The 124,682-nt window shown below is 44.8% G+C and overlaps 7 protein-coding genes across 17 annotated transcripts; 4 read left to right on the forward strand and 3 right to left on the reverse strand.

Moving 5' to 3' along the window:
* The first annotated feature begins 9,872 nt into the window (after positions 1 to 9,872).
* On the forward strand, positions 9,873 to 19,857 carry LOC118095478 (serine protease 27-like). The gene is made up of 5 exons (XM_035136729.2): positions 9,873 to 9,958; positions 12,882 to 13,073; positions 15,216 to 15,487; positions 18,520 to 18,689; positions 19,561 to 19,857. Exons 1-5 carry the CDS (start codon positions 9,873 to 9,875, stop codon positions 19,855 to 19,857), a joined length of 1,017 nt encoding a protein of 338 aa, XP_034992620.2.
* Positions 19,858 to 26,771: 6,914 nt separating this feature from the next.
* LOC118094903 (serine protease 27-like) lies at positions 26,772 to 46,002 on the reverse strand. 3 transcript variants are annotated; one of them, XM_060281564.1, is made up of 8 exons: positions 45,874 to 46,002; positions 42,499 to 42,666; positions 36,841 to 36,867; positions 35,275 to 35,301; positions 34,951 to 35,113; positions 32,533 to 32,804; positions 31,152 to 31,321; positions 26,772 to 29,192 (listed from the first exon to the last, which is right to left on the reverse strand). In XM_060281564.1, the coding sequence occupies exons 2-8, from the start codon at positions 42,572 to 42,574 to the stop codon at positions 28,908 to 28,910; spliced, it is 1,020 nt and encodes a 339-aa protein (XP_060137547.1). In that variant the 5' UTR covers positions 42,575 to 42,666; positions 45,874 to 46,002; the 3' UTR covers positions 26,772 to 28,907. The 3 variants fall into 3 exon arrangements, with proteins under 3 accessions (XP_060137547.1, XP_060137546.1, XP_034991564.2); XM_060281563.1 differs by having other exon boundaries at positions 45,799 to 46,001; XM_035135673.2 differs by lacking the exon at positions 42,499 to 42,666 and having other exon boundaries at positions 45,799 to 46,000.
* A 3,136-nt stretch (positions 46,003 to 49,138) lies between these two features.
* Positions 49,139 to 52,710, reverse strand: LOC118095480 (serine protease 27-like). The gene is made up of 5 exons (XM_060281239.1): positions 52,665 to 52,710; positions 51,584 to 51,743; positions 50,571 to 50,842; positions 49,619 to 49,779; positions 49,139 to 49,432 (listed from the first exon to the last, which is right to left on the reverse strand). Exons 1-5 carry the CDS (start codon positions 52,708 to 52,710, stop codon positions 49,151 to 49,153), a joined length of 921 nt encoding a protein of 306 aa, XP_060137222.1. The 3' UTR covers positions 49,139 to 49,150.
* Positions 52,711 to 60,710: 8,000 nt separating this feature from the next.
* On the reverse strand, positions 60,711 to 63,302 carry LOC118095481 (uncharacterized). Its single transcript, XM_035136731.2, has 2 exons — positions 62,607 to 63,302; positions 60,711 to 60,829 (listed from the first exon to the last, which is right to left on the reverse strand). Exons 1-2 carry the CDS (start codon positions 63,300 to 63,302, stop codon positions 60,758 to 60,760), a joined length of 768 nt encoding a protein of 255 aa, XP_034992622.1. The 3' UTR covers positions 60,711 to 60,757.
* A 179-nt stretch (positions 63,303 to 63,481) lies between these two features.
* Positions 63,482 to 79,665, forward strand: LOC118094905 (serine protease 33-like). 5 transcript variants are annotated; one of them, XM_060281572.1, is made up of 7 exons: positions 63,493 to 63,809; positions 68,506 to 68,669; positions 70,383 to 70,403; positions 70,831 to 70,993; positions 72,298 to 72,581; positions 75,873 to 76,042; positions 77,336 to 79,665. In XM_060281572.1, the coding sequence occupies exons 2-7, from the start codon at positions 68,615 to 68,617 to the stop codon at positions 77,591 to 77,593; spliced, it is 951 nt and encodes a 316-aa protein (XP_060137555.1). In that variant the 5' UTR covers positions 63,493 to 63,809; positions 68,506 to 68,614; the 3' UTR covers positions 77,594 to 79,665. The 5 variants fall into 5 exon arrangements, with proteins under 5 accessions (XP_060137553.1, XP_060137555.1, XP_060137552.1 ...); XM_060281570.1 differs by lacking the exon at positions 77,336 to 79,665 and having other exon boundaries at positions 63,482 to 63,603; positions 75,873 to 77,325; XM_060281569.1 differs by lacking the exon at positions 77,336 to 79,665 and having other exon boundaries at positions 63,493 to 66,389; positions 75,873 to 77,325.
* Positions 79,666 to 88,639: 8,974 nt separating this feature from the next.
* On the forward strand, positions 88,640 to 95,472 carry LOC118094910 (serine protease 27-like). The gene is made up of 6 exons (XM_035135690.2): positions 88,640 to 88,790; positions 89,911 to 89,931; positions 91,129 to 91,294; positions 92,025 to 92,299; positions 93,130 to 93,299; positions 95,039 to 95,472. The coding sequence occupies exons 1-6, from the start codon at positions 88,733 to 88,735 to the stop codon at positions 95,276 to 95,278; spliced, it is 930 nt and encodes a 309-aa protein (XP_034991581.2). The 5' UTR covers positions 88,640 to 88,732; the 3' UTR covers positions 95,279 to 95,472.
* A 9,781-nt stretch (positions 95,473 to 105,253) lies between these two features.
* Positions 105,254 to 121,245, forward strand: LOC118094909 (serine protease 27-like). Of its 5 annotated transcripts, none has more exons than XM_060281573.1 (8): positions 105,254 to 105,671; positions 107,984 to 108,104; positions 108,436 to 108,576; positions 111,052 to 111,072; positions 112,793 to 112,958; positions 113,350 to 113,618; positions 115,975 to 116,144; positions 119,390 to 121,245. In XM_060281573.1, the coding sequence occupies exons 3-8, from the start codon at positions 108,519 to 108,521 to the stop codon at positions 119,633 to 119,635; spliced, it is 930 nt and encodes a 309-aa protein (XP_060137556.1). In that variant the 5' UTR covers positions 105,254 to 105,671; positions 107,984 to 108,104; positions 108,436 to 108,518; the 3' UTR covers positions 119,636 to 121,245. The 5 variants fall into 5 exon arrangements, with proteins under 5 accessions (XP_060137556.1, XP_060137558.1, XP_034991572.1 ...); XM_060281575.1 differs by having other exon boundaries at positions 108,439 to 108,576; XM_035135681.2 differs by lacking the exon at positions 107,984 to 108,104.
* Positions 121,246 to 124,682: the final 3,437 nt, after the last annotated feature.

The raw sequence follows: 124,682 nt of genomic DNA on the forward strand, positions 1-124,682 counted from the left end.
AAATCATCTATCAGGATATCACACATACAAACACACCATCCGAGACATTCAATCTGCCCTACAGAGGGCAACCTTGTGCCCCATAATAATTGCTCATACCTTTACTATTGCAAAACATTTGGTGTGATTCAAGTATGTGATCCCATTTTCCCTGCCAACTTCTCACCATAACTACTAAAGAGCTGCCTATAATGTCCCCTGCTGCTGCTCCCAGGGGCGTTGCTAGCCGCTTTGGCACCCGGGGCGTCAAAGCAGAGGCACCCCCCGGGGGCGGGGCGCCACTCCCCAGCGTTGTGACGTCACGACGCACGGGCATGACGCCCCTCGCTGCCACGCCCCTCGCCTCTGTCCAGGGAGAGCGCATGTTGGCTGAGCAAGCCCTGCAGCGCCTAGCAAGGTTTTCACCGGGCGGCTGCCAGGACCAACTTGCTCCCTCGGCCGACGCACGCTCGATGCCAGCGAGGGGCATCACAAGCATTGCCTCGCTGGCCTGCCCCTCAACTCCACCCAGGGAGAACGTGCGTCAGCCGAGGGAGCAAGCCGGTCCCAGCAGCCGCCCGGCGGAAACCTCACTAGGCGCTGCAGGGGCTTGCTCAGCCAACATGCGCTCTCCCTGCTGCGGCGCGCGCTCTCCCTGGACGGAGGCGAGGGGCGGGCCAGCGAGGGGCGTCACGTCACCCACAAGCGTGCCGCCACCTCGCATGTGTTTTGGGGCGAGGCGTGTGCTTTGGGGGCGGGGTGGGCAGCTGTGATGGCGCCCCTGGGATCGCGCCGCTCAGGGCGGCCCACCCCCACTGCCCCTATCTTCCTACAACCCTGGCTACTCCTCTTGGACATGACAAAAGGTCCAGAAGAAGGAGGGGAAAGCAAAGCAAAGCAAAACAAAACAAAACCCATGATCTCCATTTGCAAAGTAAATGGAGGTCACTTGGTGCATCAAGATGCCATGTGAGAGCAACAATACCCAACCTAGCTCCTTCCCATTCCCTGTAAAGTTGGGATGGGGGTAATTCAATCTTCCGTCTGGATAGGCAGAAGCAAACTCCTTCCAGCCTTCATACTTTTTCTGTCCCAAAGCACCTATTTCAAATCTTATTCTCCTTTAGGCTAAGAGAAGAGCCAAAGCTCAATAGTAGAGAAAGTCCCAAATTCAATCCCTGGCAGTTCCAAGCAGAGCCGGGAGAGATTTTGCACACTTGCTGGCATATGGTCCTCAAAAAATTACCCAGAAGAGAATATGGCCTTCAGTCTCAGTTGGGTCCCTCACCCTGTTCTGATAGAGAGGTGTATATCTGTCCTCCACCCCAGAAATATTTGTAGGTTCTACACCATATGGGTTGTTGGTACTTATTTCTATTTTATTTTGGGGGAAAGCAGCTGTAGAGTGAGAGGACTCTGACTGCCGTTGCTGGTGTTGAGGAGAAAGGCAATGTAACCCTTTGTGGGGTGTGTGCAACTCGCAATCTGTGTGTCTCTGGACTGGGGTTCTGCTCCTGTCACTGCAAGACGACACTGCAAGAGGGAAGAAGGAAGGAATTTGGCGTGGCGTATCATTCATCGAGTATCTATTTTCTGAATTTGTCATGTTGCCAAAGTGAGTAAAAGGAAACTCAGTTTAGGAAATGGCAACAGAGAAAACAACAACAGATGACACAACCCCCTGGCAACAAACAACAGGAAACAAATAGCCACAAACTGAGAGATTCCTGGACAATTAGATGAAGGTGGCCAAGGCTGCAATCCCAGCACACACTTGCCTGGGAATAAGTCACATCATTAGGGCTTACTTCTGTGTCAACATGCATAGGATTGCCTTGGGGGAAAACCTGATAAATAAGAGCTGTCACAAAAAGCAAAAAACAGAGGACTGTATCCAACTACGTTTTATTCAGAGTATAGCCATTGAAATTAATGGACAGGTTAGTCATATTCTTTAATCTAAATAGGACTATTCTGAAAATAGCTAACATTAGATGTAATCCAAAAATAAATAAACAAGAAGTATTAAGAATTAAAATGCATAAATACACCTTTTTTTTCTAGCAACAAAGCACTGGTTGAGGGAAGTGATGAGCTGCACAAGGAGGCATAATAATTCCAGAGAGAAAAACTGAGAACAGGCAGGAGCAGATGCAGAAGACTCATAAACTTTGAAGGGGACCAGTGGGAAAGGTGGAAGCAGGAGAAGGGGTGAGGATTGAAAGAGTGAAGGTGAGGTCTAACAGGAAAGGTGTTAAGAGCAAGAGACAGGGCATTAAGAATTGATGCCCCAGTCTTCAAAATAAGAGATATCTCACAGTATGTTTCCAATAGGGTTTATTTTTTCTTAGAATTCTGAAAATTGCAATGCAACATTCCAAGAAGTGCTATATGTGTTAGATAGCTGCATCCTGATTCATGTATTTGTCCAGAATTTTTTTTAAAAAATTGAATTCACAAGATTACGTTCTCAAAAATCCTTTATCCAGATTTCTTATCCAGGCAGCATTTGATGGGTCCGAGGATAAATGTAGCCTCCAGCACCGAAATCAATTCCAGAGCTAGTAGACAACCTACTCAAAAGTAGCAATTGTAACAAAATTTAACAGGGTCACTAGAGTAACTTCAAAGACAAAAATAACGGGCAGAGAAATCTCTGTGGAACAGATTGGACACTGCTATGCAAGTACAACACCTGCATATCCCAGAACAATAGAGGACTATGGACTCAGATACATTAGTTTAGTTTTGTTTTTAAAAAAAGTTTTAAATGCATTATAACACTGTGACACCAAATTTCGCTGTAAAGTTCAATCCTTCGGCAACGTGATTTCCCACTATGAGCTTTATAACGCGTATACCTGAAACATTTATTGGATGTGTCTAGATCCAGCCTATCACACCACTTCAAATGTTACTACTAGTAATAAAAAAAGAGAGAAAATATTCTCCGTAGAGCAGTTCCACATCTTACTGAAATGCTCCGTTAGTTTAGTAGCATAGGGACGAGCAGCAGAACCTGAAGGATTCCAAATTTATTATTCTCATGATGACCCTTCTGCTGTTACATTTATGGATTAGACCCAGCCTCTTTCTGTCTGTACTGAGAGTTGTAAATCTCAAAGAAGTGCAGGAGGGACAGCCACCTTGCTGCTACGATTGCATCCCATGCCCAGAGGGGAAGATTGCAAACCAGGATGGTAAGAGCTATATATAGACTCATTGGATCAAGACTCAGTATTTATGAATAAACAGTGATGTAAGGACAGCTGGCTTTAAATTTCAGAAGATCTGATAATCTACTGTGTGTGTGTCTACCTCTTTTTGATCATTGCCATTGGGATATTCTAAATATGTTAATCAAAAGAAAATGACAATGCATTGAGAGTAGTCAGATGGTATGTGATTCAGCTCATATCTGGAGGGGGGCTTCTTACTCTTTCTGACTTCCAGAGGCTCCACCCAGGCTGTAGTGAATATACATTCAGATAGTATGAACATGAATGATCTCGGTTGTGGCATTGCCCCACCCTCCCCCTTGATATGCTTTCCTTGCAACACCACATGGCTCCAAACTCATTAAACAAACTCATTAAACTCATTAAACAAGACTATACCACAGTACTGTATAGTCTTACCATCAGACATCAGTAAGCATGTGTTTTGATGTGAGCATAGCTCTTTTCTTATCATCGAGACAGAGGGTAGACATTTCAGGAAGTTGATGTGATTGATTGTATGAATATGACCTAAGAGCCGTTTTCTGTATATTCCAGATATGAATGAGTGCAATAAGTGCTCAAAGACTATCCAAGCAAGAATCAGAATACATTCATTCCCAAGGATATAACCTTCTTGTCTTAGGAAGAACCTTTGGGCATCAAGTTTAGTCTGCTTTTCACTTTCATTTTCTCTGATCACAGCTCTGGTGCTGGGTACATTTATGAAGCACCATGACACTCCCATTGTCACTGCAATGCTTTACTGTGTCCTTATCTACATGAGCTGCCTGGCAATTTCACTGTGGCTTTCCTTGCCAGGAAGTTACCAGACAATTTCAATGAAGCCAAGTTTATCACTTTCAGCCTGTTGGTCTTTTGCAGTGTTTGGCTGCCTTTATTCCCTCCTACCTTAGTACCAAGGGAAAATACATGGCAGCTGTGGAGAACTTCTCCATCTTAGCCTTCAGTGTTGGGTTGCTGGGTTTCATATTTTCCCCAAAATGTTATATAACTGTGCTGAAGCCAGAGCTAAACAGCAGGAAAAAAGCTAATAAGGAAGAAACACTAAAGAAATAGAAAACTTGTCCTTTGCTATGATTTGTAAATCAGAAGGGGTGGTTTTCTGTGTTTATAATAGAATATTTGCACACATGTCTTCAGCAGTTCCCTTGCATAAAGGCTTCTAGTATCAATACTGTACTCCCTAATGGAAAATCAATTGGAAATATGAACTCAGATCTGCTCTTAGGGAAATAATCACGCATTTACACAAACATTATTCTTTTGTAGTATGTGCTGACAAGGAGACTCCGAGCAGCTCTTGTCAAAAATTTCCTTAAAAGAAATTTTGAATCTGGTCTGAATGCTAAAGGATAAAATTTGTCTCCCAGTTTTTAAAATAATGGAATCTGTAAAAGTGTACAATGAATGAACTTCATCTATTTCAAGCCATTTGTGTTTTATCCTGGCAAGACAAAAAATACTGTTTGTGGGGGCAAGTGTGGGGGATTCCCTGGTCCTGAATGGGGTCCTGAATGGGGTAACCTAAAGGACCAGGTGTTCAGCCTTGGGGCCATTTTGGACTCACAGTTGTCCATGGAGGCACGGGTCAGTGTTCAGGGCAGCTGTCCACCAGCTCCATCTGGTACAGCTGAGACCCTACCTGCCTGTGCACTGTCTTGCCAGAGTGTACATGCTCTGGTTATCTCCCACTTCAACTACTGCCCTGTTCTAACCATTTGCTCCCCACACAAGAAACAGCCATTGACTAGCAATCCAGCTTACCAAGGACATTATCACCGGGCCATTGTCTACTCCTGGATCTGATTCAAACAGGAAGAGAGAATCGGGGGGGGGGAACTATTCTATATCAAGGTGAAGGCAGCCACAATCACCACTGACACTGGCTGTAACTTAGAGAACGTCTGCTTGAGCTTGCTGTTCCCTTCTCCCTCCCATTCCTTTTTCCTTGTGTATCATTTCTTTTTAGATTGTGAACCCGAGGACAGGGAGAATCTCAGAACTAATTTTTGTAAGCCATTTTTGGCTAAAGGGTGGAGTACAAATGTCAATAAATAAAGTAAACAAACTGTCACAACAAAACAACAACAACAGCAACAGCAACAGCAACAACAACAACAACAACCATTTATTATTTATACTCCGCCCATCTGGCTGGGTTTCCCCAGCCACTCTGGGTGGCTCCCAACAGAATAATAATAATAAGCGCTAAAACATAAAACTTTGAAAACTTCCCTAAACAGGGCTGCCTTCGGATGTCTTCTAAAAGTCAGGTATTTGTTTATTTCCTCAACATCTGATGGGAGGGCATTCCACGGGTGGGTGCCACTACCGAGAAGGCCCTCTGCCTTGAGAGTGTTCATTATTCAGAAAAAAACTGTTTTTGTGACCTCGTTTTTGCGTTCAGTCCTTTTGGGGGGCAGGGTATGATTCACGGTTAGAACGTCATGACATTACCTTTGTCCTGATTTTGTAAACCTCAGGACATGAGGAGCAGCAATAGATGTTTCCCTCAATGAATCACCCCGAACTGTTTACTGGAGAAGACAGTCATGAAAACTTCTTTCTTAATGTATTTCCACACCCAGAGCTTACAAGTTCATCTTTCTTCATAGACCCTTTGCCAGTTGAACAGGCATAAATATTCAAAGGGCTGAGTCACACAAAGGAGAGCTGAATAACCTGGCTGGAATTATTATTATTTTTCCTTCTGGTAGAAATGAAGCTATTAAAAGCGGACTATCTCCTGCTTGGACTACTGCAATGCACTCTATGTGGGGCTACCTTTGAAGGTGACCCGGAAACTGCAATTAATCCAGAATGCGACATCTAGATTAGTGACTGGGAGTGGCTGCCGGGACCACATAACACCGGTCTTGAGAGATCTACACTGGCTCCCAGTACGTTTCCAAGCACAATTCAAAGTGTTGGTACTGACCTTTAAAGCCCTAAACAGCCTTGGTCCTGTATACCTGAAGGAGTGTCTCCACCCCCATCATTCAGCCCGGACACTGAGATCCAGCACCGAGGGCCTTCTGGCGATTCCCTCATTGCGAGAAATGAGGTTACAGGGAACCAGACAGAGGGCCTTCTCAGTAGTGGCATCCGCCCTGTGGAACGCCCTCCCAGCAGATGTCAAGGCAATAAGCAACTATTTTACTTTTAGAAGACAACTGAAGGCGGGCCAGTTTAGGGGAGTTTTTAATGTTTGATGCTGTGCTGTTTTTAATGTTCAGTTGGAAGCCGCCCAGAGTGGCTGGGGAAACCCAGCCAGATGGGCGGGGTATAAATTATTATTATTATTATTATTATTATTATTATTATTATTATTATTATTATCCTGTGTGTGTGTTAAATTGTGTGTATTTGTGCTTCCAATTCCCCTGTCTCTCATGATGGCTTGACTGCCCCAGTTGGTGGGGGATACACAGAATACTTTGGCCACCTCATGAGAAGAGAAGAATCCTTGGAAAAGACCCTGATGTTGGGAAAGATTGAGGGCACTAGGAGAAGGGGACGACAGAGGACAAGATGGTTGGACAGTGTTCTCGAAGCTACGAACATGAGTTTGACCAAACTGCGGGAGGCAGTGCAAGACAGGAGTGCCTGGCGTGCTATGGTCCGTGGGGTCACGAAGAGTTGGACACGACTAAACGACTAAACAACAACAACAACACAGAATTATAGATTTGGGAGGCATCTCAGAGGTCCTCTAGTCCAGCCGTCTTCTGGGGCAATAAATCTGCAGCTGCAACACCATCCCTGATAGGTGGCCATCCAGCCTCTCCTTAGAAACCTTAGAGTACACATTATGGTAATTCATTGCTGAATTAGGCCTCTCCATAGCTAAACATATGTCACAGGTGATTATACCTTTAAAATATGTGAATGTTTGAAGATATATGCATTCTCCTCCCCCCTCCAAAAAAAAATGTGCAAGGCTTTTTACAAAGATTCAATAAAAAGAGCAGCAAAATAAAATCAGGATGGGGTAAAAACCTGCCGTTAAAAACAAAGCACACAGTGGTACCTCGGTTTACAAACTTAATCCATCCTGGAAGTCCGTTCTTAAACCAAAACCATTCTTAAACTGAGGCGCGCTTTCCCTAATGAGGCCTCCTACCGCCCCGTCACCATTCAGATTCCGTTCTTAGACCAAGGTAAAGTTCACAAACCGAGACACTACTTTCAGTTTTGCAGAGTTCGTAAACCAAATCGTTCGTAAACAGGGCTGTTCTTAAACTGAGGTACCACTGTACAGTGGTGCCTCGACTTACAAATTTAATCCGTTCTGAAGGCACCTTCATAAGTCGAAAAATTTCTAAGTCGAAAAATGCCATTGGAAACGCGATTTCCCATAGGAATGCATTGGAAATGGAAAAATTCGTAAGTCGGAAAATCCCTATCTAAAACTGCCGCGGTTTTTTTCCGGATGTCGAGACATTCGTAAGCGCGCGGCCATTACTGTCATTCGTAAGTCGAAAAATACAGTTGTCGAGTTGTTCGTAAGTCGAGGTATCACTGTATTAATTACTGGAGTCAACACACAGGATTAACTTTTCAGTATATTTGGGAGGGCATAAGACTACTTGGACAATGTTGTGTTTATCCTCTGCAAATACATTAACTAACAATCAGTAACAGGGTTGGCCCTACCATTGGGCAAGGTGAGGTGGTTGCCTCAGGCTGCAAGAACCCTTGGATATTCTCTTCTGTTGGAGGGCAGAGCTTTGGAAGGAATTCTGTGTTGTGCTATGTCTATCAGAGCAAGGATTTCATATTGACAAATGGAACAGTTCCATATCCCCCTCTCCCCACCCTTTGAAGTTCTGGGTGTTCTCCCACCCTACCAGAGCCAATTTTGGAGGGAGCAGGGGGAAGAAGGAGGAAGCCCCATTGTGCAGACTTCCACTGATGGGATTTATTAGTCACATCTCACCCTATGTGTGTCTGCACCCTTACTAGCCTGCAGCTTTCAAGTGTAGTGGATGCTGTCCCATTGCCAGTGCTGAAATGAGATTCAACTTCCAATCTAGTCAGCTGTGTGTGGAATGAAGAGGGAATACCATTTTGTCCATCTATTGCAGCAAAATGTCATATCATATTTATGGGTTGTATTCAGTGCTAGTCCTACTCAAAGGAGACCCACTAAAATTAATGGGCCTAAGTTACTTATGCTCACTCATTTCAATGGTTCTACTCTGATGAGGATTAGTACTGAACACAGCGCATTGTTCTTACATGTATATCCCACTTTTCCTCCAATAAGCTCCAGGTCACATACATGGTTCCCCCACACTCTCAATTTTATCATCACAACAACCCTGTAAGGTGGGATAGGCTAAGAGACAATGACTGGTCCAATAGACTGGCTGGGGATTTCAATCCTGGTCCAATATTCTTATAAATGCAGATAAAAAGGTTTTAAAAAAAGTAAAGGACCCCTGGATGGTTAAGTTCCATCAAAGGTGACTATGGGGTTGTGGTGCTCATCTCACTTTCAGGCCGAGGGATCTGGTATTTGTCCACAGACAGCTTTCCGGGTCATGTGACCAGCATGACTAAACCGCTTCTGGCACAATGGAACACCGTGATGGAAACCAGAGCACACAGAGCGCCACAGTGGTACCTATTTATCTACTTGCACTGGTGTGCTTTCGAACTGCTAGGTTGGCAGGAGCTGGGTCAGAGCAACTGGAGCTCACTCAATCGTGGGGATTCGAACCGCCAACCTTCTGATCGGCAAGCCCAAGAGGCTCAGTGGTTTAGACCACAGTGCCACCTGCATCCCAACACACTGGTCAGCAATAGGCTTGATCAGTAACACAGAGCAGATCACCATCATCAGCTACCTACCTCTCCCACCATTCTAACAGTGGGCTTTGAGGTCCACCTATGAACCACAGGGCTTGAACCACCCCTATTGAATAGAGATGTGGGTTAGAACGTGTTAAGGTATAGCTGAAATGACACCGTGTGGGCACTTTCCCATGAAAACTGGAAGGAATACACGAACTCCTAGCTGCAGGGGGTGAAAACCAGACTGAACATTGTAGAGATGTCTTTGAAGACAGAGAGAGTTGACCTTATGGTGCATGCAGAAACCACTGTAATGAGTGGGAAGGAAGGATTCTGACACAAAGGCCACATAGCAGTCATGAGAAACAGGGAAATGGATATACAATAGAGTTAGAAACAGGGAAATGAAGACATTTGGAAGGAAGGAGGCAGGTGAGAAGCACCAAGCAGCATTTACCCAACAGGTTTCGTAACATTCCCATCCGGCAAACTCCCATATCTGGCAGCATGCCCAGTGTGAATACACCCTCCCAGGGTGCCATATATAAGCACTCAAAGCTTGCACCGCATAAATAAGTAAAGTGTGTCTCAGATGTTCCTTCTTGGAAGAGTGCCATATTCTACCTCTGCTTACCTACAATCAATTTAAAAAGAAAGAAGCAGAAGCAGAAGCAGAAGCAGAAGCAGAAGCAGAAGCAGAAGCAGAAGCAGAAGCAGAAGCAGAAGCAGAAGCAGAAGCAGAAGCAGAAGCAGAAGCAGAAGCAGAAGCAGAAGCAGAAGCAGAAGAAGAAGAAGAAGAAGAAGAAGAAGAAGAAGAAGAAGAAGAAGAAGAAGAAGAAGAAGAAGAAGAAGATGGGGCATCAAGGACAAGTGCCAAGGGGGGAAAGAAGATTAATGGGATTGACAGTACTGATGCTTCTGCAGGTGTTGATGGGTAAGTGGAACATTTTGCTGCATGAGTTAATATTCCTCACCACCAGTAGGGGATGGTGAATTGCATTTTGAAAGACTGTAAGAATGAGCTTCACTTAGCTTGTTGGCCTTTTGTATTCCACCCTGCAGAACGAGAGGACTTCCCCACATTGGATCAGCCTGGTCATTGGACAATAGGATATGCGTTCCTAAATTTCTAAATCGATTGAAATTAAGATATGCTTTGCTTGAGCTAAGTTTTCCAGAACAAGGCAAACCAAGTCAACTTTGCAAGACCTAGGCCATCATTTATAAAGTCATAAATGGTTTAGGACCAGATTATCCAAAAGGCTGTCTCTTCCCATATGAGCCTGCCCAAGGGTTACAATTATCATCAAAGTTCGTTTTTTCTCTCTCACCACTTGGCTAATAGAGACTTGGCTAATAGAAACTTGAAACAGTCTTCTCTTTGGAAGCATCCTGGTTACAGCATTCACTCCCAAAAAAAAGTTAGATTAGTTCCATCCAGATGACTTTTAGGTAGGCAGAAAAAAGTGCCTTACTTTATCTGAATTTCAGTGGAGTTTAATTACAAAATTGAAGTTTTTATTTCTATATGTCTTTGGTTTTGAGCTTTATTTATAATGTTTTAGTTTGTTTGATGATTTTATTGGTTTGAAAGATAAAGGGACCCCTGACTATTAGGTCCAGTCGTGACCGACTCTGGGGTTGCGGCGCTCATCTTCCGTTATTGGCCGAGGAAGCCGGTGTATAGCTTCCAGGTCATGTGGCCAGCATGACAAAGCCGCTTCTGGTGAACCAGAGTAGCACACGGGAAACACCGTTTACCTTCCCGCTTGGAGCGGTACCTATTTATCTACTTGCACTTTGACGTGCTTTCGAACTGCTAGGTTGGCAGGAGCTGGGACCGAACAACAGGAGCTCACCCCGTCCCAGGGATTCGAACCGCTGACCTTCTAATCAGCAAGCCCTAGGATCTGTGGTTTAACCCACAGCGCCACCTGTGTCCCTTAAAAATATACTTGTCAGTATATAGTCTGGAGGGCTGTAGCTCAGTGGTAGAGCATCTGTTTTGATTGCAAAATTTGCCAGGTTCTGACTTAGGATAAAGCAATTTCCTGTGTTTATATAAATTAATGTGATGATTTAATGCCTGTCTTGTCTTTTTTTTCACTTCATTCTCACCACGAACAGAGTAGAATGGACTTGAAAGTCAGGAAGATGAGCCACATTTTGAATATTTGGCTGGTTCCTTAAATGCATTGGCAGAATCAAGGGAGGCACATCTTGTTTTCAACAATTATAATGCCCAATGCAGGCTAGTTCTGAATCCAAAACAACATTTTTAGTCATGGGGGATGAATGCATAGCTCTCAGCCACAATATTTACATTTAATATAACCATCTGGCAAGTCATTTCAAGATAATGGGCAGTATCCAACAAAATAGATCTGCAAGTCCAAGGATCTCTGCTTGTGCAACGTAACTTTCCCACCATTTTGAAAGGGCCAAAAGAGAGTGTGTTTGGGGTTGCTGGGTACAGTAACTGGAATAAGGGGAGCATTTGGGAGCAGCACTAACAGACTGTCAAAGAAATTCCTTGGTGCCCCATCCCAGATGACCCAAAGCCAGTCTAGGCAGGGGTATGATAGTTCAGCAGCCTTCATGGTGTGACTCTAGATTCTAATTCCAATTCATTGATTTTGTTCTGACCCCTTTTTCTTCTCTTTTTAGACGCCAACCCAAGTTATGCAAGCAGAAGTGAGTACCATTTCTATATGCTTTTATTGTGCTTGAAGCCGGTGAGTTTTTGCTTAGGAAAATTATTCAATTAAAATGTTTAGAGATAAGGAATGCTGTGGAGAAGGGCGGTCTTGGTCACAGAGCCCTGTGGATCATGGCTGCTATGACACTATCAAATTAGAATAACACTAGTGGCTTGCCTCACAAGGACCTGCACCCTAAAATTGCAATATCACCCTATAGATGAACATGAGACACAGGGTACTGGGAATTGTTGCTCTTACAAGGACAGATACTTTAAATTTACGGTGTGCACATAGCCTGATTCTCTGAGTGCCATTTTTTATGCTGCCAGAATGTGACTGTCAAGTGGGTGGTGTTGGCAAGTTTGGGGGAATCTCATGGTTCGCAGAAGTAATATATACCCTGTTTCTCCGAAAATAAGACATAGCCATAAAATAAGCCATAGCAGGATTTTTAAAGCATTCAAGGAAGAAGACGAAGAAGAGTTTGGATTTGATATCCTGCTTTATCACTACCCAAAGGAGTCTCAAAGCGGTTAACATTCTCCTTTCCCTTCCTCCCCCACAACAAACACTCTGTGAGGTGAGTGGGGCTGAGAGACTTGAAATGTGACTAGCCCAAGGTCACCCAGCAGCTGCATGTGGAGGAGCGGAGACACGAACCCGGTTCCCCAGATTAGGAGTCTACCGCTCTTAACCACTACACCACACTGGCTCTCAAGGAGTATAAGACATCCCCTGAAAATAAGCCATAGTGTGTGTGTGTATTTAGGAAAAATAAGTATAAGACAGTGTCTTATTTCCGGAGAGACACGGTATATGAGTAGGGGAGGAACTGAAGGGCTAAAAAAATATTATAATAAGGATTGGACATGCTCAATGGCTGCAGAATGGTATGTGCACTGTGTGGGGATGGGTGGAAAACTTAGGGAAAAGAAGATGGAATGGAGTAGCCTGAAAAGCTGGCTGGTTCCCTGAACCAAACCACAATCTACAGTGGCCAAGTAGATGCCTTCGGGACCATAGAAGCATCCTGTGTTGCCTTGTCCCCTAGCAACAGGTGCAGTTATACTAGTAAGCAACTGGTATGCTGTAAATACTGGTCTGCTACATCAGAACACAGAAGCTCTATTTAACAATTATGCTTAACAGCCATTGAGAGACCTGTCCTAATAATGATATCTTCCTCAGTATGTGGAAAACAGGGAATGCTAAGCCGGATCATAGGTGGGGAAAACTCGCAGGATGGAGAATGGCCTTGGCAGGTCAGCATAAGGTTGGATGGAGCATACCACTGCGGAGGGTCTCTCATCACTGATCAGTGGGTCATCACAGCCTCACATTGTTTTAAACTGTAAGTACTGTATGCCTTCCCAATCCCATCCATTCCTCAAGTATCACTGAAATTAGATGTCACACACATTTTACAAATACCAATGACAAACTCAGTTGGTCTCTAAGGTGCTACTGGAAGGAATTTTTTTTTATTGTGTTCCGACATTTTACAAAGTCAGCTTTCAATGCTGAATGTTGAAATATTCATTTTTAAAGGCCTCTCTTCATGCTCACGGATTTCTCAGGACAATAATGTTAATCGTAACTGGGCTAATTCAGTTGGGGTTTTTTTGTCTACGGCGGCTTCACTGCATCGCTTTCAGCAAAAGCTGTGCGAAAATAGATGTGGAACAGCATAGCAGGAAGCCAAGAATGAACCTTCAGATCATGGCTTGTTTGGAACAAAATGAAGAACTTAAGCTACTTGCACTGGTCAATGGCTTGTGCACAGACAGCACTGGTGGACAGCACTGAGTCCCAAAATGCCCATTGATTCCAGTACTAGCTATAAATTTCTAACTTGGGTTGGGCCAGCCTAGTGCTTTACAGCAGGGATGGTGAACCAGTCTGAGGGTCTCATACTCTCATGGACAACCTCCTGTGGTGGGACACATGTCAGCAGGGAGAGGAGCAGAGGCAAAAGTATGCAAGGCAAAGGCTGTGATTCTTACCGTTATACACTAGGCACACTGAAGATGGAGGCTTATATGCATATAGACACATCTCCCTGTTGTTCATCCAGGTAAGTGAGAGTTTCATGATTCAAGGGCACATTCCAGCCATGCAAAAGCACTGAAGGAAAGCCAGTGAAAGTAGGGCCCCCTCCCCCCGGGCAAAGCCCGAGGTTCCCTGTGCCTACTTTATGCACCATTTTACACATTGGTGGTGTTTTTTTCTCTCTCCAAATCTCTAAACCCAACAGTAATTGAAGGGACTTGAAGGAGGTTGCAACGAAAAGAACTGAAGTGCTACATCCTTCCATTGGAATCTGCCTATACTCCAAGACGAGTCTCAGACACCCTTCACTGGGTGTCCCCACCCTCAGAACGTTGGTGGATGGTGATTGGAAAAGGGGCCTTTTCAATGGTGGCTCCCTGGTTCTAGAATATGCCTCCCTGGGCTGCTTGCCTGGCAACGAGCTTGAAAAGCTTTCAGCACCAGGCTAAAACTTTCTTATTTAAATAGTTTTTGAATAGATTTTAGCTGATTTTTACATTATTTTAAATCATTATTTTAAAATAACAGCATTGTTTGGACTGTTTACTTAATAGTTTTATTTATCTAGATATCTAGAGATCATCCTGAATTTTTCAGTTGATAAAAATCAAATTGTTTTTTTTAATGTTTAAAATCCACTTTATTTCTTATTAAAACATTCACAAATCATAATAAACAGACATAATCACAAATCGTAACAGGCACACACATTCATAAGTACTAATAGACAAACATTCATAAATCATAATAAACCTAGTAAATCATAATGAGCATAGCAAATCATGATAAACCAACTCATAATAGATAGTAAACCAACACATACACTTACATACCAAAACCGACAAAACATACAAATCATAAGAAAGAAAGAAAAAGAAAAAAAGAATACAAAAAATAATAATAAAAAGACAACATAGCAACAAGAGGGAGAAAAAAAACACAAAAAAGAAAGAAAGAAAAAGAAACTTCCCATCATTTCAATATCGCTTCCCTAAGTTAGTATATTATATTATTATGCTTCTTCCTCGATGCATTCTCTGCAGTTTATCATTATAGTTTATAATTACAATTACAATTGAATTCTTGTGGATCTTAGTCTAAGCAAATCACCAGTTTTGTATTAATACCTTCCTTTTGTAAGTACTCGTCCACATACCTCCATTCCTCTTTAAGTTTTTGTTTTGAGGTACCCCTTATCGCCACCGTCATTCTTGCTAAGTTCATAAATTCGGCCAACTTAACATGCCACTCCTGTATTGATGTATAAATACAGGATAAAAATCAAATTGATCGTTTTTAAAATTGGGGGTGCGAATTAAAAATGGGAAATATTGGGATTTGTCTCACACAAACCCACTCCTTATCCTGTTCCATCCACGTAACCCTAAGGATAAGAATTCTCTGGCATTCTCCCTGTCTCCTCAACCCCATCGTGTCTCTCTAGGCTCAGCACACCTTCCAACTTCACAGTGATGCTCGGAGCACTGAAACTCTCCAGTCCTGGTCCTCATTCCATCACCACAGCTGTGAAGCGCATCATCCCCAATCCTACATACGAGGGGGATCTGAAATCTGGAGACATTGCTCTGCTGCAGCTGGACAAGCCAGTGAATTTCTCTCAACGGATCGTCCCCATCTGTGTCCCTGATTCGGATGTCGTCTTCCCCCCAGGACACAAGTGCTGGGTCACGGGTTGGGGAGATGTGCAAGGCAGAGGTAGGTTCAAAAAGAGAGAGAGATAGAAGCTAATCTCTGGCAGACCAGCTCCCTCTGCTGAAACAAACAGGGTAGAACTCCTATCAGCCACCCCAGCATGGCCAATGGTGAGGAAATTATAGGATAACATCTGGAAGGTACCAGGTTGGAGAAGGCTGCATTAGAGGGGAATTTATGCTACACACTATAACAGCCATTCCCTCTTTCTTGGGAGTCCTGGGAATTGTAATTCTGGGTGTGGGAGGAGTTAAGAATCTTGAACATAGAATCATCACCAAACTCCGGTTCCCAAGATCTTCTGGAATAAAGTCAGGCAGTTCTAGTGTTATGAAACAGATATATACTTTATTGTACTGGTGTGCCCTTAGGCAGCGAGAGACTTTAGCTACGTATGCACACCTGAGTCTATAACGCTCCAGCTTCTCTCTCTCTCTCTCTGATTTCTCCAGTTAATCCCTAACAATAGCAGTTCACAGACACAAGGCAGCAGGACTAGTCTGGAGCTTGTAATTTTTGGCTACTGTGTCTCTAACACCTTTGTGACAGGCAGAAGTCCTGCAAGTGAAGAAATCCAGCTGTAACAGCATCCGCAGGTCAGGAAATACTCTACTTGCTGGATTTCTGTTTATTTATACAGCTCTTAAAGGCAAATTAAGTTGTGCCCAGGGGTAGAGGCAAGGAGAGAAGTTGTCAAGCTATTTAAAAAGTTTGGTTGGTAGCTACCATTTTTTTTCCCTCCTGAATGCCTGGTTCCAAAGCCAGTGGGGAGAGGAGCACACAATTATGCATACCTGCCAAGTCCTGGACTGCAGAATCCGGGACCGGCAGCCGCGTGACACTGGACGTTGCATAGGTGCAACTTCCGGTGTCGCTTTGCCCATCTATGGGCACCAAAAATGGCTGCCGACAACACCAGAAGTCGCATCTACGCACTTCCGGACATGCGTAGACACGACTTTCGGCGCCGGCCATTTTCAGTGCCCATAGATGGGCAAAGCAGGGGGGGAAATGGCCGCCCGCAGGAGAATGTAAGGGAGAATAACGGGAGATGAAGTAATACAGGGGACCGCCGGGAAAAGGTAAGAAAAAACGGGGGTTTCCCGGGGAAAACGGGGTACTTGGCAGCTATGCAATTATGGCTGCCACACAAGTGGGCTTTCATTTATGCAACATAGTGCAAAGGCTTCCCCCAAATAAGAGAAAGCCAAACAGGGAAACAAACTAGAGATAATTCCAGCTTAGTTCACAAGAGCATTCTATAATCAAAAAAATATTCTATATCACCTATAAAATGTTTGTAATTTTTATCATTGCTAGGTAGCAATGTGATTTTATGCAGAATTTTATACTATTGGTTTTTGTATCATACCTATTTATCTTATATGTGAATGGCCTATGGCCCAAGCATTAATAAACTACCACTACTACTGTTTTTTATTATTGTTACTATTAATACCACTATTGTGTAATGGGAATAGCAACTTACAAAAGATGAATTGTAAGATAATATAGATACAAAACAGAAATCCATTAGGGGAAAAGCCAGGGGAGGTACAGTAATCTCTACCCTAATGGCCTAACTCCCAACAACAGAATATAAGTTCTCATTAAAAACAGTGAACCAAATGGCACCTTAAACATTAACAATGCAATGAGTCTGTTCAGAAGGGAAAAAATCATGTAGCTTAATGTGACATGCCCTGGCAAGTGTGCAAATAGGATTCCATCTTAGCACAGCTATGGGGCCAGAAGCTTTCATGTGCCTTCTTCATCATATGCATGGTGTAGGACCCTCAAGGTGTGAATGGATAGATGATAAATAGATAGATAGATAGATAGATAGATAGATAGATAGATAGATGATTAGATAGATAAGATGATAGATGATAGATAGATAGATAGATAGATAGATAGATAGATAGATAGATAGATAGATAGATAGACAGACAGATACAGTGGTACCTCGACTTATGAATGCTGCGACTTCCAAAGGTTTCGACTTATGAAGTCCACAAACCCGGAAGTATTTTTGCCCCGCACGCGTTCTGTGCATGTGCAAAGCGCAAAATCGTGCTTTGAGCATGCGCAAAATGGACGCTTCGACTTACAAAGGATTCGACATCCGAAGAGCGCCGTGGAACGGATCGCCTTCGTAAGTCGAGGTACCACTGTAGATAGATAAATAGATAGATAGATAGATAGATAGATAGATAGATAGATAGATAGATAGATAGATGAGTGAGTGTTGGAATATCTTTAGAAAGTGAGGCCCGAAAGCTAAGCAATGTAAGAGACAGGTGTGCCACAATCGTATGCCAAGAAGAAATGAAAATGAGATCCCATCAAAAGAGGAAAAAGAGTGGGTGTGACATGCTCCCAACTGGTGATGAATTGGCCGAGCAAGATGAATAATGTACATTAACGCCTAAACAGAGACAATTACCTTTTGTGGTGAGTGAGCCACTCCTAATCCCCTATTGACTCCAAAGTCTGCTAGTGAGATCTGCAAATAAATTGCAGCTAACAATGGAGTCTCTTTTTTGAAATCTTTTTGGTGATATGTGACAACTTGTAAGCCAATTATACAAACAGGGATATATGTCTGTTCCTAGAACCTGTCACTCACATAATTTTAGCCATAATTCCATTTTGTAATTGAATTTGTTTTATGAAATCCTCTCAAAAAATGGATTTAAAGTGTATCTTCTCTCAAAATACATATTCAAGTGGAATAGGCTTTTGAAACTTAAATCTGTGAACTGCATAGCTCTAAATTTCTGATAAATGCAGTGACCATTCTGTGGCATGCAAAATCTGGTAGGTAGCTAAGACCTGATCCATGCATTAGGCCAAGAGCTATTGATCAAGTTCTTTTACACAGGGATTTGCAAGAATGCAGTCTGCAATCATTCCCAGCCTGTTCCAATAACTCCAGGGAGACAGAAACGAAATCCTTTTGGTTGCAGAGCATTATCATTTTTAATGTTTCATTATACAATACCACTGATTCTCTTATCTTGCTCCTGTTTCAGATAAACAACGAACCTCTGATATACTCCAAAAGCTAGAGGTCCCCATAATCAGCACAAACACATGCAATGCCCTCTATCAGCAAGACTCCGGAGAGCTCAGACTCACGCGGGACATTAAAAATGACATGATATGTGCTGGCTTTGCTGCTGGACATCGGGATGCCTGCCAGGTGAGACCCGGATCAGTTTTAGTCCATTATTAGTACATCCAGATCTTTGGTCCATCTAGTTCAATCTCGCCTACACTGAGAGGCAGCAGCTCGCCAGTGTTTCAGATAAGACTCCCTCCCAGTCCTACCTGAATCTGCTAGACCAGGCGTGTCCAACAGGTAGATCTTGATCTACCGGTAGATCACTGGATGTCTGTGGTAGATCCCTGGTAGATTGCTGGCTCCCCCAAAGAAGCTCAATAAGTTTTGTCCCTCCCCCCCCCAAAAAAAGCTCTACAACTTTTATCCGGAACCCCCCAAAACAGGGCTTTCCTTCCTTAAAAAAGCTCAACAACTTTAACCAAAAAAAGGGGGTAGGTCACTGCCAGTTTTTAACTTTGTGAGTAGATCGCAGTCTCTTGGGAGTTGGCCACCACTGTGCTAGACATTAAACTTGGGACCTGCGAATGCAAAGCAGATGTTCTGCTACTGAGCTACTGCCCTTGCCATAGCTCTTGGGCATCAGCTCCCCTCCCTGTGCCCAGGGGCGGAGGAAGGGGGATGCGGTGGGGGTGGAGGTGGTCCGCCCCAGGTGTCACCACTGAGGGGGTGACAAAATGTATGGTGGCACTCACCGTGAGACCTGCAGCGCACCCGAGCCATGCGTCTTTCCTGGGAGTGACATGGTGGCTTGGGCCCCCGCAGGCTCCGCACAACCCCAAATGGTCTGCTGCCGCCTCTGCCTCAGCTGTAGAGCAGGAGTGGGAGGAGGCAGGCAGACTCCTCAGAGGCCCCAAGGAGAGTCCTGCCCCAGCTTGCCCTGCCCCGCGGGCAGCTGGCCCCGCCCCTGGGCCTGCATTTCCCATAATCCATTTGGGTTTTCTCTGCACAGGGTGATTCAGGAGGACCACTAGCTTGCCGAATGGGGGACTCCTGGCTCCTCGCAGGTGTGGTGAGCTGGGGAGAAGGGTGTGCACAGAAGAATCGCCCTGGCGTTTATGCCCGTGTCACATCCTATCAGTCGTGGATCCACAGCCTAATACCAGAGCTGACATTCACAAGCGTGGAAACCAAGGGCCATGGGTCAACGGTGAACAACAGAAGCACCATCAGTGGAGCATCAGCTGGAAGTTTTAGCTTCATCTCCATCATCATAGCCACTGTTGTTTTGCTACTATCTTCTGAGTAGACTCTCTGGAAAAGGAGGGCTGCTCCTTTTTCCTGGAGAGACCTTTGTGCCAATCCTGCAGGCTTAGTTTGGAAGAGGATGGAGATCATCAGAACTGCCAGTAAGGCCATCAAGGAGACTTCTTGCTCTGCTGTTGTACAGTTTCAAGAAGTGACTGTCGGCTAAAGCAGTCCTTCTTGGCCTTTCTGATATAGAAATTTGTGGACATTCAGAAATTAAGGGGATATCCCATCCCCATTACCACTTCTGAAATTTATTTTGCGTTTGTTCTTCATGGACTCAGTCCTCCCTCCAGGAACAAGTTTTGCTGCAGGAGATTGGAGCAGAAAGATTTAACACCTGGATATATTCTTTTTTTCTCGGCCACTGAGCATGCCTACCGATAGCACTCAGTTGGCATCCTCAGCCATATCCATGCTAAAACATGTTGTGGCCCTGTTGGTCCTCCTTCAACCCAGGCTCAGGCTTACAAAACAGCTATCCGGTGGCTGGGAAGCTGCTGGTTTAAACTGCCTATAGTGCCTATGGAGTGGTGCTCTATTGGGACAATGTGGGTAGTTACAATTGTGGTCCACCCACCACAGATCACACTACTCCTGCTGCCCTCCACTACTAAGCTTGTTGCCGGGTTAATGTCAGGGGGCCCATCAGAAGGCACTTTGCCTGGGAACCCCTCAAATCTGGAAGTGGCTCTGGTCTTGTGGCTATCAGAGGCCTCTCTCCTTAAAATGTGAGGATATGCAGGCAGAATTCCAGTTCCCAAGAATGGTTCTTTTGATCTTCTTCTGCTGAACTAGGTGGGCCATTAGCCTAATATAGCTGACTATTCTTATGTTCATATCCATGCTCAGTTCTGTCTTAAGCTCCAGGAAAAGGTCATAGGGTTGCTGTCATTTAGCAGGTCAGTGCAAGAAGTGGCTTTATACCAAGTCAGATCATAGCTGCCAAGTTTTCCCTTTTCTCACGAGGAAGCCTATTCAGCATAAGGGAAAATCCCGTAAAAAAAGGGATAACTTGGCCGCTATGAGTCAGATCCATCTATTTCATTACTGACTGGCTGGCAGCAGCTCTCCAGGATTTCAGGTGGGAACATTCCCAATCTCTACCAATAAATTTCAGGTGTCAAACCAGGGACCTTCTGCATGCATGTGTTATATCTCACTGAGCAAACCAGGGTTCATCACCTCTAGCAGCTAGCAAGCTGGCTGAAATCAGCAGGTGGGCCTTCCTCCTAGCATAGAAGAGATGCAATGGACAGAAAATCACCTATTGTTGATTTCATAGAATCATAAATGGTAGAGCTTGAAGTGACCCTACGGGTCATCTAGTCCAAATCATGCAATGAAGTAATCTCAACTAGAGAATCCATGACAGATGGATTCCAACCTCTGCTTAAAAACCTCCAAGGAAGGAAAGTCCACCACCTTTGAGAAAGTCTGTTCCACTGTCAAACAGCTCTTACTGTCAGAAAGTTCTTCCAGATATTTAGTTGGAATCTCCTTTCTTGTAACCTGAAGGCATTGATCCATGCCCCACCCTCCAGATCAGGAGAAAACAAGCTCCATCTTCTATGTGACAGCCCTTGAGATATTTAAAGATGGCTATCATATCTCAGTCTCCTGTTTTCCAGGCTAAACATACCCAACTCCCTCAGCTGTTCCTCATAAGGCTTGGTTTCCAAATCCTTGATCATCTTGGTTGTCCTCCTCTAGACACGTTCTAGCTTGTCAATATCCTTCTTAAACTGTGGGAGTCAGAACTGGACACAGTATTCCAGTTGTGGTCTGATCAAGACAGAATAGAGTGGGTCGACTTCTTCCCTTGATCTGGACACTACACTTCTGTTGATGCAGCCTAGAATAGGATTAGCCTTTTTTGCTGCTGCATCACATGGTTGGTTCATGTCAACCGTGTGATGTAGCAGCAAAAAAAAAAAAGCCAGTGACTCATGTCAACCATGTGATCTCTGCCTGTCTCACAGCTACTAAAGCAGGGATGGGCAACCTTTTGCTGTTGCAGGTTGCATTCCCTTGGGGTAATCTTTCAACGCCTTCAGGCTCAGAGTCAAAGGGGTGCAGTGAGTCACAGCCAAACACAGATGGGACTACACACACTCTAGGCTTACCTTTTCCTCTGCTCTTTCCAGGCACAGTCTGTGATTTAAAATTGAGCACCATTTTATGCTCCTGAGCTTTCCCTGTGAAAACCCACTCTTTCCCTGTGAAAACCCTGTGAAAACCCACTCTTTAAAGCTCAATCAGAGCAAGCGTCAATCCACAGAAAACCCAAATTGATGTTTGCTCTCATTCAGCTTTAAGGGGTGGGTTTTCATGGGGAAAGCTTGCCGGGTAGGCAAGAGTTGCTTGAACACAGAGTGTTGTATAGAGCAGACCTCTTCCTGGAAAGAGCAGGGAACATGGAGAGGAGGAAAGGTTGCCCCTTATCTCTCCCGTGGCTGTGATCCAATTTAGGGGGGCTCTGAAGTTGCTGTAACTTTGAGAACCACAGAAATTAGACAGATCTCTTAACAACATGTGCGGTTTGATCCTCTGTGTCTTAAAAGATGGGAGTGGGTAGTCAAAAGCCCAAAATTGTTTCCTCCTCTGGGAATTATACTGCCTAAAGACGTAGCAGAGGAGGAAAGCTAGCCTCACACTCAGGATAAACTGGTTCTTTCTTGCTACTAAATAAAAAGTCTGTTATGACATACAACCACACCATACCTTTCAAACACTCTTATACCAGTCATTGAGAATCCTGGGAACTGTAGTTTCTTAAGGGTGCTGGGAACTGTAGGTCTGTGGGCTCAGGACACTTAATAAACTACAGTTCCCAGGATTCTTTGCGGGGGGAGCCATGATGACTGTTAAAGGGATAGAAGAGTGCTTCAAATTTATGGAGTGGGTGTTCAGGGGTGCACGGGATTCTTGAGTTTTTATTATTAATATTAATTGAATTTATATACCGTCCAGTACCCAAGGGCCTTTTCTTCCTTTCAACAACATATACATCGGATACACCAAACCTACCATTCGCTACCTCTGTTCATGGGGTTTTGCTATTCTCACCAATGCAAAATCTCAGCTGCTATAGACATTCTGGCCTGGTTTATTTCATGATATGAAGTTGACTTACTAGCATGGTGCCAAGTGTATATATTTATGACTTTATTTATTGTTTATACTGTGTATCATGTGACATATTTTTGTAACACGCACGTAACTCCGTGATGAAATCTTCTTCCCTGCCCATCATATGAGTAAAGGAGCCTCATCTGGTATGTGGGCTCCCGCATTTCCTTGTCTATCTCTTTCCTTCCCTTCACAATAAACTCTTTGAACCTTGACACCTGGATTGAGAAATACTTCTCTCTGACCTGAGGTGACTCTTAAATTGAGAGGAATTTGAGCAATGTTGCTCTGCTAGCCTTTATTAGGTGATAGCATCAAATGCAGAGGGGGAGGGGGTTAGGAGAGAAATAGTCTTGTGACACCCTCTTAGGAAATGTTATAAATATACAATTCTGCTCTTGAATACACAAAGCAGCCATTCACCTCTATCACCAGGTTCTTGACACCCCATAGGCAAGTATTTGTGTGAAAGAGTGTACAATTGCTAATACCATGTACAGCTCAACTATTTCCACCAGGCTAAGTCAGTGGGAGAAATGGGAAGTAGGACTTAGGGCTCATTCATACTTCCACTCATCCCGTGCCTAGAAAGCACTGTTATGAGCATTTTTCCCTTTGATCCACACTTTCAGGGTATGGATCCGAGCAGTTTTCCACTTATCCTGCTCCTTTCCCAGGGGAAACCCACTCTCTCTAGTGCTAAATTGGAGCAAATGGTCAATCCGGAGAAAACTATAATGGCTGTTTGCTCCAATAGGGCACCCTCTCCCTCTACTGCCACCCAGTGGTAGCCTTTCCATCAGGCTGCCTAAGTGGGAGAAATGAGAAGCAGGCCTCATTCCAGCAGCTTTGCTGAAAGAACAACTCTGTCGCGCACCTCCTTCCCCTGAACTATTCCTATGCCATCTGATCATTAGATGAGCTGCTGTTTAGGAATTGGCACCTGGGTTTGCTTTTTTCCTCTTCCCTCTCTGTCCCTTTTCCCTTGTATGTCTTTAAAGGGGTGGGGAGGGTTGTTCTAATGGGTGGGATATAAACCACTCAGAAAGCCTTTTTGGCTGAAGAGCTTAGTACAAAATCTCTAAAGAAATAAGGGTACACAGACAGTACACTAATTGAATGATACAGTGGTACCTCAGTTTAAGTACACAATTGGTTCCGGAAGTCTGTACTTAACCTGAAGCGAACTTTCCCACGGAAAGTAATAGAAAGTGGATTAATCAGTTCCAGACGGTCCGCGGAGTACTTAAACTGAAGCGTACTTAATCTGAAGCAAACTTTCCCATTGAAAGTAATGGAAAGTGGATTAGTCCGTTCCAGACGGGTCCGCAGAGTACTCAACCTGAAGCGTACTTAACCCGAGGTATGACTGTAATTGGTTCTGGAAGTGTACTTAACCTGAAGAGTACTTAACCTGAAGCGAACTTTCCCATTGAAAGTAATGGAAAGTGGATTAATCCGTTCCAGATGGTCCATGGAGTACTTAACCTGAAGCGTACTTAACCTGAAGTGAACTTTTCCACTGAAAGTAATGGAAAGTGGATTAGTCCGTTCCAGACAGGTCCGCGGAGTACTTAAACTGAAAATACTCAAACCGAGGCGTACTTAAACCAAGGTATGACTGTACATGCAAATAACCTACAGGTGCACAGTCCCACAAACTGACAAACGCAGGAAAGGAAAGGTTTAAGTTAGCCCTTCAGGCCACACAGCCCCTTGTCCAGCAGCCTCCACTTCTTCCTTCTTCTCAAACAGGAAAACTTGCACAACAACTTTAGTTTTACAAGCACACATGCTGGGAGTCATCTCACATCTCTCAGGCAATGCCTAGTTTGGGTGGCGGGCAAGAAGGTATCAGGTGCTTCAAAGAGACAATTCTCAGTACCTGAGCCAAACTACAGTTTTCAGAGAAGCCCCCCTCAAATGATATCAATATCAAACCAATATTTGTAGTGTAACATACTCTCTGTGGTATGGAAATCAAAATACATTTGGCCTGTTATCAAATCAAATCCACTGCAAAAACTCCCTCTTTCACTTGTAGATTTCATAGTTGGGGGCTGGGATGTGGAAGTTGTTGTTGCTGATGCAGCAGCAGGAGGAGGAGGAGGGCGGGTTACAACAATTAAAGCACAATATTTAAAAATAACTTAAAACAACTTACAATCACAGAATTAAGGTGTGTCCTAAAAACGTACAACTCAGGTGTCAAAAGGCAGGTGTGTTTTCAGTAACCACCAGAACTCCAACAAATTCCTGTCATACTTTAAACTGGGAAGAATGGTTGGAAACAACAAAGTGCCATGAGTCAGCTGTCAACCGCTATACATCTGTACTACCCAATGAGCAACAAACATCTTTTGCCGTGTGTTTCAGTGGGAAAGCAGCAATGCCTCTGCAATTGTGGAGAAATCACCTTTTACAATATTGTGCATTTGGGGGTCATGTGAACAGATAAGTTTAAAATGCTAAGTATCCATTGGTGGCCGGCGGTTGCTTAGGGCTTATCCACACTTCCTCTTCCCCCACCCCCACCCCCACCCCCAGGGAAAACTGCTCTTTAGTGCTTAGTCAGAGCAAACCGGGAATTCAGGTTTTCTCAAGATTGACATTTGCTCCAATTTAGCACTAAAGAGCGGGTTTTCCTTGATTGGCTTGAAGTCCTTGGTCACTCATTGGATGGGAAAAGTAGTCAGGTGATGGGAGAGAATTATGTGCCTCTGGATGAACTGTAGTGGGGCTGGAACATAAATAGGCTAGTTTTAACACTTCACAAAGAATCATTGTCTGAGACTGTGTTTGCCCTCCAGAAACTGAAACACTGGCTTAAACCAAAGATTAGCAGAGAGGCTTCTGAAGCTGACCAGAGAGAGAAGTGCCTGCATGCCTGGTTCATAGGAAACCAGCAGAAATCCTATCTGCCTGGCAATGGTGAGAGGAGAGACTAACTGGCATACAAATTTAATAGGAACTATGCATTACAAAATAGGGACGCGGGTGGCGCTGTGGATTAAACCACTGTGCCGCTTGGGCTTACCAATCGAAAGGTTGGCAGTTCGAATCCCCATGACGGGGTGAGCTCCCGTTGTTCGGTCCCAACTCCTGCCAACCTAGCAGTTCGAAAGCATGCAGTGCAAGTAGATAAATAGGTACCACTCCAGCAGGAAGGTAAACAGTGTTTCCGTGCGCTGCTCTGGTTTCACCAGAAGTGGCTTAGTCATGCTGGCCACATGGCCTGGAAAAACTGTCTGCGGAAGTGGACAAACGCCGGCTCTCTCGGCCTGTAAAGCGAGATGAGTGCCGCAGCCCCAGAATCGTTCACGACTGGACTTAATTGTCAGGGGTCCCTTTACCTTTACATGCATTACAAATTAATCATAAGTAAGTTTCTGTATTTGAAAGCAGCTGCCATTTGTAACAGTAAAGGTACCCCTGACCATTAGGTCCAATCACGGACAACTCTGGGGTTGCAGCGCTCATCTCACTCTATAGGCCAATGGAGCCGGCGTTTGTCCACAGACAGCTTCCAGGTCATGTGGCCAGCATGACTAAGCCGCTTCTGGCAAACCAGAGCAGTGCACGGAAATGTCGTTTACCTTCCCACTGGAGTGGTACCTATTTATCTACTTGCACTTGGATATGCTTTCAAACTGCTAGGTGGGCAGGAGCAGGGACCGAGCAACTGGAGCTCCCCCGTCACGGGGATTCGAACCGCTGACCTTCTGATCGGCAAGCCCTAGGCCAGGCATCCCCAAACTTCAGCGCTCCAGATGTTTTGGCCTACAACTCCCATGATCCCTTGCTAACAGGACCAGTGGTTGGGGAAGATGGGAATTGTAGTCCAAAACATCTGGAGGGCCGAAGTTTGGGGATGCCTGCCCTAGGCACAGTGGTTTAGACCACAGCGCCATCTGCATCCCTTTTATTTGTAACAGTAGTACCCTTATAAAAGAAAACACAAGTCTCAGAGAAACAGTAACCAATTTAGGTATAGTATTTGCCTTATTTTTATAGGCAAATTTTTATAGTTTACTTTTATAGTTCATAATAAATAAAGAACATCTTGTTATTTGTATTTAATAATAATAAAGTTGTTTGCTTGGATCACATCTAAAGTACCACAGCCACTGGATAATAGTGAAAGTTTTGGTAAACAGCATATTACAGATATAAGGTGGCAGTGGGTAACAGGTTTGAAAGATACATACCATGGTGGGAGCAAAATAGGAATCCCTCCACACACTTGGTCAATCAGCAGTGGGTGATCATTTTCTGGTTCCCCACAAATAAGAAGAGGTCATGCTACACAGCAATGCCCAGCTAAAAGCCGAACAATATGGTGCTGGTGGCAAGAAGCATCAATGCACCATGGGGACTAGCCTCTTTGGTCTGAATTACAAAGAAGGCTTTGTAATTGCCTTCTTGTTTAAATTCCTTCTTGTAAATATGCCATGTAAGGAAGTAGGGGTGGGTGTGTTTCTCCCTCGACTTTTAGGCACAAGTTGCAAAATGCTAAAATGACACCCTTCCCCACCCATCCCCAACTCTTCACACACCACAAAGCAGTGAATTCCGGAAGGAAGGAAGGAAGGAAGGAAGGAAGGAAGGAAGGAAGGAAGGAAGGAAGGAAGGAAGGAAGGAAGGAAGGAAGGAAGGAAGGGGGTAGCAAGGTGGTGTGCTGCTGAGTTTTGGACTCTGAGGCCTGCTTTGCCCTGGCCTGGAAAATGTAGGGAGGAGGGAGAGAGGCCAAACTAATCAAATGAGGCGGTTGTCATCTCTGTCCCTCACCACACCACACACCCTTGTACAAAGCTACCTTCCAGTCACTCCCCTGATTAGGACCACTTTATGGGGGTTCACATGATTCCCTCCACGTGTCAAAGGAAGGTGTGGTGGGGACTCAAAGGCTGTGCTGACAAGCCCTGCATACTCTACACAGCACCACCACACACCCTTAGCATCCATGCGCTCAAACTACAATAGGAGGAATGCTGTTTGTGTAGTGGTGCATGTGCATTTGGTTCTTCTATGTGAGGAGAGGCCCTGGCCCAATCAAGGCCCCTTTTGACAGAGAGGATCACTTTGGCCACATTCACGCCATACATTTTAAGCAGTATGATACCCTTTAAAACAGCCATGGCTTCCCCCTCCCAATGAATCCTGGGATCTGTAGTTTGTTAACGGTGCTGAGATTTGTTAGGAGACCCCTATTCCCCTCACAGAGGTAGACTGTTTAAAGTGGTATCCTATTGTTTCAAATTTATGGCGTGTCTTTTTATCACTATATGAATAAAACGTTTGATTAAGACGCAAAAATCAGGGAGCATGGAGGTGGCAGTGAGAGGTGTTCTGCTCATACAGCCCCACAACGTCCTCCTTTTAATGCATGGGCCACAGCTGAGTTCAATAGGAGAATTCAAATTCTACTCCATGAAGTAAGAAATGTTGTGCTCTGCATAGACTGTGCAAATGTGCATATGTATATTCAACAGTTCACATAAGTAGCACCTTTTAGGGCAGGATGCAAGAACCCCTGTTCCAATGTAAGGGATATTTTAAGCAGCGGGGAGGGGGAGAGCTTAGAGGGCAGTGTTCCAAGTGAAGAAGTCCTGCTCCCTCACCAGAAAATATCGCTCCCCACACCTCCAATGTTCTATAAGTCCATAAAGTCTGACATTGTTCCTCTTGTTGTTCTCTTCATCAAAACATGGAACTTTCCAGAACATTCCAGAATCCGTCCACTCAGAACTGCAGTCCTGATACATTCCCGAGGTATATGATAGAACAGCAGAAGCTACTGCGCTACCAGTAATCTTCAGACACATTTTTTTTTTGTGAAAATAACCTGGGTTTTTGTTTGTTTGTTTTCTATAACACTTCATTTGAGTGAGGGAAACATTGGGACACAATCATATCCCTCTATGTCAGAAGGATGGCAGTGAGGCAGGAGGCAGTGAGCAGTAGCAGGAACTCTTTGAGGACAAGGCTGGAGGCCAATGCAGATGAAGAGTCTCGGTAGTAAGTGACATTCACAAGGCCGAACTTAGCTCCAGCGTAGTGCCTCTTTATCCAGTCCTCGTAGAAGCCAACACGGGTGTAGACGCCTGGACGGTTGGCGATGGCACACATTTCACCCCAGCTCACAATGCCCACCACAAACCAAGCACCATCCGCTTGACAGACCAAGGGACCTCCGGAGTCACCCTAAGTTAAGGAAAGCAGATGGTGAGAGTCTGTAACATGCTCCTTGTTCCAGACCTTATCTGTTTTACGTTGAGCCTGGTGCTACAAGCCAACCACTGCCAGGACGTTCCATTTACACACATAACCATCTCCCTGGGTAAGATCTCTCTCACCTATGTCTTGAGCCTACTAAAGGTATAACTGGAATAAAAAGTCCTTTTTCCAGGCTGCCTCTGAGCATGGATAGAACACCCTCTCCTCCACTCTAGGAAGCAACAACAAGGCTTAACCTACCTTGGGAGTTAGGCTAAAGGACTTCCAGGTAGGTGTCACTAAAGCTGAGCTACTGGAACTTTATCCAGCAAATTTTAGGGAGGAGCAAAAGTTTCCCCAAATATCCCCCTACACACACAACTTTTTCGCTACTGGTCCCATGTGTTTTGTAGTTGTGACAACAACAGCAACAAAACTCAGTGGAGTCACAACAGTCAGTAACAGCATTTCCCTCCCCAGCGATTGAGATCTGGTTCCTCATATTTCTTCAGAATGTATGGAGGGAAATCCTATTTATTTGAATCAGGTTTTAATGAGCATTGTGTAATGTGTACAGTACATTTGTCGTGTAATATACATTGTAATCAGTTCTCTTTTTTTCTGGGTGTGCTCAAGGGTATGCAGTACTAGCACCTTTTTTTTCTAGAAGCAAAGCACTGATTGTAATGTATTTGAGGTGGGAAGTTTTCTGTCTGGTATGGCCAAAGTCAGTTTAACTGCCAACAGGAGCCTTAACTGACAACTGTGAGGAAAGGCTAGTGTTAGAATTCTCGGTATGCAAAAGAAGTATAGAATGCCTGCACATTTTGATTGGTGGGTGCAGGTTTAGAATTTTCAGTTGGACACTCTGATTGGCTGGGACTGGACTAGAGGGCCCAGAAGAAGTGTATATAAACCATGTGTTGGTCAGCAGAGGGACAGTTGGAGTTGTTGGTGCTTGGTGTTCAGCCAGAAGAAGACAGCAGAGGATGAGGATCATGGAATAAGAAAGCAGACCTAAGATGGAGGTAGAGCAGTTTGGTGGCCAAATACTTGTTGGGCTGAGTGAATTGCTTGGCTTAGGCTGAAGAGGCAAGGGGAGAATTGTCGGAAGGGGGAAAATGAGAAGCAACCTGGAATGTTGGTTTCTGATTAGTAGTAGGAATTCCAGAGGCGAAATTTCCAAGTAGTTCAGCAAGACAAACCTACACTTTGATAAGTCAGCAAGGGATTGGGAGAAGAGGTTTCCAACACAGTCCTCAAGTACAGTCGTACCTTGGAAGTCGAACGGAATCTGTTCCAGAAGTCCATTTGACTTCCAAAATGTTTGAAAACCAAAGCACGGCTTCTGATTGGCTGCAGGAAGATCCTACAGCCAATCAGAAGCCGCAGAAGCCACACCGGACTTTCGGGTTTAAAAAATAGTTTGCAACCAGAACAGTCACTTCCGGGTTTGGGGCGTTTGGGAGCCAAAACGTTCAGGAACTAAGCTGTTCGACTTCCAAGGTATGACTGTTGGTGAGACTTAACTGGGGTGCAGGGAGGGGGGGGAGGCAACTGCATTCTTAAAGGTGTCTCAGTTTAACATTAATGGATGGATACAATGTGTTGATATTTAAAGTGACAGTAACAAGCTAACAAAGTTTATACTCACTTAAAGATACAGTACTATTTTAAACCAGATAAGGTTGTTCACTTTCTAATCTTGATATAAATAAATGTAATCACTTTTGTTAAATATAATATCTTATTTGATTGGCTTTGTGCCACAGCTGTGGGCCACAGTTACAGGGTTATTAGTAAGTGGAGGGTGCAGAGGGAATAAGTGAGAGGGACTGGGTTTAGGAGAAATCCAACCACATCTGGAAGGACACAGTTTCCTCATCCTTGCCCTATGCCCTCACTGCTGCTCTGCCATTTGCATATCCACTGGTACTCCTTTCTTACCAAACATGCATCTTTCTCTCCTTTGACGAAGCCAGCGCAGATCATGTCATCCTGGATCTGTCGGATACTTGGGGGGATACCAGTGCCAATGTGGTACATGGCATCACAGGGTCCTGTGTCTATCAAGGGCAGCTGGAGCTGTTGCAGCGTCTTGGGAGCCCGGAGGGTAGCTTGAAGCAAACATAAGATGGCAAGGATGGAAGAAGAGGAGGAATGAGAAATCAAGCAATTCAGAATAAATTAAATACTGCAAGAGGAAAGGGATGCAAATCCACCTCAAAAACAACAGTGGGTGTTTCAAAAATATACCGGCAAATTCAGGTCACACGATATAGTTGATTGCAGGTCTTACACAACAAATCCACTTACCCAAAAGATCTGACTTGTTGTGATGTGGAAAGTGATAGGAAAATGCTCTGGAAAATGTGGGACACTTGCTTCTAACCTTGCCACAGATGAGAGATGGAGGATAACATCTAAAGGGCCACAAGTTGCCCATCTCTGATCTAACCAAGTAGCAATAGAATTTCAAATGTCTTCCCTCTAATTTCACCTTTTCTTTTCACCTCAGTCATGGCTAAGTACTCTGGTCTAAGCTGCTCTCTCTATCCCAGTCTTTGCCAACCTGATGTCCAGATGTTTTGGATTTTGCTGAAACAGCAGGGGCTGATGAGAGTTGTAGTCCAAAAACATCTAGATGGAACCATATTGGCACCCAGCTAAAGGTATCCCTCATGAAGTAATTCACATCTCAGTTCCCCTTGATTTGCACCTTCTAAGTATCCAGACCCTATCAAGCCCCTTCCTTATCTGCCCTTTTAACCACGTGAACTCCAATTTATTTGTTATTATTAACAATAATAATTTCTTTTGCATTTTTTTAATATCGCACCCTCAGAGACACAAATCTGGATTATTCCAAGCAGCTATATCTCACAACATCATACTTCTAGTCAAGTAGTAATATTGGTTACAGTGGCTATCTGCCCCCTTAAATCCCCAAGCTTTCTGTACCATGTGTTCTCTGTGCTCCTATTTATTTATTATTTATTCTAGACATTTCTATAATGCCCTTCAGTAGAAGGTTGCAGCGTGGTTTACGTACAAAGGGGTGGGGGAGAAAGACTATTAAAATACAGGTTAAAAGCAAACATGAACCTCACTGAGCACCTTAAACCACATCCATTCTAAAACTGCCATGCAGCTGAACCATTTTAGCCCACTTTGGAAAACATGCCCTACAGTGAGTCATACTAAACTTCAGCTCAGCACTAACCATCAGCAAGTCTTCAGGGTTTAGGTAAGGATCTTTGCCAGGGATTAAAACTGGAACCCTCTGCAATCAAAGCAGCTGCTCTGCCAATGAGCTACAGCACCTCACCTCCATATTGTGGAGCTCCCCATCCCGTCACCCAACAAAGAGTGCCATTTGGGATCTGGACCTTGGCATCTGGGAGACAGGCTGGGAGGATGCTTTGGGTGAAGCGTACGGGATGTTCTAACTGAACCAGAGCTATATCTCCACTGGTCCCATCTCCAGCATACTGCTTGTTCACGAACACTTGCGAGAGTTTCAACCACTTAGCATTGGGTTCTGGGTTCAAGAGCTGGTAGTTCCCCAAGTTTGCTTGGTAGTTAGATAGTTTTGATGTCCTGTTAGGAAAAACAAACAAGAGTCAGGACAAGGGGTGGGGTAGTTTCTGAATTAAATAGAGGGTGTATTGTATCATTTTCTCCACGTGTGGGGAAACTGTGGCCTCCAGATGTTTATGAACTAAAATCCCCGTCATCCCTAGACATTGACCATGCTTGATGGGGCTTATGGGAGTTGTAGCTCAGCAACATCTGGAAGCCAAAGGTTCCTCTGCCAGCTTTACTCAAATTATCAGTTACAACTGCTTTGAGTATTATCACAGTGCTTTAAATTTAAATTTAAATTTTCATTTCCTTAGGGTCTTGCGAAAGAACAAAGTTGGACAGCAACTGATTATTTCCTTCTATCGGTCCACGATAGAAAGTGTTCTCTCATACTGCATTACGGTGTGGTATTCTGGTTTGACAGCCATGGACAGAGAGTCCCTACGGAGGGTGGTGAAGACAGCACACGATATCGTAGGCTGTCCCCTGAATCCGCTAGATGTTATCGCAGGAGACCATTGCCTCAGAAGAGCGAGGAACATTCTTAGGGATGACTCACACCCTAGCCAGCACCCTTTAATCTCCTGCCTTCGAGCAGGAGATAGAGAAGCATGATCAGCCACACCAACAGGTTAAAGAGCAGTTTCTACCCATGTTCTACCCATGAGGCTGCTGAATGGAAGACAGCAACACTGTAGCTGACGTTCAGGGTTGGTGGTCATCCGACTCTACACAGAGTGTAACAAGGACTGAGAGATTGAGGGAGGGAGGGGGGCTCGTTTAATCTCATTGTAAACAGGTGGTACAGTGACAATAAAGTATTTCTATTTCTATGGATAGTGTGAATGTAGGGGACGCTGGTGGCGCTGTGGTCTAAATCACTGAGCCTCTTGGGTTTGCCAATCAGAAAGTCAGAGGTTCGAATCCCCACGACAGGGTTGCTCTGTTCCAGCTCCTGCCAACCTAGCAGTTCGAAAGCACGCCAGTCCAAGTAGATAAATAGGTTCCGCTGTGGCGGGAAGGAAAACGGCATTTCCATGCACTCTGGCTTCCATCGTGGTGTTCTGTTGCACCAGAAGTGGTTTAGTCATGCTGGCCACATGACCCAGAAAGCTGTCTGCGGACAAATGCCGGTTCCCTTGGCCTGAAAGCGAGATGAGCATCACAACCCTGTAGTCGCCTTTTTACCTAGTGAGAATGTGACCACAGTTGGTCACTTGCATGCACAAGTGAATACCTGGGCATAGGATTCAAATACACATTGTGAGCCTCCATGTGGGGGGAGAATCCCCATTTCAGAAGCAGCAGCCAAACACAAGAGCAGAACCGTGATAGAGGCAGAGTCCCTCCCCACAGCCCTGTTCTGTTTCACAGCAGTAACACATGAGGTATCGTATACGCAAACAGAGAGTTAGTCACCATGTTTGTTTACCTGAGGCAGCTACTTTGGTTTGCATTGTGCATGAACAATATCATACACACATCACTTTGCAATGTAGGGTGGGATAGAAATTTAATTAATGACGATGACAGACACTGCAACAAGAAGTACAAGAGAAAGCTTTGGGGGGATTATGTGTTTGGGGTGGGAGGGGGAATGGGGTAGAAGTTCAGCTGGCCTGACATATCAGGTAGGCTGTCTCTTGAAGCTCCTGGGTTTTCTTAAGGGGGAGAACAGAGAAAGACAAGATTGAAGACTTGTGAATAGGGATATCTGATGATTCCAACGGAAATTACATAATTTATGTAATTATGTAAATTAAATAATTTTGCCACAATGGGCAGAGGGACAAATAGCCTAGTTTTGAGTAAAGACGAACTGCAGTGCTTTTTGTTACAAATAAAGGGCAGAATGGAAAACATTGTTTTTTTACATCTGCACTTGTGAGCAGGCCTTTCTCCCCACAAAGTCTGCCTCGCACAGCTCCTTTTCGTGTGCTCTTCTAAAGTTGCTGAGGGCAAACTTTGTGGGGAGAGGACCTAACATGGCAGTGGATCCTTGACAAACAGCCAGAGTATAATTCCAGAGGCCTAATATTTTCAAATATCTGTTACTACATAGAGAACAAAGAGGGTGAATTCTTTGAAAATGCTAGGTCAGATCTTTAGCCTACTCGTTTTTCCCATTACACACTCAAAGGCCAGTTTCCCTGTTACTCACTTGGGGAAGCAGTGGGCTGCTGTCAACACCCAGTCAGCACTGATGAGGGTCCCTCCACAGGCATGCTGGCCATTATATTGGAGGCTGATTTGCCACGGCCAAGCCCCACGAGAAGCATCTCTTCCCCCCACAATACGGTTTTGGGGCATAATCCGGCCACACACTGGCAAAACAGAGAAAAAGAAAGTTGACAAAACATCTCGAGTTTGACCTCTTCCCCAAGATGTCCAGGCAAAGGGGGGAACTCCCAGGATGAAGGACAGAAGCCAAGGGCCAGGACCCTGTGATTTTCAGTGAGAGAACCTGTTTTTGCTGATCTCTTACCTGTCTGAGTGCCATTTTCCACAGCTCCTAAAAATTAATGAGGAAGAGAGGAAACAGGAGGTGTGAGTCTTCAGTAAAGAATAAGCAATATTTAAAAGCAAAACCAGTGACGAACAAAATAGTGAGCAAACAAGTACCCTATCTCGTTATTTTAGGTTGGAGGCTTCAACATTTGATTTTAAAAATGTAGATGCTGATTTCAAGCACTGAAAAATCAAGCAAGATTTGTTTTCTTGCTAATCTTTTTAATTAATTCTAGTACAACTGTGCAAGAATAAAATGAAGAGAAAATATGAGTAGCACAGTTGCATTAGGAAGAGTGAGGAATAAACAGATAGAAAATAAGATTAATATAAATGAGTTATAAGGAGCTATATTGTGTGCTAATTTGTCATTCCAGAATTCTCTAAGTGTAGACTGTATTTCAATGAAGTTGTTTTGATAATTATTATAAAGTGTTCTTCTATTATATATTTGCTTTATCGGCAGTATTATTTCCCAAGTGTTATTCAGCCATTCTGTAACAGTTGGGGTGGCGGTACATTTGCAAGTTTGGCAATCTACAGTACATGGTTTTGATATGGTCAGTAGAGTTTGTATTAATTGATGATCAATATCCTCAAAGGATTTTTTTAGAATTTGGGGACAAAGCATATCCTGCCATTTCCTGTATTGTGTCAAATATCATAGACCAGACTCTTTTTACAGTTCTTTGCTACAATTCCAGAAAATACATATGAAATCTGCTTTCATTCATTTACATCTCCAGCAGTACATGTTTGTTCTATTGTGAAAAGTTTGCTCCATTCAGAGGACAAATCTAAGTGTGATTTCTATGTGGCAGAAATGGTTCCCTCTGTAGCAACTACCACATTGAGGTGGAAGTTAGACCCCTTCATATAAGCACACAGAAAATCTAGTGTTCAATTATGAGTCTTCAAGCACACAGAAAATCAATTTTCTTTAATTAACACAACTTAATTGAGCACTACAGGAAATAAGATAAATGAAGTTAATATCATGAGAAACTTCGTAAAGTGCTAGCATTACAATTCTAAAATATAGATTACTGACGCAGAGCTGAGAAACCCAAATTAAATCATAGTTTCCTGAATCAGCAAGGCTGAAATTGGGCAGCAAGCAAAAGGTCATACGGATCTCCCAAAATGAAAAGCAGTGAGAAATGTTCAAATGAAGCAATACTTTTTACCCAATTTTTCTTTTGAATGTGATAAATTTTCCTACTCTTTCTCAATTATCAAAGAAAAACAAGACTGTGTTCCACAAAACCCCCAGCTTTAGGAAAGAATTTGATAAATCATATACCCTAAGTGCATACACTGCAACAATTTTGATGGCACATAGCTTATGGTGTGTACACACAGCCTTTACCTTAACCCCTGCCGTTACAACAACAGCAATGTTAAGAATTCTGCAGGGGAGAGGGGAGAACATTTCCTTGTAGATTATAGGATTACTGCCCGAGCGCACACATTGCTTAACATACCTATTGCACGGTTCAAAGTGAATACATTTGCACATGGTCCAGCTGAAAGAGATACTCACCGCTTTGAGTTTCATGTTTCAGGACACCTGATTGAAAAATGATTAAATGACATCATCAGAGGCAAAGCTTGGGAACCAGATTGTTTAGGTATAAACAAGAACCAGGAAGAGGAAACCAAATAAAATCATACCGTAACATTGAAAAAAGAAAAAGGTAAACAGATAGTGCCCTTGAAGGAACAAACCCAGGTGACAACTTGGGGCACGAGGTTTATGGGGGCATCTGTGGTCGTCCCTACCATAAGACAGCTCTGCCTCAGGTGGCTAGTCATCCGAAACGCATTGGAATGGAGTAGAACCCTGCAGTACCTGAAGAGAAGAAATGCCGTGGTGCAGCTGCAGCAGCACAACCAGACACCTTCATCTGCCCCAGCTACAACAAAACATGTCTCTCCCGCTTTGGTTTCTACAGCCACAGCAGGCGCTGTAACCTCCCAACAGTTTGACTTCACCCCCAAAGTTGCACCGTTTGTCTCCTGAGACAAATGGAAGCCAACCATATTTACTCCCATATTCACACACACACACACACACACACACGGTTGTAATATTGTTGCCCACCCATCCAAAAACAACATAGAAGTGAGTGAGCTCTTTGACTGAGGTTGAAATCAAAGATGAGACTTAAAACTATGGAAGGTCTTGCTGCCTAGGAGTGTGTTGCTGAACTGAGCGACAAATCCCCTTCCCAAATCAACTGCTCCCGGTTTGGGGCTCAGCAGCCATTTCTGATATTTCGACTCATGATGAGTTTGTATTCAATTGCATTAGTTGCCTAATGAATTTGTCCTTTTGCCTTATTTATATGTTGTTGTGTTTTATATGCTGTTGTGTTTTTTATCATTCTATTTCCTTTCTTTTTTCAGTCATTACCTTTGCAGCAGCAATAAGGTTTGTTGTTGTTTAGTCGTTTAGTCGTGTCCGACTCTTCGTGACCCCATGGACCATAGCACGCCAGGCACTCCTGTCTTGCACTGCCTCCCGCAGTTTGGTCAAACTCATGTTCGTAGCTTCGAGAACACTGTCCAACCATCTCGTCCTCTGTCGTCCCCTTCTCCTAGTGCCCTCCATCTTTCCCAACATCAGGGTCTTTTCCAAGCAATAAGGTTACTTATTTAGTAACCTTACTTACTTAGGATCATTTTCTGACATAACATCTTTTTTAAAATCAAGTAAAAGTACCTCAGGTCCCAGAGGTATAGAGCATCCTAACTCTTCCAATATTGTTGTCTGTACAGGTATTCAACAAGTTTATATTTGAGGACAATTCCAGAAGTTAAGTATAAAATCTGCTTTATACATCTCCAACCATTATCAAATCCAAGTCTATGTATTAGGTTTAGCTTGCAGGGGATTAAATAGGGGGGGGGGGTAAAGAATCTTACGATACTTTTCCTTCAAATTTGCTGGTATTGATATGTTTCTGATATGGTTACAGTCAATGTAATTTTTACTAATTTTTAATTCTCTAGTTAGTATCATGAGCAGCTTTGAGCGTAACATGGTTGGAAAAGTGGAATGCTAATAGGACATCAAATCAAATCAAAATCAAGTAATGTCCTGCAAAAGTATATCTTTCTCTTTGGTGAGGTATGCCTTGAGATTCTTGGACCCAGGTGGCGCTGTGGGCTAAGCCACTGAGCCTAGGGCTTGCTGATCAGAAGGTCGGCGGTTCGAATCCCTGTGACGGGGTGAGCTCCCGTTGCTTGGTCCCAGCTCCTGCCAACCTAGCAGTTCGAAGGCACGTCAAAAAAAATGCAAGTAGATAAATAGGAACCGCTACAGCGGGAAGGTAAACGGCGTTTCCGTGTGCTGCTCTGGTTTGCCAGAAGCGGCTTTGTCATGCTGGCCACATGACCTGGAAGCTATACGCCGGCTCCCTCGGCCAATAATGCGAGATGAGCGCACAACCCCAGAGTCAGTCACGACTGGACCTAATAGTCAGGGGTCCCTTTACCTTTACCTTTTAATAGGACATCAAATCAAATCAAAATCAAGTAATGTCCTGCAAAAGTATATCTTTCTCTTTGGTGAGGTATGCCTTGAGATTCTTAGAACTGGCTGCGGCAGTATGGCAGGGGGGGGGGGGGAGCTGAAAAATGATAACCATTGTGTAATACACTGATTGTTTTGTTTTCCCACACACACCCTGCCATTTTTTGGAGCCCAGGGGGAGCCTGGTAGTTGTTTGAGCATTCCAAGCCACAGCTTTTTATGGGCACAGCTTCTTAAAACACATAATTCCAACAGAACTCGCTTCAGTTATGAATGCTTGTTGTGTACTTAACATCTGCCCCACATAGGCTCTTGCAATTGCGGTTTCCTTATCTTAGGCCTCGTCCCCACAAACAGTGAGAGCATTCTTTCCGAATGGAAATAATAATAAAAAATGGTTTGCAAGGCTCCTGTTGAAATTGTTATTTAATTGCAGTTTCCTTCTTTCAGAGCTTTCTCTCCATTTTCCACCTCAGGCTGCTGTGGAGCCGAAGGCTGGCCAGCAAAAGATGTGTTTCAAATGTGCTTTAATGGTATAATAATAATAATAATAATAATAATAATAATAATAATAATAATTTATTATTTATACCCCGCCCATCTGGCTGGGTTTCCCCAGCCACTCTGGGCGGCTTCCAACAGATAAATGAAATAAAATAATCTATTAAACATTAAAAGCCTCCCTAAACAGGGCTGCCTTCAGATGTCTTCTAAAAATCTGGTAGTTGTTGTTCTCTTTGACATCCGATGGGAGGGCGTTCCACAGGGCGGGCGCCACTACTGAGAAGGCCCTCTGTCTGGTTCCCTGTAACCTCACTTCTCACAATGAGGGAACCGCCAGAAGGCCCTTGGTGCTGGATCTCAGTGTCCGGGCTGAATGATGGGGGTGGAGACGCTCCTTCAGGTATACTGGACCGAGGCCGTTTAGGGCTTTAAAGGTCAGCACCAACACTTTGAACTGTGCTTGGAAACGTACTGGGAGCTAATGTAGATCTTTCAAGACTGGTGTTATGTGTTCTCGGCAGCCACTCCCAGTCACCAGTCTAGCTGCCGCATTCTGGATTAGTTGTAGTTTCCAGGTCACCTTCAAAGGTAGCCCCACGTAGAGCGCATTGCAGTAGTCCAAGCGGGAGATAACTAGAGCATGCACCACTCTGGCTAGACAGTCTGCAGGCAGGTAGGGTCTAAGCTGCCCTGGACACAGAATTGACCTGCGCCTCCATGGACAGCTGTGAGTCCAAAATGATTCCCAGGCTGCGCACCTGGTCCTTCAGGGACACAGTTACCCCATTCAGGACCAGGGAGTCCTCCACACCTGCCCGTCTCCTGTCCCCCACAAACAGTACTTCTGTCTTGTCAGGATTCAACCTCAATCTGTTAGCCACCATCCATCCTCCAACGGCCTCCAGACACTCACACAGGACCTTCACCGCCTTCACAGGTTCTGATTTGAAAGAGAGGGAGATGTATTGCAGGAGTGCGATGACCAGGTTCTTCAGAAAGTGGAGTGTACTTCACAGAGACTACTTCTGATATGACTGAAGTAGTGGCACTGGGAGAGGGGCACATAGCATACACATTGTTACTCAATTGCCCCTGGAAAAAGGCGGCTGTATTTGTCTATCCTTCTAGGGATCCATTTGGAATTGGTGGGAGCCATTTAGATCATGACGATGACACAGTATAGAAAGGGTTAAACATCCCCTCCCTCTGTGCTGGTTCCCCAATCAAACAGCATGCAACTGCTTTGTCCTTTAAAAAAGTGAGTCTGGTTAGTTCCTGACTCATTGAACCTTCCAAGGAAACCAAGAATACCAGAGGAAAGTGCTTATGTATGCGACCACAGCTGACCGGATTTTGCTAGCTCATAGATGGAAAGAAGATCCAATCCCGACCAAGGAAGAGTGGCAGATAAAACTAATGATCTACCGGTATGGTGAAATGGCAAAACTTACAGGAAGAACCAGGAACCAGGAAGAATCAAATTATAATAAGTAATTGGTAAAGTATATAACGTATTTGAAAAACTATTGTAAACAAACAGTAGTAGGATTGACAGAAATCTTGTAGTAAAAATTGAATTATGGATTGATTAAGGCTTTATAATAATTGGATTTATTGAGAAGATGCAGAAGGAAAATAATAACATAACGGTCCACAAAAGGGGAGAGGGAAGTCAAAGGGGATACAGTCATACCTCAGTTTAAGTACGCCTCGGTTTGAGTATTTTCAGTTTAAGTACTCCGCAGACCTGTCTGGAATGGATTAATCCACTTTCCATTACTTTCAATGGGAAAGTTTGCTTCAGGTTAAGAACGCTTCAGGTTAAGTACAGACTTCTGAAACCAATTACACTCATACCTTGGGTTAAGTACGCTTCAGGTTGAGTACTCCGCAGACCTATCTGGAACAGATTAACCCACTTTCCATTACTTTCAATGGGAAAGTTCGCTTCAGGTTAAGTACACTTCAGGTTAAGTACAGACCTCCAGAACCAATTGTGTTTGTAAACCGAGGTACCACTGTACATTGTTTGTATTCTGTTTCATTTTATTTCTTTTTTGTTACTGTTTGTAAAACCGAAAATGCATTAAATATATATATGGGGTTTTTTCTCTCTCTCTCTCTCTCTCCCCTTTTTATATATGTAAACAAAAGGCTTTCCTCCACTTCAAGCAGGAACTTGGCTGCTCTTTGGAGCCTGCCCACGTTCCTGGAACAGAATGTCGCTAAGAATGATGCAATGTCATGACATACAAATTGTGCCCAGGGGCATTGTGGGGGGTGGGGTGGGGAGAGTCTGCCCATATGGCTCACTAGAACAGAACAATCTTCAAATATTGGCGGGACACTGGAAAAGTGGAATACAACATCTCCACATATTGGATGCCACCAGCAGGAAGACCTTTTCATGCACATGGCGCCTTCCAAGTGCACACACACTTCCAAAAAATTTCCAGGTGAACTTTCTTCTGTGCATCGTACCTGCATGTACAATGCAGGCATGTTGAAAATTGTTTTTGAATTAACGAATTAACCAACAAGCAGGGGAAGAAGCCAGAACTGGAAACAAACAAAACAAGAAAGCTTTTCTCTTTTTAGAGCTTCCCACTTGCAATCTGGCAGCCAGCCCAGATGCCTGACAAGCCAGCCAGGAAATGCTCAATTGGAAGCCATACTCATCTGCTCTTATGCAAACTGCACTCTAGTCTGCTTCCAGAAAGTTCTGGTTGCCCACCCCCAAGCCAGGAGTGCTGGCTTCTTGACAGCATCCCCCTTGCAAAGCTAGGGAATGAAACCAGGAATCCTGATCCTCTTCCCTAATTCCATATTTTTCCACATACACAAGCACACATCTCTATGCATTCCAGAAATGTTAACTTCACACAGACAAGGAGCCAGGTAACTGGGGGACGTGACCCACAGTCACTCACACACAAGTGAGAAGCCTGTGCAGGACTGTGCCCTGTAATAGTGCTGAAATGCCACCTCTTTTAGGGACACGGGTGGCACTGTGGGTTAAACCACAGAGCCTAAGGCTTGCCGATCAGAAGGTCGGTGGTTCGAATCCCCATGGCAGGGTGAGCTCCCGTTGTTCGGTCCCAGCTCCTGCCCACCTAGCAGTTCAAAAGCATGTCAAAGTGTAAGTAGATAAATAGGTACCGCTCCGGCGGGAAGGTAAACGGTGTTTCCGTGCACTGCTCTGATTCACCAGAAGCGGCTTAGTCATGCTGGCCATCTGACCCGGAAGCTGTCTGTGGACAAATGCCGGCTCCCTCAGCCTATAGAGCGAGATAAGCGCCGCAACCCCAGAGTCGTCCGCAACTGGACCTAAAGGTTAGGGGTACCATTACCTTTAGACCTGCTTTATCTCTACCACATAACAACTACATCAAGCATTCCCAAACTGCGTCCCTCCAGATGTTTGTAGTCCCTCCCATGATCCCTAGCTAACAGGACCAGTGGTCAGGGATGATGGGAATTGTAGCCCAAAACATCTGGAGGGCTGAAGTTTGGGGACTACATGAAGTCTGGAGAAGGAAACACACTTGCATTCAATTACATCAAACATCCATACAGCCTCCCACTCCCATTCCACCACTGGAGATGGTCCTGGGGGGAGCCCCCAATTTCCCCACCCATCTGCCCAAATCACTAGGCCCTACTCCCTCCCAAGAAGGTTAGCAATGGGAGCAATTAGCGAACAACACTGAGAGTGTGGAAGCAGTGGTTTAAAACAGCAGCAGAAGTTAGAGTAGAGCAGGAGTGGAAGGACATGGGGAAATGGCAGTTTTAAACAACACCAGAGGTTTGAATAAAGTAGGGATGGAGGAAACCGTGTGGGGAATTCATAGTTTCAAACAGTGGTCGAGAATTGAATAGAGTGAGCAGAGGGTGACACTGAGGTAGGGAGAGTGGCAGTTTAAAACTGCCTCTGAGTACAGAGGAAAGAGTTGGCAACAGCTCTGTGAGGTTAGCTTCTGTGTTGTTGTCCTAGCCCTCACTGAAGAATTCAAACTTAGGCTTCTGTTTCTCCCAAAATCTTTAATGAGGCAGGGCAATACAAGTTAAAGGGCACAGCAGGCAAATTACATGGCTGAGCAAAAGCTGAGATGCCGATCCAAGAAGCGGCACACCTTCTGTCTCGTCCAATTGAAGAGTGGAGTGGACACAACCCTCAGTGTGGCAAACAATAGCTCAAGTTTAGGAGATGCCTGAATAGAAGTGCTCAGTGACACAGGGTCAGAACACCTCTCTGTCAACCTGCTTGGACCCTCCCCAAGATTCAGCTCCTGACTCTCTTCATCCCTAGTCCCCTCCTCTGGCTCAGAGAGTTCTTGGGACCCCGATTTCACCACCACCTGCTTGGACCCTTCCCTATGTCATCTAGCTCCAAACCCTTGATCTCCTCCCACTCCTCAGGAACTAACCATCCCCTCCATGACATATCTACATCTCTTTACATAGTACACATCTCTGCTACTTCTCTTTGTTAAAACTGGGATTTTTTATTTTAAAAAAACCCTCTGTGTTACTCCATCCTTGTTTTAGTTAAACCTCTGCCATTGTTTAAAACCACAATTTTCATCTCAGATGGTCTCCACCACCATCCCCCTCACACTTCTGCCATTGTTTGAGTACAGTGAGAAGGAAAAGACGAGGAACAAAAACTAGCCCTTCCTCAGCTGCTTCATGTGACAGAATAAAGGATGAATAGCCCTCAAAAGTTTCACACAATGTATTTCACTCCTGATACCATGTGTTGTCTTCAACATGCCATTCCAGATTCAGTGTAGTAATTTCAAAGACATATTTTATTAACAAGAGGAAAAAAATGTTGGCATCTGTCTGTCTCAGGAGACAATGGAGGAATGAGCCTTTGGGGGTGAAGTCAAAGTAGACACCCATAGATAGATCCATAGGTAGGTAGGTAGGTAGGTAGGTAGGTAGGTAGGATGAATCAGAGGGGATTCTAAACCCAATAAATTAATAAATGTCAGAACCTTGTTAGTATTAAGATTCCAGGCCAGTGGAAAAATACAGGTTAAGCTTCCTTTCCAAGCCAACGCCTCACCAGGGACAGAGGTGTTAACATGACAAAAGGGGTTGATGGCCCATCTAGGAGGAATCATTGGGCCTGAGCAGACAGAGGTTGGCAATGTGACAGGGTGTGCATGTGAGGTGACAGGAAAAGAGTGCCTTTAGCAAGGTGTGCTGGGAATGAGAAGGGGGAAACAAAGACAGAGATCCATCTCTGGCAGGCTGGCTGAAGGGAGGCTGGGGGAGATGCAGGGAACAAGCCATTCTTGAGATGACCATCCTGTAAAACCTGAACTCCCTCCAAGCAAACACAGGTGTAAATATGTGAATAATATTTCCTAAAGCTACGACAGTCTCTTCCACTTCTTTATTCTCAAAGGAACACAGATCCCGGGTGAGCGTCTGGAACCCTCCTAGAATCTTGACACAGTTGAATAGAAATTGGGGGTGGCGCAACTTTTGTAGCGATAGATAGACAGACACAACATTGATCAACAGAATTTAGCCTTCTCTAGCAGAATAAGCCAACGTACTTGCTCTTAAGAACCTACAGTAACATATATCCACGTAAAGTGTTGGCATAAAAGAGGCTGCAGAATGGGGAAGATGAGGAGGCATGCAAATGGGGTTGATCTGTGTACAAGGGAGAGCTGAGAAAAGTAGGGAGAGTGGAAGAGAAAATGGAAAGTGCCTAGGGGGTTGCAAAAAAGGAGAGAGAAGGATGGCATGGAAATGGGGTTGAAACGGAATGCCAGGGCATGAAAGGGTCTAAAGAATAGGAGCTGGTGGTGGCTTCATAGTTGGACAAAAAATGAAAAGGGTGTTCAGTATTTGCAATGCGGGAGAGGTAGAAGATGCAGGAGATTAACCTGCAAGTGGATTGTGTGCTGGTGGGGTTGCACAAAAGAAAGAGGAAGATATGGATATGGGGTGAAGGTGAAAACGGGGTGCAAAGTGGGGCTGTAGAATAGAAGGGAGAAGTGGCTTGGGAATTGAGGCTGGGAAGTTCAAGAGCATGGGGTGTGAAGGGGAAGCTCTACGGGGTGAATCTGGAGGAATGACAAGGGGCTGGTTAGCGGAGTCAGCAAGGGCGCAGTATCTAGCATGGAACATCATTTGCACAGGGACATGATTCCACAGAATGGAAAACACAGTCCTATACAATCACTTGTCTTCAAAGCAGATGTGGGGGAGGAAAATTATCTACTTTCTAACCAACAAAGTCCTAGTCTCACCTCCTTTCTTATATTCTGAAGGAAAACTCTGGAGTAGTAGCTTCCCTGTTATCACCTATGTCTCTTCCCAAATAGCCCAGATACCCCAATGGAAACTACCATCCACATTAGTTTTTTCCAGAGAAAGAGAATCTTAGATACATTCGTGCGCACGCGCGCACACACACACACACACTAAATGGCTTACCGTGTATCAGGGGTAGCATAGAGAGGCAGAAAAGGGAGAGGAAGATTCTCATAGTGCAGAAAGGCCCTGCCTCACCTCCAGGGGAGCAGGGCAATCTGAAACCTACAGCCCTCCAGGTTTGCTTCTGCCTCTGCGAGAACTTAGGTGTGCACGAAACAGGCAGGCACTTCCTGGCAGCCTCCTGGGAGAATGTGACCCAACCTGTCTGCCCACCCACTACGCTTTCTGTCCCCTCCAGGTAACCACGCCTTACTGGCCTTTTGCCCCCTCCCAGCTTGGTCAGGTTTTGCTGTGATATTCATATGAGTTTGGTCAACTTAGATTCCTAGATATGAGGCCCTCTTCCAAGAAACAAGGTGCTTCTCCAAGCAGAGTGGCAGGGGCGAAGGCGAGGGAGGGAGGGAGGGAGAAATCCATCTTGTGCTATGTTGTCCTGAATAAACAAAACAGGATACCTGTTAGCGAGCCTTTTTCTGGATACAAGCTTGGTGCCAGTTCTTTGTGGAATAAATGAAAAACCTCAGCAACTTACATTGCGAGGAAATTCCATTTTCTCAATGGTAGAACTGCTAAACGGTGTTGTTGTGAACCAAGGAAGGCCTCCTCAAGAGGGAGCATGCAGGCCCTGATTCACAGGGGCAAATTTGCCAGAATTTAGGGCAAAACGACCCTCCAGGTGACCTTTTAATTGTGCATATTGTGCATTATATTCATGCCTGCCTAAGTGATCATGCTTTCAATAATATTTGCTCCTGCAAAACTTTTTTGGGGGGAAGGGGGACATTCTACTGTTTCATTTCCAATCAAGGTATATCCTGTAATTACCTGCTGAAATCCTGCAACATTTTGTAACATACATGTTCTCTGATGGGGGGGGTGAGTATTCCATTTTTGTTGCGCGATAGCACCACCAGGCAGCAATAATGTGGTAGCTTTGGGGAAGCATCCCAGAACTAATAAAGCAGAATAAATCTGCCATGAATGCACTTGTGTCAAGAACATGTTTTATTGCAGGTGCATTGCCTGCAATAAAGCCACAGCCACAGCCCTGCTCAGACCTGCTCTGCACCATCCTCAGGTGCTTTCTTTTGCCTGGTAGAGCATGAGACTCTTAATCTCAGGGTTTTGTGGGTTCAAGCCCCACAAAAGATTGGGCAAAAAGATTCCTGCATTGCTGGTGGTCGGACCAGATGACCCTCTGTGTCAAGGGGAACACACACTGCTTTCAGCCCCCTCGCAAAGATAAGGTGAAAGCTCAATCCCAAACTCACTGAAATATTAAGTAATTTGAAAGCAACCTGTGATGAGGCAAATAAACAGAGGCCTTTATTGCAACAAAGAAATATTTCCAAAAATTGGGTGACAGATTTCAGCGCAGTGTTAACACATATACACACAAACTTTCCATTATCCCTTCCGCTCCCCCCCCCCCAAAAAAAGAAAACTTAGCTCTTTGGATTTCAAACCTCACAAGGAGAGGGTGGCAAGTGTGGCAGGAAGATTCAAGGACAATCAAAATTATGTTTTGAGAATGATTCCTGTTCCATTGGAAGATGCCCAGAGTGGTTGGGGCAACCCAGTCACATGAGCGGGGTACAAGTGATTTATTATTGTTATTATTATTCATTGTTTTGCATTTTCTGGATGTCCCATGATTATATTCTAAAGTAGTTGTGTTCTATGTTATAAATCAAGCACTGCTAGAAGTTGTCTTTTTTTGTTTTCCAATGTATTGCTTATCAATTTAAAAAATGGTGTGACATGAGAAAAATTTTATTCTGAAAGTGTGGCCCAGAGAAAAAAAGTTTGAGAACCACTAGCTTATCCAGACCAGCATTCTTTTACTCACAATAGCTAACCAGAAGCCCATGCAAGACCCACAAACAGGGGGTGAGTCCCCTTCCTGGCTTCTGAGATTTCCCCTGGGATAGTTTATCAATGACTTGGATGATGGGCTTGAGGGAATCCTGAGCAAGTTTACAGATGACACCAAATTGGGAGGGGTGGCTAACACTCCAGAGGACAGGATCACACTTCAGAATGACCTTAACAGATTAGACAACTGGGCCAAACTGGGCCCAGCAACTGGGCCAAAGCAAACAAGATGAATTTTAACAAGGAGAAATGTAAAGTACTACACTTGGGCAAAAAAATGAAAGGCACAAATACAGGATGGGAGACACCTGGCTTGAGAGCAGTACATGTGAAAAGGATCTAGGAGTTTTGGTTGACCACAAACTTGACATGAGTCAGCAGTGTGATGCAGCAGCTAAAAAAGCCAATGCAGTTCTGGGCTGCATCAATAGGAGTATAGCATCTAGATCAAGGGAAGTAATAGTACCACTGTATTCTGCTCTGGTCAGACCTCACCTGGAGTATTGTGTCCAGTTCTGGGCACCACAGTTCAAGAAGGATACTGATAAGCTGGAACGTGTCCAGAAGAGGGCAACCAAAATGGTCAAAGGCCTGGAAACGATGCCTTATGAGGAACGGCTTAGGGAGCTGGGTATGTTTAGCCTGGAGAAGAGAAGGTTAAGGGGTGATATGATAACCATGTTCAAATATATAAAAGGATGTCATATAAAGGAGGGAGAAAGGTTGTTTTCTGCTGCTCCAGAGAAGCGGACACGGAGCAACGGATTCAAACTACAAGAAAGAAAATTCCACCTAAACATTAGGAAGAACTTCCTGACAGTAAGAGCTGTTCGGCAGTGGAATTTGCTGCCAAGGAGTGTGGTGGAGTCTCCTTCTTTGGAGGTCTTTAAGCAGAGGCTTGACAGCCATCTGTCAGGAATGCTTTGATGGTGTTTCCTGCTTGGCAGGGGGTTGGACTGGATGGCCCTTGTGGTCTCTTCCAACTCTATGATTCTATGATTCTATTCTATGATTCTATGATTCTATGATAGACAACACATGCTTTCACATTTGTCTTCACTGCTATTTGGACTAGAAACCTGATTATATTATTACTTTTCAAATGAGAGGATCTTGTCACAATGCCAGAAGGCGGAAGGCGAAGAATTCTAGGGCGCTTTGGTAATCTCTTGTCCAGGAACCAGAAGAATTATGGCACCTACCCTTCACTTACTGTGGGACAGAAATGCTTTGCCCTTCTGATCTTCAAACTGCAACCCAAATCACCCTTCAAGCAGGAAACCAGGTGTGGGAAACATTTGGCCCTCCAGGTGCTACTGAACTACAACTCCCATCAGTCACAGTGAGTATGGCCAGCGGGAGTCATAATTCAGCAACATCTTTAGGCCCAAAGGTTCCCCACCACCTGGGGCTGCCTACAATGTGCCCAAATTCAGCACTGATTCTACAGCGGCAAGCTGGCAATGAACTCCTCACCTCAAAATTCCCACTGCAAGAAAGGCAGGAGGAGGGAAAGAGAGGAAGTGACAAGAGGAGTGGAAGTGAAAAGTCCGAAAGGGTTCCCTCCCCCCTCCAGAGCGATGGGCACAATTCCAAACTGCAGGCCAGGAATGTAACGCTGCAGCCAATCGCCATAGGACGTGACTCTGGTGTAGACACCGGGGCGGTACGGGAGTGCACAACCTTGTCCCCAGCTCACGATGCCAACCAGGAACCAGGAGTCATTTTGGGCACAGACCAAGGGCCCCCCGGAATCACCCTGGAAAGAAACAAGCAGAAGCAGGGAATAATAATGCCCCCGCGAAATCTGTCCCTAGGCAACCAGTATCTCAGTGCCTGCGCCTTGACCACATAGAGACCTTGTTGAGCATCTGTCTCTGAGAAATAGGCCAGGAACATCAGAAAACATCGAGAAACCATTCAATACAACTGTCAAATTGCTCACCTGGCAAGCATCCTTTCCTCCTTCTTTATATCCAGCGCAAATCATGTCGTCTGTGACAGGATTGGACCCAGTTGGGGGCACATTGAACATCTTGTTGCATCTGTCAACATCTATGAGGGAGACCTGGACTTGTTGCAGCGTCTGAGGGGATGGAAGTGGTTCTAAGAATGCAAAGGAGAAGAAAAGTGATTTGCTTTCAGGCACGGTGGGTGAATGAACTGTGCAACCCTGCCTCAAGACTGCCCTCTTCCTTTCTTCCTGTGGCCAAGGAGAAACTCTGCTGCAGGCCTGAATTAAGAACCTCTGTGTGACTCTGCTTAACAAACCTGTTGCACTATAAAGATCTGCAAGGTGACTGAATCAGTAGTCAAGGGTCAACAGGCAACACAAAAGGGATAAGCCTTACTGGAACATGGTGGTCTGGCTACTTTCTGGAGCCAGCCACAGGGAGAATACAATTCCAGTTTTCAAATGTCCTTACCAGCTACCTCCAAATAGTTATGGGGGCTAAGTTAAAGTATTTATGTTGACCTTTAAAGCTGTAAACAGCTTAGGACGCGAGTATCTAATCAGCATATCTTCCCATCCAAACCTTTCCCCCTCTGAAGAAGGCTTCTTCCAGGTACCATCATTCACAACAACTAAATTCACATCAGTTAGAGCAGGGCCTTATCAGTGGTGGCCACCAGGAGGGGGAGAGGAAAGGTGTGGGAAGGCTGACATTGCACAAACACCAGCAGATCCATTCCCTGCCACCTCAGTCTTCCTCCTCTCCCTACCAGTAAGCAACCGCTCTATCAAGAAGCTAAAATAGCCACGTGTGCTATCCGGTGAGCCACTTCTGGCTCAAGGGATCCCCATGACTAAAGGATAAACCCTCCCAAAACAATGCCACTCTTTCAGAATTCATTTCAGGTTGACCTCCAACCCCATGTTCGCACCAGGCTCTCACCATCAAATCCAATGTATCCCCATCCAGTCACAAAGCACGCCATGCCCTCAGGGAACACAGCCGAAGGAAATGGCACACACACAGGGAGGATGTATGGGGTATATTTCATGGGTCTTTGGAGCCTCAATAAGGCAATATCCCCTCTTGTCCCAGTCCCATCAAATGCTATGTTACGGATTACTTGGGCGACAGGAACGCTCTGGGATTTGGAGCTTCGATTTGCAAGTTGATGTGCTCCCAAGGTCACAGTGATGTCTGAGAAAAGATTCTGTCTGAGAAACAGAAATGAAACCAAGAAGAAAATGCATTGGGGTTTGATAATGCAGCAAGGGATGGAGTCACTGATTAACAGTCAAATAGCATTTAAAAAATGGGTTTCCCAGGGTCCAGCAACCTCCAGGCTGTGATTCAAAACCAACAGTGGTCCATGCTAGCCATGACACCTTCACACTACAGTGGTACCTCAGGTTAAGAACTTAATTCATTCTGGAGGTCCATTCTTAACCTGAAACTGTTCTTAACCTGAGGTACCACTTTAGCTAATGGGGCCTCCCGCTGCCGCTGCGCCGCCACTGCAAGATTTCTGTTCTCATCTTGAAGCAAAGTTCTTAACCCGAGGTACTATTTCTGGGTTAGCAGAGTCTGTAACCTGAAGCGTCTGTAACCTGAAGCGTCTGTAACCCGAGGTACCACTGTATTAGCCTTTGCACTGAATAAGCACCTTTTTAGCCTTATTAGCGGGTGTGAAGGGCCTGATTCAGACTGGGATGTCAGCAGGGGTTCAAAGGGTTAAACGCCAAAGAGTTAAATGCCACACACACCACCACCACCACCACCACCACCACCAGAGTCACAGTTCAAATCAGGGGACCCACCAGCTTTTCATTCTCACATGGTATTGATGCAACTGCTTGTGTTCCCATGCCTAGCTGGCCCCATCACGCAGAAGGACTGAAACATTTCTGGAGCACACCGGTGAAATGTGACTACAGTACCTCCTTGCTGGTACTTACGTGAAGCAGTGAGCGGCTGACACAACCCACTGTTGTGCCACGAGGGACCCACTGCAATAATGCCTCCCCTTCCAACCGACACTGACCTGCCATGGCCAGGCTCCAATCTGCGAGGCTTGGCCGCCCACAATTCGGTCAGACAACACTGGTTGACCACAGACTTGAAGAGGAAAGAAGAACACGGAAATGCAAAGATCACAACACAGCTGGATAAGTGCACTTTGATTGTTTCCTTGCCAAGGGTTGGTGATATTTTAGCTTCTGGGAGCTAAAGCAAACATGGCCAGATTATCTTATTTTCCTTTACTTCTTTGCTTAATAATACCAATGGGAGGCGCCATGTGTTTTAGCATCCTTTTTCATTTTCTAAACCTCCCTTCCTCCATCTCTCTCTCCCTCCCTCTCTCTCTCTCTCTCTCTCTCTCTCTCTCTCTCTCTCTCTCTCTCTCACACACACACACACACACACACACACACACACTGAAATTGCTCTTAGGTTTGATCCCAATGCCATTGCTCCTGTCAAAATCAGGGCTCCCCACACCAGCTTTAAAGGAGAGGATTGAGGAAAGCCAATCACAGATCTCCCACATCACATCTCTTTGGGTTCTAACTGCCTGAAAGTACTAGGTCACCCTACCTTTCTATGCTAGGATGCCCAACCTCTACTTTAGGAATTTGAGCCTGTGGTCCTCCAGATATTGTGGCAGGGATGAGTGTGAATATGTCAGTTTCAGTTTCTCTGTTTCCGAAATGGATGTTCACTTCTCCACATTTACACATCAGTTTGCAATTTAACAGAAAGAGGAAAGCACTCATGAAAATTCATCAGGCTTATAGTGCAAATGCCTCCTAATATATATGCTCATATGCAGTTTTGCATAATGCACACATTTTTGCAAACCAGTTTCCCGTAATCTGATACAGACACTTTACCCGCATGTATGTATTTTTTGCCCACATTGCACCACACTGCAAAATTTAGAGAAGTGCAAATGTTGAAAGATTCCTCTGCATATATTTTTGGAAAATGTGAATTGGGTAGGTTCTCCTTTAAATGAGAAATGAGTTGAATTTCTACCCAGTCCATAAGCTATTAGACTATAGTTCTCATCATCCTTGACCATTGGCCATGCAGACTTAGGTTGAGGGGAACTGAGGGCCAACAACATCCTGAGGGCCACATATCGCTGTATTAGAGGTACAGGTACAGATTTGGGACAGTCACTAGCTCACAGTCTAAGTCATCTAGTAGACATTGATAGCTGAGTCAAGATTTGAGAAGCTTTGTCTCCCTGGTCCAAGTCCAACAACATCCTAGCAGTAGATGCACCATGTGGTAACAGCATGTGGTGTTTCTGAGAAAGATCTCTAAAGCAAGCATGTGTATGAGAAATACTGACCTACCTTCCAGTCAGGATTACTGAGATAATATGGCAAAGCACTTTGCTTGGGCTTTGTCGCTGTCAAAAGCTCGCCACAGTTACGGCCCACTTCTCTCTGGAGCAGGGGTCAGCAAACTTTCTTTAGGAGGGGGCTGGTTCACTACCCCTCAGACCTTGTGGTGGGCTGGACTGCATGTGCACGCACACGCGGTAGAGGGGGGCTTCTCTCTCCCACCCTCTCCCCCCCAGCCCCTCCCTTCCCCCTGCTTTCCTACATCCTTCTCCGCTCTGCCTGCGGTTGGGAGCCGCTGCCGGCGCCTCTCCTTTCCGGGCCAGCTTATCAGGGTGCTAGGCGTGGGGCCAGCAGGCGGGACAAGCAACAGGCCCATCACGATGCCCACAGCGCAGCCATGGACGGAAAGCCCAGCAGCATAGCTGTCAAGTTCTCCCTTTTTTAAGGGAAATCCCCTTATGCTGAATAGGCTTCCTCGCGAGAAAAGGGAAAACTTGACAGCTATGCCCAGCAGGCGGGTGGTGAGTCTGGGCCTCAGCACATGGGCAGTGAGGCTTCAGATTGGCTGGCACCAATCAAAGCCCAGCTCCCTTCCTCCACAGGGTGGGGAGAAGCCAGGAGAAGGGAGGGAGGAGGCGCCGCCACGGTGGGGGGGGGGGAATGGAGCCCTCCAAAAAAAATGCAAAAAAAATATGGTGCAGCCCGAACAATTATGCTGATCCAAACGGCGATTCCAGGACTGTCCACGGGCCAGATCCAGAGGACAATTGGGCCTGATCCGGCCCGTGGGCCTTAGTTTGCCAACCCATGCTCTGGAGAATCCACAGATCATAATTCCCTGGGCACCCCCCCCCCACCTTGCTTCCCCTCCAGTCAAACTGAGGAACCCACTGTGAAGCTGAACCTGAGGACAGAGCCCAGGTGGCTAGTTTGCTTTGTATTGCACAGGTGACATTCTTACCTGAAAACAATTCATCTGCCCCTGGGGAAAGAATTCAGGAAAGGGGGATGGAGGGAGAAAGAAGTAAATTATTATTAGCATTGGGAAGAGGATGTATCTTTTTATTTTTCAAAAATCCTCCAAACTCTGAGGCTGCAGTCCTGTGCACACTTGCATGGGTTGGGGAGTAAGCATAAATGAAGGCAGGGGGGTCCTGGAAACTGTAGCTTGCCCTTCACAGAGCTACAGTTCCCAGCACCCTTATCAAACTGCAGTCCCCATGATTCTTGGGAGGTGGGAAAGTGCTTTAAATGTATGGCGTGTGCATAGACTCAATGAGACCTGCATCTAAGTAAGCATGTATCCGATTGCACCGGAAGGCTTCAAAGGTCACCACTGCAACAAGCTGCTTCTGCTGGCTGTCTTATTTATGTGGCTTATAGCAATCCTGTCCACTTACTTGCTTGCCATTTGCTCGTGCCATTTCTGTGATGTCATGTAATACCTTTGCACTCTGTTTTGGGGAGCCTTGCACACACCCCTCAAAAAAAAAGTAGCATTAAAATGTAACGTCACCATAACACCCGTAACGCTCGTGGTGGCTACTGCAAATATCTCTTAAATTCTCCTTTCATAATGTTTAGATAATGAATTTGCATCCTAAAGTCACTGTGTTTGGAAAGAGGCTGTGAGAGGGGAAGGTGAGCTTTCGGGTCTGCCACACCCAGGCTCCGGCATGCAAACTATCCATCGGGGGGCAGCGCTGAACCAAATCTCATTCTTTCTCTCTCCAACTGCTTCATATACAGTCATACCTCGGTTTAAGTACGCTTTGGTTTGAGTACTTTCAGTTTAAGTACTCCGAGGACCCGTCTGGAATGGATTAATCCACTTTCCATTACTTTCAATGGGAAAGTTCGCTTCAGGTTAAGTACGCTTCAGGTTAAGTATGGACTTCCAGAACCAATTACACTCATACTTCGGGTTAAGTACGCTTCAGGTTGAGTACTCCGCAGACCCGTCTGCAACGGATTAATCCACTTTCCAGTACTTTCAATGGGAAAGTTCGCTTCAGGTTAAGTACCAGGGCGGGCTCGTCGTAGCCCCCCGGTGGCGCAGGGCACCATGGCGCCGTCCCGCCAGGAGGGCGGTGCGAGCTGCGCCCGCCCGCTGGCCGGCCGGTCCGCCGGTCCACTGCACGCGGCGCCCACCTGCCCACCGCGCTGGGAAACGGGGCGGGAGGGCGCCGGAGAGATCGCGCTGTGCCTGCCCGCCCGCCGCGCAGCAGCACCGTGCCCACCCGCCCACCGCGCCGGGAAACGGGGCGGAAGGGCGCCGGAGACATCCGGCGCACCACAGCGACAGGGGCGCCATAGGGCGCTGGAGAGATCCGGCGCACCATGGCGACAGGGGCGCTTAAGACGGCGCTGTTAAGTACGCTTCAGTTTAAGTACTCGTGGACCCGTCTGGAACGGATTAATCCACTTTCCATTACTTTCAATGGGAAAGTTCGCTTCAGGATAAGTACGCTTCAGGTTAAGTACAGACTTCTGGAACCAATTGTGTACTTAAACCGAGGTACCACTGTATTAACTGCAACTGCAGCTATCTTGTACAAACAAAGGTGATACTGTATTCTGTTTCATTTTCAAGAGTCCTGCCAGTAGAATTTTGAATGATATTTTTATGGGCCTGGACAATAATTTATTCCAGAAGGAGTCAGTTCTTATGCTTCCAGTCACTTCAAAACTGCAATATTAATATCTGCAAATAATCATCCAATGCAGTATCTAAGACAGCATCGGAAACATCGAAACAGAAAGTCTCTCACATGTACATCCATACAGAGTTTGCCATAATCAGTGCCAGGGATTTAGCAGAGCCGTCAGAAAGACAACTGTTCTCCTGACAACATGCAAAGTGCCTTTTCCTCACCACAGAGCAGCTGCCACCGAATTGCAGGCATAGCGACATTCAAGGAAATGGCATTTCAGCTCTGAGAGTGTAGCTTCCAGGCCATTTTTAGGCTTCAGCATCCTGCTTTAAAAAGAAAATCTGAACTCTTCATCCATGCATGGGTGCCCACAAAGAAGGGGAGGGAGCAGTTTCCTTCTCCCCCACCCCCATAAATATAACCCCAGATTCCAGCTTTCGTTTAAAAGAAAAAGAATAAAATTTCTAATGTTTATAGAACCAAGATATGAAACAAAATGTACCGGAGCTATTCTTTTTTCCAATTTTCTGGGAGATTGGCCTGCTCTCCTATTTCAGTGTTTCACTTCACCATGTACTCCCCACTCCACTGGAGGGGGGGGGAATCCTGCAGATGTACATGTATCTATTCATGGTCTCCTAATCACACAACACTCCTTCAATCACACCGGGATTTGGGAAAACATAATGGCTGTAGATGCTGAAAAAGCTTTTGACAGGGTCTCCTGGAAATTTATAAAAGAACTAATGTATTATATGGAATTTGGAGAACAATATAACAACAATATTAAAGCAATATATACAAAGCAAACAGCCAAAATCATATTAAACGGAAGGGTGACACAAAATTGCGAAATTAATAAGGGAGTGAGGCAGGGGTGCCCACTATCTCCACTAATCTTTATATTAGCCCTGGAAGTACTATGCCAAAAAATAAGAAATGAAGAAGAAGTTAAAGGAGTACAATTAGGAAAGAACAAATACAAAATAAAATCGTTCGCAGACGATATCATAATCACCACCGAACAGCCAAAAGAAAGCTTACACAAGGTATTAGAAGTAATGAAAGAATATGGGAAAGTCTCGGGATTCAAATTAAATTTAGAAAAAACAAAGCTATTAGTTAAAAATTTATCAAAAGAAGAACAATTGGATATAGAAAAAGCAACAAATTTAAAAATACACTCGAAAATAAAATATCTTGGGATCTGGATCACTCCAAAAAACCTAGATTTATTTGAAAACAATTATCGAAAAATTTGGGGGAAAATCAAAAAAGATTTAGAATTGTGGAACAGACTTCACCTATCCTTTCTGGGGCGTATCTCAGCAATTAAATTAAATGTACTACCAAAATTACTTTTTTTATTTCAAACAATTCCAATCATACGAAAATTACAATGTATAGATAATTGGCAAAAAGAACTATCAAAATTTATTTGGGCAGGGAAAAGGCCCAGAGTAAAACACAAAGTATTAATTGATAACAAAGAAAAAGGGGGGTTTGGTCTTCCTGATTTAAAAATATATTTTGAGGCGGCTTGCTTTGTTTGGTTAAAAGAGTGGTTCACATTAAACAATCCAGAACTTTTAGATTTAGAAGGGCATGACACCCGATTCGGGTGGCATGCCTATTTGAATTATGAGAAACAAAAGGCCCACACAGCATTCAACAATCATATAATAAGATATCCGCTATTAAAAACATGGGGGAAATATAGGAGATATTTGGAACCAAAAACTCCAAAATGGATATCCCCAATAGAAGCAACAACGGTTAAGAAAAGGAACATGGACAGATGTTGGACACCATATAATAAGATATTAATGGAAAAAAATGGACAAACAACAATTAAGAAATATGAAGAAGTTAAAAAATATTTTACAACATGGTTGGAGTATCATCAAATTTATGATTTGTTTATTAAAGATAAGAAATTAGGATTTGAGAAAGACCCATCGAAATTAGAAATAAATTTGATAAATAATAATAACAAAATCCTATCAAAAATGTATAAATTACTCCTTGAATACCATGTAATGGAGGAGGCCGTGAAAAATTATATGATAAAATGGGCGCAAGACTTTGGGCGAACCATCATGCTAGCAGATTGGGAACAATTATGGAAGGTCAATATGAATTTCACGGCGAGTTATACTATCAGGGAAAATATGTATAAAATCCAACATCGGTGGTATTTAACACCCTATAGATTATCAAAAATATATATAAATGCATCGGGCGCTTGTTGGAGATGTGGGGCAAATAAGGGCGATCTCCTCCATATGTGGTGGAATTGCCAAAAAATTAAAATATTCTGGAACCAAATTTATGAAGAAATGAAGAAAATGTTAGGAATAACCTTTGCAAAGAAGCCGGAAGCACTTTTATTAAGTATGATTGGAAGTGAGATACCAACTGTAATGAAAGAAATTTTTCTATATGCTACTGCTGCTGCAAGGCTACTAATTGCGAAAAAGTGGAAGGAGGCTGAAGCCCCTACTTTAATAGAATGGCAAAATAAATTACAGGAATTGGCAGAAATGGCCCTATTAACCAACAACCTGAAAGGCAAATCGCAAAAAAACTTCTCGGAAAATTGGCAAAAATATAAATTATATATTCAAAAATATACTAAAGGTGCACTGGATTTGGTAATAATCGACTAAAAAATAAAGAAGGGGGAAAGAAAAAAGTAAATGTATACATAAGGTTTTGATGCAGGAAGACAAAGGGACGTATTAGATGTGTATAATAGAGAAATATACTGGGTGTAGTACGTTCGCATATGTTTAAAAAATATATTAGTGATTGGCAGGAAGGAGAACACGAAAGAAAAAGGGAAAACACATACAAACCCTTTGTTTTTCCTATAATATTTTTAGTTTTAATGATTTCTACTGAATGCTCTCCTTAAGCTCCAGAGTTGCTATATATAATAGATATATATAATGTACAATAGGAAAAAAGGAATGATGGTGACGGGAGGGAGGGAGAGGAGACGGTAGGGAAAATAGTAGGAAAGGAAAAGGGAAGGGGGGGAACAGGGAGGATGGGAGGGGGGAGGGGGTTCTTATTTATATAGATATAGGAAATGAGTATGACTTGCAAAATTGGAAATATTTGAGTTGTACCATTACTATATGTGCTTTTGTTTTATGTAAAGTTTTAAATTGATTAATAAACTTGTTTTTAAAACTCAAAAAAAAAAAAGTTTTCCACTGCAGCCTAGCTGTGCCCCCATGTACCATCCCACAACCCTGGTTAAAAACATCACTCCCCTGTTCTCATGGGGAAATGCTAGAGGCATGTCCCAGCACACGGAATGCCCTTTCAGTAGGATCATATTTGCTCGTTCATTGCTTAATCACTGCACAGTCCAGTGACCAGGGGCGGAGCAAGGGGGTGCAGTAGGTGCAGGCCGCCCCGGGTGTCACCACTGAGGGGGGTGATATAATACCGGGCGGCACTCACTGCGGGGCCTGCAGCGCATCCCGAGACACACTTCTCTCCTGGGTGGCTTGGGCGCCCACAGGCTCCACGCTGCCCAAACGGTCTGCCCGCTGCCTTCCCCCCCCCCCAGCTGTAGGGCGGCTGAGTGGGAGGAGGTAGGCAGACTCCAGAGGCCCCACGGTGCGCCCCACCCCGCCCCTATGGAGGGCTTGCCCCACCTTCGTCCTCCCCTCACCCCACCCCTATGGGCTGCTCGGCTCGCCCCTCCCATTTGCTAATTAATTCATCCCTGAACCACCACCAGAGACAGGACTTTCATACCACCAAGTGTCACCTCATACGCAACAGTACATAACCGAATTAGGTTATATTTTCCAATTGGTACAACAGTATTTTAAAAGAGATAACACAAAACTTTAGGCTAAAGCATGGAAACCATTGCCGGTGTGTTTCAGTGATAATTTACCTTCTCTGGTGTTTAATTTGTACTAAGTGAGCGGTTTCCCTACACAACACACACATAATGTGTGTGTATATATAAAGATAAATTTTTAAAAAGTTCTGAATTGATGGTATTTTAACTCCTTACAATCTAGGTGCATGTTTATTTGCTTAATTTTTTTTTAAAAAAAATGGTCCCTTCCCCCCCGATCCTGAGAAAAATCCCTGTCCTGATGGCTCTGTAGGTGATATTCCACCACCACAGTTGGGCTTCTGCCAAATCATATTGTTCCTCAGCCAGCTGATCTTCACTACCAAACTGTGCCCGAAATATTTCCTTTCTGTTGACTTTATGAAGAGGGTATAGTATTTCGATATTTATTTGCACAAGAGATCTTCTCTACTGTAAATGTTGTTCTTAATAGTTATAACTATTTCTTTGGTTATAAATATTTACTTTAAAAAATAAATGGGATAGGTTTGAAATGTGTCCTACGCTTCTGTGCCACAATGGTTTTGTTCACCTATGCATTCAATATATTCAGATGCGCTGGACAAGAATTATGTGCATAGCTGAAAAACAAATACTGAATAAAATGTTAACAAACTCTTTTACCAAGGAGGATTCCACACACATATATAAACCGTTCTGAAAGTGCTTTTTTTTTATTAAAAAAAAGTTTTTCAAAAATACATTGAATTCTCCATAAGGCTCCCCATCACCATCTAGTGTCACATTGTATATTGCAATTAAAACACACTTTAAAAGTTTTATTTGCAGCTGTATAGCTCCAGAAAGGATATAACACCCTTGTCTTCTGGCAGGCATTTGGGTGACGTGGTGTGTTTCCCTAGGGTCTCATTTTCTTCTGACTTTTCTGTAATTGGGGTAATTTTGATTGTACTGCTTTGTTTTAAACGTCTTCATTATTTTGTCTTTAAAAAATGTTTACCTATTGACCACTTTTTGATGTGTTACAAATGCGGTCTACAAATATTTCATATTAATAAATGTATTTTCTTTAAATCCTACTGCATCCAGTTTGGCTTCATGTAAATAAAGTCAGAATGGGGATGAAGATGTGTGCAATAAACAAGCATACCTGCATAGAGAAAGGCAGGAACTATTTCTTATACTCACTGTTCATCAGGGGCAGCATCAGAAGAAACAAGAACCCCATTGTTTTTGTGGCCATGATGTAGACCTTGTCCCTCTTGTCTGGCGACCTCAATGTAGGGAAGGACAGGACGAGCAGATATCTCCAGGCAGACAATCAGGTTTACGAAGGAGCCTAAGAAGCTGTTATACGCAACAGAAAGGGAACTAATGTTCACAAAAAAACAACAACAGGAAGAACCCAGGAGTCCAACCAAGGGTAGAAAACTCCAGAGTATCAGCAAATTCACTCTTTCTGTTGCTTCTCCCTAAAAAACATGGCGAACCAGCTTGGAATATAGAGAGTCTAAAGTCCACTGGACAACATTGTTTTAACTCACTTGTGATCCCACCACAGATCTATGAAATTTTATGAGCTAAATCTCCTTCTGAGAATTCAGGCACGCTGGCTCTTAGCTTTTACAAACACTAGGCATCCGGGGGTCCTGCTGCAATCTAACCCACTAGAGGTCCCCTTCTAGGACTGGCTGCAGAACCAAATTCCCACTGTAACTGAGTGATAGCTGGAGAAAAAAGAACCCAGAAGTCCCGCCTGTTACCCAAAGCCCTCTAGATCCCACCCACATTGTACACCACATAACCACCACACGTGTTCTGCTCCCTAGACCTCTCCTCCACCTGTCATTCAGCCATATAAATATTGCAGTGGGGAACAGAACGAGAAGAGGTAACAATGAGTTTACAGAAGAAGAGCCTTGTCGCCACCTGGATTAGACTTAATAGCGGGGAGAATGATTCGGCGGCTCAAGAGGGAAAGTACACTTGAAAAGCCTGGGGGTTTGGGTGGATTCCCGTTGGCAGAATTATGAGTGGGGATTTGTGGGTGGCAGGGGGTGAGATGGTCTAAATATGAACCATGGGTGTGCTTGTTTTTATGGGCCTACATTGCTGTGCTCTGTGCCAGGGGCGGTGTGTACAATGATCCTTGCATCTCACATCAGGAGCCAGTTCTCACCAGTCTAAGCCCCCTCCTTGTATAAACATTAAACAATTCAGCGTCAGGATAAATGCTAACCTTTCTTCTGCTTAGCAGTCATTAAAAAGTTATTAGGTAAAGGAAAGGAACATCAACTAGCTGTTTCCACCTACTGCAGATTTCAGGGCTCGGGATACTCAATTTGATCAGGACCAGAAAGGGCAAAGGATTAAAGCAGCCCTCCCTGACTAGGAACTCTCCAAATGCCATGGACCACAATTCCCATTGGCTCCTGACACAATGACCAATGGTCAGAGATGATGGCAGCTCTAGTCGAAAACATCTGACGGGCACCAAGTTAAAGGCATAGCTGCCAAGTTATCCCTTTTTTTAAGGGAAATTCCCTTATGCTGAATAGGCTTCCTCATGAGAAAAGGGAAAACTTGGCAGCTATGGTTAAAGGTTGGATGAAAAGCTTCCCACACCACAGTCTCCATCCTGCTCAGACATACTCTGTCTTGTGACCCAAAGTTAATGTCTCTTTAAAATTGCCCAGTGCCTCTCATCCTCCACTCTGCCCAAGCTGGCCAACTTCTGGCCAACTTCCTACTGCACACTCTTTGTTAAGTTGTGGGTAAGCATAGCAGACGACACAGCAATCTCTCCAAAGCAGCTCTTTATTTGGAAGCTAGAACAGAACTGAACTGCATTGCCGAGCTAGCCTGCTTTTATAGAGGCTGGCTCAAACAATGTATCAAACATAATTCAAAGTTCCCTCCTAAAGTTCCCTCCTAAAACAACTGTCAAGGACCTGAGGACTTGAGGACCTGAGGGAAAACTATATACACTAATACATAACACCCCTCCCCACCGAGAAAAGGCATTAGTTACATTCGTAATGGTTTCAATTAGGTACAAGAGCATAACAGTTTCAAGGTACATAGCTTCTATTTACAATGCAACGTTTCAAATGCAGTTACTGACATAGTCCCATAAGTAGGATGGCCGCTTGGTGACCCTGGTGGAACGCCGAGGGCCAGTACCAGTGTCCAGGGGGTTGGCCGATTCCTGCTGAGACTGTGGCGCCACCGATGTTGGTGGTGAGTCCAAGTTTCCTGTCTCCGTAACTGCTGAAGGAACCGCCATGTGCGGACTGGGCGGATGGTCAGGCACAGCAGTGGCACTAGACTCTGGGGGGCCCTGCTGAACCTCTGACGTGGCTTGGCTAGGATCCACATCCGCCGCTTGTGAGGGTGGTGTAGATTGAACCTCGCCTTCTGTTAGAACTGGCTTCTTAGTGGAGTGTGGGCTGCTGGCCTTGCGGATCTCCTGGGCGGAGAGTTCAGCAGCTTCTGCAGCTGCGGCTGCGGCCTCCTCCATGGCCTTCTGTAGCGTGAGGTCCGGCTTGGCGAGGAGGCGCTGCTGCAGACGGATGTTCCGGATTCCGCAGACGACTCGATCCATCAGGGCGTCGTCAAGGTCCCGGAACTCACAATGTAGGGCGGCCTTCCTGAGAGCAGCGAGGTAATTGCTGATGGACTCCCTCTCGGCCTGGTTCCTGTGGTAGAAGGCATGGCGGGCAGCAATTTTAGACAGCTTGGGCGCGTAGTGGGTACGGAGCTTCTCTTGGAGCGTGTCCCATGGCGCTGCCTCAACGGCTAGAGGTGCAAATTCCTCCATAGCCAGAGACAGGAGGGGAGGGAGATAAGGTTCCTGCAACAGTAAGAGTAACAAATGTGTTACAAGATAAGGGAATCGTGAGAGCTGTGTGCAACGGGTGTATAATCTTGCTTATGCATGCATTTTGCTATAGCACTGATATATATGTTGTTTGTCACAATCTATAAAAAGGAGCGCCTGCCTATATTTGGGGCTCAGTCTTTGAGAAATATCTCACTGAAGCCGCAGCACAGCTTAATAAGCAAGACCTTCCTCAAAGAACTCATGTCTGTCTTCATTGACTAGAAGAAACTTGCAACAGGTATATTGGGCAAAATTGCATATAAACATGTATTTTAAGAGAAATTCTTACAAAAATGCTGGTGAATTTTCCTGAGGGCATTTTTTAAAAAAATGCAAGCTGATGTAAAAAATGTGGAGAACTGAACTTAATACTGGAAAAGTGAGAAACTGACAGAAACCAAAATGTACAGATTTGCCCAAACCTAGAGGACAAGGAAACTGGAGGTAAGTTCAATAAATTCCTTGAATTGGCCTCATTAAGGTGAGCGCGAGAAAGATGCTGCAGGTTTCTGAAAAACTGTCTCAACCAGAAGTTCCCAGGCATGACTTCTTTAAAAAAAATGAGTCACACCAGCGAGTGACACATCATGTTGTCACAATTTTTTAAAAAATAAAATAAAATACATATATCGCCTATTGAAGGGTTTTTTAAAAAAATAATAATACTGTACTCTTATTATCTTGACTCTACAGTAAGGCTCCTTACAACTGACTAAGAGGTAATACCATAAAAAGTAGGTCAGTGAAAATGAGGAGATTACAGGCACACCAGTTTAATCTCTGTGCTGGTATGTTTTATCAGCTGAACTGTACTAGCCATCGCACTTGACAATTTCAGTATTAAATTTCCATTAAACTATTCTTAAAGCACATTTAAGACATATGGCTTCCGTCAAAGAATTCTGGGACCTATCGTTTACTGCTCACAGAGCAACAATTCCCAGCTCCCATGATCCTTTGCAGGAGCTCCATGCTTTAAAAGTACAGTGTGGGCATGAGCTATGTGCCCCATATTTTCCATTTCTTTTGCCTGCAATTCCCTTGCAGTTGAGCCATACAGTGCTATCATAGGAGTCCCCCAAAAAGTGGGACTCTTAATAGAGGTTGGATTTTGGTTGGTTTTTTATTGGTGGTGGTTGTTGTTGTTATTGTTGTTGTTTTCCATTATCACTATTAAAAAAAGAAGAAGAACTCTCTGTACCAGGTCTCTTTGCTAATCCCCTCCAAATATTTCCAACTTTTAACTATCAGCATTTGTGCTGCAGCTAGAAGGTGTTGGACCAGAGTATTGTCGCAGCAGTCTTTATTCAGTCCGTCCCAGCCACCCCACAGAAAAGACTCACTGTTTTGTAATTAAATTAATTTCAGAAAAATCAGGTCCCAAAATTTGGCCCACCATAACTGGTAGTATAGGCTTTTCCTGGATCTACAGCACAAACATTGAGAAGAGAGATTCAGGATAAAACAGGAAATCTCAGTCGTGGTAAGGTGACCTTTAAACAGTGTTTGTAGTTTAATTATTTCACAACATTTATATTGCCCTTGGCTATAATAAACCCAAGGGCTACAAAAGGATTTACAAAAATAAAATAAAAATTAAGAAGTGTTTTTTTTTAATGGTTTCCTGTATATGAGCTTAGATAAAACAGAGAGAAGAATTTACCACATATTATTCCATCTGGCTAAATCATGCTTGGTATGTAGATCAACCTCCCAGCTTGTTTCCATCCTGACAAAGTCTCTGTCTAAGGCTATTAATTTTTTTATATTACTGTGACACCCGGACCCTTGCTATGTTCAAAGGCTGACAAGGACCTAACAGCTTGTTGTTTGATTGTATCTTTAGTTATACAGTCATACCTCAGTTTAAGTACGCCTCGGCTTGAGTACTTTCAGTTTAAGTACTCCGTGGACCCGTCTGGAACGGATTAATCCACTTTCCATTACTTTCAATGGGAAAGTTCGCTTCAGGTTAAGTACAGACTTCTGGAACCAATTGTGTACTTAAACCGAGGTACCACTGTACAGTAAAAGCCTCCCAAATCTCTTGGGCTTTTACGTTGGGTTTTGTTGTTGTTGTTGTTGTTGTTGTTGTTGTTGTTAAAAAGCATTAAGGCAAATATGGAATTTTCTACCTCTGGTGCTAAAATAATTTGACCAGCTCTGGGCACTATGCACATTGATGTGGGGCAGCCGTTAACCCATCTATGTTTGCCTCTTAATTGAATGATTGTAAGTCAATAAGCACAACTGAGAACTTTGAGAACCTCAAGCAATAAAAACTGTAGAAAATCTGCTGATTTCTTTTCATATGAAGACTTAGGAACCTCTGGCCTTCATTACCCCTAGCTTCAATGGAGAGTATGTCAATCTATTTCAGCCAGAGCAGGAACAAAATAATAAGGAATAATGTTTGTTTATAAAATATCCCAATACATATTTTACGAAATAGAGTATTTTCCCATATTAGTATTTATAGAAACTGTTCAATTTGGGGTTTTGTTGGGGTAAACAGTATTGAATCTAGCAGGTTAGTACTAGATGCATTATATAACATGCATTATTACTCAGAATAGGCAGGAAATTTGATTCCGTTCACATTTAAAATCTACATTCTGTAGACACCATTCAACTCTCAGGTGGTTATTTAACCTACTTTTGGGGCTCTTTTTTTAAAAAGTCTTTTCCTTCAGGGAAGGGAGGCATGGTGTATACACAGAGGCATTCCGCCTTAGTTTCTCTTCTTCTTTTTCAAATCCTACCTTCGCAAAAACATCACTCTGTGCAAGTTGAGTCACAGCCTTCACAGACAGCTGTTTTAAACAATTTAAAAATCAAAAGATGGTATCGAACCTTTGATGAAACCAGGAAGCTAATGTGTTTATTTTGAGTGATTAAGACATAATGCTATCTCACAGAAAGAATGCACTGGGGAGATTTGTGTAGAGGATTTTTTTTCTCTTTAAAAGCAGGAGCAAATTGTCAAATACACGGCTCTTATTGAACGGACCCAGAAAGAACCAGGTAGGAACAGCAATGGATGCTTGTATATTTGAAGATGAGAGATGGGTAGAGCTCTGAGATGGTACCAAGGGCCAAAGTAAGAGTTGTTCCGCAGCTGAGCTGACAGAGGAACAGACTCCCTCAGAAGGCGGTGTACTCTCCTGCATTTGAGGTTTTTAAGCAGAGGTTGGATGGCCCTCTTACGCTGAGATTCCTGCAATGGAGGAGGTTGGACTGGATGACGCTTGGGGCGCCTTGCAACTCTACAATTCTATGATTCTAATATTACATGGGAGGTCTATGCTTGGATCTCCCCACATCATTTTCTTCTTCTAAAAGCAGTTGCTGCATGGGTGGGAAGGTGGAGCCCAACCGTTTCCCCCTCCACCAGTTCTAGAACAGGTGCCCAGAGGAGAACAACGAGGATAGTGAGATGTTTGGAAACCAAATCCTGAGGAATGGTTGACAGTGCTTGGTATGTTTAGCCTGGAGAAGAGAAGATTCAGGGGAGCCATGGTGGTGTTCTTCAAATGTCTGAAGGGTTATCGTGCAGAAGTTGGACCAGATTTGTTCTCTGCTGAGGAGGAGGACAAGCCTAGAACCAATGGGTGGAAATTGCAACTTCTTAAGAGTAAGATCTGTTCTACAGTGGAGCAGAATTCCTCGGGAGGGATCGGGCTCCTCTTTGCTGGAGGTTTCATACAGGAATGAGTGACAGCCTTTATGCTTTGGAGTAGGGGGTTAGACTACATGACCATCACGGTCCCTTCCGACACTAACATTCTGTGGTACCCCTTTGTAAATCACTCCTCCCTTCCTAAGCTGCTCTTAGCTGGAGAGGGTCAAATGTATCTCTGCTATATAGATTTATTAAATATACACAAGGGTATCCAATCCCATGTTTCCCAGGTAATGTCTGCTTAGGTCCTAGAACAGGAGTTGAGAGTCTTTGGCCCTCCAGATGTTGCTGAACTACAACTCCCATCAGTCAATGGCCAGGGATGGTGGAAGTTGTTATTCAGCATCATCTGGTTGGCCAAAGCTTCAGCACTCCTGCCCTAGCAGGACATTCAGAGGAATGGGAGGGTAGTCTAAGAGGTTCCAACAGGGTTGTGCTTAACAGATGTGTGCACTAATTCCAGAATCAACTCCTACCACTTCAAAGCGTGAGCCAAAAAACTATTTGTATAAAGGTGAAACAACATCTTCGGATTGTGTATTAAACCACAGACTTGCTCCACAGCCAAGAAAGGGGTTGTAAAGCAGTTCCATAGAGCTTTATTGCTCTTATGGTCAGAGGAGTGTTAAGATATGGATCATGGGCTCTACTGCAGCTGGGGGGGGGGAGGAGTATCTTCTGCTTTAAGCAAAGGGCTGGCAACTCTCTTTCCTTGTATCTACCCTTGAAAAAACAGTGCCTCTAGCTTTTGCCTTTGGGGATATTAACAGTTTTATAGTGAGTTGCTAGCTTTGTAATCTTTGAGTGTTCACGTTCCTCCCCAGGTAAACTCACTTTCAGAGGCAACCTGTTTATTTGAGCATTCATCCTGATATATCTGAACAAAGTTTGTGAGGAGGAGATTAAATGACACCTGCTACTTATTAAGCATGCATTCTAAATTTGTTTCTGGGGAGGTTAGACAATGTTGCATTCCCAGGGCATTTCTATCCTGTTACTTTCTTTATCACCAGGAAAATGTTATCCCATTGCATTCCTTACTGCAAAAAGGCTCAGTTTTGGGAAGGAAGTGACTCTTTGTACAAGGCCTCCAAATCCACTTTAATTGCACAACTTAAATTTGCCAGCATAAAATTGAATGCCACCCTGTAGGTTCCATGGGGTAGAAACATGCCGCCTTGCACTTTGTAAAATTGTCGTGCATATTGATAACACTAAATAAGTATTATCATAATCAACCATAACTGGAACAATGTCGTCAACATCATCATCCTGCTGTGCTGTCACCTGAGCTATACCAGCAAGTCTAGCAACACAACATCTGGTGAAGATAGAAGATCCCGGATACAAGGGGAGATCAAGGATTTGCCATCCTGCTGATATCAAGAGGATGCAGGGGAAATACTTTTTTTGCCATTGATATTACATTTTGCCATTGATATTACATTAATATTACAGATAACAAAAGAATTGAGACAGAAGCAGAGGATTTGTTGCTTGGATTTGGAGCAGAACCACTCAGGGTCCACTTCAGAGCAGGATTACAGAAGCAGCGACCGCCGTGTCAATGGTGCCCTTCTCGTTAGCTGTGTGGCTGCTTCTACTGCCTGTGCTGCTACAAGGTGAGTGATGGCATGGGGCAGGGGTGCCAACTTGAAAATATTGGGGACCCGGGTAAGCCCCGCCCTGCATAATCAATCACAAGACTCAGTGCACAGACACCATTTGAATGGCAATGCCCCTCAACTTGGGAAGCGAGGTGGCCCCCTCAATATTTTATGGGGGGGCTGAAGGGACCCCAATCCCTAGGATGTGGAGAGACAATGGAGGGAAGGTAATTGAGGATGAGAGAATCAGTTGCTTCTCAGGGGAGTTAAAATGGGAGTGGGAGATCCATTAAGCTAAAAAAGGAGGTGCATGGTTTATAAGTGCAAACAAAGGAGCTTCTCACACACTGGGCTTTCAAGTGGAACTCATATTCCTTTCCGCTAAGGAGACAAATGTATGGCAGCAGATAGTGGCCTTGTTCTCGTGTAATGTTAAAGGTAAATGTAAAGGCACCCCTGACCGTTAGGTCCAGTTGCGGACGACTCTGGGGTTGTGGCGTTCATCTTGCTTTACTGGCCGAGGGAACCAGAGCAGCGCATGGAAATGCCGTTTACCTTCCCGCCAGAGCAGAACCTATTTATCTACTTGCACTTTGAGGTGCTTTTGAACTGCTAGGTTGGCAGGAGCAGGGAGCGAGCCACGGGAGCTCACCCAGTCACAGGGATTCGAACCTTCTGATCGGCAAGCTCTAGGCTCTGTGTTTTAACCCACAGCGCCACCTGCGTCCCCATGTAATGTTAAACTATGGTTTACTAACTATGGTTTGTTAGCAAATTGTGGTTTGTTGTTGGCTTAACTCGTTTCGCATTACTTGTGAACCTGGATAGCGATTCTTGGTTGAAAAATGACAGGATTGCTTAACCAAAGCTGGTCCTCACTCCCCCACCTCCTTCTACTCTAAGGTGTGCTCATTTGCCTTGCCTCTTTGACAAATTGGACTAACAGGATTTGAAATCCAATTCTCTGTTTTCATTAATGTTCTAGTTGTTCTGGCCCATCTTTCACTGTGTTAAAGCTGAATTGATGTATATATGTGTGTGGAAGGGGGGTTTTTTTGGCTCATAGTAGTACTTGGCAACAGACAATTAGCCTTCACTGGGCCAAGGTTGGCCCAAGACATGTAACCACCTGAGGCAAAGAACAAGATGGTGCCCCCTCCTTATTCCACATAAAGAAACCAACTGAAGTGGCAACTAAATTTTATTTCAACATTGGCCATAGGATCACATCCTTCCACTGTATCTGAGGAAGCAGATCAGATTTAGTCCTGTGGCACAGAGGAAAATGGTGGGCTGGGAGGTGGGACCTCAGGTAAATGAGTTGAGGGCTATTGACCCCTAGTATGTACCACACGAGGCTGACATTTGATAACTATTCAAAACACTTACTTACTTACTTACTTACTTACTTACTTACTTACTTATATAAAATACTTCAGGATAGAGTCTTGGTATTAGAAGCATGCTCCAGAGCTAAAGTCCCGATAAGTCTCTGTTCAAATTAAGCCCTGCAATAAGCTCTACCAGTCTAGCTAGGAAAATATACTCATAGCATATGTGTCACAATACAGAGCTGTATTCTTTTTATTAAAAAAAACATTAGTAAGAGATTGTAACCTGAGCCTCTTCCTCTTTCTCTTACATAGGCACCTATTTTTCAGTATTTGTGCTTCAGTGTCTCTGATATGAAAAACTGAAATGTTTTCCCTTCATTTTTGTTTTCTACAGATGCTGCCAGTTCTGAAGCAGGTAGGAACCCCTGTATATTTTGACCTTCCTACTCAAAATTTCAGGCTCATGGATGGGCTGAACCAAAGGGGAGTCTCATCAAATTATAGGGCTGCTACAAACCTAATGATCATGCAGACCTATTGTTAAACAGGAGCCTCCAGGCAGATTTAAAAGTATACTTAATAAATAAATAAACTGAATATTGCTTCAATTGCTTCAATATATGGTGAGCCAGCCTAGCTGCAGTTAGAGGCATTATGGCTCTAAATTTGATTGGCTGGAAACCATTATCAATAACTAGAAATGTTCTTTAAAAGATCACATACAAATATTTGTTTTTTTTTGTTTCAGACAAGGCTTTTTTATGTTTGATTGTTTCTGGGTGTGCTTCAGTGCTGGTGTTATTGCGACCTATCTTTTTAAACCTTCTTTCCTTCTTCCACAGTTTGTGAAGCGCAAGCTCAACGAATTATTGGGGGCCGACCAGCTCCCTCTGATGGGTTGTCATGGCCCTGGCAAGTCAGCATTTTCTATCAGGGCAAACATATTTGTGGAGGCGCCCTCATAGCCGAGAAGTGGGTCCTGTCTGCAGCTCACTGCTTCCCTAAGTAAGTTTCTGGTGTACTTGGCTGTGAAGGCATCGTTCAGTTTCATCCTAGAGGCAGCTGCAAGGCCAAACTAATATTTTATGCCTAACACAGAAGGCATCAATGTGACACCCACAGGCACCAGTGTCCCTGCCAGTACGCCCTATGGCATCCACAAAAGGTATCAGCAAATAGCATCTCTTACAGATGTGGCAGCCATTTTGTTTTGTACCTCACAGCCCAGAGCAGCCATTTTGTGACTAGCACCTAAACACTTTCTCAACATTCCCAATGTGCCCATTGGCTCAGAATGACTGCCCATGGCTGGCCTAACAGCAACTCAGTGCCTTGGCCTTGCCAAAGCAGAGCCTGGCAGAGCAATGAATAATAAAGTTAAAGGAAGCAGATAGCTGGCAGAAGTTATAGAGTAGGGCTGGGTGGATCTTTTTCAGCCTGGAAGTGGTTGGGGCCAGAGACAAATGTCAGTGGAGCAACAGCAGCAGCTCTCACCTTTGTACAATAGGCTACTTTCAAGCCATGCAGCTCTGGATGTGTACTGCATATTTTAAAACATGCAAATGGAGACAGGCATGCACAGAGTAGTTCTGTCTATGCCTGAGCAGTAAATTGTTCAAACTCCAGAGCCAGACTCAAATCACAAACTTTATAGGCTCAAGTTGAATGCCATTAAAGGTAAAAGGTAAAATCCAGTCAAATTCGACTATGGGGTGTGGCGCTCATCTCCACTTTTGTACTATTGTGTCACCTGATGTCTGCTGACCACCTGCTTTGGGAGGGGACTGAAATAACAAAACACATCAGAAATGGTGCCAGTAGCTCCCTCTTGGTGGTAAAGAGAGCAAGGTGACTTGCCAATGGTCAGGGATGTAAACCAACGGCCCTGCAGATATTGCTGGCTTCCTACTCCCATCAGCCCCATCCCATGTGCTCTGTGACCAGAGACGTTGTGAGTTTAAGTCCAGCATCTGGAGGGCCAAAGGTCCTCCATCCCTACCCTATAAGCTAGTTGCAAGAAATGGCAAGAACTTGTGCTTATGCACAATTTATAAAAAAAAAAAACCAGAGGGAAAGCAAAAATGAATGGGTGCCAATAACTTGTCTGGAGACATGGAAGGGCCAACCTGGGATCTTCTGCTTGGAAAGAGATATGGCATTTTCTCCACTGGGTTGCTATGGCCCTAGTCTCCCCTTTAAACTAGACATGTTGACATGAGACTGAATTACAAGGTCTAAGGGCACTCACCTCTTGGAAACCACTTTGGCAAAGATCTTGTTGCATTTTGCTCATGTTTTTTCACTTACAGCTTTAAGATGCAAACTAAGCATTATGTTGTGGTGCTGGGTGCCTATCAGCTCCTGAACACTTCAAGTAACACAGTAACATCTGATATCCAACGGATTATCCTCCATCCCAGCTATGACAGCTATGACACCCCCCCCCCCAGAGGGGATATTGCTTTAGTAGAGCTGAAGTCCCCTGTGAGTTTCACTGCCTACATTCGCCCCATCTGCTTGCCAGAGGCCTCTGTACAGTTCTCAATGGAAGAAAGCTGTGTTGTGACTGGATGGGGAGAGATTCAACCTGGAGGTGAGGAGATGGAGAGGTGCTTTTGGGGGTTCTCCTTCAGGCTCTGTTTACTTTCATGCCAGCAATGTACACTGCACTTTTATAGGGCAAGCTGCCTCAGGTGGAAGATGCTGGATGATGTGGTTGAAATGCTGGAGGGTGGAGGTGGGTATGATTTGCAGCCAGGCGGGTATGGTTTGCAGCTAGGAATTGTGCACTGTAATTCCCATCATCCTTGACCATTGACAATAATGTCTTGGGCTGATGGGAGTTATATTCCCCAACATCTGGAGGGATTCACAACCTCCAATCAGCCCAGTGTTGAGCCCTAATGGATCTTAGATGGTGAAGTATTGCAGAGACATGGGGCCACTGTGAAAAGATCCTACCCCAAGGGTTATAAATACAGTCATACCTCGGTTTAAGTACGCTTTGGTTTGCATACTTTCAGTTTAAGTACTCCGCGGACCGTCTGGAACGGATTAATCCACTTTCCATTACTTTCAATGGGAAAGTTTGCTTCAGGTTAAGTACCGACTTCCGGAACCAATTGTGTATTTAAACCGAGGTACCACTGTACCTGCAAACCATGAATAGTTAGGGCCTCAGGCTGGGTATGAGGAGAGAGAGATCAAAAGCAAGACAAGACCATGGATTACTTTGATGATGAAGACAAAGAGTTTGTGCTGGACCTGACCTGAGAGTGAACAGGAAGGCAGTAAAGGGAGCTAAGCAGAGAATGCAACTCACACCGACCACCGCTATGTTATCTGGTGCAGTCATTACATACCCAACAAGTGTCCTGGGAAAAACCAGTACTTCCTGTTTTTTCCTGCGAGAGCACATTTTGGGTGCCGTAATCTTGCACGATTTCGCGCCATGATCTCTCCATGAAAGAAGTGCTTTTTCAGGTCCATGATATCATGCAGTGCCCCAAAACATGCATTTTGGGCTGTCAGGCTATTGTGTGACAGTACAGCCCTTTATAAAACATGTCTTTTGGGCTCTGTGATCTCACACAGGTCACGTGACTCGCACAGGAGCACATCTGGGAAGACACGTATCCCAGTTTTAGGACTCAACATGTGGGAGGGTATGGCATTGCAGCAGTGGGGTGGTATCTACAGGCCTGAATTTGAGCCAGGCCAGGCCAGAGCTCAACTTCTGGGCTGCCTTGTAATGGTAGAAAAATGGCCTTCAGAGCCATGCATTAGAAAGAATGTCTGTGAGACAGAGTGCCTTTTGATAGTGTAATCATGTTACTTTGTTGCAACACACACACACACACACACACACACAGAGAGAGAGAGAGAGAGAGAGAGAGAGAGAGAGAGAGAGAGAGAGAGAGAGAGAGAGAGAGAGAGAAGTACTGTACAGCACTTTGAAAACTAGCAAATATATTTATGACATAAGCTTTTGTGGAATTGTCCACAGAAGCTTATGCCACAACTAGTGTATTTCAGCCCGTTCAATAACGGGCGCTAGAACATCCTGGGGTTTGGAGAAGCGCTTGCGCAGCGCTTCTCCGAACCCTGGGACCTGTCCTTGCTGTCGGCGGCAGGGGGACAGGAACGGAGGAGGAGAAAGCGCTGCTTTCTCCTCCTCCGTTCCTCTCTCCCAGCCGCCGACAGCAAGGAGACATCCTGGGGTTTGGAGAAGCGCTTGCGCAGCGCTTCTCCGAACCCTGGGACCTGTCCTTACTGTCGGCGGCAGGGGGACAGGAACGGAGGAGGAGAAAGCGCTGCTTTCTCCTCCTCCGTTCCTCTCTCCCAGCCGCCGACAGCAAGGAGACATCCTGGGGTTCGGAGAAGCGCTTGTGCAGCGCTTCTCCGAACCCTGGGACCTGTCCTTGCTGTCGGCGGCAGGGGGACAGGAACGGAGGAGGAGAAAGTGCTGCTTTCTCCTCCTCCGTTCCTCTCTCCCAGCCGCCGACAGCAAGGAGACATCCTGGGGTTCGGAGAAGCGCTTGTGCAGCGCTTCTCCGAACCCTGGGACCTGTCCTTGCTGTCGGCGGCAGGGGGACAGGAACGGAGGAGGAGAAAGCGCTGCTTTCTCCTCCTCCGTTCCTCTCTCCCAGCCGCCGACAGCAAGGAGACATCCTGGGGTTCGGAGAAGCGCTTGCGCAGCGCTTCTCCGAACCCTGGGACCTGTCCTTACTGTCGGCGGCAGGAGGACAGGAATGAAGAAGGAGAAAGCGCTGCTTTCTTCTCCTCCGTTCCTCTCCCGCAGCCGCCGACAGCAAGGAGACATCCCAGGGTTCGGAGAAGCGCTTGCGCAGCGCTTCTCCGAACCCTGGGACCTGTCCTTGTTGTCGCCGGCAGGACAGGAACGAAGGAGGAGAAAGCGCTGCTTTCTCCTCCTTCCTTCCTCTCCCGCAGCCGCCGACAGGAAGGACGCGGGACACAAACCCCTACTTCGTCGCCGCTGCTTCATGGCCTCCTGCCGCTCCTCTCACGGGCCAGGGAGGGTTGTGAGGAGGAGGTCTCCGCCGGCCTCCACCCTCGCTTCCCTGACGTTCTGGCCAGGAGCGGCGGTTGGAGGAGGCAGGGGGGGGGAGAGAGTGCGCGCGTGCAGTCTCTGCTGTCCAATCCCTGTGTCGCTGGGGCACATGCGCAGTGACCCAGGGACACACGGGACAGCTTGGACGCAGGGACAACTTGCAAATTATTATATAGGATAAATGTGCTTCAAGACTCATTGCTGCTTTTATTAACCACAAAGTAACTACAGCTGAATAATAGGACAGATGAGGAGGCAAGGTCTGAAATCCAAGCATGTAACTTTCCAGCACACCTTCTCCCCTTGGAAAACAGATGGAGCCAAGGGTAAGGGATGGTGGAAGTTATAGTTGAACAACTTCCAGAGGGTCACAAGTTCCTCGTTCTCCAAGTTAGAGTTTCACAACAGTCTGGAAGCTAACAGTGCTGCCGCTTTTCTCACCAGTAGATGGTGAAAGTGAACCCTCTTATACAATTCTATAAGCAGAGAGGAAGGAAAAGGCAATCAGCTGGCCACTTAATCATATCTTATTATTGTCCCTGGTTTTTTATCAGGAATTGATGTTAAAATGCAGGTTTCTTTCTCTTAATGCTGTAAAGTTTCGCACATGTCTGGGCAGTGCTTTGTGAAATCTCAGAAACCAGTGGTCAGGGGAGATGGACACAGTCACTATTTGCTTTTGCCTTCCTCTTGCAGAATGGACAATGTAAAATAGGCAGCTATTAGAGTATACATTGGGGTAAGAGATATAATTGGGATGGGTGGCTATCCACCTGATCACATCCCTAATGATACATTTGCTTCCTCTTACAGTGGCATTGCCACCCCCACTAACCCTCCAGGAAGTGAAAGTGCCACTCATAGACCGAGAAAAATGCAATTCTCTCTTCAATGCTGCCCAACGTGAACCACCACTCTATAATCCAGTCGGCCCTGGTATGATCTGTGCTGGCTACCAAGAAGGTGGCAAAGATTCCTGCCAGGTAGGATGCTCCATAATTGTGGTTGGCTGTGGTGGACAGCAGCACCCCAGTAAAGGAGGGGACGGGCTCCAAAGGTCTAGCTCAGGTATGGAGAACCTGTGGCCCTCCAGACATTGTCATCCCCCCCGATCATTGGCTCTGCTGGCTGGGGCTGATGGGAGTTGGAGTCCAACAACAGCTGGGAGGCCACAGATTTTTCCATCCTTTGTCTTGGTTTTATTCACAGGGCCAGCAGTTCAGAAACGTAGCCTTCTCAGAAGATGAGTACAGGCCTACTCACTCTTAAATAGACATGACATAAAAATGAAATGTTTTAGCAGTGGGGTGGTAGACATACAGGGCCGTCTCAAGCATGTCGGGCGCCCTGGCGCCGTGGTGCGGAGATTGCTCCGGTGCCCCCGCCCCGCTCCGTTTCTTGCTGTGGCTGGTGGGTGGCCGTAGCTTGCAGCACGGTTCCCGTGCCGCTCCGCCGTGCGGCGCCCCCCTACCAGGCCGGCGCCCCACACCACCCAGACTACCCCTAGAGCCGGCCCTCTAGACATAGGTGGCAAGGCATTACATGCAAGCTAGTGAGCAGGCTGGCAGAGGAGAGACAGGGTGCTCCATCTCTAATCTATGTCCACCATAGAAGCCAAGAGGTCTGCTGGAGGAGGCAATCTCCATGCTCCAGGCCCTGCATTAAAATGCAGTGGGCTGCTGCGATAAGGACTGAGCTGTTTGTCTCTCCTCTCCTGGCCCGCAGCAAGCATACATTTTTGCAAGCCCACAGCAAGCTAACATACATTTTTGCAGGCCAGTAACATTTGAAGACTTCTTTACAAGGCTGCATTATATATTCATTAAACTGAAACTGAAAGTCTGGACCAGGGATAGAAGGATCTGTCGATTTCAGCTTTCAACATTTTAATGTGAATTTCTCCCAATAAGCGCAATTTCATATGCAGCTTTGACTAATATACATGCCTGTGCAAGCAATATTTTAATAATATATGCATCTTTGTTAACATTGTTTAGTTGGAGAACTGAATCACAAAATTCAGATATGTGTGGATTTCAACAGATAGCTGGGTTTCAGTTCCCATATTGTTTTGGAAAATTCATATTTGGTCGTTTCAGCCTTATGCATAGTTTCTCCTCCATACCTTAGCCATTTCTTCACTACCTTAATCTAGCTGAACTATACATGAGGACAGGACCAGATCTGTAAAGGAAATAAGCATAATCTGTTTTGAAACCAGTCTCCCAAACCTGCTTCCTGTAACCATGGACTGACTCCTATCTCTCTTTCCACAGGGTGACTCTGGGGGACCCTTGGCTTGCCCATATGATGGACATTGGGTCCTGGCTGGGGTCGTGAGCTGGGGGATAGGCTGTGGCCGCCCTGGTCTCCCTGGTGTCTATTCTTCAGTCCCTTTTTATGCCACTTGGATCTCCCAGCATATACCCAGTATGACCTTTGCGATGCGTGGGAATGGTGGGGTGAATGGCAGAGAACAGAATTCCCCTGCTGTGATACTTCTCCTAGTGTTTTTTGCTTTGACCCTTCTATGAGATGCTCCTCTCTCTGCCTCCAGGCTATCTACTAACGATGTGGAATTTGGGTACAGCTGCATTTAAATTGCTTTACTGATCAGTAGTGATTTAAGTCCTATATGCTCTGACAACTTATTCAACCACGGGGTCTGGTTTGGGGGCATAACAGGAACACAGGCCACCCTCGCCTTATAGCAAAGCAGACTATCAGTTCATCTAGTTTAGGATTTTATACCCTGCCTGGCAGTAGCTCTCCAAGGTTCTAACAGGAGCCTTTCCCAGCCCTACGGGGAGATGCTGGGAATTGAACCCAGCGGTGGAGCAAGCCAATCGGGCGACTGGGGTGGCACGTGTGCCCTGCAGGGCCAGCCACCCGTGGGGGTTGGGGTCAGCCGCCCACGGGGCAGGGCCAGCCAGGACAGCATGCTCCATGGGGCCTCCGAGGAGTCTGCCTGCCTCCTCCCCCTCAGCTGCCCTACAGCCGAGAGGGAGGAGGCGGGCATACTGTTTGGGGCAGCACAGAGCCTGTGGGCATCCAAGCCACCGTGTCACTCCCAGGAGAGACATGCGGCTCGGGCATGCTGCAGGCCCTGTGTTGATTGCCCCCTGGCATTTTATCACACAAAAAAAACCAGTGGTGACACCCAGGGCGGCCCACCCCCACCACACACCCCTTCTGCTGCCCCTGATTGAACCTAAGACCTTTTAGATGCAAAGCTCAATATTCTTTAAATCTGTTGAAAGAGTTAAGCGATGTGGTAAGAAGCCACCAATAAATATGGCGCCCGGAATAGCCAGGTTGTAATTTATCTTCAGTTCAACGTTATAATGTTAATTCAGATAATTTTATACTTCTGCTTGTTTGTACTTGATCAAAGAATTGTTATATGGTATTCATAAATATTTGTGAATGTTTTCTTGCTATTGCTCTGTATATACAGTTGCTGTATATTTTGCTTTGCTGAACATGTTGAAAGAAGTACCCAGAAATACCCGGGATTATTAAAATGAGCAATTGGACCAACTTTCTGTGGTGGGGGGTGCGCACACATATCTTTGAGGAAGTACCTTCTTTTGGCACTTTCTACATCATACCCTAGAGAGCATTCAAAATATCTCATAGCCCACTTTTGGTCCACAGGCCACAGTTTGGGAATCCACAGTTTAGGAGAATGTGGAACATCACCTTAAGGAGTAAACTGACACTTTTAAGATGCCTGTCTAAAAAGAAGACTGTTAAATTCATTGGGAAATGGACATTGAGTAGTTTTCTGGGCACATCCACACCACATGTTTGAGACACTCTTATACCACTTTAACAGATATGGGTTCTTCCTCAAGTACAGAGAGAACTGTAGTTTATTAACGTTGCTGACATCACAAAACTACATTCCCCAGTCCCCTTACCAAGCTATGGTTCCCAGGATTCTCCATTACAGTGATACCTTGGGTTAAGTACACAATTGGTTCCGGAAGTCTGTACTTAACCTGAAGCGAACTTTCCCATTGAAAGTAATGGAAAGTGGAATAATCCGTTCCAGACAGGTCTGTGGAGTACTTAAGCTGAAAGTACTCAAACCGAAGCGTACTTAAACCAAGGTATGACTGTACTGTTAAAATGGCGGAAGAGTGCTTTAAATGCATAGAGTGAGTGTGACTGTTTCAAAATAAGGATATCCTTGGGATTTCTTCTCAGTGTTACTTGTAAGCATAGCGCCTCCTTGTTGAGGTTTTATTGTAAAAATTACACATTAATGTAAATAAAAAGAAAAAGGAAGCATATTTGTATTTTACTATTTCCTATACATTGTATATTACACATCAAATCCATTCCTGTGTGATTGATCTCAGTTGTTTGTGGCATACTCCTTTATGTTGGGCTGGCAAGTGGGCATATTACCAGCCCTTGCAATAAAGCTGAGTATCAATTGTTAGAGAGAGAAATACCAAAAGAAGGAAAGGAGAATGTGAAAGAAAGTAACTGGCTGTTTTGCTTTGGGGTGGAATATAAAGGTAAAGGTAAAGGTACCCCTGACCATTAGGTCCAGTCGCAGATGACTCTGGGGTTGCGCGCTCATCTCACTCTATAGGCTGAGGGAGCTGGCGTTTGTCTGCAGACAGCTTCCGGTTCATGTAGCCAGCATGACTAAGCCACTTCTGGCGAACCAGAGCAGCACGCGGAAACACCGTTTACCTTCCCACCGGAGCGGTACCTATTTATCTACTTGCACTGCATGCTTTTGAACTGCGAGGTGGGCATGACCTGGGACCAAACAACGGGAGCTCACCCCGTCATGGGGATTCAAACCGCCGACCTTCCGATCTGCAAGCCCTAGGCTCTGTGGTTTAGACTGCAGCGCCACCCACGTCCCTTGGGGTGGAGTATACTGCCTTTTTATTTTCATATGCATACAATTATCTGCTTAGTGGGGGATTCTCGGAGGTATGTAAAAATCCCTACTTTGTCTGTGGTTAGTCTATTTCACTGATAGTCTTGATGCCACCAAGTTCACAATTTGCACATACAATTCATACACTAAAGATGTACCTCTTTGCCCTGGCCTCTGATACCTAAATATATTTTCAGGACCCACCTTGTTCTTCTGATTGTTAATAGCTTTAACTGACTTTAATATTGTATCTCTGTATTGTTGTTGTAAGCCATCGTGGGACCTTTCCATGAAGGGTCCGATCAATCAATATATTTCTGCACTCTTGAGGAATCCTCTAATTATTGATTGATTTGTTAAATTTTGATTGCTGCCCTTTAATTGAGTTACTGATTTGGATACTCCCGTAGAAAAGTAGGGTTCAGTCATGCACTGAAGTGAACCATAAGTGCAGCATTATCCTCCTTTCAATTTCTTTGCTCTACCAAACAGAGACTAGATTAATTTTTCTTCCTGTTTGCCATACTGAGTATACAGTACAAAAGTATCAATAAAGCTTTTGTCCGGTGTTGCTGAAGCTGATTATTTATTTATACATATTTACTCACTCAAAAAACCTATGCAAATACGGCTAATGGTCGAAGAAAGGCTATTAGTTGTTCTGCAGAGTGTAAGCTGTGTGCATGTGTATTCTTTTTCTTGGTTGAATAACACTGCAATCCTACTTTGACTTATCTGGGAATAAGTACTCATGGCAGAGTAAGATGGGTGTGGGGTGGCTAGAGCTCAGTGGATGCTGGTCCTTTAGGCCAAATGGGCCATTGCCCCACCAACCTCAATCTGCCCTCAGGAAGCCCACATATGCCTATCATTTTGCTTCCAACCAGTCCATGGGGTGTCACTGGCTCTCAGCTTCCTCTTCCTCCTATAGAACTCAGCAGAGAGCAGAGGACAACTTTAGAATTAGTTGGCTCTGTTAGTCATTGACTCAGGCTCCACAGACTGTTTGGGCTCCCTGCCTCCTATCTCATTAGTCCCCAGCCCCCACTGCTGCGCATGCTTAATCTTCTGTCCTACCCTGTGCTATTTTTCTAGAAAAAGAGGTGCTGAAACTCACCATGAACTCCTCCCTTGAGAGGTGGTGGAACTGAGTTATTGTGAGTTTCAGCTGCAAAAAAAAAAAGCCCTGGTGCTTTTTTGTGAGTGCTGTGGGTTAAACCACTGAGCCTAGGGCTTGCCAATCAGACGGTCGGTGGTTCGAATCCCCGCGACGTTGTTCAGTCCCAGCTCCTGCCAACCTAGCAGTTCGAAAGCACGTCAAAGTGCAAGTAGATAAATAGGTATCGCTACAGCGGGAAGGTAAACTGTGTTTTCGTGTGCTGCTCTGGTTCGCCAGAAGCGGCTTTGGCATGCTGGCCACATGACCCGGAAGCTGTACGCTGGCTCCCTCGGCCAATAATGCGAGATGAGTGCCACAACCCCAGAGTCGGTCACGACTAGACCTAATAGTCAGGGGTCCCTTTACCTTTACCTTTATTCACTGGTATTGTGAACCATTCCAGCCAGATGGGTGGGGTGTAAATATATTATTATTATTATTATTATTATTATTATTATTATTATTATTCCCTTTCCTTCCTGCCTGCCCATGGCAGCCATTTTGTGCTGGCAGCCTGTCTTGCTGAAGGCAAGGTGGTTCTTTTAAAATGAGATTCAGAAGCAATACAAAATTCACAAGTGAGTGAGAAGATTAAAGATTTTATTCTAAAACAGCAAGCAATGTACCAAGCAAGCACTTCCACCTGCCACTTGGAAGCCCTCAAGAAGCGGCAAAGCGACTCCCCCAGGTAGCCTCGGTTTGCACGGCCCTGCAGCCGATCAGTCCGTGCATGAGCTTCAAAGAAACTGCCCAAGCTGGGCTTCCGGTCCGTCGCGCTGGTGAAGTAGGATGCAGGGACTTCGCGCTCCGAAGTCCCTGGATTCGTGGAAGGGGGGAAGTCCGCAGAGCGAGCGGACTCCCCGAAAAAACACCGGGTAGAGAGTCCCGGTGACATAGCACCCAGCTGCCTGCTCCAAACGCGATTCCTCCGCTGCCCGAGAGCTCCGTAGAGCAATCGAGAGCCAGCGGAGTGGAGTCACGGGAGCCATTTTTGGGTCTCATCTTACCTCCTTGAAGTGAAGCTCCGAGTCCTCAGCCTGCAAGCGGCGGATTCTTCCAAGAAAATAAAAGACGTTTACAAAGTAAGTCAAATTTTTATTTGGACTTTAAAAATTTCAATTTTGAAGATAGGAAGAGATTTCAAAACAACGGAAGCCGATCTCTTCCAAATGGTCAATCGGGAGGCGCATTAAATATCCTCAAGCCGAAGGGAGAAAAGTTTTTTCTAGATTGTGGACCCGAGAGAAAGAAAGACTTTTCAAAACCTTCCCAGCCCCCGGTGTCGATACCCCTTGAGGTTCAGCAGTAACAAGGGGGAAGACGTTTTGACAGCTGTCAAAAGCTGTCAAATTGCTAAAAGGATTAAGAAAATCGATTTTATTGTTGTGGATTATAAAAACCGATTGAAGAGGATTCAGAAGTAATTTAATGGGAATTTAAATTTGAACTGTGATGAAGCTAGACAAAGGAGAAGATCAGCCAAGATGGAGCCGACAACGTGGTAGAGAGGAACTTTCCAGTACCCTTTGGCCCTTATCTCTGGTCTGCCTGTGGTTAAGTGAAGTATGAAAACAAAGTTTTCTCGAGCCTTCCAGGAGGCTGTGCTGAACTATCTACAAATATGGGAAGATATTTACAAGGAACGGCAATGTTTGAATCCAACAGCAATGGAGAATGAGGTGCAACATCAAGATTTAGAGGACAATTTTGAGACTGAGACTGTGTGTGAGGAGCAACAATTTGATAATTTGGAGACTGATTGGGACCAAAAAAAATGTGTTGGATGATGAAAAACAAAGATTTGAACAAGGAGACGAGGCCGACAAGGAGAAGCAAAGTGAAGAGAAGATTGATGGAAATGAAAATCCTGGAGGGATTGAAATGTGGAGTGGAGTTAGTGAGGGGGGGGATAGGCAGGAAGAGGGGGGAGCAAAGGCCTGGAAGTGGAAGTGGGAAAGAACTGGTGTGGGGTGAAAACTTTAGTTTAAGGTTACTTTTCTGGTGGATGAATGACGGTTTCTGATCTTGGCCTGCTAAAGGATATGCTGATCCAATTGGGGGAAGGGACATTGGGAGGGGGGAAGGAGAGAGTTTTAAAAGTTTAGGGTTAAGAGTTTTCTGGAGGGAGCAGAAGAATGGCTGAGGAAATATGTTAGAGTTTGTTTTTAATATTCTTGGTGACCAGACAGATGTTTGGGTAGAGAACTGCCTGGCTCCCTCTTTTTACTCTTTGCACCCAGTGGCAGGGGGTGTTTTGAGGGGAGAGGGAGGGGTGGAAGGAAACCCAGACACAAAAATGGAACCTTTTGACTGCTGAACCCCTCGGGTTACCCTAGTGGCAGGAGGGGACTCGGAGGGGGGCAGCATGAAGAAGGAGGAGGATTAAGTTAATATGATAAGAATAAGATTTTGAATTAGAATAGAAAACCCACCATAATCAATTGAAGAAGTTAGGAAATCCAGGAGGAAGAGAATCGGGGAAGCCGCAAACAAACTGTTATGAGAATAAGATACGGAATTTATATTTTTTCCTTTTCCTTTTTCTTTTTTCTTGTTTTTTTTCTTTTTTTTCCTATCTGTTGTTTTGTTGTTAAGTAAAGTGATACATTGAAGAATTAGCTGGGGGATAAACCAAACCTCAGAGATCCTCCGCCTCTGTCCTCTCAGTGGCAGGGAGGGATGAGGGGGGAGGAGGGAGGGGGGAGGTCAAACCCAGCTTAAAATGGACCCCTTTGTTTCCCAATGCCCATGGGTATCACTGGTGGCAGAAGTGGTCTTGTGGGTGGAGGGAAAATGAAGGGACTGAGCTTATTTTGTATGTTTTGTATGTTTTGTCTTTACAAAAATTAATAAAAATTATTATTAAAAAAAAAGAAACTGCCCAAGCTGTCCGATTTTATAGATAGCCTGTGTGGCTTCCAAGACTAGTGACATGCAAATCATCCCTTAGCCACCCCCTCCCAGTGCCTCACTTTCTCAAAACATGTCAAACATGTAAGAAGGTACCCAGCACTTGTTAGGTATACATTCTTTAAAGAAACAGATAAGGTTCCTTTAAAGTTTCTTCAATGTGTGGGAGTGCCATCTTAATTGGAGTCAGCTGAAGATGAAGTTAAAAGGAGGAGCTATGAGTTTGCAATTTGAGGCGCGAAGAAAGCACACACACTTTATACTGTGCTGAAGAGATATGGAAAGCATGTAAATAGTTTGTATATATTTATAATAGAAATGCTTGTGCAACCTGTCAAGCAATAAAGAAGCTCTTGACTATGACTACTGTTCTTGTTGTCTGCCACCAGGGAAATATTCTGCTATAAACAGTAAGATGAGGTTTTGCTGAGGTGCCACCACACAAGCAGAAGGTGCAGCGGAAGTGGGTGGGTGGTAACCTCCAATAGCACTATCCTCCACAACTGATAAGGCAGCTGTGGGGGGCTGGGGAGGACTTCACCTCCTCCCAATATTCGCAAAACATTTAAGACTGTTCTCAAAACATTCATACAGTCATTTCTTGTTGTTGTTGTTTAGTCGATTAGTCGTTTAGTCGTGTCCGACTCTTCGTGACCCCATGGACCAGAGCACACCAGGCACTCCTGTCTTCCACTGCCTCCCGCATTTTGGTCAAACTCATGTTCGTAGCTTCGAGAACACTGTCCAACCATCTCGTCCTCTGTCGTCCCCTTCTCCTTGTGCCCTCCATCTTTCCCAACATCAGGGTCTTTTCCAGGGAGTCTTCTCTTCTCATGAGGTGGCCAAAGTATTGGAGCCTCAGCTTCACGATCTGTCCTTCCAGTGAGCACTCAGGGCTGATTTCCTTCAAAATGGATAGGTTTGATCTTCTTCCATGGGACTCTCAAGAGTCTCCTCCAGCACCATAATTCAATTCTTCAGCGATCAGCCATCTTTATGGTACAGCTCTCACTTCCATACATACAGTCATACCTCGGTTTAAGTACGTATCGGTTTGAGTACTTTCAGTTTAAGTACTCCACAGACCTGTCTGGAACTGATTAATCCACTTTCCATTACTTTCAATGGGAAAGTTTGCTTCAGGTTAAGTACGCTTCAGGTTAAGTACGGACTTCCAGAACCAATTACACTCATACTTCGGGTTAAGTAGACAGGGCGGCGGTCTACCAGCTCCCATCTGGTACACAGGCTGAGACCCTACCTGCCCACAGACTGTCTCACCAGAGTGGTGCATGCTCTAGTTATCTCCCGCTTGGACTACTGCAATGCGCTCTACGTGGGGCTACCTTTGAAGGTGACCCGGAAACTGCAATTAATCCAGAATGCGGCAGCTAGACTGGTGACTGGGAGCGGCCGCCGAGACCACATAACACCGGTCCTAAGAGACCTACATTGGCTCCCAGTACATTTCCGAGCACAATTCAAAGTGTTGGTGCTGACCTTTAAAGCCCTAAATGGCCTCGGTCCTATATATCTGAAGGAGCGTCTCCACCCCCATTGTTCAGCCCGGACACTGAGATCCAGTGCCGAGGGCCTTCTGGCGGTTCCCTCATTGCGAGAAGCAAAGCTACAGGGAACCAGGCAGAGGGCCTTCTTGGTGGTGGTGCCCGCCCTGTGGAACGCCCTCCCATCGGAGGTCAATGAGATAAAAAAACTACCTGACATTTAGAAAACACCTAAAGGCAGCCCTGTTTAGGGAGGTTTTTAATCTGTGATATTTTAATGTACTGTATTTTGGTATTTGTTGGAAGCTGCCCAGAGTGGCGGGGGAAACCCAGCCAGATGGGTGGGGTATAAAAGAAGACGAAGACGAAGACGAAGACGAAGACGAAGACGAAGAAGAAGAAGAAGAAGAAGAAGAAGAAGAAGAAGAAGGCTTCAGGTTGAGTACTCCACGGACCCGTCTGGAACGGATTAATCCAATTTCCATTACTTTCATTGGGAAAGTTCGCTTCAGGTTAAGTACAGACTTCCAGAACCAATTGTGTACTTAAACCGAGGTACCACTGTAATGGCATTCCATAGAGGGGTGGGGGAGGAACAGAGGCAGAAAGGGCTCCATGTCAGACCAATAATTCCTCAGTACATTTTGTCTTCCAGGTGCATTTCCCATTCGCAGCCATGACACTTTTATCAATCAAGCACTGCCTAAACCTCATAAGCTAGCCTGCTGCCCTTGTAAAAAGTCAAGGATACTTCCCCATCACCATTATTGAGTAAGATTCAAGTGTCTGTCCAGTTAGTTTCTGCCCATGGGATAAGGTACCATCTTCTCCTTTCCCTCACGCTGCAATATGTCCCGGGCCAGTCCTGGTATTGAAAGCCACCAAAGAAGTCCAGGAGAACAAGCAGGGTCTCGTTTTCAGACCTTTTTGTGATTTCAATGGATTCACATTGAGTAATGATTAACAGTCGACCACACCTGATATTCAGCCCAGTTATGGCCTGTATGGATTGCTTGAGACATTTCCTTCTCTATGGTCTGTCTCTGCTCTCTTGGAATTGACTCTACTGTTGCAACCTTCTCACTTTGCATACAAAGTCACACCCTTTATGGCATGTGTGTGACAAAGAAAGTGGGGGGAACCAGGAAACTAATATGTTTGTTCTGAATGACGGAACATAGTGCTACTTCATATGAAGAATGCACTTGGTGCCTTTATAAAGGGCGATCTCTCCTCCCCTCTAAAACTAACTGCTTCTGCTAGAAGTACAGAGTCTTTTCTGGCCAGCTCTGAAAAAGCTAGGTAAGAATGATAAATACTAGGAAAGGATGTTTGTATATTTGAAACGCAATGGCAGAGTCATGTGAGAGGGCCAAACTAGATGCTACGCAGGAGATCTATGACTCCATGCATAATTTCCTCCCAAACTGATTCCCCAGATCAAATCCACAGTGCATTGAAGTTGCAATTACCTACAGAGAGTGAACATAGGAACACAATTTGGGTTAAATGGCAAGATCCAGTACTGGCTGGCTGAAATATATTGTTCCTGGCAATCATGAAATTAAGAGCTGTGGTTATATGCATTTGTCTTTTAAATGTTTTAGACCTTTATTCGTTGTTTTTAGATCCTTTAAAATGTTTTACATTGTTATTAAAATTTTAAATATATATTTACTTTATTTTTTTATTTGTATTGTATTTTCATTATACTGTATTAACATTGTTGTTACATTTGGCTGTTTGCTGCCCTGGTCCCTTTTAAAAGAACTAATAAAAGCATGCATAGATAGAAACTTTATTTTCATTAGCCACTAGCCACAGCAATGAGAAAAAATATACTGGGGATAGAACTAAATAGTTAGGTATACAAAATACATCCTGGAGGTCTACATCAATACAAATGACAGAACTGATACATGATCTTTTGATACCCACAGATAAAACATGTGAACCAATAGGCTTTCTTTTGATTTTTTTTCCCCTAAGCTGAGGAATGTTAGAAAGTTAATCAAATAATAGATCTTATTCTAATTGCCCCTGCTAAAAAAAATTGCAGTTTTTGCTGTCGCCTGGTTATCTTGATCTACCAGGAGAAAGACACAGTAGCAGTGCTTGAGCGACCTGGTTTGGGTAGTAGTAGAGGGGTAATAACCTCACTCCTCAAATCTTTATAGAGAGTACAATCTAGCAGTAATAAATACATAAGCAGATTGTTGGCACCTGTCTGTCTCCAGAGACAATGAAGTGCGCCTCCAGGCCTGAAGTCAAGCCACTGCAATAGCAGCACCAAAGTGACCTCCCTGGGGCGCAAGCCTTGGCCGTGTGGATAGGGGCCCTGGGCTGTCTCTCAAGACAGATGGAGGCCAACAGCTACACTGTTCTAGTTACAGGTAGGTAGCCGTGTTGGTCTGCCGTAGTCAAAACAAAATTTTAAAAAATCCTTCCAGTAGCACCTTAGAGAAAAACTTTTGTCATTAGTATGAGCTTTCGTGTGCATGCACACTTCTTCAAATACACTGTTGTTATTTTGCAGGCTGGATTCAATTGCATAAGCAGCAAATTCAGGTTGTACATAATAAACCCGCTTCCCCCCAAACTGGATGTTTTTGTGATAAGGAGAATGAAAGGAAAACGTGGGGTGACATTTGCTTCTCACAATGCCGTCTAACCTCCCAGCCAAAAGAATTAGGATTATTTCTCCACAAACAGGTTGTCTGTAAGTGACCATAGCTGGGGGCAAGTATGAAGAAGAAGGTCTCCACCTTCATTTCCATGTTTGTGGACTTAATGTGCAAGATAAAAGGTGGATGGGGGCTTCTGGGGAGTCTCATCTTCTCTCCTCTTCTCCCTATTCCCTACAAGCGGGGGGTGGGGGGCTGGTTCAGATGTGGATATCAATGGGGAAAGTGTATGCATGCCTTGCCTCCACCTATGAGCAACCAGCACACCTGTGGGCGTTCTCAGGGTGTTGGCAGAGGTTTGGGATGCTGCGGCTTCTGAGATCCAGTGATTGCAAGGACTTCTCTAGACTCAGCAACAGACAGTCCAATGACAGGAGCATTGCCTTTTCATTGTTGATATTGTGTTTCAATAGTACGGCTCCTAGAGGACATTCAGATTGAAATAAAACATCTGTTGTCTGGAATTGACTGGAGCTGAACCACTCAGAGAAGACTTCAGAAGGACAGCAATGCCTATTGTTACTTCCGCACTGACCGTGTGGCTTCTGCAGCTGACCATGCTACAAGGTGACTGATGGAGTTGGGGAAGTGCTTGGAGAACAGTTACTTCAAGGTTTCATTTCTTTAAAAAATTAAAAGTTGCAAGGGATCCTGGGAAATCATACCTTCTCTGTGCCCATATTTTTCCAGGGACAGTCCCAGATTTACAGAAGCTGTACCTGTTTCTGATTTGATCCTGGAATGTTCCACTTTTCCTTAGGACGTCTGTTCTTCCCAACCTAGATAGTTCCAGGGTAAAGCCATAACATTAAAAGAACAAAAGTCCTGGTGAGCCCAGATTCAAATGTAGTTCTGAATACACCCTGAGAACCATGTTTCAAAATGAACTCCTGGCACAATTGTCAAAGGCAGTGGCGGAGCGTTTTGGGGGTGGGGTGCGCAGTGACGTGGCGCGCATTTGGGGGGCAGAGCGCATCATGCGCAATGACGTAGCAGCGCATTTTGGGGCGGGACGCGCCGTGCGCAGGGTGCACATTTTGGAGTGGGGTAGGCAGCGGCGATGGCGCCCCTGGGACGCACCGCCCCCACTGCCCCTATCTTCCTACCCCGCTGGTCAAAGGTGTTGATTTTTCAACCAATTGGGAAAAGATTGGCTGCATTCACAGACAATCATCTGTCAGGTTATTAAGCTGACATATGCACATGATGCCTTTTGCCCGCAACCACCCCACATAGCCTATTTCCTCCTCCCTTCACCACAAGCTGTGATTAAAGTAGGAAGCTTCTAAGGATGCTTCATGTTTCATGTTTTGTCCAAACCAGCAAACTGTGGTTACCAAATTCAGAACTAGCCAGGCAATTAAACCAATATCAACCCACTTTTTTATAAACTGGTTTGTTTAAAAGTGACTAAACATACTACCCTGGTTCTCAGAACATGGGATATTAGAGTTAACCAGAGGCTTCTTGCTTTGAGTATGGCATGCCCAAAGAGAGGAGTGAAGGGGCTCTGTTCACAAGCAAAGAATTTGTGCATACCTTGGCTTGTTAAATCGAGACATGTTTGTCTGAAGTGGGCCAGTGTAAACAGGTTCCCTTCCCCCTCGTTCATACATACAATCCTACACTGTGTCTTTCTTCTATAATGACTCTTACCTGGGGTATCTTCTTTCTTTGTTTCCCTCAGGTGCTACAAGCTCAAAAGCAGGTAAGAGTTGTTTGATACATTGGAAGGAGTTTTGCACAGGAATCTCTGTGGAGGAAGCTAAAGAAAAGGCCTCCTAAAAACCAGAGGTCTTCTAATCCAACATCCTCACCTTAGACAGGATACTCCTTGATATGCCACATTGATATGAGGAAGATAAACCCACATCAAGCTGATGTTGCCCCACCACAAGTAAAGAGTAGAGCAAACAAGGTGTCGCATTCTAGATGTGGTTGCATGGTCTTCAGTAAGAATTGATTTTAGGTGTCCAACTTCCTTAAGCCATGGTGCCAAGCTGCACGCTGTAATGCCAGGGTGAAGGAAATATTCAGTCCTCAAGATTCTCCTCAGTTCATGCTCCCTCCAAAGGCTCCACTCCTTTCCCAGTGTCACCCACCCCCACCAGCCAGCCATTCATATTGCCCTTGGGCTCTTCTGCCTGCTTGGAATGTGTCCTTCAACTGTGCTGCTACCTTTTTCTTATCTGGATGGAGAGATGTCAGTGCAGGGATGCAGAAGCCTCTGGACTTTTGCGTGGCTGGAATGTGCTCTACTTTACAAAAGTTAACAGTCTCAATTCCTTTGCCCACTAAGCTGTGGAAGAAAGGCCCACCCATCAAGCATCTCATATAAAGAATCTTGAAATGACTCTTGTCATCTTAATCTCTGACCCATGGAAACCAAACACCCCAAGGTTTTACATGGTTCTACTTCTAGCTGTGGTGATGGAAGACGTATGGGAGAAAGGGATGCCCAAACTGAGAGCTAGGAGTCCAGGACTCAAGGATTCCACTACCACATATACTGTATGAGTAAGGATGGGTGAGAATTTAAATTTGGTTCACATTTAAAGGTAATTAAAGGCACTTTCTGAAGCAGCATATGTAAAGCAAAATACAGCCATCCTTCAAACTTCACCCTTTTCCTAATTTTGCACAGCAGAAATAAAACTGCTATAAATGTGCTAAGAAATAAAAAAAAGTCAATTTCACTTACCAGATGAAATGCAAATTAAACCCAGGAGAATCAATGACAATAAATATGGTTTTAAAATCTGCAAAAAAAAACCACCCTACTTGTAAACGAATTCAAATTTAGACATTTTGTTTCCTCGTGTTCTCCACCTCTTCTGCTACATTACTTCCGTTATGTGTATGCTGCAAACCGTAATGGCAAACCCTCTTATTTCCTCTTCCACAGAGAGTGGGCAGCCGATAAATGCTCCACGAATAGTTGGGGGACAACCAGCCTCTGATGGGTCATGGCCCTGGCAAGTCAGCATTTCACTGTTTTCTTATCCTATTTGTGGGGGCTCCCTCATAGCTGAGCAGTGGGTCCTGACAGCAGCTCACTGCTTCTTCTTTGGGTGAGTATCATTCAGTATGTATTGCTTTGAAGCCATTATAAAGCTTCACCTTACAAGACCAGACTAATTTCAGCTGCCTACCAGCCAGCTTCCTGTTGTCTTAGGCCTCAGCTGCACCATACATTTAAAACACTATCATACCACTTTAAACAGCCATGGCTTCCCCCGCAGAAACCTGGGGGCTGGAATAATAATAATAATAATAATAATAATAATTTATTTATACCCCCCCCCATCTGGCTGGGTTTCCCCAGCCACTCTGGGCGGCTTCCAGAAGGATATTAAAATACAATAATCTATTAAACATTAAAAGCTTCCCTAAACAGGGCTGCCTTCAGATGTCTTCTAAAAGTCTGGTAGTTGTTGTTCTCTTTGACATCTGGTGAGAAGGTGTTCCACAGGGCGGGTGCCACTACCGAGAAGGCCCTCTTGCCTGGTTCCCTGTAACTTGGCTTCTCGCAGCGAGTGAACCACCAGAAGGCCCTCGGCACTGGATCTCAGTGTCCGGGCAGAATGATGGGGGTGGAGACGCTCCTTCAGGTAGTTTGCTGAGAGCTGTTAAGAAAGTCCTATTCCTCACACAGAACTACAGTTCTCAGAGTGGTTTCAAAATCCATCCTTCTTCCCAGGGAATTGAACTCTTGGAATTGTAGCTCTTTGTGGGGTATACAGTTAGCATGAGCCACAGGAAATCAAACGTCAGCCAAATCTTTTGCCCTTGTATTCACAGAGTCGGGCCCATGTTCCAATACGATGTCCTCCTAGGTGCCCATCAGCTCTCAAACCTCTCTGATAATGCTGTAGCATCTGCCGCGGAACAGATTATCCTCCATCCTGGCTACAATGGCAGCATTGACCACACAGCAGATATTGCTTTAATCAAGCTGAAGTCGCCTGTGAACTTCACTGACTACATCCTCCCCATCCGCCTGCCAGGGTCCTCTACAAGCTTCTCTTCAGGAGAATACTGCTGGGTAACTGGATGGGGAGATATTCAAACTGGAGGTGAGGGGTTTTCTTTGTAGCACTTTTTCAGACTCTGTGACTCATCCAAATGAACAGTTCTGGGATGTGGCAGTGGGGGGGGGCGTGTCCACAGGGGCGATTGCCCTGGGCGCAAAACTGTTAAGGACACAACATTTCAACATCCAGTGCTGCCTCAATACACCTGTGCACTTCCATCACTGGGCTCTGTTGAAAACGGTTTCTCCATGCAAACCAGGAAGTGACCTCTCCAGACAACAGAACGACTCTTCTTTTCTTATCTCTGTTGCTGTGATCACCTGGGCGACGCGGATGCCATTAAGTGGTTGAATGCACGTGCGTACTCCATCCATTTCCCTCACGGAAGTAACATAGAAAAAATGCATACCAAAATGAAATTTGCACAAAAATGCTGGTGAATTTTCATGAGGATTTTTAATAAATAATTGCAAAATGAACATTTCCCCTCCCCCCCAAGGCCAATCCTACCACTAGGCAGAGTGGTACAGGTGACTCAGGTGCTGAACTGTACTCAGAACTGTAGGTGTCATGTGATCTGCCTTGCGCTCTCAAACTAGCCCGGTGCCCTCAAGTACAGTGGAAGCTTCTGTCCCACTGCCTGTGTTAAAGAAAACACCAGTATTGTTCATGGAATCTCAGGGGGAGGGAATTTTGTATTTTGCCTCAGACAGCAAAATGTATTGGGCTGTTAGGTTTCCCTAGAAATAAATACGGGAGGAGATGTTGTCCCAAAGTGTGGCAGCTACATATCTACAGTGTGCTCAGTGAAAATTATGTCCTACTGAATGCCTCTGCATTCCATGAATACTTTCCCTTTCTCTCTCTTCTAGTGCCTTTACCTGCCCCACAGACTCTCCAGCAAGTGAAGGTGCCGCTCATAAGCCGAGAAGTATGCAATGCTCTCTTTAACAGTGTCTCAGCGCAGGGCTCAAGGAAGGATCCTGTCAAGCAGGATATGATCTGTGCTGGTTACCCAGAAGGTGGGAAAGATTCTTGCCAGGTAGGTTGCTCCATGACCTGTCCTTCATACAGCCACCAGAGAACGTAGACAAAGGCAGACACTGGCATGATCGCATTGTAAAAAGAAAAATACCGCATATCTTTAGGAAGAAAATTTTGCAAGAAAAGAGATTCTGCCTGAACACCAGGAAAAACTTCCTGGTGGTAAGAGCTGTTCAACAGTGGAACAGACCCCCTTTGAAAGTGGTGGGCTCTCCTTCCTCTGAGGTTTTTAAGCAGAGGTTGGGTGGCCATCTGCCAAGAAGGCTTTAGCGGAGATTCCTGCATTGCTGCGGATTGGACTAGATGACTCTTGGGGTCCCTTCCAACTCCACAATTCTATAAATCTACGATTCTATGAATGATTGCGTTGTGTGCGTTGTTCCTTCCTAAATTTGGTCTAGCTAATTTTGTTCTACCATTGGGAGATGGCACCTTGCAGCTTTTCAGATTCACCTATTTCCCCAAGAGTTCTTGTTGTTTTGTTTAAAAAATATTTCTGTGCTGCTTGTTTTAGCAACAAAACCTAAAAATATAAAAGTTTCATATAAAAAAGTTTCCCATACATACCAACTCAGAAACAAGTCCTCTTCTGTTTGGTGGGGTTCATCTCAGGTCCCTGACCATGGGTCATGCTGGCTGTAATTGTTAGGATGTAGAGACCAACAACATCAGGTTCCCCATCTCTTATTATAAACCTTATTTCAGCCCCCCTCGGCTGATCAGTATTTGGAATCTGTTGCTAGAGTTTTCCACCATGGATTCCATGTTTTCTCCCATCTCTTTCTCCACAGGGTGATTCTGAAGGACCCGTTGTTTGCCCCAATGAGTCCTGTTCACTTCAACGAGACTTAGTTCCAGGTCAATGGGTATAGGGTTGCAACCTTGGTCATTTAAGTGTATGGCTTGGGACTCAAATGTTGAAACTCAGTACAATCCACATACATTTGTATCTGAGATTAAAGCCATCCGTTCTAAAAGGAAGAAAGTCTATTTATATTGTTTTTGAAAGATGGACACCACACATATCATCACAGATTACGCTTTCCCCCCTTCTCTCACACACAGGCCTGAATGCCTCTTTTAAGATGGCCCATGTCATCTACAATTGTTAGAATTAGTTGTGTTGTTGCTGTTGTTGTTTAACGGAATACAGTCATACCTCGGTTTAAGTACGCTTCGGTTTGAGTACTTTCGGTTTAAGTACTCCGCGGACCCGTCTGGAACGGATTAATCCACTTTCCATTACTTTCAATGGGAAAGTTCGCTTCAGGTTAAGTACGCTTCAGGTTAAGTACAGACTTCCGGAACCAATTATGTACTTAAACTGAGGTACCACCGTAATACTTATTAATTTTTTCAACAGTCTTTCGAACCCTACAAAGTAGAGCAATACTTTTACCCCTGGTATTGCAGGTGCAGTGGAAGGGGGGGGCTGAGGCTGACAGGATCACTATCCTGTCAGTACCTGCCGGAGGTAAATGAAGATTAAATCAGATGCTGGAAACTTGTTGTCCTCCAGATTTTGCTGGAAAACAACTCCCACCGTCCCTGACCATGAGCCATGGTGGCTGAAGCTGTTGGCAGGTGGAGTTCAGAGTCATCTAGAGGGCCACAAGTTCCCCACCCCTGGTTATAAGCCTCATTCCAGCTCCCTCATCTAATCGGTATTCCTAATCAGAGTGCTCACCGCCGTGTTCACCACAGATCCTGTACTATCTCCCATCTCTTTTTCCACAGGGCGACTCCGGGGGACCCTTAGTTTGCCATCTCAAAGAAGGTTGGATGCAGGCTGGGGTTGTGAGCTGGGGAAGGGGCTGTGGCCAACCCTTCCGCCCAGGTGTCTACATTTCAGTGCCTTTCTATGCCAACTGGATCCATGAGAGAATGCAGGGTAGAAATGGGGGTGGTGGGGAAATTGGTGGGCTACCCAGTGTTGTGACGTTCACCTCAGTGGCGTTTGTACTGGCCCATTTGTGAGAAACCAATCTGTCGGCTTCCAGTCTGCCCACCAATTGTATGGAATATCTTTTTCTTTTTTAAAATTTATACTTTTCAAATTTATACATTTCATTAGTTTTACAATCAATTTAACATTTCAAAATTTGACTTCCTTCCCCCTCCTTCTGCGGTTCCTTAAATTTATTTTTTTAATGTCTTCTGCATATCCAAATTCATTTAACTTGCTCAATTAATTATCTATTATAAATATATACTCTTATATAACTGCAGGTTATTACAATACTCCTGCTATTGTTTTTATCTGTTTGCAATTTATCTGTAAATAGTCAATAAACCATTTCCATTCTTTTATAAAAAGTTTGTTATCTTGATTTCTTTTTCTTTCGGTAAGTGTCAACTTTTTGCAAATTCCATAAGTTTTTGAATCCATCCTTCCTTTGCTGGGACTTCTGCTTCTTTCCACTTTGGAGCATGTAGCATTCTTGCTGCTTTAGTAGCATCCTATATAATAAAGTCCCTGTGTCTCTGCGTCCAGTCCCTGTGTCCGCGCTACTGCGCATGTGCCCCACGGACACAGGGACTGAACGCACACAGAGCCCCATCCCCGCGCACTCCCCGTCCCCGCACACTCACTCACGCCCTCGAGCCGGGGGTGGAATGCGGTTCTCTCTCCCTCAACGGCTTCCCCTCCAAACCGCCATTCCACGCCTCGCCTCCCGACTAACGGCGCGAGGGGAAGAGGGAAAGGGACCGTGAGGGATTGTGACGCGAGCGCGCGATGGAGCGCGTGCGTTTGCATCCCCGCCGCCCCCGTTCTCCACCCCCCACCCCATCGCCGTAAGCTGGAAGCTGTACATGTTCCAGCATGACCTGGAAGCTGTACACTGGCTCCCTCAGCCAATAATGCGAGATGAGCACCGCAACCCCAGAGTCGGTCATGACTGGACCTAATGGTCAGGGGTCCCTTTACCTTTTATGACAGAACAGCAATACCACCAAACAATTTTAAAAAATGGACACTGTACATTTTGAGTTGAAAAGTGTTGGGGTTTGTTTTAATATGATATGGCAAAAAAAAAGAACTATGTTCAGAAATTTTATTATTTCAGGAGTAGCCAACACTGCCTTCCAGATATTGTTGGAATAAAACTTCCATCAGCTTCAGCAGCAACATGAATAGTCACGCATGATGGAAATTACAGTCCAGTCACATCAGCCCTCCTGTCTTCTTGCAGATGACAGCCAGGAACCTTCTAAAGACAGAGGGTGGAAGAACTCAACCACAGACTGGGCCCTTTACATAAAGCAGTGGCAGATTGAGGTCGCACTGGACACAGAGCCTTGGAGGGTGCTGCAGGGAATGCTGTAACTGACGTAGAATGAAAGGCAAGAGGCAGGGGCCACCAAATGTTGGCATCACACAGGGTGCCACTAAAATATGAGAACCCAAGGTTCTCTGCATAAAGGGCAACATCGAAATTGTGATGGGGATATTTCTTGGTCATCAGGCACTCTGTACACCACAATCTGAAAACACAGGGTCCGTCTTTATCTTAACCTCCTGCCTGAAAGAGCAGCTGTCAAAACACTAGAATCCCATCCCTTGAGCTGCAAATTTCCAGCAGAGATCAGGAGGTCTCGGAATTTCCTCAGCTGCTGAACTATATTGAATTACGTCAGCAGCAACTATTTGAGAAGTGCAATTTCAAGAACCAAAGACATTCATCAGAGTCTGGAAGCGGCATGCTGCTTACCTGGTAGGTATGGTCCTGTACCACAGCCAAAAGCAAACAGTCCCTGCCCATAGATTTGTCATCTTGCCAGAAGCTCAACACAAAGGAAGAGGGGGTGACGAACAGGAAATACACAATATGTGGGATTCTGGAGGTGATATGGGGGATTCAAAGAGGTGCCCTCCATATGCTATTAAACTACAGCCTGTCTGGCTATTGGCTGCCCCACATCAGGGCTGAAGACCAAAAGCTTCTAATGGGCACCATGTTAGCTCCTCCTGTAATGTTGCTTTAGGGCGGCTGTCAGTACAGCACTGGCTGTACTGAGGAGGAGGGACGTGGGTGGCGCTGTAATCTAAACCAGTGGTCCTCAACCTTGGGCCTCCAGATGTTTTGAGACTACAATTCCCATCATCCCTGACCACTGGTCCTGCTAGCTGGGGATCATGGGAGTTGTAGGCCAAAAACATCTGGAGGCCCAAGGTTGAGGACCACTGGTCTAAACCACTGAGCCTCATGGGCTTGCCGATCAGAAGGTCAGTGGTTCGAATCCCCGTGACGGGGTGAGCTCCCGTTGCTCAGTCCCAGCTCCTGCTAGCAGTTCGAAAGCACGCCCCAAAGTGCAAGTAGATAAATAGGTACCACTCCAGCAGGAAGGTAAATGGTGTTTCCGTGCGCTGCTCTGGTTTCGCCAGAAGTGGCTTAGTCATGCTGGCCACATGACCGGGAAAAACTGTCTGCAGACAAACGCTGGCTCCCTCGGCCTATAGAGCGAGATGAGCGTCGCAACCCCAGAGTCATCTGCAACTGGACTTAACTGTTAAGCACTGGCATACAGCACTGGCATACAGGACCCGTGCTCCAGATTCTTCTTCTTCTTCTTCTTCTTCTTCTTCTTCTTCTTCTTCTTCTTCTTCTTCTTCTTCTTTTACTATTTATTAAGTTTGCATACCACTCTTCATCCGAAGATCCCAGAGCAAATCACAGCATAAAAATACAAAATAGATACACAAAGTGCTTAATAAAAAAACAAGAACAAAACCAAAGTAAACCCATAATTAAAAGGACATCGCATGTTAATCATCCCAAGGCCTGGTTGAAGGGGAATGTTTTCGCCTGGTGCCTCCACTGTGGGTAGTGGGTGTGAGTGGTTTGTGTCCATCCATTGCATTATTAACATTAAACCTGTTAAATAGAAGGCCTGACATGACTTACAATGCTGGATGACTGAGTGGGTACGGTTACCAACCACACTGGAACTTTATTTGTGTAGCCATCGGTGGCTACACATAGTGTTTTGAATACAACCAAAGCAAGTCTATAGTTGCCGTCGAATGATAGTATAACAATGGAATAAATGGAAGTAAAAGAACGAAAGCAAATGAAATAAATTCCTCCTATTGGTATTCATTGCAGTAGGTGTGGCAGCAATACTGACATGCACATTTTTATAGCTGGTGCTGGATTCTGTAAAACTATGTTGAGTTTTGGAATGAGGAAACAGCCCAGAGGGTTGATGCAACTGCCTCCTCACAAGTGCCCTCTCCTTCGAATAGGCTCAGGGAATAAATTTGGTTGAGTTTGCATTTTAATGCAAACTTACATAATTCACGCTTCCAAAACTACATGCAAATGAAAACACAGCTAATCCTCCTAATTTTGTGCTGCAGTTATCCAAAGAAATAATGCATAAAAGAACACATACATCAGGAGGAAGTGTGATTAAAACCTGGATATATTAGTGGAAATGACATACAAAAATATTCAGGTAGGTAGCCATGTTGGTCTGACACAGTCGAAATAAAAATAATAAAAATAAAAAATTGACCAGTAGCATCTTATAGACCAACTATATGGTCTATAAGGTGCTACTGGACAATTTTTTTATTTATTTTTATTTTTAATACAAAAATATGTTACATTACAATAAATAATAATAATAATAATAATAATAATAATAATAATATTTATACCCCACCCATCTTGCTGGGTTCCCCAGCCATTCTGAGCGGCTTGCAAACATGCATATTAAGTAGAATTGCATACAACATTACAAAAATGCACATTAAAATGCTATTTTTTGTGACTGCAGGGGATCTACTTTGAGCATGACTAACGTGATCACACCCAATATCCTGCCCATTTATGGCTTCTGTGGATTGCTCTAACCATTTCCTTCTCTATGGTCTGTTTTGCATCTCATGCTGCATGCAGAGTCACACCCTTTACAGTGTTTTTTTATTTATTTAAAAAAAATCAAAATATTTTGTTTATTGTTGTTCAAACCAGGAAACTAATGTGTTTGTTTGGAGTGACTACTACATAATGCTGCATGATAAAAAAAACCACATCATGTATATTTATAAAGGGTGATTTCTCCTTCCCTCTTTAACTAGCCACCATTCCTAGAGTACAGAGTATTTTCCGCCCGGCTATGAAGGAACCACGTAGAAATGGCAAGACTAGGACAGGATGTTTGTATGTTTGGAAAGCACAGGCGGTGTTGTTTGAGGGGGCCAAAGTGAATATTACATAGAAGATCTATGTACCTCCCTGTGGAATTTCCTTCTATGTTGATTCCTCAAATCCAAACCCCATCCACTTGCAGCTTCAATTAGCTGCAGAGGGCAAACGTAGAGGCACCATTTAGGTTGCATAGCAAGATCCCATCATGGATGGCTGAAAGATCTTGTCCCTGACAACCCTGAAATTATTAGTCATGAGGGCATGTGACTAGTAGCCATTTCAAGGTTGTCAGGGACAATGAATTTGTCCAGCCCTGTTTTAAAGCCACCCAGGTTGTTGGCCATCACTGTCTTCTGCAAGAGCAAGTTTCACGGTTTAACTATGAAGGAGCCCTTTCTTTTCTCTGTCCCAAACCATCCAACATTCAGCTTCACAGCGTTCTAGAGTGAGGGGGGAGATTATGGGCCTGAAGCACTCGGAACACTCTGGGGATATTTGAGGGGAGTGATCAAATCAAATCAATTTTTTTTAAACGGTCACAGACCAAATCGAGTCATACAACTATTCAACAAAGGATAACACAGAAATAAACAGAGGACAATTTCAATACAAATTAGGCCATAACAACACTTTAAAATTAAATGACATAATTAAAATTAAATATTCGCATTCGCCTGCGTATTGACATTGGAAAGCTCTTGTTTCCTGTGACTAATAGCAGATACACAGAATTTGGTGACATTGATCGTAATTTCAGGGACCTTGTCTTCTACCAAGGCTCTCAGACGTTGGGATTCTGGTTCATTTTTAAGCTTTTGTAAGGCTGGGGTGATAAAGGTCAGGTATAGATCCTCATAGAAACTGCAGTGCAGCAATACATGCAAATTTGTTTCCACTTCCGATGAGCCACATGGGCAAACGCGTGACTCATATGGTTTACCCTCATACCTGCCTAGCAACAGGGCGGAGGGCAACACATTAAATCTGACCAAGGTAAAGGAATGTCTATACTTGGGTATTTGCAGTTTTGCCAGGTAATTTGCGGGTGAGAACCCTCTCCCAAAATCTCTTATTGTGGCATCTTTGTCCATTTTGCCCATATGACACTGCAGCTCCACGTTCCTTATACGTTGGAGCACTTGACTTCTGGCTCTCTCGTATCCTGCCGCTATCAAGATCTGCGGAGGAAATCCCAAGCTTCTTATCTTTTCAAACAGGGAAACTTTCGAGTTAGAATGATAGGTGTCTAACAATGTTAAAGGTGCCAACCCAGCCGGGAAGAAGATAAGTTTTAACCAGTAGTGTATCTTTAGAATCCACAGCCGCATGTTCACGGGTAGTTGTCCAACGTCTAAGCAGACGGCTATATTAGATACACAAGGGGGGGGATCCCCAATAGACAGCGGTAGAATTCGTTTTGAAATGCCTCCACCGGCGTGAAATTTTTAAAACTGCAGACCTGGGATCCATAAGTGAGTTGCGGGAGTATTTTTGTAGCAAAGACCTGGGAGGCTGCCGGAACATATTGACCCCCTTTCCCGTTAAAAAAAATCTTGTTGGGGCTTTAGTAGCCCTTCCTGTGTTAGCAATGGCGTTTTTCATCTGATGATGCCATGAGCCCCTTTCCCAGATATTTAAATGTTGCTACCTATAATCATAGAATCATAGAGTTGGAAGAGACCACAAGGGCCATCCAGTCCAACCCCCTGCCAAGCAGGAAACACCATCAAAGCATTCTTGACATCAATTCTCCATTTGTGTTTGGTTTTTTTTAAAAAAAAACCATAATTTTAGATTTGTTGTAATTTATTGATAATTGTTCAGCTGGACAATAATTAGCAAGTGATCTCAGAAGTTTCCTTAAACCAACACAGGAAAAAGAAAGTAGGACTGCGTCATCCGCATATAAAAGTACTGGGAGGGGCATACCTGCCAACTTGGGGGGGGGGCATTTTCTTTCATCATATTTTAAAATAATAATCTACTTGCTGATCACAGCAGATAGCGACGCTGGATTTCCCTAGGGGGCGCTGTCCAATCTCATATCGGCCGAGAAGTGAGACTTGAGCCCAGGGCTCTCCTCGCTTGTGCTTTGGGTGAAGCACCCTTGCAGGATTGGGCAGGCCCCATACCACAACATGGAACAGAATTGTGGGTGGGTGGGTGTTGGAGAAGGCGAGGGGGATGTTTGAGGAAGGAATCGTTGCTTGCTAGGCTTTTATATATATATATATATACAACTTCAAAAGGAGGGGATGATCATGTGTCTGCTAAAAGTCTTCAAAGAATTAAAAGCAAACAAGGCGGCAGCATCCCTACACACAAATCACGCAACTTTAGCAATGATAGAGGGACTGCTAGAAGGAGTGGGGCCAGAGAATAGCATCTCCCCACCTCCAGTATCTAATTCAGCCTTCGTCAACTTGGCGCCCTCATAAGAACATCAGACGAGTCTTGCTGCCAAATACCCCAAGAAACCTAGGAATCTAGATAGACTGCCTCTTGACCTGAAGTTTCCATAAGAATGTAAGAAGAAACTGCTGGGTCAGGCAAAGGGCCCATTGTATCCAGCATGAATGTACTTACAGAAAAAAGGGGAGAACTCGATATCCAAATATATTCATACTAATCTCACCATATGAATACCCCTTACACGTCAGTGGAGAGAGGCATAGATAGGAAGAGTTATTATATTAACCAAAATCTTTGGAAAGACCTCAGTAGCAATTGATTGTATTCTTCATTGGTTTTTTTAAAAAATAATTTTTATTAAAGATTTTCATGAAATACAGAATAACATGCAGATAAGATAAGATGAATCTTTATTCGGCTATAAGCCCACACCACAAAAATAAATCAGACGTAAAAAACAGAGATACAAATTTCAAACATATAAATATAGTAGATCTGTGGGATTACACGACAGCATTTGGGGGGAAGAGCCTTGGATGAACTTTGGATGAATCATTTTGTATTTACATAGGACATATAGGAAACTATATTAGGGTATCAATAATCATGGAGCATTCCTGCTTGTTTCTCGTACGCGAGGACTGAGACCAAAAACCTTGCTACCAATAGGGTCCTGTACGGATCATTGTCTTGTAGCGTACATGCTAGGTGAGACTCGGATGGTTTATCGGCGATCTCCAGGATTAACAGCTTCAGAATATTGGACCGGGCTGCAATGTATAGGGGGCAATTAAAAATTATATGAGAAAGGGATTCTGTTGATCTGTTGTCGCGAGCACATAGAACAGAAATTAGGCCTTTGGAAAACCTATGGTTCAGTACATTTGATGGAAAAACATTAAACCTTGCTTTGATGAACGCAAATCTATGAGTCGCTGCGGAGAGGGCGGATAGATATGATGGAACCTGGTACATTGGGGTAATACCATGATTCAAGGGAGAACAAGCCCCACCACCAGTCATAAGATTATGTTGTAACTCATTGTCATCTAGTCTTTGTTTTATGAGTCTTTTGGCTGAGGCGAGGTCTAGATTTAATACGTCTGACGGAGAAATTCCATAAGACAAGAGTTTGGCATGGATTTTACTTGACCGTGGACTGTCAAACTCATCTCGTCATAGGCAATGCACCAGATAATGGCAAGATAGTCTATGCCAGAGGCTCAGCCAATAATTAAAGACTCGCCTCCATAAAGAAGAACTTAAGAATAACATGCAATGTCTCTCTTTTTTTGTTCAGATTATAAAGTCTTTGGTTAGATTCAGTGTAAGACAATATGGTATTCCTCATTGTTGGCAAACATAATAACATTGCACCAAACAGACAAATCTCTTTAATTTGACCCCTCAAGACCCTTCGCTTAATATGGTGATATTTCAAGAAGTGTCGTTTCCCAAACTTTCAAATAACAAAATGTAAGAGTAGCACCAGCAAAAAATTGCTTCCAGAACAAGGTTAGAGTTAGGTCAAGAAATGGTGGTTTTAAACAACAGCAGATGTTTGAGTAAAGCAGAGGTAGCAGTACACTGAGAAGAAAATGATGGTTTTATACAATAAAGGTTTGAGTAAAGCAGGGATGGAGTAACACTGAGGGGTTGTTATTTTGTTAAGGCAGTTTTAACAAATACAAATAGCAGAGATGAGCACAACACAAAAAGCTTCTACAACAAAGCCTTTCCAAGCTCTGGAAACGAGCTCTGGGTTCAAACCTTTTTTGAAACTGCCACTTCCCCCTGTGTGGCAGATACAACAGGGAAGAAGATTGAAATGTTGGAGGGCTGAACTATACTGCATTGCAGGAGGTTGGACTAGATGACTCATGGAGGCCCAGCTCTACAATTCTATACATGCCGCATAGCTTGCCCTTTGCCCCTTACACAAGCCTACTGCACTCAGGTGCCATCGAGGGCACTGTACTTTGTCAGTGTTGAAATAAGATTCAAAAGTCAGCCTGCCACTGTTCCTCCAATTCAAGCATCTGATTGTTCACCTCAGTCAGCAAAAATGCCTTGAGTCGGCCCTGCCTGACTTAAAGACACAGGAACCTGGCCAGAAAACCTGTCAACACCAGTAGCAGGATTGGGGAGATGACAGGTCTGGGGTTGTGGGAGAGTGTTAGGATTTGAGGTGTTGCAATGGGGCTTAGATAATTCAACAGACCTTCCAAGTGCCCCTATTTCCCAGGGACAGTCCTGGATTTACAAAAGCTGTCCTGGTTTCTTATTTGATCCCAACATGTCCCACTTTTCCTTAGGATGTCTCTATTTTCATCGGAGAAATCTTGGCAGGTATGGAGGCATGTGACCTCTGAGTCAAGGAGATAAGTAACAATATAATCTTTAGAAGACATCTGAAGGCAGCCCAGTATTTTTTAAATGTTTATTGTTTTATTCAGTGCTATTTAAAAGAAAAAGAAAAGAAAGAGGTGCTGGAACTCACCAGGAACACCTCCCTTGTTCTCTTATAATGGCAATGGGGCCCACCTGAAAGGTGCCGGAACTAAGTTCCGGTGAGTTCTGGCTAGTGCTCATTTTCCTACTCATATTGAAATACTGCCCCTCAATGAGGCCAAATTTAGATTCACAAAATGTTTAGGGGTATGCGTACCCCCAGGGGAGAAAAGTGCTGGTTCTGGCTCAAAAAAGCCCTGGTTTCATTATGTTTTTCTATATGTTGGAAGCTGCCCAGAGTACAGTGGTACCTCGGTTTAAGTACTTAATTGGTTCCGGAAGTCCGTACTTAACCTGAAGCGTACTTAACCTGAAGCAAACTTTCCCATTGAAAGTAATGGAAAGTGGATTAATCTGTTCCAGATGGGTCCGCGGCGTACTTAACCTGAAGCGTACTTAACCTAAAGCAAACTTTCCCATTGAAAGTAATGGAAAGTGGATTAATCCATTCAGGGCCGGCTCTAGGTAGACCCCCGGTGGTGCAGGGCACCACGGCGCCGGCCCGCCAGGAGGGCGCCGCGAGCTGCGCCCACCCGCTGGCCAGCCGGTCCGCCGGTTCAAGGTGCAGCTGCGCCCACGGCAACCGCGCTGTGCCTGCCCGCCCGCCGCGCAGCTTCGCCCACCCACCCACCACGCTGGGAAACGGGGCGGGGGTGCGCCAGAGGGATCTGTCACTCTACTGCGCCAAGGGCACTTAAGACGGCCCTGAATCCATTCCAGACGGGTCCGCAGAGTACTCAACCCAAAGCGTACTTAACCCAAAGGATGACTGTAATTGGCTCCGGAAGGCCGTACTTAACCTGAAGCGAACCTTCCCATGGAAAGTAATGGAAAATGGATTAATCTGTTCCAGACGAGTCCGCGGAGTACTTAAACTGAAAGTACTCGAACCGAAGCGTACTTAAACCGAGGTATGACTGTATAAACAATAAAATTATTTTTATGGAAAAGGATGTCCCTATTTTCATCAGTGAAATGTTGGAGGGTATGTATTCAAAGAACTGAGATTTATATGTTGCATCCCCACTCCAGACATAGAGACTCTCGGGAACCCAAAGAGGAGGAAATTCACAGAAGGGCCACCCTTGCCCTTTGATATAGAACATCATATAGCACAGTTAATTGAGATCGAAGTTCAGCTTTTCCTGGCATTCGCTGGAAAAGAACCACGGTGGAAAAGATACTTCAGAGAAGGACTGCCGAGTCAGAAGCGAGTGGAGCATGTCGTTTAGCCCTCCTTACTGGTACTGCGGCTGCTGCAACTAATTGTGCTAAAAGATGATGGATTGGTGAGTGGGAATCAATCCCTCAAGTTTTCCCCACCTTTCAGGGGTGTAAAAAGGAGATGGGTTTAAAGAGTGACGGCTCTAGACTCACTATTTTGCGGGGCAGGGGGATTCCATGACATAACCAGCAAAATCAGGTTGTGCATAACAAACCCAGTTCCTAGCAAAATTAGATATTTTTGTGATGAGAGTGAAGAGAAAGGCACTAGGAAGTGTGGGAGAATACCCACTTAGCACAGTGACAGCAAACCTCCCTGCCAAAAAATTAGGGTGAATGCTCCATAAACAGGTTGCCTGTTTGTAGCAAGGGCTTAAAAAGAGGCATCCCTTCTCAAATGTATATCATGGAATGTTAATGGTCTGAATAGTAAATCTAAAATAGAACATAAATTTAAAAAGAAATGGGATATTATATGCCTCCAAGAAACCCATATAAAATAGGAAACACAGAAGAATTCTAATTAATAAAAGACTGGGTTCAGAATTTATTTAAGCAAGTTCAGAGAAGAAGAGGGGGGTTGTGATGTATGTTAACCCCAACCTAGAGCCAAAGTTACTGTACTGTTCAAAGATGAGGAAGGTAGAGTATTAGGGGCGGAAATAAAATATGGGAGAGAGAAATTAACTATTATCGGAATTTATGCCCCAAATAGTAAGAAATCAGAAATTCATAAGAATTTAGAAAGAAAAAAGTTGGAATCATAATAATGAAAATATAATTCTCGTAGGAGACTTTAATGGTGTGACCTCTGTAGACTTGGACTCTGTAGACTTGGACAGAACAGAAAGAGATAGGGTTATGAATGGTGAGAAGTTACCATCTTCCTTCTTCCAATTAGTAGAGAATCTTGATCTTTTCGACATATGGAGGATTAAACACCCAAATGGGAAAGATATTATACACTTCTCGGAATCCCAAAAATTGGGAGGTAGAATAGATAATATTTGGGTTTCCAATAAAATAGTATTAAGACCAAGTAAAGCAGAAATTTTGCCCACAGTAATGTCAGACCATAACCCAACAATGCTGGAAATAACACAGAAGAAGGAGTATATGAAAAGGTGAAGACTAAATGAGAGTATCCTGAATGATGAGATACAGTTTAAACAGCCAAAGATATGTTATAAGAATTTTTTTCAAATTAATAACCAACAAGGGACGGAGATTGATATAATTTGGGGTGCCAGTAAGGCATGTATGAGGGGGTTCTGCGTCCAACAATCTGCTATGAAAAAGAAAAACAGAGATCAAAACGTCCACCTAATGATTAAAGAAATAAGACAGAATGAAAAAGAAGTGGCAAAAAATCCTAAAGACGAGGAAGCCAAAGTGAGGATTAGGATATTACAAACACAAGTGGAGAATTTACTAAACAAAGAAGTTGTAAATAAAATTAAATGGCTCAAACAAAAAACTTTTGAGTCAGCAAACCGTTCGAAAACCGAGGTTCCACTGTATCCTTTCTAAAGCTATCTTAGCAGCTGGGTGGTGTGCTTCTGTGTGTGAAATTGGGAAATGGAAAAGTCAGCGTTTTTCTGTTAACCTAGTACTGCATTTCTCTCTCTCTCTAGTAGATTAAAAGAGGCAAGGGGGGAGTGCCCCTCTGTTTCTGAGGTTATTTGTTTGTTTATTTCTCCTCCCACCTTCCTCGGAGCTGGGGACTTCATGAACATGGTTTACTGGTGGTCTCCCTCCAAAACTGCTTAGCTTCTCCAGAGTTTCTGCAGGACAGTGCTTTGGTCAGGAAGCAAAGGTCCTGGCCCAGGTTCTGAGATTGGAAAAGGTGGCACGCCCAGCTCCCTCTGCCAAGCCAAGGAGCAGGTATGTGCATGCAGAAATGAAGAGAAGAAGCAGTTTTGGAGAGATGCAAAAGCAACAAGAGGGAGAGCTGGGAAGGCACGGTGCCAATATCTTCCTAAAGGGAGGCGGAAGATCTGCTGCAGGGAGGAAGTGTACTATGCTCAGCTTGTATATCTGTAAATAAACTAAAAAATTACAAAACAACAACAACAACAATATATTGTTATTGTTATTTTATTGTTTTTGGCATCCATCTGTCCCCCACCAGAGGTATTAAAGGTAAAGGGACCCCTGACCATTAGGTCCAGGCGTGACCGACTCTGGAGTTGCGGCGCTCATCTCGCGTTATTGGCCGAGGGAGCCGGCATACAGCTTCCGGGTCATGTGGCCAGCATGACAAAGCCGCTTCTGGCGAACCAGAGCAGCACACGGAAACGCCGTTTACCTTCCCGCTGTAGTGGTACCTATTTATCTACTTGCACTTTGACGTGCTTTCGAACTGCTTGGTTGGCAGGAGCTGGGACCGAGGAACGGGAGCTCACCCCGTCGTGGGGATTCGAACTGCCAACCTTCTGATCGACAAGCCCTAGGCTCAGTGGTTTAACCCACAGCGCCACCTGCGTCCCATACCAGAGGTATTACTCCTCCCCTAATACCCCATACACCCCAATCACTATTTTACACTGTTATTTAATGGGTAATTTGTTTATTTTTATTGATTTATTTTAAAACACTTACGTACTACTTTTTATCTAAGTCTTCCAAATCCATAATATCACTCAAGCAAGAAAGTTTGCCAACCATAGCCCAAGGCATGAAGGAGACAGGAGGTCTCAGGAGGTCAGCAGCGATTTGGGGTGCTGGTGCTGCTAGGATCCAGAGGATTGAGGGACTTGGGGGTTCTGTGCTGCATCTCCAGTGAAGGAAGCATTATCCTTTCACCCTTGTTATTGTATTTGATCCTAGAAGACATTCAGACCGAAATAAAACGTCTGTTATCCGGAACCGACTGGCGCTCAACCACTCAGAGGACACTTCAGAAGAGGGACATGGCAACTGTGTCTTTCATGCTGGCTGTGTGGCTTCTGCAGCTGACCATACTACAAGGTGACTTATAGCAGCGCCGTCTTAAGCGCCCCCGGAGCCGTGGTGCGCCGGATCACTCCGGCGCCCTCCCGCCCCGTTCCGGCGCCCTCCCACCCCATTTCCCAGCGCGGTGGGCGGGTGGGCGCCGCGCACAGCGCTGGTGCAACAGGCGCTGCTGCACGGCAGGCGGGCGGGCAGGCGCAGCTGCGCGGCAGACCGGCAGCCAGCGGGTGGGCGCAGCTCGCGGCGCCCTCCTGGCGGGCCGGCGCCATGGTGCCCTGCGCCACCGGGGGTCTACGATGAGCCGGCCCTGACTTATAGGGTTCGGGAAATGCAGAAATCCCCTCCATGCAGCCTGCATTTAGGGGATAGGAAGGGAATCTTGAGCTATAAACCTATTTTAAATAAAAAGCTCGGCGATCAGCCTTCTTTATGGTCCAGCTCTCACTTCCATACATCACTACTGGGAAAACCATAGCTTTTAACTATACGGACCTTTGTCGGCAAGGTGATGTCTCCCTTCATGGATCAATGCCTTGTCGTGGCGAAGGGGCTTGAATAACTCAGAGAAGCTATGAGCTATGCCATGCAGGGCCACCCAAGATGGATAGGTCATAGTGGAGAGTTTTGACTAAACGTGATCCACCTGGAGAAGGAACTGGCAAGCCACTCCAGTATCCCTGCCAAGAAAACTCCATGGACAAAGATCTCACATTAACGACATCTTAATCTCAGCAAGGTTGATGCATCTTGCACCTTTACGCCATGCAATGCAAAGGTGGGAAGCTGTCAAAACAGTATTTCTCCTTCACACAAAAACACAGGCAATTGTTGTTGCTTTGACGAGGAAAGGAAACCACATGCTCAGCATAACACAGAATACTTCTTTCTAAGAGCAAAGGATTTTGAGAGTCAAGTCTACCTGGCTTCATCATTAGGGTTGCCAGACTCAATAGAGGACAGGACTTCTGTGCCTTTAATTGCCCTGCTCTCTTTTGAGTCTGGAAACCTTGAAGAGGGTCTGCTGGTTTCTCTTTAAGGTTTCCAGACTCAAAAGAGAGCAGGGCACCTGTCCTCCTAGTGAGAGAGGGAGGGCAGGGTGCCCCCTGGGAAGGTAGACAGAAAAGTACAGGTGGGAAACGGCAGAAGTGGGAGGAAAGGATTTGGTGGAACCTGTGGGAAAGGGTGGGAGTGGGTTAATATATTTTAAATGTGGTTAGAGAGGGACGATTGAAATGGCCTGACACTGGTATGGACTTTCGCTACAATCTTCTGGAATACCTGGACCAGGGGGGGAGGGGGAGCAATGTTATAATGGTTTGTAACAATTTATGATTTAAGAATTAATATTAGAATGATGATTGGTTGTTAATAAAAATTATAGACAGAAGGGAAAAAGTTATAGAATGTAGAAAGGGACTTAGAAGTATAGGATTGGGGGTTAGAAATAAGAATAGAGATTTGAGAAAATAATATGTAAAATTGGCATAAGTACAATGAATACTGTCTAAATAATATTCAATTAGGGACCCAAGGGGGGGGAGGTAGAGGGAGTCCAAAAGGTGTTGATTAAGATATTGTTTCTTGATAATTTTTTGTTTTATATTTGTTTTTGTGCTTTTTGCATTTTTTTTCTTGCATTTTTTTCTCTTTTTTGTATTTTTTTTTCTTGTAATTTTTGTAATGGGTAAGTGTGTGTGTCTGTATGTTTTGTATTTCTGTATGTGTGTGTTGGAAAATCTTCAATAAATTAATTTTAAAAAAGAGAGAGAGCAGGGCAATTAAAGGCACAGAAATCCTGTCCTCTGTTGAGTCTGGCAACCCTATTCATCCTGTGCCCCTCATTCTAAACCAAAAGAGTGGAGGGGCAAACTTGCCCTCTACTGAACTTAGAGGGAAGAATTGTGCTAGGAGCTTTCTCTTGTACCCCTGCTGCTCCTAAGTAGCGGCATCTAAAAGCTCTGAGAGCCTTTGTTCTATTGTAGCCCTAGGGAACGCACCCCTGTTCACATTGCTTGCCAATACTGAATACCTGCCACACCTGACCTGCCCACATCCCCCCACAACTCCTTCAAGCCACACCCCATACTCACCTGCTCCTAGGAACCAAGGCACTTTCAGGGGGCATTTTTAGGGGGGTGGGCCCCCTCAATGTTTAGAGGGTGTTTAGAGCTCTGTTCCCTGGCTTCTCACAACACTGTGTGTGTGACATCAGGATATTACGTCAGGTCCCCACAAACCTCTTTAGAAGTTTGTGCCTCTGCCCCAGGATCTAAAAAAAAAGGGGGGGGTACTAAAGTTAATTGGGAGTTTCTTGCTTTGGTTATGGCTTGCATAAAGGGAGGAGTAACAGGTACCACATAAGCAGATACATGAATTCTTGAAATTGGCCCATGTGACCAGGTTCCTTCCCCTTGTTCCTACATGCAATCCTACACTGTATCTTTCTTCTACAATATTTCTTACCTGAAGAATCTGCCTTTTCATTTTCCTCAGGTGCTGCCAACTCAACAGCAGGTAAGAGCAATTCTATATATTGGAAGCATTTCTGTGCCGGAGTTTCACCCGGGGGGTGGAGATCAAAACCAAACGAGGACTGCTAAAAACAGAGGTCATGTTATCCAATCTCCTCACCTCAGATGAGATACTTCTTAATGTGCCACATTAATATGAAGACAGTATATCCAAATCAAGCTGGTTCCAGCACATTACAAGAATAGAGCAAGAGGTTTCTCCCATTCCAGGTGTTGTTGCGTGGTTTTCAGAAGCAATGTCTTCTAGATTACCAACTTCCTTAAGACATTGAGCCAGGCTTCCCCAAACTAAGGCCCGGGGGCCGGATGTGGCTTGCGAGGGTCTTTTATGCGGCCCCCGGCAACCCCCGCCGCCCGCTGCCACCTCCCGTTCTTAACAGCTTCCGGGTCGCCAGAGCATCGGAAATAGCTTGTACGCATGCACAAGTGCAATTTCCGGCACACTTCTGGGCCAGAGGAGGCCCATGTGCATGTGCACAAGCTATTTCCGGTGTTCCAGCGCCCCGGAAGTGTGCCAGAAATCACCTATGGGTGCGCACTCCTGCGCGCTCCAGCCCGCAGCATGATCAGCGCTGGCGGCACCGGCCCTTGGCGACGTAAGTTTGGGGACCCCTGCATTAAGCCAAGCCACAAACAGGGATGAGGAAGCTAGTCAGTCCTCAAGGCTCTCCCCATTTCATGTACCCTCCAAAGACCACACCTCTCTCCAGCCAGGCTCCTTGCCTTGATGGACAACAGAGAACTGTGAAGGGTAACCTCTCCCCCATGCAGAGGAGGGCCTGATCCTGATCATGGCTGTGGTGAGGCTAAATGGTTAAGGTTCCCAAATGCACACATCAAGGTTCCAATCCGGATCCAGGAGCCCACATTGGAAATCTGTGAACGACTCAATGGCAAACCACATAATTAACACCACGTGTTGCTGGGTCCTTGGTCTCATTGAAGAAAATGAGACTTACTTGTGATAAGCATGCACAGCATTGGGCCACATGTTCTGAGGAGAAACTATTGGGCAATAAATGTTGTGTTAAGAAACAGTAAGTCAGTTTTACTTACCAGATTAAATGCTCACTAAATCCAGTAGAATTGATAACTGGAAATCTTGTTTTGAAAATTGCAAACACTGACTACTGGCAAACCAATTCAAATTCAGAAATTTTGATTCCTCATGTCCTCATAATAACATACTGGAGATCCTGAGTCACCAGGTGGTTAGGCTGGCCTCAACCAGGACCAGGGCCTTCTCAGTACTAGCCCCGACCTGGTGGAACGCTCTCTCTCAGGAGACTAGGGCCCAACGGGAGTTGTTGTCTTTTCGTAGGGCCTGCAAGACAGAGCTGTTCCACTTGGCCTTTGGACTGACTCAGTCTGACCCCGATGTTACCCTCCCCTAAGGCTTTACCCTACATATATTTAAATGAGGTTGCACTTGTAGATTCCTAATTTTAAAATTGAATTTTAACATTGCATTTAATCTGCATTTTAATTAAATTGTTTCTTTTATGCTTGCTTTGATATTCTTGTTGTTAGCCGCCCTGACCCCGGTCTTAACTGGGAAGGGCGGGGTATAAATATTATTATTATTATTATTATTATTATTATTATTATTATTATCATCATCATGTTCTGCTCGAAGAGATCCAACATGGCTGTGCTGCAAACCATAATAGCAAGTCCTCTCATTTCTTCCTCATCCTTCACAGAGTGTGGGCAACCAATAAACTCTCCACGAATTGTTGGTGGCCAACCAGCCTCAAATGGGTCGTGGCCCTGGCAGGTCAGCATTTTACGGAACTCATATCCTATTTGTGGAGGCTCCCTCATAGCCAAGCAGTGGGTGCTCTCAGCAGCTCACTGCTTCTTCAACAGGTGAGTATCTGATAGGTATTGCTGTGAAGCCGTTACCAAGCGGGCTAATATCCTCTGCCTGCCTGTCAGCTACCTGGTGTCTCAGGTGTACAATACATTTAAAGCAGAACCATGTCACTTTAAACAGTCATGGCTTCCCCCCCCAAAAAAAAGCATAGTATGTTACAGGTGCTCAGAGTTGTTAAGAGACTCCTGTTCCCCACACAGAGCTACAGTTCTCAGAATAGTTTCAAAATCCATCATTCTTCTAGGGAATTGAGCTCTTCAAATTGTAGTTCTCTGGGGGATACAGGGTTAGGGTGAGCAGCAGGAAGTCAAAGGTCAGCATTGCCAGATCCATTTATTTATTTGCTTGCTTACTTGCTTGCTTGCTTTGCCCTTCTATTCACAGAAACGGGTTCCAATACAATGTCCTTCTAGGTGCCAATCAGCTCTCACACCTCTCAGATAATGCAGTGATATCTGACGTGCAGCAGATTATCCTCCACCCTGACTACAATGGCCTGGATGCCTCCAGTGGAGATATTGCTTTAATTAAGCTGAAGTCCCCTGTGAAGTTCACCAGCCACATCCTCCCCATCTGCCTGCCAGAGTCCTCTGCACAGTTCCCTTTGAACGAATACTGCTGGGTGACCGGATGGGGAAATATTCAATCTGAAGGTGAGGGATGTTCTTCAAAAGGCTCATTCAGACTCTGGGGCTCGTCCTGATTCACCTGCATCAAGCTTAAATGGTGGTTAATATTACGGGCACCTCCAGACTGGTGTTTCTTTGAGGGTGCGTTCGGCAACATGTTGTTTGCGCTATAATAGTGCATTAGTGGTAGATTTATACAGGGCCATCCACACATGATTCGCCATTTTTCTGCAATGCTTCTCAAATGTCCTAGCATCCTTACTATCTGGTAGGGCACTTATACAGTTCACTATAGTGCAACAGAAGTAGGACACACACAAAAAGGCCCAGTACATTTGTGATATCAGAAGTTAAAGGATTTCAGCGGGAAGTTACAGAACATGGGAAACGAAGCAGTAGGTCCACCCCAAAACTTTTTCAGACGCAAGCAGTACTGAAAGTGGAATGCACAATAAAAACGATATCCAGAAGGCCCCAATTCTAGTCCTTCTTGAGCATTCAGTCTGATTTGGTTATGGGGCAGTTCCAAGGGTTTAGGTATAAGCAATTTTTGGGCATGCGCAGAACACCTGGAACAGAACCCCTGTGCAAGATGTGATCATACTGCACTTGGAAACCCAAAACTTCACATTCTGGTATATGCTTGAATCCCTCCCACAAAATGCTGACACTCTGGAGGCAAATTCAGTGCCAGAATTTTCATGCCATCATTTTCCACAGTGCTTTACAGTATGAATTGGTGGGAACAGCTCCCTATCCCAAGGACAACTCCAACATTTCCATGGGGAAAGGAGGAGGCATGATGGAATAGTGCAGAAGGGAGAGAAATTTGATTCCGTTTTCATTTAAAGACAAACCTACCTAAATTGCACTTTCTCCAAACCATGCTCAAACGAAAATAGGCAGAGCGAAGCAGGTGCCTCGGCTGGCAAACGCTGAGAGATGTGAAACAGGCATGTTATCTGCCTTTCATTCCAAAGCTAGCCTGGTGCTCTTAGATGTAGTGGAAGCCCAGCCAGCCCACCGATGAGGCAGGCTGCAGCAGCTGCCTCGGGTGGCGGAACACTAAGTGGTAGCACCTCTGCAAGTGCCCCACAGACTCCACCACTGACAGAGAAGCAGTGGCAGTGGCAGCTTTCAATGAGATCTGATGAGATCTCACCCAAACCTGCCATCGCTGCTGTTACCCAGGTAACAGAGGATTTGGCATTGGCACATTCCAGTTTTTCCCCAGGAGCCAAATTAGGACATGTCACCCCTGAGTGGAATATGGTGTCCCACTGCACATGTTAAAGAAAGCACCATGTCATGCTCTGCACATGTCATGCTCTGAGGTGTGGCGAGTCTTGGATGATGGGCTTGAGGGCATACTGAGCAAGTTTGCAGACGACACCAAATTGGGAGGGGTGGCTAATACCCCAGAGGACAGGATCACACTTCAAAATGACCTTAACAGATTAGACAACTGGGCCAAAACAAACAAGATGAATTTTAACAAGGATAAATGTAAGGTACTACACTTGGGCAAAAAAAAATGAAAGGCACAAATACAGGATGGGTGACACCTGGCTTGAGAGCAGTACATGTGAAAAGGACCTAGGAGTCTTGGTAGACCACAGACTTGACATGAGTCAGCAGTGTGATGCAGCAGCTAAAAAAGCCAATGCAATTCTGGGCTGCATCAAAAGGAGTATAGCGTCTAGATCAAGGGAAGTAATAGTACCACTGTATTCTGCTCTGGTCAGACCTCACCTGGAGTACTGTGTCCAGTTCTGGGCACCACAGTTCAAGAAGGATACTGACAAGCTGGAACGTGTCCAGAAGAGGGCAACCAAAATGGTCAAAGGCTTGGAAACAATGCCTTATGAGGAACGGCTTAGGGAGCTGTGTATGTTTAGCCTGGAGAAGAGAAGGTTAAGGGGTGATATGATAGCCATGTTCAAATATATGAAAGGATGTCATATGGAAGAGGGAGAAAGGTTGTTTTCTGCTGCTCCAGAGAAGCGGACACGGAGCAATGGATTCAAACTTCAAGAAAGAAGATTCCACCTAAACATTAGGAAGAGCTTCCTGACAGTAAGAGCTGTTCAGCAGTGGAATTTGCTACCAAGGAGTGTGGTGGAGTCTCCTTCTTTGGAGGTCTTTAAGCAGAGGCTTGACAGCCATATGTCAAGAATGCTTTGCTGGTGTTTCCTGCTTGGCAGGGGGTTGGACTGGATGGCCCTTGTGGTCTCTTCCAACTCTATGATTCTATGATTCTATGAGTCCACACCCGCCATGCACTCACTGCTAAAATTGTGTGTGTGTGAATGCGCTTGAATTATTCTGCCTCTGCCTTCCATGAGCGCTTTCCATTTCTCTCTCTCTCTCTCTCTTCCAGTGCCTTTGCCAGACCCACAAACCCTCCAGGAATTGAAGGTGCCACTCATAATTCGAGAAGTCTGCAATATTCTCTATAACAGTCGCCCAGTGCAAGGCCTGGGCAGGGATCCTGTCAAGCAGGATATGATCTGTGCTGGTTACCCAGAAGGTGGGAAAGATTCCTGCCAGGTAGGTTGTTCCATGACCTGTCCTTCATACAGCCATTGCAAGTGGTAGACAAAGGCAGGCTCTGGTGTGATGGCATTTTAAAATCCCTTATGTTATTATCGTATGAACTTACATTGTGTGATTATAGTACTTAGGCATTGCTTGCTTATTTGGCTCTAGCTAGGGAGATGGTACTTGACAATTTTTCAGCTTCTCCCATTTTTCAAAGTGTATTGCTTTTGTTTGATCTTAAATATTGTGATGCTTCTTCTTTGGGCAATACCCCAGAGGCTGGCAGAATGACTAGAACTATCTTGTCCATTCATGCCTGAGTGATAAGGATTTATTATTATTATTTATTCAATTTTACAATTAACATTTACATTCAAACCAAAATCGTAATCATAAACATATAGGATTCCCTGAATCCTTGGACTTCCCTCCATGGGTTCCATTGTTAATCTTTTTCAACTGCATCATATAATGTTCTCTATTTTTCCTTAAAATCTCATTCTTACCATAATTCTTGTTACATTACAAGTCTTGTTAAAATCCTCCCTTTACAGTATTCTCCCAGGTAACTTAAAAATTCCCCCCATTCTTTATTGAATTCATTGCCTTCTTGGTTTCTGATCTTCCCTGTCATTTTCGCCATTTCGGCAAATAAAGATGAAGATTTAAACCAGACCTTGGGAACTCATCCACACTTCTTCTTTTTTATAATAATTTTTATTAGTTTTATACAAACAAGACAAACAAAACATACATTATAACACTGTCCCTTCATTTTCCCTCCACCCACCAGTCCACTTCTGCCACCAGTGGTACCCGTGGGCGTTAAGAATCAAAGGGGTCCATTCTAAGTTGGGTTTGGCCTCCCCCCTCCCTCCTCCCCCCACATCCCCTCCCTGCCACTGAAAGGACAGGAATGGAGGAGCTCTGAGGTTTGGTTTCCCCCCAGCTCTTTCATAAACATAGTTAAACAAATACAAACAATACAACAACAATAGGGAAGAAATAAATTCCCAATTCTTATTATCTTAACATTATAATTGTGACTTCCTCGGTACTCTTCCTCCTGGTTTTCCTGACATTCTCTAATTAATTATGGCGGGTTTTCTATTCCAATTCAAAATCCTATTCTTATAATATTAACTTAATCCTCCTCCTTTTCCATGCTGTCCTCCCATAGGCCCCCTCCTGCCACAAGAGGAACCCGCAGGGCACAGCACTTCCAAGGTTCCATTATTGTGTCTGGGTTTCCTTCCACCCCCTCCTCACCCCTCTGAGCACCCCCTGCCACTGGGTGCCTCCGAGTAGAGAGAGGAGGATAGGCAGCTCTCTGCCCAGACACCTATCTGAACTCACAAAAATTTATATTGACCTAAAAATTTCCTCAGCCATTCTTCTAACTCCCTCCAGAAAACACAGTGGTTTTTTTTAACTATCATATCTCTAATCTAAGTCTTAACCCTATACTTTGTCGCACACACCTTCCCCTCTCCCTAAGTCTTTTCCCCCAATTGGATCAGCATTTCCGTTAACAAGCCAAGATTTCGAAAACCGTCTTTCAAAACCCAAAAAAAAACCCTTTTAACTAAAATTTTCACCCCACACCAGTTCTTTCCCAGTTCCGTCTCCAGGCCTTTGTCCCCCCCTGCCCCTGTCCTTCCCATCCCTGCATAACACCACTCCACATTTTAGCCCCTCCAGGGTTTTCAATTCCTTTGATCTTCATGTCCCATTGCTTCTCATTTTCTTGCTTTTCTTGTTTTTCTTCCTTTTGAAATCCATGCTTTGCTTCATCCCGAACATATTTTTTATAGTCCAAGTCCCCTTCAAAATTCTCATCAAGTTGTTTCTCCTCACACACAGTCTCAAAATCAACAGTTTCCAAATCCAAAGTGTCCTCTAAATCCTGAACTTGGACTTCAGCCTCAACTGATGATAAATTGGGATGTTGCCGTTCCTTGTAAATGTCCTCCCATGTTTGTAGATAGTTCAGCACAGCCTCCTGGAAGGCTCGAGAATACTTTGTTTTCATACTTCTCTTAACCGCAGACAAACAGGAGATAGGGAGCAAAGGGTGCTGGAAAATTCCTTCCTGTTAGACGATCGGCTTCATTTTGGCTGTTCTTTTCCTTTGTCTTTAACTCAATCACAAATCCAATCTTAATTCCAATTTAAATAGTTCTACCTCATTTTCAGTCAAATTTTTGCTATTCACAGCAATATGATAAGTCCACCCGGTCTTTTGACAGTTTGACAGCTTTTGACAGCTGTCAAAGCGCTCTTCCCCTTAACAATGCTGTACCTCAAGGGGTGCCGGACTCGGGAGCTGAGAAGATTCGGAAAAGTCTTTCTTTCTTTCGGGTCCACCAACCCTAAAACTTTTTCCTCTTTCGGCTTGAGTTTATTTAAAACGCCTCCCGATTTGCCACTAGAAAGAGATCGACTTCCGTTTCTTTAAGATCTCTCCTATTTTTCCAATTAATATTCTAAAGTCCAAATAAAGATTTCACTTACTTTATGGAAATCTTTTATTTTCTTTGGAAGAATCCGCCGCTTGCCGGGTCAGGACTCGGAGCTTCGCTTCTTGGAGGTAAGATGTTGCCCAAAATGGCTCCCGCGGTTCCACCCCGCTGGCTCTCGGTCGCTCTACTGAGCTCTCGGGTAGCGGGGGATCCGCGAAACGGAGCAGCCGCTGGGCGCGTAAGTCACCGGGACTCTCTACCCGGTGTTTTACGGGGAGTCCGCTCGCTCTGCGGACTTCCCCCCCCTCCGCGAGGCCAGGGACTTCGGCACGCGAAGTCCCTGCGTCCTTCTTCTCCGGCGCGACGGACCGGAAGCCGCAATCTTATGACTCATCCACACTTCTGCTTGTCCAAGAGGTTTTCCGCTTGTCCCATGATTTCTCGGCATGAGCGGTTTTTCGTCTGTCCTGCCATGTTCCCTGGGAAAACCCACTGTTTACCACTAACATCAATCCGCAGAAAAAAACCAATGGACGTCCATTCCAATTCAGTGGTAAACAGCAGGTTTTCCTGGGTGAGAGCGGTGGGACAAGCCTAGTTTGTGGACAAGCCTAGATATTGCTCAGCTACAATTCCCAACACCCCTTGCCATGGGCTGGTACTGTTGGGAGGTGGAGTCCCCCATCCGGATTATCGCACTGATTCCATCTGCTTCACCGAATCAGGATTCAGAATCTGATGTCAGAGTGTTCACTGTAGATCCTTTGCTACCTCCCATCTCTTTCTCCACAGGGGGACTCTGGAGGACCTTTGGTTTGCCAGCTCAAAGGAGTTTGGACCCAGGCTGGGGTTGTAAGTTGGGGAGTTGGCTGTGCTGAAAGCCACTACCCCGGTGTCTACACTTTAGTGCCTTCCTATGCCAACTGGATCCAAGACAAGATGAGTGCTGGAAATGGGAGTGGCGGCAAAAGCGACCAACTACGCAAGGCCCGTGTTGTGACATTCACTTTGCTGTCTCTTCTGCTAGCCCTTCTGTGAAAAACCAATCTATCGGCTTTCCGTCTTACCTATAATTGCCTGGAATATTCAGGCTGCTGGAGGACTCTGTTTAAATCACCACATGCACTAGATCCGGGAAAACCTACCCCCTACTTCTCTCTGATTAATACAGGCATTAGCCTTGCCACATTTCAATTCCTTTGTAACCATTTGATCATAGTTTAAGCATTGCGTGCCCAAGCGGAGACACACACACCCAACCCCAAGAGACCACCAGAAGGAATGATAACTCGGGACAACATACAGTATTATGGAATTAAAATGGACCGCAACTTTATTAAACCTTTCAGATGTTGGAAGACTTTAGCTTAGGCATTGGGCGTGTATCCCTCCCAGCCCCCCAGCCAGGGAACTGGGGCTCCTTAGGGTTAATGGCATAGGGGAGGACACACTGCAAAACACTTGCACATATCCGTGCAACACAGGGGAGTTCACTGACCACCTTTCAGTGTATGGCCAGTGACTCCCCTTTCACAAACCCCTTTAAGAGGGAACCCTGAAATCACCGCTGCGGTCCTCCAGATGTTTTGGCCTACAACTCCCATGATCTCTAGCTAACAGGACCAGTGGTCAGGGATGATGGGAATTGTAGTCCAAAATATCTGGAGGGCTGAAGTTTGAGGATGCCTGGACTAAAGGATTCTGCCCAAGGCCTTAAAACCACCAAAGTTGTGACAATTGCTACAGGAAAAACAATTCCTTCCCTACTCTTCAACAGCAACCATCAAAAGACCCTAGCAACGCCCGCTGAACAGGAAGGAAAATGGTTAACTTGCAATCAAGCATTAGACAAAGGGAGGGTTGGGGGAGTGAAGCTCCGGAGCCAACTGCATGCTTACTGCTGGCTCTGCCTCCCATTTATGCATCTCAAGTGGACCAATGGGAAGCCTGCCCATTCAAGGTCCCCTCGGCTCTCGCCACCTCCGAAGAAGCTGCTAAAAGGGGTTTGGTAGGAACCCCCAATGGCTGACGACAGGGAGGAGGGCCAGCCCAACCAGCTGGTGGGTCCCACATGGCTCGGGGGTGCTGCGCGCGCTCCCACAAAGGGAGGTGTGAACGCTCACCTTCCCTCCGTGATGCTGAAGATGACATTCATGGCTCTCCTCCTCCCCATTTTTATCCTCACAACAACCCTGTGAGGTAGGTTCAGCTGAAAGTGTATGACTGGCTCAAGGACACCCACAGGCTGACTGGAAATTTGAACCCTGGTCTCCTACGTCCTACACCTCATTGTTACACCCAAAGAACCCCGGGATTGTCACTTGGAGAAGAAGCTGAGAATTTTCCATCCATGGACATCAATTGGAAGCTATGATATTTCAGACTTTTACAGTGATGCTGAAAGTGATGCCTGTCGTTCTGCTCTTAAAAGAAAATTAACATTTTTAATTGACATTTTTAAATGACGTGGAAACAAGCGGTAGATAAATTCAGCACCTGGGACAAGACATAATAAGTTATGAACTTTTAAAATTTAATTTCTTCAGTCACTTGATCTTTAATTTGTGATGTTTCAGGGTTTTAAAATTATCAATAAATTATTATAAAATACTTGCAATAGTTTTATTGCTTTATTCTTTGTGTGATTATTTCTTCTTCTTTTCTCTCTTTTAAAAATATTTTTATTAAAGTTTTCTTGGTTTACAAAGGTATGCACAATGTCTCTTTTTTCAAGTTACATTTTCCATAGATCAGTTTCATTTGCTGAGACATTAGGGTTACATTAGGAAGAAAAAAGGGGGTGGGGGGAGACAATATTTCTATTTTGCTTAATGTATGTGTGGGTTTTTGTGTCAGCGTTGTTTGTGTTCTTCTTTCTCTTTTAATATTTTTGTGTATACACAAAGAGAGAATGCTTTTATGTACTATCTCTGTCTGCTTCAACTACCTCCATTTCTTTATGCATTGCTCAGCTTTTTCCTCTTCTTTCTGCATCCTGCATGTATGCATATACAGTGGTTCCTTGGTTCTTGAACTTTATCCATTCTGGGAGTCTGTTTGACTCCCAAAACCATTCGAAAACCAAGGCGCGGCTTCTGACTGGCTGCAGGAGCTTCCTGCACTCAATCGGAAGCCATGGAAGCCATATTGGACATTCGGCTTCCGGAAAACGTTTGCAAACTGGAACACTCACTTCCGGGTTTGTGGCATTCGGGAGCCAATTTGTTCAGGAGCTAAGCCGTTCAAGTACCAAGATACCACTGTACTGAGTTAGACCATTGGCCCAGATGTTGTGGGAAGGGGCAGAAGCTAACAGAATCACTAGAACTACCTCGCCAGTAAATGCTGGAAATACTAAAGATTTAAACCATACACTGGTATTATTATTATTATTATTATTATTATTATTATTATTATTATTATTATTATTATTTATACCCCAGCCACTCTGGGTGGCTCAACTGAATATTAAAAACAATACAGCAGGCATGGCCAACAGGTAGATCGGGATCTACCGGTAGATCCCCAGGACACTTCTGGTAGATCGCGGGTAGATTGTGGGTTCCTTAGTGATCGCCAACCTAAAAGAAAAGAAAGAGCTCTCCCCCTAAAAAAAAAACCTCAAGAACTCTTGTCTCTCCCCCACAAAAAAGCTCAATAAACATGAGCAATTGCAGGGAGAGCTCCTTCCCTCTTCCCAATACCATAGCTGCCAAGTTTTCCCTTTTCTCGCGAGGAAGCCTATTCAGCATAATGGAAAATCCCTTTTAAAAAGGGATAACTTGGCAGCTATGCAATACTGAGCTTACCAGTATGTGTGTGACTGTGTTAGTGTGTTGCACAGAATGGCTGGATTGCTCCCTGTCCCTCTTGCCTGCCTAGAGCTCCCCGGCTCCTCCTCCCTCATGCCGGCAGAGAGGGAGGTGTGTGTGTGAGTTTGCGTGCGTGGGAGGAAAGCGGGAGCCGCGACTCACAGAGGGATTTCCCCCCTGTCCCTGTCTCTTTGAGCCACTGGGAGCCAGAGAGAGGGGGGGGTGCATGGGTGGGTGGGTGGGTGCCCCTAGCTGAGGGGGTGGGGGGAGAAAGAGAGAGAGGGAGGTGGATGGGTGCCCCTAGCTGAGGGGGTGGGGGAGAAAGAGAGAGAGAGGTGCATGGGTGGCCCTAGCTGAGGGGGTGGGGGAGAAAGAGAGAGAGAGAGAGAGAGAGAGAGAGAGAGAGAGAGAGAGAGAGAGAGAGAGAGAGAGAGAGCAACGTTCAAACATGACAGATGAGCACCTTAAGGATTCCAAAATGGTGATGCAGGTGTCACACTAACAATGGATGAAGGCATGTATTTTTTAAGAAATCTTGATAGGTAGGTTAATGGAGTGGGTGAAGGAGTTTGTGCGGCGTACAGTTTTGTGAGTGCTTTTATGCAATTCTCTCGCAAGAAATCTCTAAAAGTTTCTGTTGTCCCCCGTAAGAAAAGTATTTGGGCAGTGCTCCCCCAAAAAAGGTTACCAAATCTGGTCACCCCTCTTTCCTTCTCCCTAAAAAAGCTCAACAACTTTGAGCCGAACCCCAAAAAATGGGGGTAGATCACTGCCAGATTTTAATTCTGAAAGTAGATCACAGTCTCTTGGGAGTTGGCCACCCCTGCAATACAGCATCAAACATTAAAAACTTCCCTAAACAGGCCGCCTTCAGTTTAGCATTCTGTTCCTACAGAGGGAAGCATTCACCACCCCAAATAGCCCTTCCTGGCTTGCTTTTATCAGCCAGGATGGAAAAGGATCAAGGAGGCACAAGACCCGATTAGTAGATCCCTCGAGGTTGGGTTCAATCTGGCCAATGGGGCGCAGTCCAAACGGATCGAGGGACCTATATATACCCATGCATGTGACCCAGAGCTTCCTCTTTCGGTGTGTGCATTTGGAACACCTGCCCACCTCTCCCTACTTTTAGGGCTTTGTTGCGCTTGACCTTGCTATGCTGTCATGTGTCATCTGTCGTTGGGACAGGAGCACGGCAGGAATTTTCTCCACTTGGCTGATTGGCTGTTGTCATTTGGGTTTCGCCTGCCACATAGCAAATCGTCACAACTTGTAAGGTCGTGGAGTGGCACTGATTCAGGTGATAGGGATGGGAGAACACTCTCACCAGCCCTATGTGAAAGGTATTCCGTTAAAGGAATCCAGGGACTCAAATGGTTTGGTCAACCCGTGAGGGGGTTGTGCCCATGCCTGAGTCCAGGGAACATCTGGGTGGTGGACATAGCCTGTTCCTGGCTTTCTGCCTATCCAGGTGTTCACCCTTGGCTGACCTATGCTGGTGCCCAGGGTCAGCGCTACCTGCAAGGGTGCAGGGAGCTAGTCGAACCAGAGCCTATGCAACCACTCACTTTCTGTAATCAATAAAGTTGTGGCCTAAATTCTGCCAAAACCAAACTAAAATTTGAGTCAAGTGTTAATTTATTTAGGGGGGAGGTCTCTGGGTCTGAACACGCACTAATAATACAGCGCAGTGTTCAGCTTTCTTATGTTGCTGCTAAACCAAATTGATCCCCTGAAAATTGCCCTTTAATTAAAAGATTAAAATAGAACAAGTGCAATTGTCTCCTCAGGCAATAGGAACTGAAGAACATCCTTCAATAAAACTTGGAACTCCATGAAAAGAGGGTGGCCTTGGAAAGAACAACTGGGAGGCAGAGTTCCCCGAGAAGAGGGGTTGATAGTTAAACCATTCTGGAAATTATAGCTCTATGAAAGGGTCTCTCAACAACGCTCTTAACACACTAGAGTTCTTTGAGAGAAGCCATGACTGTTAAAGCAGTGCAATAGTGTTTTCAGTGTATAGTGTGAATGTCGCCTGAAGCAAAGAACAAAATGGCAGCCCCCTTCATTCCAGCTGACTGGGCTGGAAGTTGGGTCTTCAGCCCTGGGGGCAGGAGAGTCCTCCATCTCACTTCAGAGCAGCATGATAGCCTAAGGGGCAGAGAGCTGGTTGTGTGGCACACGCAGCTATGTCCTCCAATAGAGGAGAATGGCTAGAGGGCCAGGAGGAAAGGCAGGAGAACTACCACCACTGCCCTACGCCAGGCATCTGC

The sequence above is a fragment of the Zootoca vivipara genome, chromosome 13 (assembly GCF_963506605.1).
Source record: "Zootoca vivipara chromosome 13, rZooViv1.1, whole genome shotgun sequence".
Classification (NCBI taxonomy): domain Eukaryota; kingdom Metazoa; phylum Chordata; class Lepidosauria; order Squamata; family Lacertidae; genus Zootoca; species Zootoca vivipara.

Bases quoted from the DNA above. Each gene is read 5' to 3' on its own strand.
- LOC118095478 (XM_035136729.2), top strand. From the start codon at position 9,873: ATGGGGCATCAAGGACAAGTGCCAAGGGGGGAAAGAAGATTAATGGGA. The intron at 13,074-15,215 runs GTAAGTACTGTA...GTGTCTCTCTAG, and splicing joins GCCTCACATTGTTTTAAACT to GCTCAGCACACCTTCCAACT. The intron at 18,690-19,560 runs GTGAGACCCGGA...TTCTCTGCACAG, and splicing joins GACATCGGGATGCCTGCCAG to GGTGATTCAGGAGGACCACT.
- LOC118094909 (XM_060281573.1), top strand. From the start codon at position 108,519: ATGGCAACTGTGTCTTTCATGCTGGCTGTGTGGCTTCTGCAGCTGACC. The intron at 108,577-111,051 runs GTGACTTATAGC...CATTTTCCTCAG, and splicing joins GCAGCTGACCATACTACAAG to GTGCTGCCAACTCAACAGCA. The intron at 111,073-112,792 runs GTAAGAGCAATT...CATCCTTCACAG, and splicing joins TGCTGCCAACTCAACAGCAG to AGTGTGGGCAACCAATAAAC.
- LOC118094905 (XM_060281570.1), top strand. From the start codon at position 68,615: ATGGTGCCCTTCTCGTTAGCTGTGTGGCTGCTTCTACTGCCTGTGCTG. The intron at 70,404-70,830 runs GTAGGAACCCCT...CTTCTTCCACAG, and splicing joins TGCTGCCAGTTCTGAAGCAG to TTTGTGAAGCGCAAGCTCAA. The intron at 70,994-72,297 runs GTAAGTTTCTGG...TTTCACTTACAG, and splicing joins GCAGCTCACTGCTTCCCTAA to CTTTAAGATGCAAACTAAGC.
- LOC118094910 (XM_035135690.2), top strand. From the start codon at position 88,733: ATGCCTATTGTTACTTCCGCACTGACCGTGTGGCTTCTGCAGCTGACC. The intron at 88,791-89,910 runs GTGACTGATGGA...TGTTTCCCTCAG, and splicing joins GCAGCTGACCATGCTACAAG to GTGCTACAAGCTCAAAAGCA. The intron at 89,932-91,128 runs GTAAGAGTTGTT...CCTCTTCCACAG, and splicing joins TGCTACAAGCTCAAAAGCAG to AGAGTGGGCAGCCGATAAAT.
- LOC118095480 (XM_060281239.1), bottom strand. From the start codon at position 52,710: ATGGTCAAGGATGATGAGAACTATAGTCTAATAGCTTATGGACTGG. The intron at 49,780-50,570 runs GTGAGAGCCTGG...TTGCATTCTTAG, and splicing joins GGGATACATTGGATTTGATG to AACCACTTCCATCCCCTCAG. The intron at 49,433-49,618 runs GTGAGCAATTTG...GTTTCTTTCCAG, and splicing joins GAGGAAAGGATGCTTGCCAG to GGTGATTCCGGGGGGCCCTT.
- LOC118094903 (XM_060281563.1), bottom strand. From the start codon at position 45,850: ATGAGAATCTTCCTCTCCCTTTTCTGCCTCTCTATGCTACCCCTGATA. The intron at 36,868-42,498 runs GTACCTATTTAT...TTTTTCAATCAG, and splicing joins TTTACCTTCCCGCCGGAGCG to GTGTCCTGAAACATGAAACT. The intron at 31,322-32,532 runs GTGAGGTGCTGT...GTTTGCTTCAAG, and splicing joins GGGAGCTCCACAATATGGAG to CTACCCTCCGGGCTCCCAAG.
- LOC118095481 (XM_035136731.2), bottom strand. From the start codon at position 63,302: ATGGAGGAATTTGCACCTCTAGCCGTTGAGGCAGCGCCATGGGACACG. The intron at 60,830-62,606 runs GTCAGTAACTGC...TGCGTATAACAG, and splicing joins CATCCTACTTATGGGACTAT to CTTCTTAGGCTCCTTCGTAA.